This window comes from Callorhinus ursinus, unplaced genomic scaffold (genome assembly GCF_003265705.2).
Source record: "Callorhinus ursinus isolate GAN/ISIS: 27379988/994484 unplaced genomic scaffold, GSC_fseal_2.0 scaffold77, whole genome shotgun sequence".
NCBI classification, from domain to species: Eukaryota; Metazoa; Chordata; class Mammalia; order Carnivora; family Otariidae; genus Callorhinus; species Callorhinus ursinus.
The window spans coordinates 3,643,568-3,767,853 of NW_027397139.1; the positions used below are offsets into that span (position 1 = coordinate 3,643,568).

At 56.8% G+C, this 124,286-nt stretch overlaps 4 protein-coding genes and 1 pseudogene across 14 annotated transcripts; 3 read left to right on the forward strand and 2 right to left on the reverse strand.

Moving 5' to 3' along the window:
* Window positions 1-19,808: 19,808 nt before the first annotated feature.
* Window positions 19,809-59,144, forward strand: AP3D1 (adaptor related protein complex 3 subunit delta 1). Of its 2 annotated transcripts, XM_025861128.2 has the most exons (32): window positions 19,809-20,145; window positions 34,371-34,466; window positions 35,112-35,192; window positions 36,246-36,326; window positions 38,662-38,769; window positions 40,547-40,676; window positions 41,518-41,657; window positions 41,804-41,877; window positions 43,018-43,067; window positions 44,165-44,214; window positions 44,646-44,694; window positions 45,239-45,384; window positions 45,464-45,612; window positions 45,691-45,921; window positions 46,353-46,584; window positions 47,559-47,704; window positions 47,930-48,071; window positions 48,767-48,838; window positions 49,502-49,577; window positions 49,995-50,188; window positions 50,455-50,528; window positions 50,619-50,790; window positions 51,112-51,171; window positions 51,643-51,753; window positions 52,606-52,749; window positions 53,140-53,187; window positions 53,603-53,792; window positions 54,071-54,159; window positions 54,240-54,325; window positions 54,740-54,861; window positions 54,954-55,033; window positions 58,096-59,144. In XM_025861128.2, exons 1-32 carry the CDS (start codon window positions 20,050-20,052, stop codon window positions 58,189-58,191), a joined length of 3,615 nt encoding a protein of 1,204 aa, XP_025716913.1. In that variant the 5' UTR covers window positions 19,809-20,049; the 3' UTR covers window positions 58,192-59,144. The 2 variants fall into 2 exon arrangements, with proteins under 2 accessions (XP_025716913.1, XP_073743414.1); XM_073887313.1 differs by lacking the exon at window positions 51,643-51,753.
* A 1,194-nt stretch (window positions 59,145-60,338) lies between these two features.
* On the reverse strand, window positions 60,339-62,905 carry IZUMO4 (IZUMO family member 4). Of its 7 annotated transcripts, none has more exons than XM_025861255.2 (10): window positions 62,606-62,905; window positions 62,421-62,501; window positions 62,251-62,322; window positions 61,938-61,964; window positions 61,767-61,842; window positions 61,554-61,601; window positions 61,407-61,469; window positions 61,189-61,206; window positions 60,963-61,050; window positions 60,339-60,643 (listed from the first exon to the last, which is right to left on the reverse strand). In XM_025861255.2, exons 1-9 carry the CDS (start codon window positions 62,817-62,819, stop codon window positions 61,008-61,010), a joined length of 642 nt encoding a protein of 213 aa, XP_025717040.1. In that variant the 5' UTR covers window positions 62,820-62,905; the 3' UTR covers window positions 60,339-60,643; window positions 60,963-61,007. The 7 variants fall into 7 exon arrangements, with proteins under 7 accessions (XP_025717040.1, XP_025717041.1, XP_025717038.1 ...); XM_025861256.2 differs by having other exon boundaries at window positions 61,455-61,469; window positions 62,606-62,904; XM_025861253.2 differs by having other exon boundaries at window positions 60,963-60,977; window positions 62,606-62,904.
* Window positions 62,906-63,248: 343 nt separating this feature from the next.
* Window positions 63,249-79,540, forward strand: MOB3A (MOB kinase activator 3A). Its single transcript, XM_025861265.2, has 4 exons — window positions 63,249-63,374; window positions 71,718-72,264; window positions 75,544-75,746; window positions 78,396-79,540. Exons 2-4 carry the CDS (start codon window positions 71,844-71,846, stop codon window positions 78,423-78,425), a joined length of 654 nt encoding a protein of 217 aa, XP_025717050.1. The 5' UTR covers window positions 63,249-63,374; window positions 71,718-71,843; the 3' UTR covers window positions 78,426-79,540.
* Window positions 79,541-96,882: 17,342 nt separating this feature from the next.
* MKNK2 (MAPK interacting serine/threonine kinase 2) lies at window positions 96,883-109,041 on the forward strand. Of its 4 annotated transcripts, none has more exons than XM_025861207.2 (14): window positions 96,884-97,034; window positions 97,171-97,306; window positions 100,628-100,715; window positions 100,836-100,937; window positions 101,027-101,124; window positions 102,957-103,036; window positions 103,357-103,430; window positions 103,711-103,815; window positions 103,942-103,997; window positions 104,085-104,180; window positions 104,559-104,753; window positions 105,505-105,669; window positions 106,436-106,479; window positions 108,717-109,041. In XM_025861207.2, exons 2-14 carry the CDS (start codon window positions 97,256-97,258, stop codon window positions 109,012-109,014), a joined length of 1,452 nt encoding a protein of 483 aa, XP_025716992.1. In that variant the 5' UTR covers window positions 96,884-97,034; window positions 97,171-97,255; the 3' UTR covers window positions 109,015-109,041. The 4 variants fall into 4 exon arrangements, with proteins under 4 accessions (XP_073743454.1, XP_025716992.1, XP_025716993.1 ...); XM_025861208.2 differs by lacking the exon at window positions 108,717-109,041 and adding an exon at window positions 106,840-108,709; XM_073887353.1 differs by lacking the exons at window positions 106,436-106,479; window positions 108,717-109,041 and adding an exon at window positions 106,840-107,026 and having other exon boundaries at window positions 96,883-97,034.
* A 10,651-nt stretch (window positions 109,042-119,692) lies between these two features.
* On the reverse strand, window positions 119,693-120,718 carry LOC112815245 (tetraspanin-13 pseudogene; annotated as a pseudogene).
* Between the last annotated feature and the right edge of the window lie 3,568 nt (window positions 120,719-124,286).

The following is a 124,286-nucleotide window of genomic DNA, read 5'->3' on the forward strand; positions in this document are numbered from 1 at the left end:
CCCCCTGAGCCACCCAGGCGTCCCTGAATATAGGACTTAGAAAAGCAGGAACCCAGTCTCTCACTAAGTAAAGTAGGTAGATCTATTGGAGGGCACTCCACACCCCCCCCACCACAATAAAGTCCCTGGGGTCTGAGATTACATCTCTCTCATCCCCTTGGTCCAGGCTGCTGCATCCTCGCCGACCCACCCTCCCCACACACACACTTTGGCAGGATCTGGACATTTAGCTTTTTCTGGGCAGCTCAGAGCTCTCCGTGGTACTGAAACACATCCCCCCCATACCCACCCCCACTCCCCACCACTGCTTGCCTTTCATGGCCAGGGGCTTGGGTCTCTGGTGTTCTAACTTCAGCTTTGTTTTGGTAACTACACCCCAGAACTCCTTTTTCCCCCCAGGTCCTTACTGGGCCTCCAGTTGGTGGGGAGTTCTAGGGCAGCCCAAGAGCTTAGAGCTTTCCTGGAATCTCTAAATATTTTCACATTTGGAGAGTCCCAGAGGGTGCGCAGTAAGCAGATCTTTGATTGAAGAAAGTTCTCCCTTTACTGACATATCTCTTAGGAATTATGAAAAGTCACTCCTGGACAACCTCAAGTGTCCAAGTTTTGGCTTCAAATTATACCAGTTGTTTTGAGCATGGGGATTAAAAACAAACGACAAACAAAAAAGAAATGCTCTTCTGTTGTTTTTTTTTTTTTTTTAACCACATGGCAGCCTCCAGAAGCCATCTGGTCAAGCACACAGGGCTCTTGGAGTCATGTTTTGTTGTTGTTTTTAATTGTGGCAAAACACACATAACAAAATTTACCATTTTTAAGTGTACACTTTGGGGGCATTAAGTACATTCACCATGTTGTGTAACCATCACCATCATCTATCTCCAAAACTTTTCATCTTCCCAAGTAGAAATTCTGTCCCCATTAAACACTTAACTGCCCTTCTACTCCCCCTCACCCACCCCTGGCTCCCACCATCTACTTCCTGTCTCCAGGACTTTCCCAATTCTATGCCATTTTTATGTTCTAGTATCCCATCCAGGGGACTGCATGATATTTAGTGGTCATTTCTTGACCTCTTCTTGGCTGAGACAGTTGCTCAGATTTTCTCATTCTTTATGACCTTGACAGTTTTGAGGAGTGGTGATCAGGCATTTTATAGAATGTTTCTCAACTGGTGCTTGTCTGGTGTTCTTCTTATGATTAAACTGGAGTTATGGGTTTTAGGGAAGAAGATCACAGAGGTGAAGGGTCATCCCATATCAAGGGTCCATGCTCTCAATATGACATCACTGTTGATCTTCATCACCTGGTTGAGGTATGTATGTCAGGTGTTTCTGCTATAAGTTACTTTTCCCTCCCCCTTTTCCTTCCTATTTCCATCCAGGAAGCTGTTATGTATAGTTCACATTTATATGTTGGAAGTTAGGCTCCCTCTCCTTCAGGGTTGAGTGTTTATGGGATTGGTTTTGAATTTTTCTGCCTGGGAGGTCTATCTATTTCCCCACTTACTTCTTTAATCACTTATTTACATCCATGTGGAGTCATAGATATCTGTGTTATATTTGGGGTTTAATCCAATATTGCTTTATTTCACTGCAAAAATTGTTTCAGCTTTGGGCACTGGGAGCTCTTTCAGCTGGTTCCTGTGTCCTGTTGACATAACCCCATCTTTGTGGTGGATTTTTTTTTAAACACTTACTTCCTGGTACCACAAGATGCTCCAGGCTCATCTTGTATATTTCCTCAGTCTAGAATCAGCCATCTCTCTACGGACCCTGGTTTCTTTTGTCGGAGAATGGTATTAGAAATCAAGGTCTGGGTGCTGGGTGTTATGGACTTTTAAGTGTTCCACGTGTTGGGACAGAGATACATGATGTGAGTCTGTGCAAATGGCTTCTGTTAATCACATTAAAGATATAGTGCCGGGGCGGGGGCGGGGGGGCGCCTGGGTGGCTCAATCAGTTAAGCGTCTGCCTTTGGCTCGAGTCTTGATCCCAAGGTCCTGGGATTGAGCTCCATGCTATCAGTCAGGCTCCCTGCTCAGCGGGGAGACTGCTTCTCCCTCTCCCTCTGCCTGCCACTCCCCCTGTTTGTGCTCTTTCTCTGTGTGTGTATGTGTGTGTCAAATAAATAAAATCTTTTTAAAAAAAAAAGATATAGTGCAGGACAACGTTGTTCTCTAAAATCATAGTCAGAATCTTTGCTATTTCCAATATTTTTGGTGGGAATGCAACATCTTGCTCTTGTCTGGAGGGTCTGAACCCTCTAGGGCACTTTGACCCAGAGAAGTAATCTGGATTTCTAATCCAGGTGCGGAACTTCTAGGCTGTCTAGACACATTTCACATGACAGTTTCCAAGGAAACAAGACCCTATATCCACATCTTAGCCAGCTTAACACCAACCTCTTCACTCATAGGTCGGCTTTGAGCCCATCAAACTCCACTTCACGTAAATATTACCTAAACTCTACTTTTCCTGAAATCCTATCATCTGTTTCCTTTTTTGGTGAGACACTCCATACAACCTCTATTATGTGGTCTCATGGTGCGGCAAGTTAATAAACCTAACTTTCTGGGACCACAGTTGTGTCCCTGGAGGTCTTTATCAGAAGGGCTTTAAGCAGTGAAGGGGATGGTGGTGGGGAAAGGGTTATTTCTGAAACACAGAGAAAGAAGCTGGGATTAGTTGTTGCTAATGTCGGATGAGCCATTTAGTAGCTCTGAGCCACACAGTTCTAGCATGAGCATAATGAGGTCAGGAAGTCTGTTCATTGTTCAAACTTCCAGTGGATGTTGTGATAATCAAAGAGAAGAGAGATGTGAGACATATTTCAACTGTCCTCTTCGTGGGAGGAAAGAAGGGAAGGATCTTGAGGGGGAATGGGGCTGCAATATGATTGGGAGCAGGTAGGGCCAGGGCCGACAGCCCAGAGATTCAGCCCCCATGCGGGGAAAAAAGTCCTCATGAACTTCTCCCTTCTGTCATTTCCCCCTCTCCTCCCTGTGAACTATCAGCGGTAGAGAGTCTCTGGAATTAGGTTTGCCAGATCTAGCAATTAAATATACAGGATTCCAAGTTAGACTTGAATTTCAGATAAACAGCGAATAATTTCTGTAATGTAAGTATACCCCAAATATTTAATGGGACATGCTTATAACTAAACAAAATTCACTGTTCACCCTAAATTCAAATTTAATTTTTTTAAAGATTTTATTTATTTATTTGAGAGAGAGAAAGTGAGAGAGAGAGAGCACATGAGAGGTGGGAGGGTCAGAGGGAGAAGCAGACTCCCTGCCGAGCAGGGAGCCCGATGCGGGACTCGATCCGGGAACTCCAGGATCATGACCTGAGCCGAAGGCAGTGGCTTAACCAACTGAGCCACCCAGGCGCCCCCCTAAATTCAAATTTAATGGTCAGTCCTGTATCTTAAGCGGGATTCCTCCCCAGAAACCCAAACACCTGCCCAACGTACAGCAGCCTTTTGGGGAAATGGCCCCAGTTACTTCCTGGAGTCTAAGTAGCCCTATTTATCGTCATGTGATTAGCCAATAGAGGCTTTGGACGGTGACTTAATGGCCCAATCGGAGCCTCTCTCTGTGGGATTATTGAAGGTGGGACACCTAGGTTGAAATGTGAGTTCAAATCCTGCCTCTGCCCCTTAGCAGTTGTTTGTGTTTTAGAGGAGGGTCATCAGCCTCTGATGTTTTTTTTAAAGATTTTATTCATTTATTTGAGAGAGAGAGGGAGAGAGCACAAACAGGGGGAGAGGCAGAGGGAGGGGGTGAAGCAGGCTCCCCACTGAGTAGGGAGGTCGATTTGGGGCTCGATTCCAGGACCCTGAGATTATGACCTGAGCCGAGCAGATGTTTAACTGAGTGAGCCACCCAGGCGCCCAGCCTCTGATTTTTATATGAACCATGTATGGGCATTAGGTGAGACACCTCTGACAAAGCTTAGAGTAAATGCTCAATAATTATGTGCATTATCATGATTACTGATGTCAATATAATTAACATCTTTGCCCTGCCTCCTTCCCATGAGATTAGGCCAATGGGGAGTATCATAGCCCCACTTTACAGCTGAGGAAACCAAGGACTGGAATCAAGCTGTCGGGCTGAGCTCCTGGTGGAGCGTTGGCTAGGACCAGGCCCCCCCAGGGTCCCTAGGCACCTCCCTGGAAGACTGACTCATACTCTTCTCTTGCCTGCTCACCTCTGCATCCTCCCAGCAAACCTGGTGCCTTTGGTTACCAGGACCACAAGTGATGCAATATGATGGCCTCATTGCTGGGACCTCCTCCCCAGCTACCAGGGGACTGGAATAGCCTAATTGGTGTCTCTGGCGGGGGGAGTGGAGGTACCAAATTGTTCACCCTGGAACCAGGCCTAGCCCTAGGGACTCCACCCCCCACAGGCAGAAAGGAAAGGTGTCTTCTCACTCCGAACCAGAGGACTCATGCTCTGCCACCTCCCTCTGTAGTATCCAGGTTCCTGGTCTGCCAGACGGGCACTGTAACATCACATATGTGTTCAGTGAACAAACACTGTTGACAAAACCAAGTGTTGGCAGGAATAGATAGCACTGGAAATCTCAGCTACTGCTTCAGGGATTGTAAATTCATACGATCCTTTGGAAAACTCTTTGGCATCATCTGCTCCAACTAAACATACACTTAATCCATGTCCCAGAAGTTCCACTCCTGGATGTGTGGCCAGGAGAAATGAGAGCACATATCCACTAAAAAATGTGCACAAGCATGTACATAACTTAGATAAATTACACATCATCAGGATGAAAACCTTTTGTGCTTAGTAGAATACCATCAAGAAACTGAAAAGACAACTCACAGAATGGGAAAAAATAGTATCTACATATCAGGTATCCAAGAAGGGACTTGTATCTAGTATATATAAAGAACTCTTATAACTCAACAACTTAAAAATAATCCAGTTGAAAAACAGGCAAAGGATCTGATAGCCATTTCTCCAAAGAAGAAACACAAATGGTCAATGAGCTCATGAGAAGATGCTCAATGTCATTAGCCTTCAGGGGAATGCAAATCCAAACCACAATAAGCTATTGCTTCATACCTACTAGGATGCCTAGAATAAAAAAGACAGATAATATCAAGTGTTGGAGAGGATGTGCAGAAACTGGGACACTTATACACTGCAGGTGGGACATAAAACAGAGCAGCTGCTTTTTGAAACAATCTGGCAGTTCCTCAAAGATTAAGCATAAAGTTATCATATGACCCAGTAGTTTCTCTCCTATGCATATGCCTAAGAGAAATTAAAATATGTCCACACAAAAACTTGTACGTGGATGTTCACAGCAGCATTTTTCATAAGTGCCCCAAAATGGAAACAATCGGAATATCCATGAGCAGATGAGGAGGTATTCACACACAGGAATGTCACTCGGCCGAGAACAGGAGTGAGGTGCCCACATGCGCTGCTCCGGGACGGACCCCAGGCCCACGATGCTCAGGGAGGGAACCAGACACAGAAGGCCACACGGGGTGTGGGTCCACATGTGTGACTTGTCCAGAACAGGCTCATCCATGGACAGGAAGTGGGCTCGTAGGGGCTGGGGGCTGGGCAGGGGGTGGGGAGTGACTGCTGATGGGGACAGGGGTGTTCCGTTTTTGTTTGTTTTGTGCTGAAACCGTCCTAAAATTAGAGTAGCGATGTTTTGCATAACTTTGGGAATATACTAAAAGCCACTGAGCTGTACATTTAAAGGGGTGCCTTTTATGGTATGTAAATCATGTCTTGTGAAATAATAACAAATACATATATAGGTCTCTGTCCCCCAGTTCCTGTCTAGAGCTCCTAAAACTCTTGAATTTCCTAAGTGATGAGAGCACTAGGAATATCTTTTGTTCTACCATTGGGTCTCTGTCCCCAGTTCCTGACCCTGAGCTCCTAGATCCCTTGACATTTCCTGGGTGATAGAAGTATCTTTTGTTCTAATGAGATGAACTGGTGGGCTCCTGGATGGGAGCGGGTCAGCAGAGAGACCATGATTAGAAGCTTGGAACTTTCAGGGGCCCCTGGCTGTCTCAGTCGGTGGAGCATGTGACTCTTGATCTTGGGATTGTAAGTGTAAGCCTCGCATTGGGTGTGGAGATTGCTTTAAAAATAAAACCTTAGGGCGCCTGGGTGGCTCAGTCGTTAAGCGTCTGCCTTCGGCTCAGGTCATGATCTCAGGGTCCTGGGATCGAGTCCCACATCGGGCTCCTTGCTCCGCGGGAAGCCTGCTTCTCCCTCTCCCACTCCCCCTGCTTGTGTTCCTGCTCTCGCTGTCTCTCTCTCTCTCTCTCTGTCAAATAAATAAATAAAATCTTTAAAAAAAAATAAAAATAAAAATAAAACCTTAAAACAACAACAACAACAACAAAAAAACCCCAGAAGCTTGGAACTCTCAGCCCGCCTCTCATCCTCCCTGGAGGATGGAGAAGGGCTGGACATTGAGTTAATGATCAATCATGGCTACATGACGAAACCTCCATAAAACCCCAAAGTTACCAGGTTTGGGAAACTTCCAGGTCGATGAGCATGTGGAGGTGCTGGGAGGGTGGCGTGCCCAGGGAGGACACAAAGCTCTGTGCCTCTCCCACCTGCCTTGCCCTATGCATCTCTTCCATCTGGATGTTTGTCTGTATCCTTTATCATATCCTTTTATAATAAGCCAATAAACAGCAAGTCAAACTGAGTTCCTGAGTTCTATGAGCTGCTCCAACAAATTAATTGTACCCAAGAAGGGGGTTTTGAGAACCTCTGATTTATAGCCAGTCGATGAGCAGCACAGCTGCCAGCCTGGACTGGGGATTGGTGTCTGAAGTGAGGGGCAGCCATGTGGGAGAGAGCCCTAAACTTGCAGGGCTCGATGTGTCTCCGGGAAGATAATGTCAGAATTGAGTTAGACTGTAGGGTTCCCAGCTGATGTCACATCTGGTGTCAGAGTGTTGTCAACGTGATGGTGTGAGAGCAAAGGAGACACCCACAGGAGGAGGGTGAGCTTTCCTAGGCACATCTCCGTAACTGCTATTATTTTAATAGGTGGGGAGGGAGACACAATGGCAGATGTCGTTCCTTGTTTTATTCTTCCATATTCTTAACCCCTCCCTGTGTCAACACAGTCAGGTGAGGCTGAAAGCTTTCTCACTGTAGGAAGTATGTCCCTGCCCCATGGGGTGAGATGCCCCTGACTTGCTCTGGCCAATAGGATGAGAGCAGGTGCTCACCAGTGGCCCGGGGTGAAACACGACCCCTGGGTGTAGCCTGGCCCCAGGAGGGTTTGAACAATCACACATGGAGCCAGCAGTGTGCTCAAGTCAGCTCGCACTGACTCATAAGGACCAATTGTTAAACATTTAGGTATTTGGTGACCTGGGTTTTAGACACAGCCAGTGTTAGAAGTTAAACTATATGAATGTACACTTAAATAAGTTATATTTAAAACAAAGGTGATCAATACTCAAAACTTTCTATTCCCATTTGTTTTACCATTCTGTTGGTGTTACTGATCACATTTTGCACATGCCTCAGATTATATAGATATAAATAGGTTATATTTTCAGGCTATTTATGTGAATTGCATCAGTACTGTCCTCTACAGATTTGTATCTTGAAACCTAACCCCCAGTGTGTTGAAATTTGGAGGTGGGGCCTCGGGGGGTGATTAGGTGATAAAGGTGGAGTCCTCGTGAGCGGGATCGGTGTGCTTATAAAAAATGACCCCAGAGAGCTCTCTCATCCCTTCTACCACATGTGAATCAAGAAGCAGGTCCTCACCAGACACCAAATCACCAAATCTGCCAGCAACTTGAACTTGGACTTCCCATCCTCCAAAACTGTGAGAAATAAATGTCTCTTGTCTATAGGTTAGTGCCCCCATCTACGGTATTTTTGTTATAGCAGCCCAAATGGACTAAGTGTATAATGGTCCACCACTGCACACCTCTTTCCAACTCTGCACTCAGTGATGTCATAATGGTCAACTGAGACCAGCCCCAGTGGGAGTATTTACACCACAGAAATTGGCAGAGGTGACAAACAGCTCCACCCCCACCCCCAAAAGGCTATTAAACATTTACCAGGACACCCTGCGAGGAAGACATGTAGGGCAGCATGAAGCTTGGAACCAAGACCAGCTAAGATAAGGTTAGTTCTACAGATGCCCAACGAACCTAAAGATGAGAATAGGTGATTATTGTCAAAGCTGCTGAGTTTTGGTGTAGTTTGTTACACAGTGCTATCACAACACTTGCTGACTGATACAGGTGTCCACATTATTGGACCGAAAGAGCTTCAAAAGCAGTGAAACCAAGTGCAGAAGAAAGAGTCTGTTAATGGTGACACAGTTACAAAAGATTCCAAAGGTAGCTGGGAGCAGGAGACAAATACGACACCTGGGTCCAAATCTGGCAACTTAGTAGCTGTGGGGTTTTGATTAACTGACCTCACTTCTCTAAGCCTCTGCTATCAAGAGCAAATTGAGATAAGCCTCACCCATTGTCTTGAGGATCAAAATAGAAGAACACGTGTGGGGTATAGCACAGGCACTCTGTGAACGCTCCTATAAGGAGATGCCTAGTGACCTTCCCAGCTCACCTTCTACTCTCCTCCTCACTTACCCTCCAATCATGCCAGCATTCTCTCTGTTCTTCCACCAGGCTAAGCTTGTTCTAAGCATTCACTCTGTTCTGACATCTGTCTGGTCATTTTCCCAAAACTTCCCTTGGTTATGACTTTGTCCTTCATCTCTTTTCATGACCAAAGTCAGTACACAGTAGACACTCGGTATGTTGTTGTTGAATGAATGGATGAGTAGACAGAAGGATGGACAGATGGGAGGATGGATAGATGGATGGATGGATGGATGGATGGATAATGGATGGGGGATGGGTGATGGATGCATGGATGATTGATGGATGGATGATGCATGGATGGATGGGTCATTTATAGAGAGAACTGATTTAGGGCTGGAGCTGGAATTGATCACAGATGCCCCAAACCTCTGGCCAGGATGCCATGCTCAGGGCCCCAAGACAAGAACATTTCAGAGAAGAGCGGCGCCTTCTCCGAGCCTGGTTAGTGCTGCTCTCTGCTGTCTGTCTCTGATATTGCAGGCAGCCCACCATAACCCTTGCCAAAATTGGCCCTTGTCAGAACCATTCTTCACTTCTGCACCGCAAAGGAAGCAGTCAACAAAGAGGCAACCCAAGAATGGGAGAAGATGTTTGCAAAAGACACTACAGATAAAGGGCTGGTATCCAAGATCTATAAAGAACTTCTCAAACTCAACACCCAAAAAACAAATAAGTCAAAAAATGGGCAGAAGATATGAAAAGACACTTCTCTGAAGAAGACATACCAACGGCTAACAGACACATGAAAAAATGTTCATCATCATTAGCCATCAGGGAAATTCAAATCAAAACCACATTGAAATACCACCTTACACCAGTTAAAATGGTAAAACTGGACAGGGAAAGAAACAACAAATGTTGGAGAGGTTGCGGAGAAAGGGGAACCCTCTTACACTGTTAGTGGGAATGCAAGTTGGTACAGCCACTTTGGAAAACGGTGTGGAGGTGCCTCAAAAAATTAAAAACAGAGCTACCCTATGACCCAGCAATTGCACTCCTGGGTATTTACCCCAAAGACACAGAGGTAGTGAAAAGGGTCACATGCACCCAATGTTCAGAGCAGCCATGTCCGCAATAGCCCAACTGTGGAAAGAGCCGAGATGCCCTTCAACAGGCGAATGGATAAAGAAGATGTGGTCCATATCTACAATGGAACATTACTCAGCCATCAGAAAGGACGAATACCCCACTTTTACATCCACATGGATGGGACTGGAGGAGATGATGCTAAGTGAAATAAGTCAAGCAGAGAAAGTCAATTATCATGTAGTTTCACTTATTTGTGGAACATCAGGAATAGCTTGGAGGACACTAGGTGAAGGAAGGGAGAAATGAAGGGGGGCAATCAGAGGGGGAGATGAACCACGAGAGACGATGGACTCTGAGAAACAAACAGGGTTTTGGAGGGGAGGGGGTGGGGGATGGGTGAGCCCGGGGATGGGTACTAAGGAGGGCACGTACTGCAGGGAGCACCGGGTGTTATGCGAAAACACTGGATCGTGGATCAGCACATCAAAACTAATGATGTATTGTATGGTGACTAACATAACATAATAAAATTTTTTTTAAAAAGTTGAGGAGACTGAAAAAAAATTCTTCACTACACTCTGGGGGTCACAAGTCCGACTAGGGGTTCACTTGACTCTACCCAGGCATCGGCAGGGTTGGTTTTCTTCTGGGGGCCCCAGGGAGACCCATCTCCTGCCTTTTTCAGCTTCCAGAGATGCCACATCCTTGGCCCACAGCCCCTCCTCCATCCTCACCGCCAGCAGCGCAGGGTCTTCCCCTCTCTTGGACTCCGACCCCCTGCCTCCCTCTTGTGTGGTCCTTGTAAGGACGCTGCCCTCCCTCCCCACTGGTAGTCCAGGATCATCCCCATCTCAGAGTCCTTATTGATAAAATCCCTTTAGCCATGTGAGGTGACATATCCACGGGTCCCAGAGATCAGGACGTGGACATCTTTGTGGGCCATTTTTCTGCTAACAGTATCCAAGACATATTGGTAAGTGAAGGCAAGCAACAGATCAGCATGCTCTCTTTGTATGAAAGTGCATTCACTCCCAGATGGAACAGGTAGAGACCAACGTGCATACATGTAGAGAGAAGGGTCTGGAAGGAGGGAGAGGCTATTGGGGCATGAGGAGGAGGGCTTTTGAGATAGAAAAGCCAAAAGGTATGCAGTGTGTCCCAGCAAATCTGAAATCAATAGATGCAATAAATACTAAAATACCAGAGGAAAAATAGAATGAGAAGCAAGATATTACATAGTCTCAAAATATCTTCCCTAAGATATTTATTGATTTTAGAGGGATATTTTGGGGTTTTCCAGGTGTCTATTATTGATTTCCAATTCAGTTACATTGTAGTCATGAAATATTTTGTACATATTGAGACATATATCATGACCCAGCTCATTATCCAATCATCTTGATGAATAGTCCATGTGCTTTTGAAGAGAACGTATAATGTATATACTCCTCTTATTGGTTGATAGTGGTGTTCGAGTCTTCTATATCTTAACCACTCTACTGATGACTGAGAGAGGGATATTGAAATCTCTTGCCATGATTGTGAATTTGACTACTTTTTCTTTTCATTCTAGTCAAGTTTTGCCTCGTGTGTTTTGAACATAGTTATTAGGGGAATACATGTGTAGGATTGTTATGTCCTCTATTTATTTGACAGAGAGAGACCCAGCGAGAGAGGGAACACAAGCAGGGGGAGGGGGAGAGGGAGAAGCAGGCTTCCCGCCGAGCAGGGAGCCCGATGCGGGGCTCGATCCCAGGACCCTGGGACCATGACCTGAGCCGAAGGCAGACGCTTAACGACTGAGCCACCCAGGCGCCCCTGGGATTGTTATGTCTTCTTGATGAATTCACCCCTACAACATTTTGTAATGTCCTTCTTTATCCCTGGTAATATTCTTTGTTTTGAATTCTTTTTTTTCTGATAAAAATATAGCTACTCCAGATTTCTTATGATTAGTGTTGAGATGATGTATCTTTTTCCATCTTTTACATTTCTTTCCTGACGATGTAAAGTTTTTCCCCCCACTTGTAGCATTTCCCCCTCAGCTTTATTGAAGCATACTTTACATACAATTAAATTCACTTACTGTTATACTACAGTTTGATAAGTTTTGACGGGTTTTTTTAAAGATTTTATTTATTTATTACAGAGGGAGAGAGAGAGAATGAGAATCCCAAGTAGACTTGTGCTGAGTGCAGAGCCTGATGCAGGACTCGATCTCACTAGGATCATGACCTAAGCTCTAATCGAGTCAAATGCTTAATTGACTGAACCACGCAGGCAACCCTAGTTTTGTCAGTTGTTTATGGTTGTATAACTATATCACAATCATAATATAGCACATTTCCATCACCCCAAAGTTCTTTCTCCTTTACAGTGAACCCTCCTCCCCTGCCCTCAGGCCTTCACTGATATGTTTTCTGTCAATATTGTTTTCCAGTGTTTTTTGAATTCCATAGAATGGAAGCATACAGTATGTAGTGTTTTGAGTCTGGCTTCTCTAATGTGGTATAATGTTTTTGAAATTCATCCAAGTTGTTGTGTACATCAATAGTTCATCTCATTGTTGAGAAGTATTCCATTGGATGGACATACCACCCTGTTTTTTTTTTTTAAAGATTTTATTTATTTATTTATTTGAGAGAGAGAATGAGAGAGAGAGAGAGAGAGCATGAGAGGGGGGAGGGTCAGAGGGAGAAGCAGACTCCCCGCTGAGCAGGGAGCCCGATGCGGGACTCGATCCCGGGACTCCAGGATCATGACCTGAGCCGAAGACAGTCGCTTAACCAACTGAGCCACCCACGCCCTGTTTTGTTTTTTTTTTTTAAGTCCATCCATCTCTTGATGGATATTTACATTGTTTCCACTTTGCATACAAGTCAGTGTTTGCAAATATGTTTTAATTTCTCTTGGGTAAATACCAAGAGTGGGATTGCTGGCACACATGGCAAATGTACCTTTAACTTTGTAACAAACTGCTAAACCATTTTCCAAAGTGGTTGTGCCATTTTGTGTTTACTCCAGTCATGCATATAAGTTCAAATTGCTGTGCATCTTTGCCAATACTTGGTGTTAACAGACCCTTAAATTTAATCTTTCTAATAGATATATTGTGATATCCCATTGGGGAGCATTTCCTTAATGACTAATTATGGCAACTATCTTTTCATGTGCTTATTGGATATCCATAATCTTCTTTGGCAAAGTATCTGCTGTTCAAATCTACTTACCTATTTAAGAAATTGGTTGGCTTATTTTCCTATTGTTTCTTAGTATTTTCTTTTTATTTGTCACATATATGTATTGTGAGTACTTTCTCCAGTTGGTGCTTGCCTTACCATTTTTTAAACATTTTCTTGAGGAGCAATTTTTTTTTTTAAATTTTGGTAAAGTCTATCTTATTGCTTTCAAAAAAATGGTTCATGGTTTTTGTATCCTATCAAAAAAGAAAAATCTGTTCCTAACAAAAGTCATAAAAACTTTCTCCTATGTTTTCCTCCAGAAGTTTTAAACTTTTAGCCTTTATATTTAGGTCTGTGATCTATTCTGAATTATATTTGTGTATGTATATTAAGAGTAAGGACAGGGTGGCTGGCTGCCTTAGTCAGTAGAGCATGCAACTCTTAATCTCAGGGTCATGAGTTCAAGCCCTATGCTGGGTGTAGAAACTACTTTAAAAAAAAAGAATGGGCGCCTGGGTGGCTCAGTTCGTTGAGCGACTGCCTTCGGCTCAGGTCATGATCCTGGAGTCCCGGGATCGAGTCCCACATCGGGCTCCTTGGTAGGCGGGGAGTCTGCTTCTCCCTCTGACCCTCCCCCCTCTCATGTGCTCTCTCTCATTCTCTCTCTCTCTCAAATAAATAAATAAAATCTTTAAAAAAAATAAATGGGTGTTTCCTTTGACCCAGTAATTCCCCTTTAAAATAAATAAATAAATAAAAATAAAAATAAAAGTCTTAAAAAAAAAAAGTAAGGACAACTTTGTTTCTATTTTGATATTCCGGTGTTCCAGCACCATTTGCTGAAAAGGCTATTCTCTCCCCATTGAGTTATTTGGCAGTTTTGTTGTAAATCAGTTGACAATATAAGCATGAATCTACTCTTTGGACTCTCTTTTCTCTTCTTATTGTTTCAATTACTATAAGTTTATAATAAATCTTTTTAAAAATATTTTATTCATTTATTTGTCAGAGAGAGAGAGAGAGAGAGTGTACAGACGGGGGAGCAGCAGAGGCAGCGGGAGAAGCAGGCTCTCCGCTGAGCAGGGACCCCGACGCAGGACTGGATCCCAGGACCCTGAGATCATGACATAAGCCGAAGGCAGACGCTTTAACTAACTGAGCCACCCAGGCGGCCCAGTTTAGAATAAACCTTAAAGGCAGGTAGCCCTTCAGGGGCACCTGGCTGCCTCAGTTGGTAGAGGATGCGACTTGGGGTCGTGAGTTTGAGCCCCACATTGGGTGGAGAGATTACTAAAACAAAAAACAAAAACAAAAACAACTTTAAAAAACCTCCAGGTAGGGGCGCCTGGGTGGCTCAGTTGGTTAAGCGACTGCCTTCGGCTCAGGTCATGATCCTGGAGTCCTGGGATCGAGTCCCGCATCGGGCTCCCTGCTCAGCAGGGAGTCTGCTTCTCCCTCTGACCCTCTTCCCTCTCGTGCTCTCTATCTCTCATTCTCTCTCTCTCAAATGAATAAATAAAATCTTTAAAAACAAAAACAAAAACAAAAACAAAAAACAAAAATTCTAATTTAAAAAAAAAAAACAAAAAAAACCCTCCAGGTAGTCCTTCAATCTTGTTCTTTTAAAAACTGTTTTTTTTTTTTTAAAGATTTTTTTTAATTTATTTATTCATGAGAGACAGAGGAGAAGAGAGAGAGAGAGAAGCAGAGGGAGAAGCAGGCTCCCCGCCAAGCAGGGAGCCCGATGCGGGACTCGATCCCAGGACCCTGGGATCGTGACCTGAGCCGAAGGCAGACGCTTAACCATCTGAGCCACCCAGGCGCCCCTTAAAAACTGTTTTGATTACATCTTTTTACTTTTATACAATCTATGCCTTTATATTTAAAGGACAGCCTAGAGTTGGGGCCGTGCTAACAGCTTCTGCCTCTTGACCAGCGTTTAGACATTTACACTTAGTAGAAGGAGGGTTATAGCTAGGTTTAAATCTACCACCCTGCTATTTGCTATTTGTCTCTCTCGTTCTTTGTAATCCTTCTCCTCTTCATCGCCTTATTTTGGATTGACTCTTTTAAAGATTGTTCCATGTTTACCTATAATTGTTTTATTACATTTATGATTCCTCTTTATTTTAAGTGATTTTTCTAGGGTTGCAGCCTACTGCTTCACACTTTATATAAGCCCCTCACCACAATACATTGATATTTCTGCTTCCCATTATATGCTATTATATTACTTTAAATACATCTCACAACACATTGTTATAATTTTTTTATTTAAAGACTCAATTATTGGGGCGCCTGGGTGGCTCAGTCATTGGGCATCTGCCTTCGGCTCGGGTCATGATCTCAGGGTCCTGGGATCGAGTATCGCATCGGGCTCCCTGCTCGGCGGGAAGCCTGCTTCTCCCTCTGCTGCTCCCCCTGCTTGTGCTCTCTTACTCTCAAATAAATAAATAAAATACTTTTTAAAGAGAGTTAAGTATCGGGGCACCTGGGTGGTGCAGTAGGTTGGGCGTCTGATTTTTGGTTTTGGCTCAGGTCGTGATCTCAGGGTGGTAAGACTGAGCCCACACTGGGCTCTGTGCTCAGCGTGGAGTCCGCTTCAGACTCTGTCTCCCTCTCCCTCTGCCCCTCCTACTCATGAGCATTCTCTCTCTCACTCTTTCTAAAATAAATAAATGAATCTTTTAAAAAGTTTTTAAAAAGAGTCAATTATCATTTAAAGAAATCAAGAAAAAATTCTATTTACCACATTTTAACATTTCTTGTGCTCTCGGTGTCCTCAGGACTTGGAGGCTGCCATCAACTACCAACCTGGAGCTCTCCACCGCCTATGTCTACCTTTACATGACTTACTACTTTGACCGTGGTGACGTGGCTTTGAAGAACTTTGCCAAATATTTTCCTCATCAATCTCATGAGGAGAGGGAACATACTGAGAAACTGACGAAGCTGCAGAACCAACGAGGTGGCTGGATCTTCCTTCAGGATATCAACAAACCAGGCTGAAGAGTGGGAGAATGGGCTGAATGCAAGGGAGTGTGTGTTACACTTGGAAAGGAGCATGAATTAGTCACTACTGGAACTGCACACACTGGTCACTGATAAAAAACAATCCCATTTGCAGGACTTCATTGAGACTCATTACCTGAGTGAGCAGGTGAAATCCATCAAAGAATTGGGTGACCACGTAACCAACACACACAAGATGGGGGCTCCCGAATCTGGCATGGTAGAGTATCTCTTGGATGAGCACACCTTGGGAAGCAGTGATGGTGAGAGCTAAGCCATAGGCTGTCTTCCCGTAGCCTCCAGGGTGACTGCCCTGGTCACCGAGGCAGTGCACGCATGTTGGGGTTACCTTCATCTTTTCTATAAGTTGTACCAAAACATCGACTTAACTTCTTTCATTTGTACCATTCCTTCAAAATAATTTGGTACTTCTTTGGAAAAAAAAAAGGGGGGGGGATGCCTGGGTGGCTCAGTCGTTAAGCGTCTGCCTTCTGTTCAGGTCATGATCCCAGGGTCCTGGGATGGAGCCCCGCATCGGGCTCCCTGCTCAGTGGGAAGCCTGCTTCTCCCTCTCCCACTGCCCCTGCTTGTGTTCCCTCTCTCGCTGTGTCTCTCTCTGTCAAAAAACAAATAAAATCTTTTAAAAAACAGTAACAACAAAAACCAAAATAATTTGGTACCCCCCCAATAAAACAACAATAACAAAAAAAAAAAACATTTCGTGTGCTCTTCATTTCTTTCTATAAATCCCCATTTCTGTTCAGTGTCATTTTCCTTCTAGAAGTCCAAAGAACGTCCTTTGACTTTTCTTTCAATGTAAATCTATTGGTCACAAATGACCTCGGCTGTTATTTGTCTGAAAATATGTGTTGTCTTTGCTTTGCAAGATATTGCTGCTGGGTAAAGAATTTTAGGGTTTTGTTTTGGTCATTTTGTTTCTTCGGGTACATGAAAGATATTAGTCCATTGTCCTCTGGGGTGAATTGTGTTTTGTTAAAAATTTCAGTCATTCTTATTTTTGTTTGCATGTATATAATGTGTCTTTTTTCTCTGGTGTTTAAAAATGTTTTTTTTCTTTATCTCTAGTTTCTAATACTTTGTTGTATTTTTATTTTTTTAAGGTTATCTCCATGCCCCACATGGGGCTCAAACTCATGACCCTGAGATCAAGAGTCGCTCACTCCCCTGCCTAAGCCAGCCGGGCACTCCTCTGATACTTTAATTATAATGTGCCTAGGTGTGCTTTTTTTCCTTCTTTTCTAGGACTCCAATTATATGTATGTTAGATTACCTGATATTATTCTGCAGGTCACTGAGGTTCTGTTCATCTTGAAAGCATTTTTGTCCTCTGTGTGTTTCATTTTAGACATTTTTTTTTTAGATTTTATTTATTTATTTGTCAAAGAGAGACACAGCAAGAGAGGAAACACAAGCAGGGGGAGTGGGAGATGGGGAAGCAGGCTTCCCGCTGAGCAGGGAGCCGGAGGTGGGGCTGGATGACCTGAGTAGAAGGCAGACGCTTAACGACTGAGCCACCCAGGCGCCCCTCGTTTTAGATAGCTTTTATTTTAAAATCTTTAATTTCACTAATCATTTCTTCCCCACTGTCTACTCTATTGCTAATTACAGGCAGTAAGCATTTTCCACACTGTACTTTTTTGGACTAGAAGTTTATTTTTATTCCCCCTGTTTCTCAGCCATTGTTTTTTGCCTGGCCTGGTGAAGCTGCACCGTGTGCACATGCAGTGATAGTCCGCCAAAGACTCGTGCGGGCCTCTGTGAAAATTCATGAGCTTTTTCTCAAGACAGTTCCCTGCTGTCTGGTACATTGCCCTGAGAATTCTAGCCACCTTGACCTCACTCATCTCCCACCTTTGTCCCCTCGCTTTGTGAAACCATTGTGTTGAGTTTGGGGTCCCCCCCCGCCACCCCGACCCGACCACAGCCAGGATCTCACCCACCGGCAGAGTCCAGGAGCAACGGTAGGGCTCCTCTTGTTTTTTTTTCCCTTCTCTCAGGAGTCATAGTCCTGCACTGCTTATCATAAGCTGTCTACAGCCCATCGTTTCATACGTTTTGTCCAGTTCTCCAGCTGTTTAGGGGGGGAGGACAATTCCCATAGCAGTTACCCACTACAGTCTTTTTATCAGCTGGTCAGGGATCTATTGCATGGATACGCCAGACCTTACCCATCCAGTCTCCAGCTCTCCTCCGTAAGGTTGTGTAACCTATAATGAGTCACTTCATCCTTTTTTTAAAAAGATTTTTTTTAGGGGCACCTGCTCCTGCTCCGCGGGAAGCCTGCTTCTCCCTCTCCCACTCCCCCTGCTGTGTTCCCTCTCTCGCTGTGTCTCTCTGTTTTATTTATTTATTTGTCAGAGAGAGAAAGAAAGAATGCAGCCAGGAGTGTCTGACTGGCTCAGTCGGTTGAGCATGCGATTTTTTTTTTTTTAAGATTTTTAAAATTTATTTGACAGCCACCAAGGCGCCCCTGAACATGCGAATTTTGACCTTGGGCTCAAGAGTTCGTGTCCCACCTTGGGGGTAGAGTTTACGTTAAAAAACAAAGTAACAGGGGCGCCTGGATGGCTCAGTCGTTAAGCATCTGCCTTCGGCTCAGGTCGTGATCCCAGGGTCCTGGGATCGAGCCCCGCATCGGGCTCCCCGCTCAGCGGGAAGCCTGCTTCTCCCTCTCCCTGTGTTCCCTCTCTCCCTGTGTTCCCTCTCTCGCTGTGTTCCCTCTCTCCCTGTGTTCCCTCTCTCGCTGTGTCTCTCTCTGACAAATAAATAAATAAATAAAATCTTTAAAAAAAAATAAAAAACAAAAAACAAAGAAACAAACCGCCCCACAGCATACAGCCAGACAGACTTCCAGCGCAGCCGTGTAGTTGTATATTCCTACCTGGAGAGTAAAAGGAGAATTCTAATTGCTCCACATCATTCCGACACTTGGTATCGTCATACTTTCTAATTTTAGCCAACCTCATAGAGGCAGAGAGGCATCTCATTGTCGTTTACATTGGCATCTCCCTGCTAACCAGTGACCTTTCCCTTTATATCTTTTGGCCACGGGGGTGTTTTCTTTTGTGAAGTGCATGTTCGCCTTTTGCCGGATTTGAAGTGGGTTGTTTTTCTCTCCATGATTTGCTGGAATTTCTGTTTTGTTCTGCTTTTTTTCTGCTAACTACATCGTGGATGGCAGTCCTTGCTCAGATATACATACCGCCGCTAGCTTATCCCCGTTCGCGGCTTGCTTCTTCGCTCTCGCGGCAGTGCCTGCCGAGGGCGCCACGTGTCCCCTTCACTGCCTGCAGCCCGCGCCCCCGACGTGCCTGGCGCCCAGCAGGCCCCCACAAATGTCTGCTGAATGAAGACCCCGTTGCAGTTCCAGCTCCGGGCCTCCGTTTCTCCCTGTGGGCATGCTAATTCCCGTCCTGCCCATATCACAGGGTTTTGTTGTGTGAGACACGCAGGAGACCCAGCACCCGCTCAGCGCAGCGCCGGCTCTGGAAATTCTCAAGCCGAGTCAGCTTTGCGATTCAGAAAAGGCGGAGCGGGATTCCCTCCCAGGAACTTGCCTGAGAAGCTCCACGTGGGAGCCCCGCCCACAGCAGACCCCACCCACAGCTGTCACTTCGTCGAGGGGCGGGGCAGGGAAGGCGCAAATGGGGGTGTGGTTAGAACCCGAAATGAGGAAGCGGGTGGAGTTACGGAGGTCCTGACCAATGAGAGGGAAGGGCCCTGAGCCGGAGGGGGCGCGGCTGAGCCGACGGCGAGGGCGTTGTCCGCGTTTCCATTGGGCGGCCGGCGTCGCCGGGGAAACGTGGTGGCCCGGAGGTGGCGGGGCGGGGCTTTCTTGGGAGGCGGGGCTTCCGGGGGCGGACCGCCGAGCCGGAGCGCCCGTCGTCAGCTGACCCGCCGCCATCTTGTCCGCCATTTGCAAGCGGCGCGGCGCGGAGCCGGAGGGGAGCGGGAGTGCGAGCGCGGCCTGCGGAGCAGGTCGTAGCCGCCGCCGCCCCGCGCACAGCCGCCGACCTGGCCCGGGAGTACGCCCCGCCGCGGCAGCCGGCAGCGCAGCGCTCCGCGGGCGGCAAGCGCGGCCCCCGGGACCCCGCACGGCGCCCCGCCGCGGGCCTCCCGCGGCTCGAGCCCGGCGGCGTCCGTCGCGATGGCCCTCAAGATGGTCAAGGGCAGCATCGACCGCATGTTCGACAAGAACCTGCAGGACCTGGTGCGCGGCATCCGCAACCACAAAGAGGACGAGGTGAGCCCGCGCGGCGCGCGGGGCCGGCCCGGCTCTGCCCGACCTCGGCCCCAGTAGCGACCTGGACCCGGCCTCCGGCCCCGGCCTCCAGCGCGTCCCCGAAGCCCCGCTCCCGCCTCGAGCCCTGTCTGCTTGCGACCCGGGCCGCCCCATGCCTCCTCTCGCCCCGAGCCTCAGTTTACCCCCGAGGGCCGAGGACGGCCCCTGGCGGGACCCGAGCCGCAGCTCTCAGGACCTTCCGCCCCTCCCGTGTGTGTCGGATCACCTGGGGGGCTCTGCCGCGGGGTGGCCCCCGCGCCTTCAGGTTACCCGCCGGGTGTGGGACGCCCGCCTTCCTCCTTCCCGCGGGTGTTCGCGGAGGAGACTTGGAAGGGCCCTAGCTCCTGTCCAGGGCTCTGGACCCCTGTGTGGGGACTTTCCGTGCGCCGCCCCCGTTAGTGCGCGTCCGGGTCGCGCTCTGGGGCCCTGTCCGGAATCGGGCCTTGCCTCCTGGGCCCGTGTCCCCGGGAAGGTGGGGCCGCCCCTCCTCGGGAGGGGGGGAGACAGCGGGAGCCCTGATTCAGAAGACGGAAGCCGCCGAGGGATCCTGGGCTGGGGAAGCCGCAGTCAACTGGAAACCCCAAAGGCAGGGCGAGGGGAAGGTTTTCCAGAAGTAAAACCGTAACCGTGGGCACCATTTCCTTCCCTCCGCCCCTCCCCCCAACCTGTGACCTAGATTTGAGAGGAATGGGGACAGTTAGTGGCCTTCAGGCCGCTGGCTTCCTGGAGCCCACACTCGCACGAGGGGTCGCGAGCGAGCGCCGCGCTTTCCTAGGGGGAGGGAGCGGCTGCCCTCAGGAGCCGGTCCCACCCCCAGGCTCTCCCGCCCTGCTCGCGATGGCGCCGGGAAGACCCGGCAGTATGGGCTGGGAGGTGCAGAGAAGTCAGGGAATTTGTGGGGAGGCCCTCTCAGCCCCGGTCCGTCTGCCGGGCCTGAGTTCCTGCCGCGCTGTTGCACGTTTTCAGAATGGGCGTGACCTCCCCCAAAAGTAATGGGGTTATTTTAGGTCATTTCCATCCTCCTTTCCTTCCCCAGCTGCTCCTGGGTTTTGCCTGGAGTTAGAAGCTCTGGCCAGCAGCGTTGGTTACATTGTGTATCTCAGTCCTGGACCTCAGTGTCTTTGACTCGGAGAAGTAGCCGGTTGGGCTGGATTTTACTTACCCAGAGTGGCCAGGCGAACGTGGAACAGGTTCACACCCTCAGGTTTCTTGTGTGCCCTGGCCGACCTCCTGATTGTTCTCTGTTAGTGGCTGTTAGTGAGCAGCCTGTTGTGGGATTCCCGGGAGGGACCACGGTCCTTACTGCTTTCCAGGTAGGGCAGCTCGCGTTTAGGGGGATGCCCACTGTCCCTGGGCCGTTCCCCAGGCCGTACTTGATTCATTGAGAATCACTGGCACCATCTCCACCCTTGGGGCCCTTTTAACGGGGGTGTTGGTGGTGGAAGAGGCTGCTGTCGGAAGTCATCAAAGCCAGGGTTCTGTGTGGGTCCTGCCCTCGACCTGTGGGCGATTCTCAGAGGACGCGATGTCTTGGGGCCATGGTCTCCTCACCAGAAGATCGTGGTGATCCGGAGGCTGGTTCCTGAGGCCCCCTTTCTGACTGCAGATGTTCTCTACGCCCCTACACACGCAGCAGAGATGACTTGCTACTCGTCTGGTTCCCCACTCTGTGCCTCCAGTAGGCCCTTCCCTTCTACCCACTGCACCCCAGCAAGGACGTGTGTTTTCTGCAGCGCTCTAGTTCCCTCAAGGTGTACTGCTCATAATAGATTTTAGCTTAAAACTTGTGTGTGGCATCCTACAAATGAGGCTCAACTGGGCCTTGAAGGCCACGTGGAAATGCAGCGTGATTCACAGTAACTTACTCCTGTTGTGTGATGTTGGGAGACGTGCATCCAGGCTCTTGGGCCTATTTGGGTGAGATGAGGAGAGCCTCCCCTATACAGTGGGGTGACAGCCACCTCCCCACCTCACTGTGCGCTTCTGAGGATACAGTGGTGCTCAGATGTGGGCTTCTGTGAGCACCAGACCACCCCACGAAGCTGTCTGCTTGGCTATTCCAAATCTCAGCCTGCAACCCCTTAGTGGGTTGTGAATCCAATTTAATGGGTTATGCTAAAAAAGAAACTAGAAAATCCCAGTCCCTCACGCGCACAGAGTAACTGCTGGTTATTGAAACTTACTTTAGCTGTGTGCATGCGTGTGGATTGGGTTACTGTGGAAACATATTAAAATGAGTCCAAAAAGTTTGAAAAACTGGTCTAATTCATACGTTTCTAGGGTGCTTGAGTTTATTTTTAATCCTTAAGGTATCCTTAAGATAGAGCACAAACAGTGTTGGCAGATAGGGGGAAATCCACTTACGAATATCCTTGCTTCTAAACTTTGGATATGATCGGGGGAAAGACCCAAATGACTTCTAAATTTATTCTTCTGGGTACTCTTCATATTTGGGAGAAAGCTGTTTTTTCAGTCTTTTTAAGCTGTAGAGTCATACCCATAGTTTTAAAAATATGCTCGGTGGTTTGTTTTTTAAGAGATTCCTTTTTTTTTTTTTTTTTTTAAGATTTTATTTGACACAGAAAGAGTATAAGCAGGGGGAGCAGCAGGGAGAGGGAGAAGCAGGCTCCCTCCAAGCAGAGAGCCCCACGTGGGGCTTGATCCTAGGACACTGGGATCATGACCGGAGCTGAAGGCAGATGCCCAACCGACTGAGCCACCCAGGCATTCCCCCCACCTTTTTTTTTTTTAAGATTTTAATTATTTATTTTAGAGTGAGAGAGAGCGAGCATGAGTGGAGTGAAGGGAGAGGGAGGAGTAGACTCCCCGCTCAGTGGGGAGCCTGATGCTGGATTCCATCCCAGCACTCTGGGATCATGACCTGAGTGAAAAGCCCCTGCTCGGTGTTTATTAAAGAAGAAGGGAAAAGCTCCCTCCCTGTAACTCAGTTTGGAGTATATGCTTTGAGGTTTTTTTCTGTGCTTAGAAATCGTGGGCAATTCTGAGTGTCTGTTACGATTCTGTTCTGCATCCTCGGGTTCCCAGCCGGCTCAGTACGTGGAGCCTGCGACTCTTTATCTCGGGGTTATGAGTTCAGGCCTCATGTTAGGCATCATAGAGTTTACTTAGAAGAGATTCTGTGTGCACCTGGCCGGTCAGTGTAGTGGTCCTTACTGCTTTCCAGGGTACAGCATAAGAAGACCTCCCACGGATCTTTAACATGTCCCACTCCCTGGTCTGGACGTGCCCTAGTTTATTTCCCAGCATTTAAGTGGCTTCGCTTCCTTAGGCACGGGCCCTGAGTGGATCTACTAGTATCTGAATAATGTCCACTTGGATTTGCTTGGGTATAAACACTTCCAACCCGTTTAACTGGTGTTTCAGAACTTCATTCAGTTTGCGTAGAGTAGTATTTTGAAATGACATGTAGTCTGGGATTAAGATTGAACTGTATGGAATTGCTGATACTCTGTTGTTTCTGATCTCAGAAATTGCAGTTTCCTGAGGCTCAACCCAGGAGATTGGTGGTGGGGCCCGTCAGGCCATGGAGGCGCATGCAAGACCGGAGTCCGCTCCAGGGACAGTTACTGAAGCACAGGTCGTGTCTGGCCTGGGTCAGGCACTCAGGGCTTTGTGGCTGTTTGTGAGAGGTTCCTTTTATTTAACAACTTCTGAGGAGAATCAGATACTGAGTTTGAACTGAGTTATTTCTTTTTCTTTAATGACATTGGTCATTACCCTAAATCAGGGTCTCCCCCCTCGGCATTGCTGACATTCAGGACTGGATCATTTTGGGGGTGGGGTCTGTCCTGGGCACTGTGGGAGCTGAGCAGCATCCGGCCCCACCCACTCGCTGCCAGGAGCATCTCATCGTGATAACCACAGACATCCCCAGACATTGCCCAGGGGAACCGCTGACCCACATTGATAAGAAAAATCTCCCTAAATTCCCTAATGCTCTTCCCTTCATCCGTGCACCCTATGTCTCCTATATTGTCACCATGTTGTTGGTCCCTGTGATATTGTGAGGTAAGAAATATATATTTTGGTCTTTGTCCCTCGCTGTAGGCACAGAGCTCCTAAAGTCTTTGTCATTTTCTAAACAATAAAGGTATTAGGAACATTCTTGTTTACGTATTTGGTCTCTGCCCCCAGTTCCTGACCCTGAGCTCCTAGATCTGTTGGCATTTTCTGGGTGACAGAAGTGTGTTTCGTTCTAATGAGATGACCTGGTGGGCTCCTGGATGGGAGCGAGTCACCAGAGAGACCATGATTAGAAGCTTGGAACTTTCAGCCCCACCCCTATCTTTGGGGGAGGGGAGAGGGCTAGGGAGGGAATTAATGATCTGTCAGGCATATCCCTAACCTGTGGGGTTGGGGGAGAGTCTTGGTTGGCGAAAGGATCGTGTGTTGGGAGGATGGCAGGGTGCAAAGCAACTCCACAAGGACAGGAGCCCCTACAGTTGGGACTGTTCTGGACACCTCCCTGTGTACTTCTTCATCTGGCTATTGATCATATTGTCTGCCATGTCCTTTATTCTGTACTCAACTGCTAAAGGCAAACAGGTGCTCTCCTGAGATCTCTGAGCTGCTTTGGCACATTAATCGAACCTGAGAGGAGGGGGTCATGTGAACTCCAGTTCATAGCTGGTCGGTCAGAGCACAGGTGACAGCCATCCTGGGCTGGGGGCCAGGGTCAGAGGTGGGGGGCAGTCTCGAAAGACTGAGTGCTGAGCCGCCGGCATCCCTCCCAGGCATGGGAGCCGAGGAAAAGCGGTCCCAGACAGACATGCAGTGTTTTCTAGATTTGCTTCTTTCCTAATCCTTATTCATTGTGAAGTTGTGGTGCATAAGATGTTATGTAGTTTATTTTATTTTATTTTATTTTATTTTTTGAAGTTTTTAATTATCTGCCAGAGAGAGAGAGCGCACACGCACACAAGCAGGGGGAGTGGCAGGCAGAGGGAGAAGCAGACTCCCTGCTGGGCGAGGAGCCCGAGATGCTGGACTGGATCCCCAGACCTGAGCCGAAGGCAGAGCCTTAACCCATTGAGCCACCCAGGTGTCCCTGTGATATGTAGTTTAATTAATATAATTAGCTTAAGTTCTCTGAGTATAATTTCCTTGCGTTGCTTACAACTTTTATCACTGAAATTTGTGTCTCTACACGGTCTCGCGGACTGTTGCCTAAAACATAATTCTCTGGGTCTGGCTCCTTCCTGACGCTTGCCCCTGTAGGGTTAGGGTAACCTGGTGCTCTGTCTGCAGCACTTTATTTACCTGTTTGGCTGTTCTGGACATCTGGGTGGTTTCCAGTCTGGGGCCTTTTATGAACGACTCTCTGGGGTGGGATTGCTGTCCAGCTGCTGGGGGGCGCTGCCCACCTACCGGAGCGCTTTTCCCGGCGCAGGTCCCAGCAGCAGGCGGTGGGAGTGCTCCGGAGTGCATCTGGAATGGACAGGACAGATGGCAGTTCTCACTTCCCCGGCTGAGAACACAGCTAGGTGTGCTTTCCTCAGTGTGTGGCTGTTTGCATTCCTTGTGGCATTGTCTCTTAGGGGCATTCATCGCTTTTCCTGTTTGTGTGGCTGCCCATTTGTAGGGGCTTTTTAAAGGGCCCACTCTAGGCGTGGTGTGTAGCCAGGCCGTGGGTGGGGCGGCTGGGAGGACCAAGGCTGGCATTGGGGTTATGTCTGCATTTGAACCAGCCTCCACGTGGTTCTCGTGTGCACTACAGTTTGGAGCACCCGGTAGCGGTGGTAGAAGGAGGGCAGGGTGACCTAGGTATGCTGGAAGCCAGCTCTTACCTCAGTACTATGGGGGCCACCCTGGGTACTCGATGCCAGGAGCACCCCTGGGGGGCACAGTCACCCCCCCCACACACACACCCCTCTGCTCTAGGAGATCTGCTGGTTAGGGAGTGGGGGCGGGAGGTTGAAGGTTAGGAGGTCTGAGGCTTGCATATGGGCTTCCTCCCCCACCCCCAAGCCATGGACCCCTCCCCTGCTTTGCCCAGGGCCTATGGGACGGAGATGGCAGGCGCTCCCCACCTCACCATCCCTCCCTAGTCTTGGCTCGCCCAGTGCTGCTTGCGTGGGCCACAAATTGGGCCACATGTTGTGATCCTATCCTTGTTAGGCAGGCAGCACCCAGGCTCACAGGTGGGTGCTGGCACCACTGTCCCCACGGGGGGACCCTGGTATGTAGGGTCACGTCCTGCCTCTGCTTGGAGTCTACAGGACAGATGTTCTTTCAGCAGAAGGACTTGGACCTTTGACCTGACTTGGCAGCTCCATCAGTCCGGCTGGGTCTGGGGGGGGGGTGGCACCTGCTGCAGGGAAGAGGGGCTGCTGCTGTAGGACACAGAGGAGCGGGCACAGCAGAAGCCCTGTGAGCATCTGCAAAACCGGAAGCAGGCCCATCCAGGTCCTGTGTGGACTAACACGTGGGGGTTCTGGATGATCCATGGTGATTTTTCCTCTACACAGTCTTACTGAGGTATGATTTACATACCATAGCATTCACCTGCTTTAGCTTGAGGTTCAGCGAAAGTTTTTAAACATTTCATTTATGGGGCGCCTGGGTGGCTCAGTGGGTTAAGCATCCAACTCTTGATTCGGCTCAGGTCGTCATTTCAGGGTCGGTTGTGAGATGGAGCCCTACGTGGGGTTCCTCACTTGGCATGGAGTCTGCTGGAGATTCTCTCTCTCCCCCTGCCTTGCCCCCTGCTCATGCGCGCAAGCACTCTCTCTCTCAAGATAAAATCTTTTAAAAAAATAAAAATAAAAATGTCATTTATTTAAAGTTATCTTTATACCCAATGTGGAGCTTGAACTCCTGACGCTGAGATCAAGGGTCACATGCTCTTGCGACTGAGCCAGCCGGGCGCCCCCAGATTCAGTGAATTTTAGTGTTTGCAGAAGTGGACAGCCGTCAGCACAGTGTCACGTTAGAACATTTCCATCACCCCCGAGAGAAACCCACGCCCATTACAGATGCTCCACCTCCCCTAGTCCCCAACTCCCTTAGTCTGTTTCTGTTTTTTGGTTTTTGTTTTGTTTTAAGATTTTAATTATCCACTTGAGAGAGAGAGCAAGCACCAGCAGGGGGAGCCACAGAGGGAGAGGGGGAGGGAGGAGCAGGGAGCCCGATGCGGGGCGCGATCCCAGGACCCTGGGATCATGACCTGAGCCAAAGGCAGACGCCCAACGACTGAGCCACCCAGGCGCCCCTCTACTTCTGTTTTTATGTATTTGCAGCAAAGGCTTTTGTTTATTATTTTTAAAAAGATTTTATTTATGTATTTTGGGGGGCGGCGCCCAAGCACGGGAAGGAGCAGAGGGAGAGAGAGAATCTCAAGCAGACTCCCCACTGAGCACAGAGCCTAGCTCAGGGCGCCATCCCGTGACCCTGAGGTCACGACCTGAGTGGAAACCATGATTCAACACTTAATGGACTAAGCCCCCCAGGCGCCCCTGCACCAGAGGCTTTTGAATGGTGTTCCCGCCCCTTAGGTGGGCCTTGCCACCCCTTGGGCCGAGGGTGACGTGGGCCAGGAGGGTGATGGGAAAGTCATGATTGACTGTGCACAGGGCCTGGGGGCTGAGTTGGGGGGCGGGGCAGGGCAGGGGCGGGGCTCTCCGGCTTCTGTCCGGCTTCAGCCTCACTTTGGCGGCCGCTGGAACTGTAGCGGGTGTGGGCGTCGGCGTAGGGCCTTTGGGCTTGTGCTTCTCCGGGCCGGTGGTGGCCCGTCTCGGTTGTCGAGGTGGTGGGGTGCAGCCGGGGCCGAGTGAGAACGAGGACGGCAGCCTCCGCCGCTGCTCGCGCCGCGTAGGGTCAGGAGGGCGTCTTCATTTCCTCGCCGACATTCCTGCATTTTTGGGTTATAATGTATTGAAGTGATGGTGACACCAGACCGCAACCAGGTTCTTGTCCGAAGGTGGGTAAAATTGTCCCCACCATGTCCCAGTCGTGATGACTTGAAATTTTTCTGATCTGAGAAATTTGAAAGGCTTGGGACACTGATTTAATTAGATTTCTCACTGGGCCATTCCGTGCACGCTAGGCTCTGGTGGTCCCTACCGCTAGGGGCCCAGAGGTCACAGGACCGCTGGGGCATATGCTCATGAAGTGGGGGGTGTGGGCTCCAAGTCCCTGAGCTGGGGAGCCGGTGGGGCCCACAGCCAACTGCGGGCAGTGACAGAACTGGCCCGTTTGGGACAGTCCAGAGAACCTCTCAAAAACGTCAAGGGATGAAGCAAGTGAGCTGCCCTTCAGCAGGTGAGCAGGTAGGTGGGCTGGTCCATCCGTCCCTGCACATGAGCCATCGAGCCAGGCAGAGACACGGAGGCACCTCAGCGGCACATCCCTGGGTGAGAGCAGCCGGGCTGAGAAGGCCGCACACCGTGTGGTTCCGGGTCTAGGACGTTCTGGAAACGGCAGAACCGCGGAGGGGGAACGAGGATCAGCCATGGCCGGGGTGGGGGAGGGTGACGGGTGGAGCACGGAGCGTCGGCAGGGCCAGGAACTGCTCTTTGCCACGCTGTGATGGTGGACCGCTGTCCGTGACACTCGTCCAAACCCACAGCGTGTGCGGCACCGACAGTGAGCCCTGGCGTCACCTGCGGCCTGTCGTTCACAATGTCCCAGTGTGGGTCCGTCAGCTGTCACAAACATCGGGCTCTGGCGGGGAGGCTGGTCATGGGGGAGGCTGTGCATTTACAGGGAGAGGGGGTCTGGGGGAACTCCACCTTCCACTCTGTTCTGCTCTGAACGTAAAATTGCTCTTAAAACAAGTCCGGGGTCCAGCCTTGGATGGAGCTGCACTCCTCAGAACCAACTGCAGGGCTTTGTGAAACCCACTCTGGGCCTCACCCTGGAGATCCTGACACCACTAGTCCAGGGAGGGCCTAGGAATCTATTGTGGGTTTTTGTTTGACTTTTGATTATTAGATTTAAATAAAGTTCTTCAGAGAACTCTGCAAAGTGGCCAAGGTCGAAATGGTTATTTGGTATTAGACCTGAGGAGTTCCTGTGTAATGGAAGTTTGTGTCCTTTGTTTAAGTTAAGTTCTCTAATAAAGAAGACGATATGGAAAGGGCATGCATTTCAGTCCTTGGTTTGCTCTGTGCTGAAGTGTGAATTTGCACCGAACAGGCTGAGGTATTTGAGAAACTAAGTCATGCTTGTACCTCTCACTTTCTTTTCTTTCTTTCCTTTTTTTTTTTTTAAGATTTTATTTATCAGAGAGCAAGAAAGAACATGGGGGTAGGGGGCAGAGGGAGAAGCAGGCTCCCTGCTGAGTAAGGAGCCCACTATGGGGCTCCAACCCAGGACCCTGGGATTATGACCTGAGCCGAAGGCAGACACCCAAAGACTGGTGGCTCAATCTGTTAAACATCCACCTCTTGATCTCTGCCCAGGTCTTGATCTTATCAGGGTTGTGGGTTCAAGCCTCACATTGGGCTCCACACTGGGCCGGAGTTTAAAACAAACAGACAAACAAACAAATAAACGTCAATGCAGGGCGCCTGGGTGGCTCAGTCATTGGGCGTCTGCCTTCGGCTCAGGTCATGATCCCAGGGTCCTGGGTTGGAGCCCCACATCGGGCTCCCTGCTCAGCGGGAAGCCTGCTTCTCCCTCTGCCGCTCCCCCTGCTTGTGTTCCCTCTCTCGCTGTGTCTCTCTCTGTCAAATAAATAAATAAAATTAAAAAAATAAATCTCAATGCCGTGTAGTCACTTGTATCTTAGACATTAAAATCTTTCTAATTTACATTTTTATTATAATTTTCTGGATTTAGATCATGTCCACATGCCCTGACCAATTTTGTTTTCTTGTTGTAAAAGGGGAGTAGATACTCTGCTTTTTTGTTAGCAGTGTTGTATGTGGATGAGAGATGAGCGTCCTGTGTTCCACTTTCCTTCCTTTACCTTCCCGTGACTCCATGTAAGGTAATATTTAAGTCCTCCTGAGTGAGCAGGAGACAGATTCTTCTCTGTACTTATGACTCCCCTTTTCCTGTCTGTAGGAGCCATGAGCCGTGTGCCTCTTTTCCACCTAAAAATTAATGTTCAGGCAGGGCCTTCCTGAAAGTCAGCCCTGCTTCTGTGAGGCTCATCTGTCCTCCCCGGTGAGTGCTCTGAGGTGCAGGGATGGATGTCACCGGGCTTCATGTGTCCACCTCTACCCCCTGGGGGATGTTGTCTTTGGTAGGGAATGCAGGTCAGCATTTTCCCTGCTGTCACGTGGCCTCCATGGTTTCTGACGACAGCGTGGATCCTTTCTCCCCTGTATGGAGCACGGCGTTTTCCTCTGGCTGCTTTCAGGATTTTCTCCCAGGGCACCTGGCTGGCTCCGTCAGAAGAGCATGTGACTCTTGCTCTCGGGGCCATGAGTTCGAGCCCCGCACTGGGTATAGAGATTATGTAAATAAATTTTAACTTAAAAAAATTTTTTTTCTCCTAATTTTCAATTTTTGGCAGTTTGACTTTGACTTGTCTGGGTGTGGTTTTCTTTTCGTTTTCTGTTCTGGGTGCTGAGCTTCTTGAACCTGTAAATTTATGTCTTTCACCGAATTTGGGGATGTTGTAGCCATTTGTTTTTCAAATATAGTCTCTGTCCCGCCCTTACCTTTCTGGGACACCAGTTACACCTGTTACACCTTGTGGTGGTGGTCCGCAGACCCTGAGGCTCAGCTCATCTTTTCTCAAACTTTTCTGTCCTGGCTGGATGGTTTCTATTGTTCCACCTTCAAATTTGCTGACTCTCTCTCATCTCCAGTTTGCTCTTCAGCCCATTCAGTGACTCTTATTTCAGAAATTGTTTTTCAATTCTAGGCTTTCCATTTGCTTATTTTATATCACTTGAGTTTCTCTGCTGAGATTTCTCCTCTTTTTATTCTTTGTGGGCATATTTTTTTTCTGGTCCATGAGATCATGGTTAGAGTTGTGAAGTTGAAATCTTTGGGTGTTAATTCCATCATTGGGCCCAGCTCAGGGCCAGTGCACCGTGATTGTCTTTTTTTCTTGAGTCTAGGTAGTGTTTTCCTGTTTCTTATTTTGAAGAACTTCGGATCATATCCTGAATGTTGTGACTGGTCTGTTGTAGAGGCTCTAGATTCTGTTCTGTTCTGTGAGAAGTATTGTTTGGGGGCAGTTAGCTTGTCTGGGCTGGAACTCCAGCTCTGCCTCTCTTGTTGTGGGCAGGAGGCAGGTGAAATGTGCTCACTTCTAGCTTTATCCGGCTGTGTGGAGTGAGCCGGGCATGGCTGGCTCCGGGTCAGCTGGGCTTTGGGCTGAGTTTGTGTGCGGAGTGTGGGCACCCCCCACCCTCCTCTGTCTGGGATTTCCTTCCTCACTTGGCAGCCGCTGTGTTAGCTCTAGTCTCTGCTTTCTGGTTCTTGAAGCCAGGAGACCAAAGCCGCAGCGACATGGTGCTGGAGATAAAAGCCAGGATCAGCGTGACGCCCAGTGCCTTTGTGCTTGTTCTCCAGTGCCTCCCACCGTTTTCAAACTGTCTTTGTGGGAGGCTTGGTCTGATGGGAGCCCCTTGGACACCAGCAGCCGTGGACTGTGTGCTCTCCTGAAAGCTGGGCGGGGAAGCCCCTAGACTGTCTGGAAGATGGTTGTGTGCCGGTAGACCGCATTGTATTGATCCAGCAGCAGCAGAACATTCAAGTTTTTTCTCTGGGGCTGTCGCAAGCCATGCTGCTCTGTACGTTCAGGGGGTAGTTTTGTTTGAATCCCTGTTTTTGGTGTTCTTGGGTGTACACCCAGGAGCAGGACTCTGTTTGCCCTTTTAGGAGCTGCCAGGCTGTCTCTCAGCCCCGTCCTCTGTGTGTGAGGGCCGGTTTCTCCAACGCCTGTGACCGCCTTTTTGTTCTCTGCCTTTTGTTCACAGTCGTGATCCGGGACGCAAGAGGAGTCGTCTGTGCGCCGGGCGGGACTACACCTCCCCAAGTGGGATTCAGTAGTTCGAAGCCTATTGGAAGGCTATAGTGACGCTTGTTCCATGGCTCCGACTCATCAAATATTCATAAAACATCTGTGGCGGAGAGACGGCTCGAGTAGCTCCTTTCCCCTTGAGCCTGCGTTTCAGGCCAGAACGGGCTGTGGTCTAGGGGGACGTGACTGGAGGGTGTGAGGTCAGGGTACAGGGCACTCGGAGCAGGAGTCTGCTGTCTGTGCCTGCCATCCGGGTCTCTTGGGAAACGGTCACTCCTGGGATGGCACCGCAGGGGCCAACCATTGAATCTTGCCACCTGGTGGATGCCTGGGGATGTTCTAGTGGTTGTTGGTATTGGTCAGATGACAGACAGGAGGCTCCTTATGCTTTGTGAAGTGCTGGGCATGTGTGGGGCTGGGGCGTTGGCTGGACAAACTCATTGTGAGCCCTGCAGTGGCCACTCACCTCATGGGTTCTCTTTGGGGCTGTGTGTCTCCAGGGCAGGGGTGATGCGAGGTTGTGCCCTGCTGCTCCCAGAAGGCACATCAGTGGCTCTGGTCCTCGTGTGTCAGAACTGCTTCAGGTCAAACCTGTCTGAGTGGTAGACATGCTGAATTCGAGAGGAAACCCAAGGGAATCCTAATACATATGTTCCCACAAACACTGCAGCTCAACTCACAAGGGTGGAGAAGTGGGAAAGATACAGGAGTCCGTCCTCCAGCAGCTAGATAAACACCAGGTGGTCTGTATGCATGTGGTGGGGTTGGGACCCCTTTCTTTTTTTTTTTTTAAAGATTTTATTTATTGGGGCGCCTGGGTGGCTCAGTCGTTAAGCATCTGCCTTCGGCTCAGGTCATGATCCCAAGGTCCTGGGATCGAGCCCCGTGTCAGGTTTCCTGCTCGGCGGGAAGCCTGCTTCTCCCTCTCCCACTCCCCCTGCTTGTGTTCCCTCTCTCGCTGTGTCTCTCTCTGTCAAATAAATAAATAAAATCTTTAAAAAAAAAAAGATTTTTTTTATTTATTTGAGAGACAGAGAATGAGAGAGAGCACATGAGATGGGGGAGGGTCAGAGGACGAAGCCGACTCCCTGCCAAGTAGGGAGTCGGGACCCCTTTCTGCAGCGTGCGTGAGCCCTGACACGCTGCTCCTTGAGAGAAGCCCACAGGAGCCACAGAGACACCCAGACCGGCTTCCAGACCGGCTTCCAGGAGCGGCTGGGGATGGGGAGGGCTCGGTGTTGAGCACCCAGCTGGGCGTCAGCCTCAGAGGGGCCCGTGAGGTGGACAGTGGGCAGGGACACCAGGTGGTGGGACCTGGGGGTTGTTTCCCAGCTTTGTGCAAGTCTCAGGAGCAAATCATTAAAAGGCTACACTAGAGAATCAGGAAGATTTCCACGTCTTAACTTTTTGTGTTGAAATTCTTTCAAGTTTTAGAACTTTTCCATGTAGAAAACATGAGCTAGGGGTACCTGGCTGGCTGAGAGGGGCATGCAACTCTTGATCTTGGGGACCCTGATCTCGGTCATGTTGGGTGTAGAGATTGCTTAAAAATAGAATCTTTAAAAAAAAAGAAAGAAACATTAGCTATGCACACAAGTTGGGAAAATTGAATAAATAGACATTGAGGCACCTGCTCCCCTCACCCTCCTTTTTTCTCCAGGAGAACTGTGAGGGAATCCTGGGCATCTTACCACACTGAAATGGCTTTTTTATAAACATTTATTTTAGAAAAAAAGTGTGAGGGAGAACATATATGTAAGCCAGGGACGGGGGAGTGGGGGAGAGGGAGAATCGAGAATCTCAAGCAGACTCCCCGCTGAGCGCAGAGCCCAGCATGGGGCTCAATCTCATGACCTGAGCCGAAATCAAGAATCAGACTATCAACCGACTGTGCCACCCAGGCGCCTCTGAAATCACCTTTTTAAATAACAGCTTTATTAGATACTCACATACCGTACAACTCACCTATTTAAAGAGTACCGTTCGGTGGTTTTTAGTACATTCACAGAGTTGTGCAGCCAGCACCATGGTCCATTTTAAAACATTCTGTCAGCCCAGGAAGAAACCCCAGCCCCTGACACCCACAGACCCACCTCCTGTGTCTGTGGATGGGCCTGCTCTGGATGTTTCACATGAACAGAATCACACTGTGGCCTTTGGTGTTTGGCTTCTTTCTGCAGTAATTATTCTTAACTGTTTTAGTCAGGCACTTGTAATTTTTCATTTTCTTTTTTCCTTTCAGGCAAAATATATCTCTCAGTGCATTGATGAAATCAAGCAAGAGCTGAAGCAGGACAACATTGCAGTAAAAGCAAATGCAGTCTGCAAGCTGACCTACGTAAGTACCAAGGACTGTTTGCCCAGGCCACAGCACTTCACAGGGCCGCCCCCTCCCACACCCTGCTGCGGTCAGGCTGCTTAGCCATCCCTCCATCCCTCCTTCTGTCCACTCATCGCCCATTTCTACCCACCTGCCAAACAGGGATCAACCACATTAGCTCCAGGTGCTGGCCTTGGCACACCGAACTAATTTCTCAGAGTTGAGGGAGGGCGTGTCGTGATGACCCTGTGGCCCAGGGCACGGCAGATCCCACCTGGCCTGGGACAGGCTCCCCTCACCTGGCCTCATCTCTGGTCAGAAAGGAGGGGGAAGGCTTGCCGGGGGCATCCCGTCACCTTGGAGCTTTTATGAGAAGCCGGTTCACTCTCACTGGCGAGGAGTCTGCACCAGCGCTCGTGGACACTGGCATTTCAGCTGCAGATGCTTACCCTCCGCCTTTGTGATGAGCCCGTCCCTGGGGTTCTAAACGCGAGGACTAGCGTCAGAAGAAACAGAATCCTCCAGGGTGTGTGTTCGGCGAGGCCCACCCTCTGGGTGTGTGCACAGAGGGTGGTTTGCTCCCTCACCAGCTCAGACAGTGCTGAATTTGGGGTTCAAGCCTTGGCATGTGAGTGGAAATCACTGGGCCTGTCTTTCCAACAGTTACAGATGTTGGGCTATGACATCAGCTGGGCTGCCTTCAACATCATAGAAGTGATGAGCGCCTCCAAGTTCACGTTCAAGGTGAGGTGGATGAGCTTGCCGTGGGACCCGAACCTCGTGCTCACAGGCGGAGGGCATGCCCTGGCGGGAGGCCACACTCTACAGAAACAGAGTGTGGGACATGAGCCTCAGCCCCTCAGATGCCGCTTCGGCGTTCGTCATCTTTATTAACAGTAACCTGCATGGTGTTTGTCTTTCAACTTTAAGGGATGTCCGTGAAATGGGTTCGTAGGGTTGGTTGTACATTTTTGTAATACTCGTTAAAACAAACTTGTAATTTCCCCCAAAACAAGCAAGCACTGACCGTCTTACTTGGAGGCCCCCATGTGCCCCCAGCCCCAGGGCCTCGTAGTGTTTCTGAGCATTTCCCTGCACCTCACGGAGGCCCTGCCTGAGAGTGGTCTGGGGCCTACCTCCTCACTTGGTATTGTAACGTGAGCGTGGCTCCCACTTTAGTAAACACTCTGCAGAGTGATTGTCAACACCCACGACCCGCTGGAGGGCCTTGCGTAGCTCTCAGGTTGGGGTTGGGGCTGGGGCTGGGGCAGGTTCCGACAGGAATGCGTGCCAGCAGGGTGGCGAGACCATCTCCAGGTCGCGGGGCCCCAGCACCCACCTGTGGGTCACTGGCTGGGTCAGTCTTGGGCTCCTCTCTGACGGACACCGTCGTCCTGCCCGCGGGCCCCTCTCGTTGAAGCAGCACACAGGAGGTGCTCTGCCTGGGCATTAAAGCATCACGTGTAAGAGTGATGGAGGCGTCTGCGTCAGCCTGGCAGGGAGATCTGAGAGCTAAGGAAAGCTAGTGCGTAGGCTGGCTTCCATGCCCCATCACAAAGGCAGTTCTGGGCTGCCAAGGAGGTGGTCAGGACACGTGCTCACAGAGGACCGGGTGGTGTGGCTGACCTTACGAGAACTTTGTGTTTCAAAGCCTGCAACCTCGGAGCTCTGCGGCCGGTTCCTCTTCCTCCTCCTCAAATGACTTCCTGGAGGCCCCGAGGCTGGCCTCAGGCTGTTGCTCCCTGGCCCCGGGGGCTCCCTTGTCTTGTGTCTGATGCCCTCCTGTCTGACTCACAGCGGATCGGCTACCTTGCTGCTTCCCAGTGCTTTCACGAGGGGACCGACGTCATCATGCTGACAACGAACCAGATCCGCAAGGTAGGCAGCCCTCCTGCACCCGTGGCTGTCGTGAGCCCTCACTGGGCGCTCCTGTCCCCCGTCCTCACCATGGTCTCCATGCCAGCCTCTTTGGTGCTCCGAGTGAGTGACGACTAGAAGGCGCTGAGGTGGCAAGCTCTCACTGGTGTGACCCTGTCGTAAGCCCATGGCTTCCAGCACGGCCGCGCTATTGTCCGAAGACACCCAGAGGTGGTGTAGTGGGTCTGTCAGTCTGCTCGCAGGCGGCGGGTGAGGCCGGAGTGCTGCCAGCCTTCCGTCCTCCCTCACTGGTGCTTCTGGGTGTTAGAAGGCTGGCTCCTGGCCGCTGTCCTCTCATGCCCTTCTCCCTCGGGTGGGAGTGCCCGCTGAGGTGCACACCCTTCCCCATGGGGGCCTTTCCGCCCACGGGGTCAGAGGGGGAGGGACAAGCAGACTCCGTGCTGAGCGCAGAGCCCGACTAGGGGCTCAATCTCATGACCCTGAGATCATGACCTGAGCCAAAACAAAGAGTTGGATGCTTAACCGACGGTGCCCCCCAGGCGCCCCTTGCCCATTGGGTCTTCTGAGTCACACTGCACGCATGTCTTAGTCATGTATAATTTTTGTGTTTGGAGATGGTCTTGAAGATCCGTGAGTAATAAATTTCTTCTTTGGTCCTAGAGCTTTGAGCTGCTTTTGTGGAGTAATAAGAGGGGGTGTCAGGGAGAATCAGAGGCTCGGTGACGGTTGGATGTACAGGCCAGACCCTGTGAGGTGTGCTTGTCCCCGTAAGGGGGCCTGGGAACCTGAGCTGGGCTCCTGGGCAGACCCTGCAGCACACCAGCAGCATAGCACTGGCCAGGGTACATGTTGGCACAGGACGGGCTGCTGGGCCGAGCACTGAGCCTGTGGTTCTGAGGCAGCCAGCCGTGGGTCAGGTTGTGTGGCAGCACTGGGCGTCTTGGGTGCCCTGTGGCTGTGAGGGGCAAGCTCAGCTGGGAGCAGCGCATGGGGGTGTCACGGGGGGCAGCCGAAGGAGGAGGGTGGAGGGGCTCTGGCCCAGCTTGGGTTTTCCTGCCGGCCATCTGGGCACAGGCACGCTCCCTACCCATCCTTTTGTAGCAACCTCTGTTTAGACCTAGATGGTCACCGCTTTGCACAGAGATGTGCCAGAGGCAGGTCACCTAGATCTACTCTGCTGGGGAGACCGCCCGAGCATGAGCTGTCCCTGTAATGGAGCAGAGGATATACCTGCTCTGTTAGAAAACATTTTCCTCCGTTCCCGTCCCCAATGTTTGTAGTCTCTGTGTGTGTCATTTTAAATAAACCCGCGACTTCTGGAATAACTTCTGCACACCATCCCTGTTCCCCACTCCCCATGCCCTTCGAGTGGGGCTCTCCCTATTTAACAGTGACCCGTGTTCCCTCCACAAGCCTCCATTTCTGAAAAACCCTGTGGTGGCTCTTCACTGGCCCTTTGTAAATCATGCTGAATTAGGAGTGGTCATCTAGGGCCCGAGTTCTGTGCCATGGGTCCAGTGCAGTTTTACCGTGTCAGCTCAGGCTGGAATGGATTTTAGGAGTGTTTTCGGGTTCTTATCGCCGTCCAGAAGGTGACCTCTTAAAATGCGTCTTGGTATGTTTTTACCATGCTGTGTGGAGTTTGGGGAGTTCCTTAGGAAAGTCTCCCCAGGGCGCCTGGGTGGCTCAGTCAGTTAAGCGTCTGCCTTTGGCTCGGGTCATGATCCCAAGGTCCTGGGATTGAGCCCTGCATCGGGCTCCCTGCTCAGCGGGAAGCCTGCTTCTCCCTCCCCCGCTCCCCCTGCTTGTGTTCCCTCTCTCGCTGTGTCTCTCTCTGTCAAATAAATAAATAAACTCTTAAAAAAAAAAAGAGAGAAGTCTCCCCAGAGCAAATGTGGGATACAAATGTTTTGCTGGTGTCGAGGTGAGGCCATCGTGCGCTCATGCCATGGGAGCTGTACTGAGTGACCAGGGGTCTGGGCTGGGCATGTGCCGCTCTCATGGCCGGTTTTCCTGCTCACCTGAGAGAGGAAAGTCAGGCCAGAGGTGGCCTGCCTTCGGGAGGGGCCCAGAGGAGATGTCCTGGCTGTCGTGGAGGAGAAACCCTAGGAGTGGCAGAGGTTCCTGGCTCCCGCACTGGCCCCTCAGCCCCAGGGTTCTCAAGCATGCGGCCCCCTCAAGTGCCGGCCACTGGGCTGGGCCTGGACTGAGGGCCGTGCTCCCTGGAACTGGCGGGTGCTTGGTGCCCCTCATGCAGGCCCAGGCCCAGACCCCCAGCCAGGAGCTGGTGTTGCCCGTCGGCACCTGCCTGCTGACTCTTCTCCCTCCTTTGCAGGACCTGAGCAGCCCCAGCCAGTACGACACTGGCGTTGCGCTGACTGGCCTGTCCTGTTTTGTTACCCCAGATCTTGCCAGAGACTTGGCCAATGACATCATGACACTGGTGAGTTTGTGAGTGTGCCCAAGCCTCTTGGCCTTTGTTCTGTGACGTGACTTGGTCTGCCAAGGGGCCTGGAAAACCACGGTTAAACGTCACATCAAAAACCCTCGGGTATGGGCGCCTGGGTGGCTCAGTCGTTGAGCGTCTGCCTTCGGCTCGGGTCATGATCCCAGGGTCCTGGGATCGAGCCCCGTGTCGGGCTCTCTGCTCGGCGGGAAGCCTGCTTCTCCCTCTCCCACTCCCCCTGCTTGTGTTCCCTCTCTCGCTGTCTCTCTCTCTGTCAAATAAATAAATAAAATCTTAAAAAAAAAAAAAAAACCCTCGGATGTGCAGAAACGGTCCGGGTTCCCCCAGATGAGATGGGAAACTGAGTTGCTGTGTGTCCCCCCCATGCCAGTGTGGGACCCGGCCTCGGGCCATTGTCACCCTCACGTTCTTTCTCCATCTCCTTTCCAGTAGCCCTGCTTGGGGCCAGGGGTGGGTGGCGCCTGGGCGAGCGCCCATGCCATCCAGCGCACGCCCCACCAGCTCCCACCTCACTGCTTCCCAGCAGGCAGTGCGCTCAGTTAGCCACCTCCTTCCTGCCCCATCCCTAACGCCCTGTGTCTTTCTCTGGCCATGGAGTGACTTCTTGTGCTTCAATCCATTTGAAGGGCAAAAATCCCAGCTGCTGCTTACCTGCAAGGTGTCCAGAGCATTTTTCTAAAAGGGGGACGTTCTCTTAGAAGTCCTGGTTCTCAGGGGCATCAGTCGTTCACCCAAATCTCCAACTGATTGGGAGGCCATTCCCCATTGGTTTTATCTGGGCAGAGCAAAAGGGTGGCTGCTTTCCTCTCTGGAGAGTTCTTTCCATATATAGGTCAGCCTGTTTGTCGTGTGGATGGATAGGTCCGGGCTTGTGGTTTCAGACCGTATGTGCTAGCAGCTTCTAGATGGGGGGCCCGCACACCACAGCCCTGCCTCCTGCAGCCGGCCCCCCACTGTAAGTCGCTTTGCCCACACGTGGCCCCGCTCTTTCGCTCATGTGGTCTCCCTGGTGGCTTTTGAGCCACCACCGCAGGACCCCAGATACTGCCCTTCTGGCCCCATGTGTTGCCGATGTGCTGGTGACGGCAGCTGCAAGTGTGGGAGTACATTAGTGAGTCGTGGGGGCTGGGAGCTTTCCTGCGGTGTGGCTCCCCGGGGCCCGGGCAGGTGGTAAGTGTGCCCACTTGAGGGCCAGCGGCCTTCCTGGCCAGAGCAGAGTTCCAGAAGGACAAGAGCTCCGGGATGGTCCAGTGTGGAGGGGAGCCCCGGACACCCCTTGGCACCCTGCTCTGGGGACAGGCCTTGGACGCCAGAGGAGTCGGAGGCCAGCGTTGACTGGTGAAGGCTCTTTTTCCAGTTCAAGTCCTCTCCCTCTCTCTGTCCTTCACTGGGTTCCAGTGAGTCTGAGAAGGGTCTCGGCCTCGGGAGGGCAGGTCTAGCTAGGGTCATGGACACGGGGAAGCTGGTTTCAGTTCCACACAAGACCCTGTTGTGTGGTCCCTGTGCTCGGGGCTGTGGCACAGGCCCGGCTCGAAGGCCAGAAACCAGATGGGCTGGAGAGAGGGTTGCCCTCCTGGTGACTGAGGGGAGACATGGGTAGGTGTAGGAAGGTGAGCAGGGCGGGTGCAGGGAGGTGAGGCGTGGCCAGTGGAGATGGGGAAACCTGGGTCGTGGCGGGGGTGGGGGGGGCAGGGCAAGTGCGGAGAACAGTAGCAGTGTGGAGGAGAGGCTGACCGGCCCTCTACTCCTGCAGATGTCGCACACCAAGCCATATATCCGGAAGAAGGCTGTACTGATCATGTACAAGGTGTTCCTGAAGTACCCCGAGTCTCTGCGCCCCGCCTTCCCCCGCCTGAAAGAGAAACTGGAGGACCCTGACCCTGGTTTGTTGATTTACGATGGGACGGTGTGGGGGTGCAGGGCTCTGCCAGCATCTGTGAGGACCTGATAGAGGGTGTTGCAAGGGAAGAGTAGGGGTGCTAGGTCCTGGGGTTTCCATCCTGGTGTCCCACCACAGACAGCTTCTCCTTACTTCTTGGCACCATGAGACACCAGGTTTGCCTTCTGCTTTCCCTGCTCTGGCCCTGGCATCTGCCACGTCTCCGGGGAGCTGGTCCCATTTGTTGGTGTGGGATGTAGACCCCAAGCTCTGGGCGCTGGGCGTCCCCTCTTCCAGGCGCTTACTCAGCAGACACCCACCATCCATGCACGGGGGTGTGCCTGGCTGTGTGGCCGTCTGTCTGCACGTTAGCATTCACGAGTATTCTGATGCCTTGACTCTGGTCCCACACCGCAGGGCTCATGCCAGCCCTCCTCCTGTTCTCGGTCAGTCCTTCCCTCATCGAGGACTCTCTGGGCTGAGCTCACGTCACACAGCTTCTCTAAACATGAGGCAAGGTTCAGCTTGTCTCGGAACCTGCCTTATATCAGGGAGAATGGCAAGGTGTGGAAAGTTCTGGTAGGGGAAGTAGGAGCCAAGGTGGCAGGTGTGGTGGATGTCCTGCACCGGAGTTACTTTGATCCTTCAAGGGACCAGCCCCACAAACTCAGGTGATGCCTGGCTCTAAGAAGTTTGAACCATGTCCCCCAGGTGATGAGCACAGTGCCAGGCACAAAGCAGGGGTGACCAGCCTACTGAGGAGGACAGTCCTCCTGGATAAGGGTGCAACCTCCATTTTGATGATACTCTTACTGATGAGGAGGTCCCCCTGCTTTACTTCAAAGGGGTGCAGTCAGCAGCAGTCAACGTCATCTGTGAGCTGGCCAGGCGCAACCCCAAAAACTACCTTTCCCTCGCCCCACTGTTCTTCAAGCTGATGACCTCCTCAACCAACAATTGGGTCCTCATTAAAATTATCAAATTGGCAAGTATCCCTCCCGAACTTCCCTTTTCTTACCGAGTGAAAAGGCCCCGGCGTGTCCTGGAAGCGCCCTGGGCGTGTGGGTGGGGGTTGGAGTTGGTGCCGTCTGTTCCTGCCCCGAGTGACCCACCGGTCTCTCTCATACCTAGTTTGGTGCTCTGACCCCCTTGGAGCCAAGGTTGGGCAAGAAGCTGATTGAGCCTCTCACCAACCTGATCCACAGGTGAGCCCTTGAGCCCTTGGCCCTTGCGTGACCCCTGCCATCTGGCACGTGCAGGCCTGCACTCCCTTGGCACAGGGACCCTGGGGAGAGTCTTGTGGTGGAGAAGCAAACACACGCCATGTGCTTTTGCTCCCGAGAGTGAGCTGTGTTGCTAGGGCACCCACTGGCCCTCCTGGGACCCTGGGGGCCAGTGCGTCCTTTCCCTGTGAAGCAGTTTTTGAAACAGAACAGTAACAGCAAAGGAAGGGGGAGCCTGCGGTTATCCTCTAGCTCACGAGGAGACCTCGGCTGTCTGCGGGAAGAGCTGTAGACAGCTGTGTCCCTGGCCGGTTCTGGAATGTCGCAGAAGCTCCCACACCACCTGGGGGCCTGTGCTTGAGTTGTGGGGGCTAAGTGGCAGGTGGCACAGGAGGAGCTGGGGCCTCGAGGCCACATCGGACCTGGGTGTGCTTGAGCCTCCGTCCCCGGGCTCTCCAGCAGATCAGACGGTGAAAGATAATTGGGTGGAACAGGTGCTCTTGGGCGGGGGATGTCTTCGGTTTGAAACACCCACCATCGCTGAGTGTGTGGTGCAGTGCTGTGGTTCCCAGAGGGGATCATAGGAGGCCGTCAGTGTGGTGACCACAGACACGGGCGGGCTGATGGCCCCTGCTCCCTGGGACACGTGGCAGCCACACTCTCAGCCGTCACCTGTGAGAAGGTACGAGTGGAGTAGACGCATCCGCGCCCACCCATGGTGGTCACCCTGGGCCGTGCCCCCCACGTCCCCTAGACATCCCTGGTGGTAGCACCGTGGCCATGGCCTTCTGTGCTCTGCTTGCCTGTGTGCGGCCACGCCTCGCTGCCCCCTGCGTCGCCCCAGGTGGAGCCGGGTGGTGAGGTCCTGGGTTGGGAGACGTTGATGGGGGAGTTAGCTTTCCTTCACAGGCATCACAGAATGGAAAGGTTCTGGGAATGGGTTCAGTGGGTGGTAGTGTGAGAGGCCCCCGTTGGCAGTTAGAAAGGGAGGCTCGTGTGTCCCTTGGGGGATGCCACCGACCCGGGTGACAGCTGTGTGCGTGGGGGGCCAGCAGACGTGCGCTTCCCCTGCATTTCTCAGGCGTCCTGGTCCTCACACCTCTGGTCTTCTTCCTCCTCCAGCACGTCTGCCATGTCCCTTCTCTACGAGTGCGTGAACACAGTCATCGCAGGTGAGGGGCCAGCCACCGGGTCTAGGGCAGTCGGCTGTGGCACGTGGAAAGCCCTCCCCGCTCCCACCCTGGACACCGAGGTGGGGCCCCACGGTGCAGGGAAGACCCCAAGATCCTTCGCCCCATGTCCTTGCCACCTCCCTCTGGATCCCCTTGGGAGGCAGGGATAGCTTGTGGCACACCTGTCAGCAAGACCTTTTTCCCTAAGGATTTTAGAGCAAGTGTCAGGCAGCATGCCATCCCCTGTGGATTCTAAGCATAGGAACCTGTTACAAAAAGGTTTCGTGAGATGGGACCAGAAGGCACTTCTCAAAGTCTGCTTGGAGTCCCGCCTGTTTCAGTCAGTCTCCAGCCAAGGCCCACACAGAGCACTGGCTGATGTGTTTCTGCACGCTTGACAAGTTGAGCCTCTCTACCCACATTATTTGTTGGAGCCAGAGTCGTGACCCACGGGGTTCACCTCCTCACTGCTTGCCTGTCTGCCCAAAGCTGTTGGGAAGCCAGCTTTATGGTCCCTCCTCAAGGCCCTTTGGGCAGCCTGAAATTCAGCAGTTTGCAGGAAGCTGGCCCAGGGTCCACACTCCATGATTAGAGCCATGTGGTCCCTGAGGCTCAGTGACACTGGCAGAGAGGAAGGGTGGGCCTTTGGGGCCAGCTAATGCCCAGAGGCAGCAAATGCAGGACCTGGAGAGCAAGTCTCTGTGTCTGGAGTGGTCGGTGGGGGAAACCAGGATATAGTAGGGTCAGAGCTGCCCACGGTGATGGGCAGGGGGCTTGGGGGCATAGGGCGAGGCAGCAGGCCTGGTACATGGCAGGGTTGGTGGGTCTCAAGTGGTTCTGAGAGCCAGCAGGTGGGGTTGGCCCAGGCTCTGCGGACCTGTCCTGGATGGGGGTGCCTGCTGTGGGGTTGTGGTCTGTGCTTCCGGCCATAGAGCGCCAGCAACCAGATGCCATCTCGCGAGCCAGCCTCCCCGGGAGAGCGGTTGGGCTAACAGTGCCTGGTGTGGTGTCCCAGTGCCCAGGGTGGACGTGGGTGAGTGGGCCTCTGCACGTGGGTGAGGCTTGGCGAGTTCCTGAGGCGAGGTTTTCTGTTTCAGTTCTCATCTCTCTGTCCTCTGGCATGCCTAACCACAGCGCCAGCATCCAGGTACGTCCCTGGGTGCAGACTGTGCCGTGAGCTGCAGTCGGGAGCAGCCTGGGGAAGGGGCGGCGGGCAGGGAATATGCCGCCCGCCCCACATCTGCAGTCGTCACTCACATACGGTGCCCTGCACTGGACCCTGGCCAGCCTTTGTCTGTGCAGTTGACAATGAGGGGGGGTGGACACAAATTTTAGCGCCCCTGGAAGCTGCCAGGTGTCAGTGGGTGCATCGGCAGGCATTCCCCAAACGTGTGTCCGTGTGAGTGCTTGCAGGCAACTGTCCTGCTTGCGTGATGGGTGCTGCACCGAGTGGGGCCCGGGGTCCTCCACCCTCCCTGGTCCCTGGGCCTCCGGGCTGGATCCAGGGTATGAGGTGGGCCTGTGGTCACTGCGCTCTTGCCTCAGGAGGCATGACTACTGTCACCTTCCCCTTTGCAGCTTTGCGTTCAGAAATTGAGGATATTGATAGAAGACTCCGATCAGAACTGTGAGTTTCTCCTCTCCCTGCACACCCCATAGGTCCTGCGCCCGAAGCCTTTGCGGCGCCGGGGCTGTCGGCCTCGTAGGAAACCAGACGCTCGCACTCCTCTGCTGTGCGGCCCGCACGCACTTGACGCCGGGTCTTTCTGTTTGGGGCAGGGAAGGGCTCCCGGACCTGGCCTGTGCAGGGCTGGACAGTGACTTTTCCCAGCTCTACGGGCCCGGCAACGTCTGCCGCTGTGGCGGTGGGAGGCCCGGCCCATGCCTGTGCCGGGGGCGTTCACAGAACCAGGCTTCGTGTCGGACGTGGCCCGTGGTCTGCAGTTCACCACCCTGGCTTTAGAGGCTTGTGTGTTTGGGTCGGTCAGGGGCAGACTGTGGCACCCGGCCCCCGGTGTGCCGCTTAGGACCCCTGGGGGCCTGCATGCGGCCGATTCTGATCGCGTCTAGGTGGTCGGGCTCGGGCTGCAGACCCGGCCTCGCTCTTTCTGTGCAGGCCCCGAAGCCCGTGAGGGCGTGTCCAGGTTAACTGCATCTCGCCATCTCTGCAGTGAAGTACCTGGGCCTGCTGGCCATGTCCAAGATCCTGAGAACACACCCCAAGTCGGTGCAGGCCCACAAGGACCTGGTGCTGCAGTGTCTGGACGACAAGGATGAGTCCATCCGCCTGCGGGCCCTCGACCTCCTGTACGGAATGGTGTGTGCCTCGCCCCGGGCCTGCTCGCCCCGCCCCCTCCGGCCCCACCCCACCCTCACCAGCTCCTCCCCGCTCCCAGGTGTCCAAGAAGAACCTGGTGGAGATTGTCAAGAAGCTGATGAGCCACGTGGACAAGGCCGAGGGCACGACTTACCGCGATGAGCTGCTGACGAAGATCATCGACATCTGCAGCCAGTGCAACTACCAGCACATCACGAACTTCCAGTGGTCCGTGCCCCCACTGCCCAGGGGGGTGGAAGGGGGGTGCTGGCGCCAGGGGCACGCCTCAAGGGCTCCCTCCTGCAGGTACATCAGTGTCCTGGTGGAGCTGACCCGGCTGGAGGGCACCCGCCACGGCCACCTCATCGCTGCACAGATGCTGGACGTGGCCATCCGCGTGAAGGCCATCCGCAAGTTCGCTGTGTCGCAGATGTCTGCGCTGCTCGACAGCGCGCACCTGGTGGCCAGCAGCACCCAGCGCAACGGCATCTGTGAGGTGCTCTACGCGGCCGCCTGGATCTGTGGCGAGTTCTCCGAGTGAGTGGCTCCCCGGAGGGAGAGCTGTGCTGGCAGACCTGTGTCCCCGGGCCCCTGGTGGCTGCCCTGGTCTCTCCTTCCTGGGCTTTCTCTCTGCCGAAAGCGTTTCCCAGCCCGAGAACAAGTGAGAAGCCGGTCCCAGCGTGGCCCAGGACGGCTGCGTCTGTCCCCAGCTTTTCTCTTTTCCTTGCCCGTTGCAGCTGCGGACTCTCCGTCACCCACGTGGTGCTGTTGGTTCGCTTTTGTTTGCTCTTCTCGATGTTTTTGCCTGCAGCTACTGTGTAATTATCTCTTGGTCACTGTGCTTTCTTCCTTAGAGTTCTCTCTCTCCCCCGGATAGGGGAGTATGCCAATGTGACCCCTGTAGCAGAGCGGTCCTGGGGCTGGGAGCCACAGGGGTGGCGTGCTCATCAGGCCTTCCCTGTCCTCAGGCACCTGCAGGAGCCCCACCAGACCCTCGAGGCCATGCTGCGGCCCAAGGTCACTACCCTGCCTGGCCACATCCAGGCCGTGTACGTGCAGAACGTGGTCAAGCTGTACGCATCCATCCTGCAACAGAAGGAGCAGGCTGCAGAGCCAGAGGCGGCCCAGGACGTTACCCAGCTCATGGTGGACCGGCTGCCACAGTTCGTGCAAAGCGCGGACCTGGAGGTCCAGGAGCGGGTCAGTGTTTCTCGGGGCTCCCGCCTCTGGAAGAGCCCATATCTCATGCTTGTGTTTTCCCAATAGCATCCAGCTTTGCCTTTCCCCAAGGGCAACTTGGAGAAATCCGTTTTCCAGGGCTCTGCCCCAGCCGGGGATGTGGGCAGATCTGGGCCCACCCGTGGTGGGGCAGGCAGGGGGTGCTGGCCCACAGGTGGGGCCTGGGGAGGAGGAGGAGACACGAGACAGCAAACAAGTGGGAGCTGCTGTAAGGCTGTGTCGTTGGCCTTTGAGGGAAGCATCCTGTTGGCAGCGGGGTTCTCAGTGGGTGAGGACTGGGGTTCCTGCCCTGGGGAGAGCTGGTTTGGCACGTCCTGTGCGACAGCAGCTGGCTGGGAGTTTGGGGTGGCAGTGTGGGCATCAGAGGCCGGGCCGCTTCTGGTGCCCTGTGAGCGACACAGGGCCCTCAGGTATCCAAACTGCACACGAGCATTGAATGTCACTCGCTGGGCCCTGGTCCTCCACGGTTGAGAGCATCTGCACGACATTAGTGCAGCTGGTGGCTATGGTCCCCTAGCTGTGAGTCACTTTGGGAGCCACGCTCGGGCAGAGTCCTAAGTCGGAGCCCGCAGATGACAGCAGCACAGAGGTGCCTATGTGTCTCCTGGAAGCAGGAACTGCAGGCCACTGGGGCCGCCCAGGCCTGTCCAAGCGATTCTCTTGGACAACAGTGCTCCCTCTGCTCATGACCCCCACGTCTTATTTGTGGGCTGGTTTCTTCCTCGCTGGATGCTTCTTCCACAGAGCCCATGGCTTCTGGGAGCTTTCGGATGTTCTCAGTAGGGTTCAGGCCAGTAGGGTTCAGGCAAGGGGCTTCCATGCTCGCCTTCCTTGGGCTGGGCATCCACGTGGTCCGAGCAATGAGCTGCGTGGCCTAGTGGCCTTCAGGGCTAGTCCTCTGTGACGCCCTTGTGACGCTCCTGTGGTCCCCTCAGGCGTCCTGCATCTTGCAGCTGGTCAAGCACATCCAGAAGCTTCAGGCCAAGGATGTGCCAGTGGCAGAAGAAGTCAGCGCCCTCTTTGCTGGGGAGCTGAATCCAGTGGCCCCCAAGGCACAGAAGAAAGTTCCGGTTCCCGAAGGGTGAGCTGCACAGCCAGTCAGACGACATGGGTCGGGATGGGAGGCAGTGCAGCGGGACGTTGACTGATGTCTCTGTCCTGGGTAGCTGTGATCGCACGTGGCGGCTTAGCCTTCATGTCCTTGTCTCCAAGAGGACAGGGGTGTTCCTGCTTCGTGTGCTGCCATGAGCGTCCAGGGCTAGGCACTCAGGCTGGAGCTGCCCTGTGACCTCACTGTGTCTTGTAGCCTGGACCTGGATGCTTGGATCAATGAGCCGCCCTCAGACAGCGAGTCTGAGGACGAGAAGCCCAAGGGCATCTTCCATGAGGAGGAGCAGCGCCATGCCAAGCAGCGGCTGCCGGAGGCAGATGAGGAGGAGCTAGCCCGGGTGAGCACCGGCTGTGTGGAGGCAGGGTTCCTGCCCACCGCGGCCTCCGGGGCAGATGGCCTCGCTCGAGCACGCTGAACCCTGTGAGCCCACGTGTGCTGTGCGTGGTCCTAGCAGATTTGGGCTCGGCGCTGTGGTCCTCCAGGGAGCAAGCACTCAGCTGCCCTTTGAAGTCTGGGTTGGGTTTCGTTGAAACGAGAAGTGGCTTCTCTGGAGCCCAGAGCTCCTCAGAAAGAGCCAAGGGGGCCTGACCTGGTGTCTGGGGGCTTCTGCTCCATGCCTCCTGGGTGCAGGATTACAACGTGCAACATTCAGAAAGCCTGGAAAAGAACAGAGATACTGTGTTACCCCAGCTCCCCTTCCCACTATGTGTGGTTCCTTTGTTTCTGAAATAAGAGCTGCCCCCCAGGAGTCCTTCCTCCCACCCCTATGCAGGCTGAATATTCAGGCAATGGGAGCTGACTCCCAGCTCAGCTCTTTGGAGCTGAAAGGCCCCAGACAGCTCATCCAACCTATCTGAGCTCCCGTCCTTGAAACAGAGATGGTCATCCTCACCTCTTCGGGTCGTTCTTGACCCCATTCCTGCTCCTGCTGTGCTCTTCCTTTTGGCTGAGGGCTGACAGTAAAGTTCTGTGGCCTAGCAGGGTGGGTGTGTGACCCACGTGCGTTCATGGACTTGAATCCTGTCCCTGCAGCGTCGAGAAGCCCGGAAGCAGGAACAGGCCAACAACCCGTTCTACATCAAAAGTTCCCCGTCCCCCCAGAAGGTAAGGCTGGGTCCAGGTCAGCCTCGACAGACACCCTCCCCCCCCACAACCCCCTAGGGGTCCCATTTGCGGGACGGCACTTCGTTGTCACAGTAGGTCCATGTGGCCCAGCTGCCAGGTGGGTTCCACCCACAACACCGAGTACAGGCAGCTTCACGTTCCAGCTCTTGATCCAGGTGCTGCCCGCTGCCCTCATTCATGTTCTCCACCCGCAAGGCTCCCCCAGACGGACACCGCTGCGCATGGGTGCTCTCTTGGGTCCCTTCTCTTGGGATTGCCAGGTCACCTTGTGACTCTGCTCAGCCCTCTCAGGGCCCGCAGACGGCCCCTGCCTGCCGCACGCACCCTCACCAGCTCCTGTAACGTCTGGCTTTCTGACTTCAGCCGTCCTGGTGGGCGCCTAGTGCTCATTAGGTTCCGGCCTGCACTGCTTTTCTAAACTAAGTAGGTGATCGAGACAGAGAAAGTGGGCGGAAGCTTTCTGACTTGTTCACACTGACAGACCAGTTCCCCAGTCTGTAGGGAGCCACGCCCCCACCCCCCCAGCGGGATCCCACACACCCCAGGCCATCTGCATGTTTCATGCTGGGCCGCAGCCCCTCCTCAGGCATCCCCATCTGTCGTGTGTTCTGCCCAGTAACGCCTTGATTCTTGCTTCTCCAGCGGTACCAGGACATGCCAGGTGTGGAGCACATACCCGTGGTGCAGATAGACCTCTCGGTGCCCCTGAAGGTGCCAGGCAAGTATTTGCACGGGCAGTGTGAGCAAGGTGGGTGGGGGCCGGTTCTAGCTCCTGGCGTTGAAAGCCTCCAGCCTGCCATGCACGCTCTCTGCCGCACCCCTGCTGCCTCCTTGGCTGTGGTGGGTCCCAACTTGGAGGGTGAATGGGGGGCACAGGCCAAGGGCCCACGCGTCTTAATGCTGGTGCCACGTCGTTCCTTCCCCTAGCCCCAGCCCCTCACCTACCCTAGCTGCTCTGGGCCTGCCTGTCGGCATTCAGAAAGCCTCTGCTCACCTCCCTCTGGCACAGAGCACGGTGGGCTCTCCGTGCTGAGCCCCTGGGGGGCCCCCCACCCACACATGGCTCTCAGGGCTGGGGCTGGTCTGGGCGATGGCAGGGCAGTGGCTGAGCACCGGGTCATGCGCGCACCCCCAGGGATGCCCATGTCGGACCAGTACGTGAAGCTGGAGGAGGAGCGCAGACACCGGCAGAGGCTGGAGAAGGGCAGGAAGAAGAAGAAGACGAAGGAGAAGGGCAAGCCCCGGCGCCACGGCTCCCTGCACACAGAGAGTGACGAGGACATCACCCCGGCGCAGCAGGTGGACATTGTCACCGAGGAGATGCCCGAGGTCAGCCCCCCGGGGCGCCCCCACTCTCACGCCCCGGGGCACAGGGAGGCTTGGAGCCCGCACGCACTGTGCCCCAGGCCCCGGAGAGGGGTCTAGAGCTGTGAGCGGGAGAGCCTGGCACATCCCGACCTCGCTTCCTGCCCCAGATGAGGGCCCCTCTAGAGCGTGGGCCTGGTTGTCCTTTTCTGAGAAGCGGGGCAGGGGCTCCACAGACGCGTTGGGCTTGGGGCCGGGTGGACTGGACACAGAGCTCCTCTCTCCCTCAGAATGCTCTCCCTAGCGACGAGGATGACAAAGACCCCAACGACCCCTACAGGGCCCTGGATATCGACCTGGACAGGTAGGCCTGGGGGCGGGGCCGGGCCTGCCCCGGGCTCTGTGTCCTCCGGGACCCTGTCCCCACTCTCGTGACCCGCCTGCCCGCCCCCAGGCCCCTGGCCGACAGCGAGAAGCTGCCTGTCCAGAAACACAGAAACGTGGACGCCTCCAAGTGTGCTGACAAAGAGGACGTCCCCGTCGTGGAAAAGAAGGCCAAGAAGCCCAAGAAAAAGGAGAAGAAGCACAGAGAGAAGGAACGAGAGAAGACGGGGAAGGAGAAGGAGGTACGGGGGCCCCGCAGACACCCCCACGCTGAGCCTCACGGCACTCTGTGTCCACCGTGTGGTCACCCCGGGGGAAGAGCTGGGGCTTTTAAAGAAGTGTGGACCACGGGTCGTGCTGCTGTCTCGCGGGCTGGCGCTCACGGACGTCTGAGGCTGCTTGTTCTGACGAGCAGAGAGCTGGAAGCACCGCCCCGGGCCCCAGCCCTGACGTTGTGGTCAGTTCCCTGCGCGCTTGGGTCCTGCAGAGCTGAAGCCGCCTGTCTGGTTGTCTGGAGCCTGTCTTGCTACTTAAGCCAAAGGCCTATCTTTCTGTGGTTTCAGGGCGAGGACTTAGACTTCTGGCTGTCCACCACGCCGCTGCCTGCTGCAGCCCCAGCCCTGGTAAGAGCCTGGGGGGCGGCCTGTGCCGGCCCTGCACGGTCCTCCATGGGCCCTTGATCGATCTGCCTGTCCGAGGCGTCTGGGGACACCACCTCTGGGCTCTGCCCACCCCAGGGGTGTGTGGATGTTGGGGCGCCCTTGCACAGACCAGCCAGATGTGGGCCAGCCCGGTCCCCTGCCTACGGTCTGGCCCAGTTGGTGGCTCTGAGAACAGCCCTGAGCACAAACGGCCCTGTGGCTCCTGAGCTGGGCGCAGCCTTGAGCCGTTGCTTCCTGTTAAGGATGGGGCCTGGGGGCCTGGGCAGTGACCGCACTCAGGGCCCCCAGACTGCCCCTGGGCCAGCCGCTTACGCCGTGTGGTGGCCACGCGCCTTGGTGCTGACCAGAGAGGCCGGGCCAGGATGGGGGGGGGGCGTGGAGGACACAGAGACCTCGCCGCCCCCTTGAGCCTCACCACCCGGCCTCCTGCAGGAAGAGCCGGAAGTGAATGCCATCATCGCTGCCCCTAAGGAAGAGGGTGAGGGACCCCGGAGAGGGGAGCAGGGCGACGAGGGGGCGGACGGCACGCAGGACCACGAGAAGGTGAGGGCACCCGCCCTGTGGCTGGCGGGGGGCTGGTTGCCTGCGGCCCGAATCCTGTGGGGGGCGTCTGGTCAGTGTGCCTCTGGGCTCCTGGTTTTCACAACAGCTTTGCTGTCGCCCGCCTGCTGTAAAGGTCATCTCTGCAGGGAGCGTGGCCCAGTGCTATTGACTACGTCCACAGGGCTGTGCAGCCCTTCTGTCTGCTTACTCCCATCTCCCCAAAAGCAACCCCACCCCCGTCAGCCGTTATTCCCCATCCCTCCCCAGCCCCCGCCCCCATGAGCTCCTTTCCCGTCCGCGGATGAGCCTGTTCCGGACGTGTCACCCACGTGGACGCACACCCCGTGTGGCCTTCTGTGTCTGGCTCCCTCCCTGAGCGTCGTGGGCTCGGGGTCCGTCCCTGGGGCCACACGTGTGGGCGCCTCGCTCCTGTTCAAGGCTGTGGGATGTGCCCGTGCGTGGGGGACACGCTGTGTGTATCCACTCGCCTGCTGAAGTTTCTGCCTTTCGGTTGTCATGACTTGTGCTCCCGTGAACAGGGGTGGGCAGGTTTCTTCGTGGATGTGTGTTCTCATCTGTCTTGGGTACGGCGAGGAGCTGGTGTCTGGGTTCTTGCTGCTCTCCCCATGGGTTTTACCTGTGGGCAGCGACTTTCCACTGAGCAGTGGGCTTCCAGGTGCTCGTCTCTTCCCCATGGGCCTGGGGCTTGCTGCTCCGTCCGCTCTGCCACGCAGGAGAGTGTTGCTGACGTGTGTCCACGGCCTCCTGAGTCACCACGGCCTGTGCCTTCCTTGCTGGGCACCGCCGGCCGGAGAAGTGAGGGTTAACCCTGATCTGCCCTTTGGGTTCCAGAAATCTTCTAAGCATAAAAAGAAGAAGCACAAGAAGGAAAAGGAGGAGAAATCTAAAGACAAGAAAAAATCCAAGAAGAAGCCTCCCAGCGACGAGGCGGCAGAGCCTGTCGAGAACGGCGCACTTGATGAGGAGCCTCTCCCGGTGAGGGGTACTTCACTCACCTCCCGCGGGCCCGGGGCGCCTCCACAGCCCGCCAAGGCCTCGGCGCAGGGAGAGAGCCCAGCCGAGTCTAGGAGCTGCGTCCGCGGGCCGGCGGGCAGTGGGGCCTCGGCGCGGGTGGGTGAGCCCCGGGGGCTCTGGGCATCAGGGAGGCGGTGCTGTCACATGACAGGAGTCCCTAAGGTGCAGGCTCATGTTGTCCGGGGCCCAGGGAGGCTCCTTGGGCCCCCCCCCCCCCGCCCGCCCCCGGTTCTTCGGTTCCAGTGGTTTCCGCCTGGAGTGCTTGGCAGGTCGTGACAGGCCCTGTTGTGTCGGGAGCCGTCACCTTCGGGTTCTCCCTGGCGCAAGCTGAGTGTTCTCCTCTGTTTCCAGCCCATGTCCAGCTACTGCCTCCTGGCCGAAAATTCCTACATCAGAATGGTGAGTGGTGTGGGCGTTTTAGAGCACCAGGGGCTGGGGTAGGTGGAGTCCTTCCTCTGGGTGTGTGGGGGGAGGCGGTGGGGTCTTGGCGACAGCGTAGGTTACGAGTGCGTCCGAGGGCTCCTGCGCCTGGAGCCTCCCCCACTGGAGCCTTTCTGGGGGGCGAGGGGCGAGGGAGTACTTTCTGGTGGGTGGGGCAAAGGGCCGGCGGGACGGCCGTCAGAGACAGGGCCGGAGTTGCTGGAACCACAGGCAGCGTGCAATTCTGTTCCTTGTGTAGGGATTTGGGTACTTTTCCTTCTCAGAGATGATCTGCATTTGTATAGCAAGTGGTGCTGGCATTCCCCAGGCCCCTTGTGCAGGCCCGGAAGGGGGCTCCGGGGGGCACTGGCTGACCCTGACCTTGCCCCGCCAGACGTACGACATCCAGGGCAGCCTGCAGAAGGACAGCCAGGTCACTGTGTCTGTTGTCCTGGAGAATCAGAGCCGCAGCTTCCTCAAGAACATGGAGCTCAACGTGCTGGATTCGCTCAACACCAAGCTGGCCCGGCCGGAGGGCTCGTCCGTCCACGACGGCGTCCCCGTGCCTTTCCAGTTGCCCCCAGGTGTGTGGGCCGCCAGCAGGATGCCCGGGGCTGGGGGGAGGCCAGAGGCTCCTGCTGTTGCCGCCCCTCCATCCGGTCCCTGGACCCCATTCCCGTCCCGTCACCTGGCATCCCTCAGGGGCTGAGCCTGGTTTTCTGACCAAGGTGGACAGCACTGAGGACAGGCCCTGTGTGGGCTTGTACCCCTGCCACCCGCCAGGGTGTGGGATGGCAGTTGGACACTGCCCCACGCTGCTCTCGGGCCCCGCTCCTTCTCCCCTCCCCCTCCCCCTCCCCAGGCATCTCCAACGAGGCCCAGTTTGTGTTCACCATCCAGAGCATCGTCATGGCCCAGAAGCTCAAGGGGACCCTGTCCTTCATTGCCAAGGTAGCAGGGCTCGAGGCGGTGTCGGGAGCCCGTGGGACAGTGCCCTGCTCCCCACTCATTCTGTGCACCTGCTCCCACAGAACGACGAGGGCTCGACCCATGAGAAGCTGGACTTCAAGCTGCACTTCAGCTGCACCTCGTACTTGGTCACGACGCCCTGCTACAGGTGTGCGGCACACCCCCCCCCACCCAAGCCCCGTTCTGCCCGCTGTGCAGCGAGCACGCAGGCAGTGCAGGTGCACAAGGCCGCTCGGGCCGGACGCTGGTTCTCTCCCAGCGCCAGAGGCCGGCGTGGACCCCGCCTTATCCCACGGTCCCTCCGTGTGTGTCTGTGTCCTGGTCTGCTCTTTTTAGGACACTGGTCATACTGGATTAGGGTCCTGTTTCCAAAAACAGTCACATTCTGAGGTCTGGGGGTCAGGATTCAACATGGGAATTTGGGGGAGGTACGGGTTAGCCCATGACCTCTCCTAGGACCCTCAGAGACCTGGAGCTGCAGACACCCAAAGGAAGGTAGCACCCGGAGGGGGCTGGGGAGCCTGTGTGTCCTCAGCGTCCCTGTGCTGTGTCCTTCCCGCAGTGACGCCTTCGCCAAGTTGTTGGAGTCTGGGGACCTGAGCATGAGCTCGATCAAAGTCGATGGCATTAGTATGTCCTTCCAGAACCTTCTGGCGAAGATCTGTTTTCACCACCATTTTTCTGGTAAGAGATGGGATGTGGCTTTTAGCGCCTGTGTGGTGGTCCCTCTGCTCCCTGCCAGCCAGCTCCGGCCTCACGCGCCCCGTCCGTTGCAGTGGTGGAGAGAGTCGACTCCTGCGCCTCCATGTACAGCCGCTCCATCCAGGGCCACCACGTCTGCCTCCTGATGAAGAAGGTGAGCCTGGGGGCCGCGTGCGCCTGCGCCTCCGCTGCTGGGTCCACGTGGGAATAGTCTTTGCTGCTTCTCTCCTTTCGTGTCCAAGGGTCCGTGGCCTTCCCTCGTTCCCGACATGGGCAGTGTGTGTGTTTTCTCCTTTTTCTTGGTCATCCTGGCCAAAGGTTTATCAATTCCCTCAATTTTTTTTTTAATGACTTTTTTAGGGGCACCTGGGGGGCTTAGCCGCTTGAGTGTCTGACTCTTGATCTCGGCTCAGTCTCGATCTCGGGGTCTTGAGTTCAAGCCCCACGCTGGGCTCCGCGCTGGGTGTGGAACCTGCTTCAAAATAAAACTACCCTTTTAGAAACTTCGCTGTTTTTATAAGCAACAAGTAAATTTTGTGGAGTTCTGTTCTTTTTCTCCTTTCTGCCCACTTTGTGTTTATTTTGCTCTCTTGTATGTTGGTTTAGGTGGGAGCTGAGACTTTCCTTCTCTCATGTAGTATTCAATCCTATACATTTCCCTCGAAGCAGCCCGTTTGCTGATCCCCACAAATTTCCATACATTCCGTTTTCATATTTCTGTAGAGTTCACAGCATATCCCGATGTCTGTCCCCAGTTCTGTGAGCCACAGGTTACTCAGAAGTGTGGCGTGTTTGGATGGTTTTCTACTCCCGATTTCTAGTTTGATGCCACTCTGGTTGGAGGACGCGCTGCTTCTGTTTTCAGGTTTTTGAAAGCGTTGAGGTTTGTGTTCTGGCCGCAGACATGGTCAGTTGTGGCGGGTGGCGTTCCATGGGTACGTGGAAACGGTTGAGTGCTCTGCCTGTAGAGCGGACCGCCCCGTGGCAGTCACCAGGCTCTGCTGGCGGTGGTCCCAACTCCTCTGGGCCCCTGCAGACAGGATCGCCAGCGACACAGACACCCGAGTGAGCAGCACACAGGTTGCCCATTCCCTGTGCCGTGGGGCTCCGTCCGTGTCTGCTAGAGGGTGTCGACGGACGTCTTGACCCTCAAAGGTCCCTCTTTCTTCATCTCACGGGGTTTACTCTGCCATCCAGTCCTTTCATGTCAGACAAAAAGCCCCTCTTGCTGTCTTGCGATCGGTGTTGACATGGTGTGTCTGTCTCTTGCTGGCGGGAGTGCTCGCACACGCTGTCCACGGGAGCCACATGTTCTTGGGGCTTCCTCCTGCTGCCTTTCCTGTCTCTGCCTTCCAGTTCTGCGCTGGCCTCTCTGTCCTGCGTCTTGGGCTCAGCGTTTGCCACCCGCTGGCCCCTCGGCCCCGTGGTCACCCTCCACACACTGGCCGTCCGTGGGCCGCGGGGTCCTTCCCTGGACTAGTTTTCCTGGACCTTCTTTCGGTGCTTTCAAATCCTGCCCCTTCCAGGGCGCCCGGCTGGCTCCGTTGGAGCATCTGACGCTTGATCTCGGGGTCATGAGTTCAAGCCCCCTTTCGAGCCGCACGTTAGGGGTAGAGATGGCTTAAAAATCTTTCCAAAAACAAATTTAAAGTCGTGCCCCTTCCTTTTGCAGCTGAGTATTCTTGCTGAGAGCCCCGGCCCTCGACCCTTCCTGGTGGGAGGGCGCGGTTTGCCGCCCTGAGGTTTCTCTGTGCCGGCAGCTGCGGCATCCGGGCGAGACTGCTCTGGGGCTGTCTAGCCATTGGGAGTCTGCTCACTTCTTGAATGTTTGCATTTTCACGTTTTGCACAATTTTGGATGTTTTTAGCTATTATTTAAATCCGTTCTCAGGGGGGTTCAGTCAGTTGAGTGTCCAACTCTTGGTTTTGGCCCAGGTCACGATCTCAGGATTGTGAGAGCAAGCCCTGCTTGGGGCTCCACACTCAACAGGGAGTGTGCTTGAAGATTCTCGCACTCATGCACGCTCTCCCTCCCTCCCTCCCGCTCTCAGATCAGTCAGTCATTTTTTTAAAAACCCTTTTTCGGCACTGGCTTCTTTCTGCTGTCCCTGTGGCATCCCAACAGCAGGCACCTGGAGCGGTGTGTTCCCATCCCCGCCCCCACCTTCCGTCTGTCCCGCGGGGCTGTTGGAGCCACCGTGACACCTACCCAGTGCGCGTTTCATGTTGAGGGTTGTGTGTTTGGATCTAGAATTTCCCTGGGGGGGTGGGGCGCCTGGTGGCTCAGTCGTTAAGTGTCTGCCTTCGGCTCAGGTCATGGTCCCAGGGTCCTGGGATCGAGCCCCGCATCGGGCTCCCTGCTCCGCAGGAGGCCTGCTTCTCCCTCTCCCGCTCCCCCTGCTTGTGTTCCCTCTCTCGCTGGGTCTGTCAATTAAAAAAAAAAAAAAAAAAATCTTAGCATTTCCTTGGGGGCAGATCTTGCATTTTTTTGCTGAGATGTTCCGTTTTCCTGTTTGTTTCAACAATGTTTGGGACTGCTCACTGGGGATCCCCCTGGTAGGTGCTTGCAGACCTGTGTCAGACGGTGCCCGGCTACCTCGGCCTGGCCTGGCCTCTGCGGTCTTTTCTGCTGAGCTGAGCTGGCGTTTCCCGGGTCTTTGGATGCGGAGTTAACTGGGGCCGTGTTAATGGCTGTGCAGGTGTGAGCACAGGCCGCAGGTGCTGGACCTCTGGTCCCAGCGCACATCTGTCTTGTCAGGGTGGCCCGGCCGCAGTCCCCCGGGGCATGCACGTGTGAGGGGGACGTTCATGCGTCCTTCGTGCCAGGGAACCACCCCAGCGGTTCTTGGATAACTTCACAGGTTGCTTTCCCCACTGGCCTCTCCGGGATCTTCGTGGCTCTGGATGCTCCCCCCGAGGTCCCCAGTGAGGATGCAGGGGTTTGGCTGATTACCCCGCTCTGCCCAGCCCTCACACGGCACGGGATAAGGGTTCGCCAGTTCTGGTCTCCGTCCTCGGTCTGCCCTGGGCCGCCCTGCGCCTCGGCCGGTCTCCTCACTCGTGCCAGGCAGACGCTCCATCCGACCCGGGGCCCCTCCCTCATTTTGGGTCTCAGAACACTAAGGAGGGCACTGTGAAAACTTAAAGGATGAACGTACCATCACGAGGCAGTGTTTTCATGTATCTTAAAATTCTGGGGTGGTTTTCTCTTTTTCAGGGGGAGAAGTCCGTATCCGTCGATGGGAAATGCAGTGACTCGACGCTGCTGAGCAACTTGCTGGAGGAGCTGAAAGCCACGCTGGCCAAGTGCTGAGCCTGGCCTGTGGCCTCGCCGACACACGGCGCCCACTGCTGACGTGGCGAGGTGACGCGTTGCGTTGATGTATCCTGTCGCTGTTTTTACTTTGACTCTTTGCCACTCTGTCTGGCGAAAAGCCCTGATGCCGTCCCCACCGGCAGGGCCCCCGCTAGCGAGGCCGGCCACCTGAGGAGCAGGCGTCCCCGCTCTCCGGGCTGTGGGCGCTCCGTGGACGGCGCAGAGTGGCGTGTCCTTCCGTGAGGCCGTCTTGAGTCCCACGAGTCCCCCAGATGCCCTGCCCGCGGGCACGAGCTCACTGCAGAGATGTTCCCCTTCCCCCTCCCAGCCGTGGGTCAGGACGTCTGGTGGCCAGAGGGTCGTGCAGGCCGCTGTCTGTCGTGTTCTCTGCGTCCTACCTGCGTGTTCAGGTGTCGGACAGGGGGCTGCCACCCGCCCTGGGGGTCCAGTCAGGATCCCTGATGGAGCAGGACCTGGACCCTGTTGGTTTACGGTTTTTTTTCCCGTTCAGTGAGATGTGTGTCCGTCGGCATCGTTTGGTGGGTGGTGGGACTGTTTGGGATTCCAGGTCCTTCCTGTCGCTGGATGCTCCACAGGGTCTGTCCCATGTTATGCCTGCAGCTGCTGGGAAGGCGTACTCCTGGGGTGGCACCGTCCCCTGGAGTGTACCCCACGGGGTGGGGCACAGGGAGCCCGGACCACGCCCCGTGAGATGAGCTGTCTCAGAGGTGATGGTCCTCAATGACGTAACTTCCTTCTGACGAACACTGTCACTTTAGCATGTAGAGTAACCTATTACAGAATCCTGTGCGGTGATTCTAGAACCTCAGAATTGTATGATGTGTTATATAAGAATTGATTTGCTATCGACATTCCCAGATAAAGGAGAGACATATCACACTGCTGTAATGATTTTGTGTCAAGATGATCCAATAAACTTGTAAAACAGACACTTAACCTGTTGGGTGTGCTGCCGGTGCCAGCGCGCGCCCGGCAGTATAAAGGGGTCTCGCAGCCGGGGACTCTGGACGGTCCTCGAACTGCCAGGGGGCTGGCTGGAGTCTGGGGCTCCCTGTCCCCTCCTGCCCATGTGCCCTTCCCCACATGATGGAGGTGATGTCACCCCCATACACCGTCCGGGCGCCTGAGCTTGGGCGGTGTGGCAAGGAGCTGCCTGACCCACGGGCTCCGGGGGTCCACCAGTGATGCACAGTGGACATGCCCTCCCTTCCTTTCCCAGGGCACCCCACTAGTGAGGGGCATGTGGGTGAGCGGCAGGAACAGGTGCTGCGAGGCAGGCCCTGCTCATGTTGGTCTAATTTGCCACGTTTCCACTGGCTTTACTGACACCACGTGGACAAGGGACAATTCGAGATGAGTTAGGCTGGGTCAGCAGACAGAAAGCCAGATCAAGTCTAGCTGGAATCGCAGGCGGGAGAGTGTGGAGCCCAAGCACAGACGAGGCCCCGGGAGAGCCGGGCCTTGGGCAGACCCACCTGCCACCAGCGTCCCTGCTTGACAGTCATCCGTCCGGAAGCACCAGCCACAAGGCGCTCTGAGTCTTCTCAGTGGAAAGAGCAGCGTGTCCCCTACCACGTCAGACCCGATGCTGATGCGGCGAGGGCGGCACTGGCCTGGCCACCAGCCTGTGCCCCCAACACCCATCCCCTTGGAGGGGCGCTCGGCCCATGAGACTGCTGTCCACAGCCCGCCAGCGTGTCGCTCCCCACGCGCCCCGTGGACTTCTCCTGACCTGGACGGACCGCTGCCAGCACTTCCTAGCATGAGGCCACCTCCCAGCAGGACTCTGGTCCCCGAGTCCCCTGCTTGTCTGCCGCGCAGATCAAGCACTTGGAGCCTCTCATAAGTCATGTGGAGGCTTTGCAGAAGGAAACAACGCCAGGGGACACTTCCCGTGCTCCTGTGGCTCAGGTTTAGTCCAGCGTGGTATGAACCCCAAGAGATACCTAAACGCCCTGGTTTTCACGTTGAGTCCTCAGGAGCACCCATCCACCCACAAACTTGTTTCCATCGAAGTCCGCCTGGCTGTGTTTAGATGGATTGCACTGAAATGGGCGTGGACATCCCTGGGCCCTCAGTCCCGCCCCCCCCCCCCCGTTGCCCTGAGAAGGACCGCTCTGTGATGAGAAATGTCAGGGACATTTAATCATTGCATCTAATAGCTCTGTGACCCTGCCCGACAGAGCCGCATAGCCCTCCCGGGGGCCCCCAGGCTCTGATGGGAGTGGAGGGACTCAAGGCAGCAGCAGGCCTGCTCCGTGGGGTCAGGCTGGGACAGTCCCGCTGAGTCCTGGCTCCACCTCAAGGCAAGGGCCGGTCTGGCAAACCCGGTGGTTGTCAGTGCTGTGTCAGACACTCGGAAGCATTTTCTAGAGTCAGGTTGGCCAGGTGTGGGGGCTCGAGACACGTGAAGCTTGGTGATATCAGACTGTTGGGGAGACATGGGTGCCCTCAGCCCTCCTGTTCCTGCTCCACCTCACAGGCCCCCCCCCCCCGAGTCTTTGCTGGGGCCCTGGGGCCTGTGACAGGGCTGCAGACAAGACCATCAAAGCTCAGCTTGGAGGCCCTGGCTTGTTCGAATCCTCTAGACAGCACTGGGGTCACACCTAACACTCCCACAACAGGCTGCAAAAACTGGGTGGGGGGCTTGGGCAAATTGGCCACTGGGCTCTGATCTCTGGCTTAGGCTCAACCCCTCTGTGCGGAGCCCACCGGGGCTCCCAGCCTCCCTCCTCTGGGCCACTCACAAGGCTGGAGTGGTTCTGTGCGCCCAGGGGAGGAGGAGCTGATGTTTATTCATGAAGTGATGACTTGGTTGTGGTTGTGAGGTGACATCTGGCTTGTCCCGGGTGCAGAGATCCCTGCCGGCTGTGTCTGCCCTCTCCAGCCCCTCCCAGTTCATCCCCACCTCCCTTCCAGAAAGCCTGGCCAGGGCTTTGGACAGGACAGGCCGGGGGTGAGGGGGTGGCTTACCTTGTGTTCGTGTCCTGTCTGAAAGACACGACAGGGTCCCGCTTGGCCCTCGGGTCCCTCCACTGGGGCAAATCCATCACGGGGGCCCTCCCCAGCGCTGACCACTGTCCTGCCCCCCGTGTGCCCGCTTAGCCCAGAGGCGCGCGCGGAAGGAACGGCTGCGGGCACGGGCACGCGAGCCAGGTGCCGCTCCTGTGCCTGCGCCGGCGCACACTCACCCACGAGGGCTACAAGCACACTCACTGCCTTGGATAAAACTCACGTACTTGTGCCACTTATTTCTACAACGACAGCAGCGTTGGACTCAGGGGCTGGCAGGGCTGGAGGTCGGGGTGCCCTCCCGGAGCCCAGCTGCCCCAACTCACATGTACCGGAGGAGGCCCTGTACGGCTGTCTCCCACTGTGCCGAAGACCTGCGGGCGCGCGGGCGTGGAGACTGGAGATGGGGCGGCCCCGGGCCCAGAGCCCTGCCCTCCCCGGGTGCTGGAAGGCCAGGGAGGGGCGGAGGAGGGTCCCAGGCTAGCCCCAGACCTCGGGCTTGGGGCCCCCGCCCCTCCTCACCCCAGCCTGAGCCCTACTCGCAGTTGTAGCCAAAGCAGACGACGTGCGAGTCGGTGCAGTTGGTGCAGGAGATGGTCTCGTACCGGAAGATGCCTGCATCACAGGAGAGACCGCGCAAGCTCCCCCGCCGCGGCCTCCAGGGCGGCCGCCGCCGCTGGACCCCACGGGCTGCACGGCGGCTCACTCACCACAGTGACGCTGACAGTCGATGCGGCCTGTGGGGGGTCAAGGGGACCAACCTGTCTGTCCCCGGCTCCAGCCCACCCTTCCTGCCCTGCAAGACCCCCCAGGTGGTGCTCTCAGCCTGGGATGGAGCAAACCACTGTGGGAGGGCAGCAGCAGTATTCACCCATGCCTCCAGGGGCCGGCAGGGCCAGGGGGCAGGGAGGGGTGGGGTTTATCCACGAGGCCTTGCCGCTGCCCGCGGGGCGGAGGGGCGCTGCCTCGGGGAGCTGCCTTTCTGCCCTCCTCCCCCCACCCCCGGGCCCTTCATTCGCTCACTTTCGATGATGGCATTCTGGATGAGGTGCACCTGCTCCCGAAAGATGGCTCGCAGCTCATTGGGGAAATACCCTGCCGCGGGTGGGCAGGAGGGAGGTCAGGCTCGGGCGGTGGGAGGAGGGGGGCAGTCTCCGTTTCCCCGCGCGCGGCTGTGGCTGCCGCCCGCTTACCGGGGAAATACATCTTGCCCTGGTACAGCTGATCCATTTTCTGGTACACGGCATTCGCCACTTGGTCCAGCTTCTCCTGGGCTGGGGGCGGGCGGAGGCAGGTGAGCGCCTGGGGCGGGGGCGGGGGGCGGTCCGGCGGGGCCGACAAGCGCCCGGGCGGGCCCCCCTCCTCTCCCCGCGCTTACTGATCTCCGCGGGGATGGCCAGGTGCAGCTCCTTCATCGTGTCCTGGCTCCAGTCGGTGAGCAGCGAGCCCGACACGGGGATGTCGCCCACCCACCAGGACTTGAGGTTCACGTGATGGCGGTAAAAGGAGAACTTCTCCGAGAAGTTGCTGTGGCAGTGCAGGCAGCCGCGGGCCAGCGCCGCCGTGAGGCCCAAGCACAGTAGCAGCGCCATGGCCCGCCCGCCGCCCGTCGCCCACCACCGGCCGCCCGCCGCCCGCCGCCCGCCAACCAACGGCGCCTCCCGTGCCACGCCCTCGGCGCAGGCCCCGCCCCCGGCCCCGCAACGGACAGCTGCTGGCCCCGCCCACGAGCCGCCCCGCCCAGGGGAGGCTTCGGCCCCGCCCTCAGGCCGCGCCCCACGCATGCGCCCACGGCACGCGCTAGCTCCTCCTTCCGGGCTGGCCCAGGCGGGAGGACCGGCTCCGCGTTGCCGGCACTGCGCAAGCTCCGCCCCCGGCCTGGAGCCGCTGGCACCAGCCAATGGTGTCCCGGCCCGTTTCCGGTTGCCAGGCAACGGAGAGCGCGGCTGCGGGGGGCGCCCCCCTCGTTCTAGACCTCGCCCCACCCCGGCTCGGCTTCCGGGGAGGCCCGGGCCGGCAGCGGAAGTACCTCTGTCGGGGCGGGCGGCGCCCTCTGTTGCTCCACGGCTGCGGAGGGGACCGGGCGGCGGACGCTGGACGCCGGACAGCCGCGAGCGCCGCCCGGCCGGTTGGGCGTGAGACCGCAGGTGGGTGCTCTGGGGGGCGGACGCGGGCGCCGGCGAGGCCGGATCTCTCCCAAGCGGCAGATGCGCCTTCTGCTTTTGGACTTGGTCCTGCGGCGCACGGCCCCACGCAGCCGCGTCCTTCCTCCCGCCCCCACCACTCGTGGGGTTCGGGGCTCGTAGCGCACTCCACAGGCTCAGCCCGGAGGGACAGCGACGGTCGCCGCCCCGGCCGACAGCGGGGCAGCGCCCCGCAGCCTCCCCGGAAGTCCCCGTGGACCTGCTGAGGACTGGCTGCGGCCGCGCGTGTTCGTGGCCGCCTGTCGGGGTCCGTTCTCAGAACGCACTGAGTCAGTCTGCTGGTTACGGGTGAGAGCAGAGCAAGCGGGCGCCCGGCCTGCGCCTCCGCTCCCGCTGCAGGCACCACGCCCCGCAGCACCCTCTTCGCGCCATGCCCCCCACGCGGCGCGTCCCCTCTCGCTCACCCCAGCGGAGCTGAGTTGGCGGGTGCCCCAGCCGAAGGCCCCGTGTGGCGAGAGCCCTTTGAAACGGGCCTTGTCCCAATCGGGATGTGCTGCAGGCACCACATGCGCACCAAGTCCCAGACACAGAGGGCGCCTCGTTTTTCCAAAAAAAAAAAAAAAAAGGCAAAACGTCCGTAACGTCTGTATCCGCTAGGTGTTGAAATGATGTTTTGGTGTTCCTGGGTAAAATGTGATATACAGTATTAATAGTAACCTCACCTGTTTCTTTGCACTTCCTCGCTTTTTGGCAAAGTTACTGGAAAATCTGAAATCTTGCCCATGGCGCATGTTATAGTCCTAGTGTTTTCTGTGACGTTCTTTCCGCAAATGTCAGTCCAGCTCCTGATTTCACAGGATTCGTTGTTTTCTGTGGCTTTAGTTAGTTCTTAAACGGGGTAAGCTCCTCAGGGATTTAACCAAATGCTTGGTGTATTGTCATTGAATTAGTGTTGCTTATCATTTTGTTTAAGTCGAGGTTCAGAGCAGAACAGAGTGGAAGGTGGAGTTCCCCCAGACCCCCTCTCCCTGTAAATGCACAGCCCCCCCCATGACCGGCCTCCCCGCCAGAGCCCGATGTTTGTGACAGCTGACGGACCCACACTGGGACATTGTGAACGACAGGCCGCAGGTGACGCCAGGGCTCACTGTCGGTGCCGCACACGCTGTGGGTTTGGACGAGTGTCACGGACAGCGGTCCACCATCACAGCGCGGCACAGAGCAGTTCCTGGCCCTGCCGACGCTCCGTGCTCCGCCCGTCACCCTCCCCCACCCCGGCCACGGCTGATCCTCGTTCCCCCTCCGCGGTTCTGCCGTTTCCAGAACGTCCTAGACCCGGAACCACACGGTGTGCGGCCTTCTCAGCCCGGCTGCTCTCACCCAGGGACGTGCCGCTGAGGTGCCTCCGTGTCTCTGCCTGGCTCGATGGCTTTTATTTGAACCTCTCTGCAGGGGGAGCGTGTCCTTCCCGTCTTTACATCTCTCAGAACGCTGATGAGCACAGTGTTTGTGTACCAGGCGCCCCGAGTAACCTGGCGAGTTGAATCCTATGACACCGCCCTTCTCTCTCTCTCTCTCTCTTTCAGCAGAAGCAAAAGTGGTTATTTTACTTCCTCAGGGAGTTCTCAGAAATGCTAGTCCAGTTCCTGAGCTTTTTTTCTAAACACTTTTAGTCCGTTTGTTTCGTATGTACAGACACACCAAAGCCAAGGCAACTCAGTGGAGTCAGCTATTAATCACGTTTCCGGGAGCTGTTCTCCCTTCTCCAGAGCTTCGTAAAATGGAGCTTTAACAGAAATTCCCCAAGCAGCTGGCTCAGAGCTTGGGCTTTTACTCAGGGAAGTTTTAGACGTGCCCCAGCTGGAGAGCCCTGTTCCTGATTTCCTAGAATTTCGAGGTTCAGATTGCTTAAGCAGAAAAGGCAAATCCAATTTCAGAAACCAGATTCTGGAAAGGAGACAGGCGCTTCTGCGTCTCCTGAGTCCAAAATAAGACATCTGTGACGGGGTCACTCTGTTCAGGGCCGTCCCGGGCACTGTGGGGGATGAGCAGCATCCCCGGCCCCGTGCGCTCGGTGTCAGGAGCACCCCAGGGGTCCCCAGGCGTGGCCCAGCATCTCTGGGGGCAGAGTGGCCCCAGGGAGACCCCCAGCGGAGCTGGGCGCCGGGCACGGCACCCTGGAGAGAGTGCAGTCCGTGAGTGGACGGGCCTGGCCTGCTGCGGACACGCGGTGTCCCCTTCAGACCAGGGTCTTCGCAGAGTCCAGGGCACGTCCTGAGCATCCTGATGCTAAAAGGAAGCTTGGACAGCCAGTGGGGGAGTCCGTGTTTGGACAGCAGTGAGGGGGCTCTGCTTCTCATGCCCTGCCCTTCCTGACATGCGGGCCTCTGCTCGGTGAAACAGGCGGGGGGCCTCGCGAAGAGGCGCAGCTCCCAAACCGACACCAGCATCCCTGCCGGCTCGCTGGCTGTCCCCCAGGTGACGTGGTTTTGTCAAACAGTATTTCAGTACTTGTCCCCATGGTGGAGGGGGCGTAGAGTCTGTGCGGGCCCGTGTGCAGCCAGCACTCCCTCCGCCCTGGTGCAGCACAGGTGGGAGGCACAGGACACCTGGGCCCACATCCAGGCCCCCCTGCTGTTTGCTGTACGCTCTGACACTGACGTCCTTCCTGCCTCTCCCGGCTTCTGGGAGTCCCAGGTAATCCTAGGCACCCCTCAGCTCGTAGACCTGTCACCCCCTCTCTGCCACTGTGGTCGCATGGCCCACTTCTCCGAGTGTCTGCGTCCAGATTTCCCTGTTCTTATAGAGATGCTTGTCATTGGGCTGGGGCCACCCTATCCAGTGTGACCTCATCTTTATTTCTGCAAAGACCCTATTTCCAAAGAGGGTCCCATTCACAGGTGCCAGTGGTATGTTTTGGGGGACACGATTCAACCCATAACAGACGGATGGGGAGTGACTGCTGATGGGCACAGGGTGTTTTTTGAGGTGATGAGAATGTTCTAGAATTGTGGTGATGTTTGCCCTACTCTGATTTTATTAAACGCCATTGAATTGTATACCTTAAAATTGTATACTATTTACAGTACGTGAATTATATCACAGTTGTTTATAAAAGGGTTGTCAGGAGGGCTGAAGTATGCAGAGCCCCTTGAGAGCGCCTGGCCTGGTGTGGTCTCAGCAAACCACTTCCTGCCTTCCTACAAAACAAATTGGGGAACTTCACCCCAGAAGCAAAGACATGAGGGCCAAATGCCAACAGGACGCCGTACCCCGTGGTGGGGGGCGGGGGCTGGAGCCACCTTCCTGTGAGTCCTGCAGGACGGCAGGTGGCTTCCCACCCAGGGAGCAGTGCTGATATTTAAAAATCAACGTTTCGGTGGTGGAAGACAGCTCTGGGGTGCGGCCTTCTTGGGCAGGACTGATCCTTGGGCTTCGAGCATCTTCGAGCCAAACACTCTGCTGCCCGGCCGGGAGCCAGGGTCTGCCTGCTGGTCTGGAACACATGGGGCCGACCTCTGCGGTTGGGGCCTGTCTGTCTAGACACCCCCCCCCCCCCGGCTCCAGCGCAGTGTCCCCGGAGCAGGGGCGCGGCCGCGGCTGAGGCAGGATGTGGAGGCACCGGAAGGAAGTGGCAGGGGCCGCGCTGCACCTCCCCAGGAGGGTCATGCAAGGCAGCTGCTTGGAGGAACTGTGTTTTGTTTGGTTTTCAGAAAAAGAGAGGGGGAGGAGGCCGTGTGTTGGGGCTGGGGAGTTTTGTCACCTCACCTTCATCAGTCTAGAAGTTTCTAAGTACCGCCCACATTCGTCTGAGGGGAGAGCCTGGGCCACCCCCAGAAGCCTGTCCCACCCCTGCGCCATCCTCGGACGTGTCTGGGAAGAGCCGGGAACCAGGGCTGGGGGTGGTGATGGGGGTCGCCTCCTGCGGCGCTTCTCAAGGCAAAGGCACTCTGAGGTGGCCGGCCACCCCTCGGCCATGGGGCACGTGTGTCCCCATAGAAAGCCCTTTGCATGTGAGGGGAATTCTCTCCATCAGGGGAGTTTTGCAGGAAATCCTCGCACATTCTGCGAGGAGACAGAGAGCGAGCAGGAGGCCTGTCAGCCCTCCCCCCATCTTCCAGAACTGGCCTGGTGTGCGTCTGGTCCCTGGCGTGGAGGCACGCGGACCCTGTCATGCCCCTGAGGCCCCCTCCCATCCCACAGGGCCCGCTTCTGTCTGTGCGGGTTGCGGGTCCCCAGGTGACGTGGTGGCAGGCCAAGCTCCCAGGGCCACCCCGAGAGGCCCCAACAGCAGGGCAGTGGCGGGTGCCTTTCCCCTGTCCTGGGATTGCTGCCTGGGTGCAGCTCAGCTGCGGGGTACATGAGGAGCCCAGAGATCAGGCGGCGCACGGCAGGAGCCGCAGTGACCCCAGCCCGGGCGGACGAAGGACGCAACCCCCACCTCGTCTTCTCAAGCAGAAGGGTGTTTGCAGGTTGAAATGAGACCGTCAGTGCAGAAGTACGCGAGCCCTGCTGTCAGGCGGCAAGGGCAGAGGTGACTTGCTCTTCCCATCGGTCCGCAGGGGATTGCTGCCCCTTGACCTGCACCCATGGTGACCTGAGAGTGGCCAAGTTCGCAGATTAACCACCGGGCATGCTTGGGCGTGATCGGTCACAGGTGGTGGGCCCGGGGGTCCCCACCGGCCTGTCCAGCGCACCCGGCCATGGTGCGGAGGGGCCCTGGGCTGCAGGTGGGGTGAGTGTGGCTGCACCTTGTGCTCTGAGGTGCCACCTTCCCACCATCCAGGCCCTGAGTGCCTGGGCCTGTGCCCAGGCCTGGGACCTGGAAAGCACCCCAACCTGTGTGTGCAGGGGTGCAGTAGGGGAGCAGCCCCGACCCGGGGGGTAGCTGGCCCTGCTTTGGGGTGAGCCCGATGGACGCCTGACTCATGGACAGCCACTTTGCCATGGAGGCGTGTGTCCTGGCAGAAAAGGTGGTGGCTTCACCCACGCAGCCCAGGGTTCAAGCTCAAGGTCCTCCCTGCCCGGTGATGGAGCTAATCCTTAACTGGGTAGCGCCGAGTCACTGTCTTTAATGCAGGGTCTTTGACTCTGCCCCCCGGGGGACACTGGGCAGTGTCCTCACGACTGGGGGTGCTGCTCAGCCCCCCACAGCACCTGGGACAGCCTGATGTTAGCAGGGCCCAGGGTGCAGACCCGGTCCGGGCCCGTGTTCCCTTCTGCTCGGTGCGGCTGCCGCATCCTTGGAGGGTGTCCAGGAAGTGCCTGGCCGGGAGCCGGCACGGCAGGAAGTGACGGGAGCAGCCGTGGGGAAGCAGGTGAAAGCACCTGTGTTCACGGCCACGCGTCCCTCTTGCTTCAGAGCGGGCCTTGTCTGGAGTCGCCCACGTGGACTCACACCCCGTGTGGCCTTCCGTGTCTGGCTCCCTTCCTGAGCGTTGTGGGCTCGGGGTCCGGCCCAGGGCAGCGCGTGTGGGCGCCGACGCTCCCCTGTGTGGGGGACACAGCTTATTCACGCATCACCTGCTGTGGACGTTTGGATTGTTTCCACCCTGGGGTGATGATCATGAATCGTGCTGCTGCGAAGTGTGTAAGTGTCTGTGTGGATTTTGTTGTCACTTGTCTTGGGGGTGGACCCAGGAGACCGCCCTCTCTAACTGCTGGGCTGTTTCCCCAGCGGCTGCCCTGTCTTAGGCTCCGCCCAGCCATGCACAAGGGGTCTGATTTCTGCGTGTCATCATGGGCCCTGGTGATTGTCCTTCGTGGTGACAGCCGTTCTCGTGGAGAGTGGTGGTTCCCTCCCCTTCTCGGTGGGGTCTCTCCCGTCCCTCTGGCTCCATTGTCTTTGGCCAGCTTTTCCATCCCTGACGCTCACTTCCGGTGTTCTGCGTGGTTTATGCTGCCTTGAGCAGACCTTCCAGCACCCATGCTGCACAGCTGGGCCCAGAAGGTGGTCGGGCTTCGCCGGTCAGCGCAGAGAAGGGGAGGCCTCGGGCCCACGTGTACCCAGGGCCTGGATGTCATTCACAGCTACTCTAACCAGTGCTCGTTAGGATACCGTGTGTAGCCTGGGACTGTTGGCTCCTCAGGGTTTCCTGGGGCTGCTCTAACAAGTGACCACAAATTTCATGGCCTAAAGCAACACGGATCTGTCATCTCACGGTTCTGGAGGTCACACTCAAAATGGCACAGGCAGGGCTGGTCCCCCCGGGAGACCCGGCTCCGGCCTTTCCCTGGCCCGCGGCCCCCCCTCCATCCTCACCGCCAGCAGCGCGGGGTCTGCCCATCTCTGGGACTCCCACCCTCTGCCTCCCTCTTGTGAGGGCCTCGTGAGGACGCCGGGAACCCAGGGTCACTCCCACCTCGGGGCCATGACAAGGTCGCCTCTGCCACGTGAGGGGACACATCCCAGGTCCCGGGACCATGATGGGGAGGTCTCTGGGGCCTTTATTCTTCCTACCACGTCCTCTCCCCTGACCAGGGCACATCGGGTGCGTCTGAGCCCTGTGAGCAGGGGTCCCGGGGACACACCGAGGGCGAGGCCGATGCTGGCCAGGTCGGGCAGCCGTGGTGGGGGGGGTCGCTCCATATCTGCTGCCGCCTCCCATCTGGCCCCACACCCCTCGGTGACCCCAGGAGGACCAGCTCTCGAGGCCCTGCACGAGTGTTGCGGTCCCTAAGCCCCAAGCGCCCCGCGGGTCTGCACAGCCACTCCACAGCCGCAGGGGCACAGTTGTCCGGCCCCAGCACCGGGTTAAGCCGTTGGCACATTTCGCGTGGCGTCTGGAACGCCATTGCTGGCATGGGGGGGCCAGCCTGGCCTTTGGCCGCAGGGTCTCGGCTGAAGGTGAAGGAGCATGGGCACACTGCCGCTGCTTCCCGTGTGGCCCCCACGGGAGGGGCACCGGCTCTCGGGGGCCATGCCTGCTGCAGTCGGGACAAAGCTCTTACCGCACGCTTGCTGGCAGCCGGGGCACCCCTGTTGTCAGCCCAACAGCTTCGTCCCGGGGACCCTGCATACGCTCGCTTGGCTCCGCCGTTGGCGGAGGTGCTGACATCGAGTTGGGCACTCTCTGTGGAGGCCGCCCTCGGCCAGGGGGAGGGGGTGAGGGGTGTGCCCATAGAAGCAGGTGTGATGAGGGAAGCAGAGGTCAGAGGGGGCGGGGGGGCCTCCAGAAGCTGGGAGAGGCAGGAGCCCCCAGGAGTCCCGTTCCAGATGTGGAACCTGCAGAACTTTTGCAGTCGGGCTCCTAGGAGCCCTGGGTCTGGTAGGTTGCTGCAGCAGTGTGCTGGGGCGGGAGGGGCGGGCCGCCTGGCAACCAGCCGGTCCCGAATCAGAGGAATGACCTCCACAGTTTAAGCAGAGAGAAACCGGGCGGGCGTTTGCTGTGCCGTAGCTGGTGATTGGGCGCAGGGCGTGCGATGGGGGTGGGGCCACCGGCGGGTCCTTCCACTTCCCTGTTGTCTGCAGACTTCCCCTTCTGTGCCTTAGGCCTGGTCAACTGCCAAGACCCCCACCCCGCCGGTCCCTCCGCGCCCGGCCTCCCCCGTCCCAGCCCGGCCCACGCTCCCAGGAGCCATGGTCCCGTGTTGGACGGGCCGGACCCGGACAGGCTCGTCCAGGCTTCTGAGACAGGCACTGTGGTGGAGGGCGTCCCCCCAGAACTCAGGTCGGCCCGTTGGGAATGGGGTCTTTGCACACGTCCTCGGGCTAGGTTAGGGGGGGCCCCGGTGCGACGAGGAGGTTTGGGTGCAAGTGTGGGAACACAGGAATTATCCTTTCCCGTCTCTGGAGGCCAGTGCCCCAGCCAGGGTGCGGGCAGGGCTGGCTCCCTCAGGGGCCGTGGGGACGGCGCTCCCGCCTCCGGCCTCTTGCAGTGTCTGTCTGCTCTTATCAGGACAGATGTCATCACACTAGGGGCACCTGGATGATCCAGAAGGAGCCGAGCCCCAGGTCCTTAATCACGCCTGCAAAGAACCTTCCTCCAAGTGAGGTTCCGTTTGTAGGTCCCAGGGATGTGGGCCTCTCTTCACGGAGGCCACCACAGACCCGCTGCAGGCCGCCTTAGCTTCTGTGCAGATTTCCACACTCCGTCCCGCGGTGCAAGAAAGCCTCCGGGCATGGGGGAGATGCCTCCAGCTCTGGCTTGTCGGGGGCTGTCTCTGCGTCTTCTGCTCTGAGGCAGTTGGGACCTGCCATGGACCATTTTGTCCGCGGAGGAACTGGTGCCGTCTTGGTGAAACTGAAAACCACGAGTCCTGGGAGCCTCCCGGTCCGGCCCCCTGGTGCTTCCAGAGCGGGGTCTCCAGAAACAGCTGACAGGTCCTCCCCTTTCTGTGTTGCAGGTCTTAGCGAAGGCCTGGGGCCCAGCGAATCTCCGTCGCCTGGGCTGCCACCTGACGCGAACATCCTGCCCGGGCCCCGCTGCAGAGGCGTCGCCAGGGAGCGTGCTGACCGGGCAGGGGGCCGAGATGTCCAACCCCTTCCTGAAGCAAGTTTTCAACAAGGACAAGACCTTCCGCCCCAAGCGCAAGTTCGAGCCGGGCACCCAGCGGTTCGAGCTGCACAAGAAGGCCCAGGCGTCGCTGAACGCGGGGCTGGACCTGAAGCTGGCCGTGCAGCTGCCCCCTGGCGAGGAGCTCAGTGACTGGGTGGCCGTGCACGTGGTGGACTTCTTCAACCGCGTCAACCTCATCTACGGCACCATTGGCGATGGCTGCACGGAGCAGTCCTGCCCGGTCATGTCGGGTGGCCCCAAGTATGAGTATCGCTGGCAGGACGAGCACCAGTTCCGCAAGCCCACGGCGCTGTCGGCCCCCCGCTACATGGACCTGCTCATGGACTGGATCGAGGTGCAGATCAACAACGAGGAGCTCTTCCCCACCCACGTCGGTGAGTCAGGGGGCCGGGCGGGGCCGTGGGGGGCGCCAGGCCATTTAAAGTGTATGGTTTAGTGGCATTTAGGAATACGTTTGCAGAGTTTCCGAACATTCCACCCGAAGCAACCTGGTCCCCGTCAGCCGTCATCCCCACCCCCTGCCCCAGCCCCGGCTCCCACCCTCTCCTCTCTGTCTGTGTGGACGGGACTCCTCTGGGGACCTCCTGGGAGTGGGGTCCTCCTGCAGGATGTGTCCTTCTGGGTCTGGCTCCTCTCACTGAGCCCGGTGTCCTCGGGATCTGTCCACTCTGGTTGTTAGTACATTCACTGAGTTGTGCAACCATCACTACTGTCTAATTCCAGAACATTCCATCACCTGCAGGGAATCCCTTTCCCCAGTAGCCCCTCCCCATCCCCCCCCGGCCCCCGGCCCCCGCGAGCCCCCTTCCTGTCCACGGATGAGCCCGTTCTGGACGTGTCACCCACGTGGACTCACACCCCGTGTGGCCTTCCGTGTCTGGTTCCCTCCCTGAGCGTCGTGGGCTCGGGGTCCGTCCCCGGGGCCACGCGTGTGGGCGCCTTGCTCCTGTCCGCGGCTGAGGGATGTGCCTGCATGTGGGGGACACATTCTGCTTTAAGTTAAGGACCCTGAGATGGGAGATACCCCTGGATCATCCTGCTGAGCCCTGAATGTCATCACAAGGTCCTCGTAAGAGGGAGGCAGAGGGAGATTGGACACGCGAGGGGAGAACGTGTTATGACAGCAGGGAAAGGAGGGAGGGGCCGTGAGCTTAGGAATGCTGGCAGCTTCCAGAGGAAGCAAGGAGACCGATTCTCCCCGGAGCCTCCAGAGGAACAGTCCTGCCGGGACCGCGACCCCGGCCCGGTGACACGGACTCAGAACTGTGAGAGATGCATGAGTTGTTTAAGCCGCTGAGCCGGTGATGGTCTGTGACGGTGGCACTGGGAGACTCCCCGCAGACGTGGCTTTCACGTCACTATCGGCGTTGACGTGGTCCCGGAACACCAGTCAGGCAAACAGATCTCCGGCCCAGCTCTGCACCCGCTCCAGCTTCTCCCCTGGGACCCCCCTCGCCGCCTGCACCAGGAAAGGGCTGACACTGGCAGAGGGCTTTCAGGGACCATCTGGGGAGAAGCCACCCCAGACTTGTCCTTTCCCAAACTCGGGATTCCCAGTGGTCCCTCCATCAGGTCGCCGGGTTTACCAAACTGGTTGCTGGTGAGAGGCAGAGAAAAGGAATTGGGCAGGTGCCACACGGCCGCCCAGCGGGACTCTGAGGCCAGGCCGCCGTTCTTCGGGCTCAGCACCCCTGGCCTCTCCTCCGTGCTCACATCGGGGGGCCTGCCTGGCCTGGGTGGTACCTGCCAGCCCTGTTTCGGGACCCCAGCTAGGTGGCCAGAACGACGTGCTTCCCACAGGCGGCTGTGTTTCTCTGCTTTCTGTCTGTGGTGCTTCTGAGAATCGTGGCTGGGCACGCCTCAGGGTCAGATGTGTGGCTTGGCCGAGGGGACGGGTCACGTTACATGCCGGCCCCTGTGTTGGTTCTGCTCACCCCTGTACACCCACTTAGGCCTCAAGCCACCGGCCTGTGCTCTCAACGTTAGACCCGCGGCAGGCCCACCTCTTCTCATGGGGACCAGATGGTAAATCTCTCCAGCGTCACAGGCCAGTCTGTGTCTTGACCACTCGGATCTGCACCGTAGGCCAAAAGACCCCAGAAGCAATTTGTAAACAAACGGGTGGCTCTGTGCCCCCATTAAACTTCATTTATAAAAGCACGGGGTGGGCCAGGCACGCCCTGTGTATCATTGCAAGCCCGTGCAGTGGCCGTTTCTGAGCCCGTCCCAGCCGGGCTCCCCCTTCACCCAGGCTTGCCCTTGGTGGCTGCCCGGCCGGGAGAGGGACACAGAAGGGGCAGGGTCAGCGTCGGACCCAGGCCCCGTGTAGGCTCAGAGCTGACCAAGGTGTTCCATCCCGCCTTCCTCTGCTTGCCGTGGGCTTGATCCTCTTTCTGAGCTTATACCCTTTTATCCACCAGTCGAGGACCCAAGTGCATAGGGATTCCCACCTCCTCAAGGGGACCTCCTACCACGTGGCCTTCAGGGGTCTGCAAGGACAGTAGCTGCTCCTCAGGTACCCACAAACATGGGTTTGTAGATGACCTTTGGGGTTCATCTCTGCAGAGTCAAGTGACAGGGAAAACTCAGAGGTCTCAGTGATGCTGAACAAACCTTCCATGGTATTAGCAGCCCAGGAACTGGGCCCTGGTCACCATTCACAGATGCTTAGCACCGACTGAGTACAAGTGCCACTGTTCTGGGCCGAGAGGCCACCTGGACCCAGACACCAAGGAGGGGGCAGGGTGCACCCGGGAAGGCACGGGGTCAGGCTGGACCTGTCCCGCACAGCTCACGGAGAGCCTTTTCTTTCCCGCTTGCCCTCGGCTCCACACCCGGCAGGCCTGCCCCGGTTGGAGAGCAGCCGCGTGGGCTCCGTCGTGTCAGGGGCTGGCCCGTCTTCGGCAGCGTTACCTGTCCCATGCACCCCGATGCTCACTGCCGTCCAGGTGCTGCGAGTGAGCGCCTGGTGCACCGCAGCCGCCCCGCGGCATCTCCGTGTGCACCCCCTGGGCTGTTAGCCCGCGGGCCCCTCGCGCGTTCTTTCCAGGCCTGGGCAGCCACCTGCTGGTGCTGGCTGCACCCGGCTGTGCTGTGGGACAGACACGTGCTTGGGTGGGGGTGCCTCACAGACTGCGCCGGTGGAGGGGGTGCTGGCATGGGAACCCCCCCCATAGGGGCATTTCACCACAGTCAAGAAAAATGAAGCATTAAACCCCACAGTAGGAGTTACAACGTGTGCACGTTCGCGATTAAGTTATGTCGTTGCTCGGATGTAGGTGACATTATAAAGACGCACTCGAGGTGGGGAGAAATACACCAAGTGAAAGATGGCAGACGTCAAAAAACACATTTTTATGGGTTGCCCCATTTTATTAGGAGAAATAAGCCTAACCAGAAATACACGCCCAGGGCCCAGAACCTGCTGTGGGGCTCACAGATCCCTGGCCCGCGGATGCGGAGGGAAGGGGAGGGAGGGAGCGCTCCCCGTTCTGACGTGGGCCCCGGGTCCAAGGGGGGGGCATGTGGCCAGCGCGTCCCCTGTGGTCCTGGCTCCACGGCGGGAGGGTGTCCCTGGTCCGTGAGGGCTGCGGGCCAGGGCCCCGGGGGGGGGGTGTTTGCCAACCTGTCTGAGCCCCTCGCCCTGTGTGCAGGCACACCGTTCCCCAAGAACTTCCTGCAGGTGGTGAAGAAGATCCTGTCACGGCTGTTCCGCGTGTTCGTGCATGTCTACATCCACCACTTCGACCGCATTGCGCAGATGGGCTCCGAGGCACACGTCAACACCTGCTACAAGCACTTCTACTACTTCGTCAAGGAGTTCGGCCTCATCGACACCAAGGAGCTGGAGCCGCTGGTGAGCAGGGCGGCTGGGGGGTGGGGGGCATTGGGTCCCCGGCTCAGGTCCCCCCAAGCCCGCACGTCCCACTTGCGGGGCAGCCCAGAGCAGACAGAGTGAGCTGAGGTAGGTTCCTCGGATTTCAGCCCAAATTTGTGACGTGGCAACACTGGGCGTGGCGGCAGATGGAGGGGCCCCCGCTTGGATTCCCGGCACGTGGGACCCACCCGCTGGGGTGGTTTTGGGTTCTTTTTGCTCCCTGCCCCTGCTGGCGGGCCTGGTGGGGATGTGGCTGCCCACGTGAACACCCCGGCCCCCGCGAGAGGCGGAGGCCCTGAATCCTGGGGGCCTCCCCGGGGAGGTCACCCCTGTCACACAGCCCAGAGCCATCCCAGGAGGGGCCTGGAGACGTCCGTCCTTCCTGCGGCTGTCCCCCTTGCCCTGTGGGAGACACTGGCGGGGGGGGTCTCCAGTGCCGTAAACAGCAGCGGCCTGGGGGGCTGGCCCGTGGCATCCCCGTCTCCCCTGCCTGGCCGGAGAACAAGCAGTGATTTATTTCTAATTGAGGTAAACTTCACATAAGTTAAAATCATCCGTTGTGAACTGAATGATTCAGTGGCATTTAATACATTCACAAGGTGCTACAACCATCACCATGCCTTCTAGTTCCAGAACATTCCATCACCCCAGAAGAAGCCCCATCCCCATTGGCAGGCACTCCCCAGCCCCCATCCCAGCCAACGGCACCCTCAAGCCCACCCTCCGGCTGTGGATTTGCCAGCTGGAGCCGTGCCAACCCCAGCCCAGAGATGGGACGATTCAGGTAGCAAGAGTGGCTCACTGGGGCCCCTCCCCCCCCGCTCTCCCAAACTGCTGTGGGCTTTTAGCGGGACCTGTGAGGTCAGGGCGGCAGGTGGCTGCTCTCCAAGTACCCACCAGCTGCCACCACCACTGGTCACAAGGGTGGAGAACACCCCCCCCAGGAGGTCCAGGTGAGGCCAGTGCTCAGAGCCCCCCAGGGCCATTCCAGGGGGTGGGGCATCTCCCCAAGCGTGGAAATGCTAGAATGTTCCAGGGCCAGTGGGCCCTGGGCTTGCGGGTTGGCTGCTAGGGGACTGAGATCATCACTCTGGGGGTCCCCACGGCTTCCTTTGCGCAACCCCAGGACTCCCATGTGGGCTTTTTTTCTTCTTCTTCTTGTTTTTCGGTGGATTTCTCCATTGATTCAGGTCTTTGAACTCTATTCTTGCCCAGTTTTCAACAATTACTGAATTATTCTTCACACAAACTTTCCCAGTGTCTTTGGGTCCTTGCAGGCTCTGCCTGTCAGTGGACTTTTCCAGAGTTGAAGTTACTGCAGGCATGCCTAATGGGGAGGAGGTTACTCCGAGCCGGTGGAATGTTCTGGAACTGGATAGACAAAGGGTACATGCCATTGTGGCTGTGAATGCTGATGAATTGTTCGCCTTACGAAGGGTACTCTTATGTGACGGTCACCTCCACCCATGTATTACTTACAAAATACTGCAAATTGGAACCTGCAGTTTTATGATCTGCTTGCTTTTCTTTTTTTTTTTAACTTAGTGCCTTGATTCCCTTGTCATTTCTTCCACATCAATGCTTAGAGTTTTTCTTGTTTTTTTTTAAGATTTTTATTTATTTGAGGGGCGCCTGGGTGGCTCAGTTGTTAAGCGTCTGCCTTTGGTTCAGGTCATGATCCCAGGGTCCTGGGATCCAGCCCCGCATCGGGCTCCCTGCTCCGCAGGAAGCCTGCTTCTCCCTCTCCCGCTCCCCCTGCTTGTGTTCCCTCTCTCGCTGTGTCTCTCTCTGTCAAATAAATAAATAAAATCTTAAAAAAAAAAAAGGATTTTATTTATTTGAGAGAGAGAGCTCACGTGCGCACCAGAGTGGGGGAGGGCCAGAGGGAGAAGCAGACTCCCCGTGGAGCTGGGAACCCAGTGCGGGACTCGATCCCAGGACTCTGGGATCATGACCTGAGCCAAAGGCAGACGCTTAACTGACGGAGCCCCCCAGACGCCCAATGCTTTGAGTTCTTTCTGGCGCCAGGCAGAGGATAAAGCGCTTAAGCTCGTGACTTCCCGAGGCCGTGTGTAGATGAAGTGGGTGCTGATCTGCCCGGCTGCCCTGTGCACCAAGGCTTCCGGGCTCTGTCTTGGAGAACGTGGCGGGGTGCCTTCATGCCTAGCTTTTTTGCATTTGTCGTTCATCTGTTGGGACAGACTCTTGAGGCTGCCATCACCGGGTCTAAAGGCTGTATCGTAGTATTCCTCTTTATTTCCAGGCTGCTTTCCAGAAGTTTCCTTGCAGTGTCCAGTCGACTGTAGAAGGCACGAATCAGTACACTGTGGCCCCGGGCTGACCGCCTGGTTTTGTGAATAAAGTTCTATTGGCATGCAGGCAGTTAGTTGTTTCTGCGTTGCTGGGGCCACGCTCCCTCAACAGGCCGGGACACTGCCTCTCTGGCCCTTCCCAGAAATAGCGTGCCACCCCGGGCCCACAGCGCACTGTTACCTGTCACATTGTTTGTAAGGTTTGGCGTTAAATGAGGCCCGCGGGCCCCTGGAGACTGGATCCCCTGCTTTTCCATTTGTGTGTGGTTTCCACCCCTTTTGTGTCGATACCTGACATCCTGCTTGTTCTTAACAGAAAGAAATGACCGCACGGATGTGCCACTGAAAGCCCCTCAGGCCCGCAGTCACTGAGGCTGTGCCCCGGGGACACCCGCACTCGAGGGCCACGGCTCCAGAACACGGACCCGTGCTTTATAGAAAGCCCAGCCAGTGAGCGAGCTCGGTGCCGTGGAGGCTGCACTGAATGCAGGGGTGGAGTCCTCCCCGATCCCGGTGGGCAGCCGCCGTGGGTCTGCACGCGGCCATCCTGAGCCCGGCTCCTTGACAGGCGGCGAACTTGAACTCCGTGGTTCTGCGTGTTGAGCACCCGGGCAAATCCACTTTGTGAACCACTAGCATTTGCCCTGTGGTTTGGCCCAGACCAGCCGCCGCGTGCCGCCAGCGCCCAGGGGCCCCGTGTCCGCTTCGCGACTCGCACGACGGGGACCCCACACCTGCTCCCCAGCTTTCCCGGGCCCCTTCACGGATCGTGAGAGATTGGAGTATTCTCCGTGTGAGTCCTCGTCGCCTTTAGAAAACTGTCTCCTCTCCCTCATGAATAACGCAGGATGAATCTCCCGTGGAACCCCCCTCCCGGGCTGGAACCTTTCAAATTTTGCCAAATGTTTAGCTGGAGTTAGCCTTTCTGCAGATGCCTGCCAACTTTATGTGGAAGCCCTGTGTTTGCGTGGCCTTGCGTGGCTACGGGACCCAAATCTCAGCACTGTCTCCCATGGACCTTGGGAGGGTGGCCAGGGCCCCGTCTGGGCCACGCTGAAGTGACCACAGGAGCCCCATTCTGCCTGTGCCTGCATCCCGCCCGCGTGCAGCGTCCTCAGTGGCCTTTTCCGTGGTACCCTTCCAGTCTGGACCGCACCGACTCTTGAGTGCCTCTGGGTGTCTGGGATGCTCGCAGGAGCGAGGAGCACCATCACCCAACGCCAACAAGTGCAATTAACATGACCTTGGCCTCGGTCCTTCTGGAAACCCCCGGGGTCCAGCTCGAGGAGGCCCCTTCTGATCGAATGTAGCTCCCTTTAAGTGCAAAACTTTGGCCAAGCACCATGACCACTGTGTCCCACGGCGCAGCCAGGTCGGGGAAGGTGGCAGGGACTTCTCTCCACCCTCCCTGCCCACGGCTCTTCCCGCACGAGCATCAGAATACACTGGGCCATCTGTGTACCCGCGTCTGCTGCTTGTCATTTCCACTTCCCTGGCCTCAGGGCCTGGTGTTGGGCCATGTCCCTACCCTTGTCCCCACCGGCTGTGGGCTCGTGGCTCGCCAGAGTGCCCCCAAATGGCTAAACAGATACACAGAACCGGTGGGGTGCAGGCTGGTGGGGAGGTCAGGGCTGAGAAACTGAGGCAGGCGCAGGCGCCCTCTCCCATTTCTGTTCTGTCAGCGTTTTTCCGGCCCTTGAACAAACTCGATTTTAACTCTTGCCTTCCTGCTGTGAGAGGGAGCCAGAAAACAACCGTTGTGCGGAGCAGGAGAGCGAAACCAGAGAGGGGCTTCCTGCCAGCTAGCTCTGGCCGGGGGCACCTGGTTTGTGAACCCCGAGAGCCCTTTCTTCTCTGTGGGAAGTGGGACCGGATTGCGTCCTCTCAGGGGTCCGGGCTGGGGTCTTTGGCAAAATGGGAGCAGGTGGGGCTGGAGCCTGGGGCCGGGGCTGGCTGCTCGCCCCTAGAGGGCGCACCGTCTCCACGCGAGGGGAGCTGCCTCTCTGGCAATTACGGTATTTGGAAAGACCTCAAGGAGCCATTGTTTCCTTACCCACTGATTTTGCAAACGCACCACAACAGTTTCCAGAACCCGCTAAGAATTTGGGAGCTGTTGTTATTTGTAATGTCCCCCAGGGATGTCCCCATCCTGGCCCCCGCCCCGGGACCTGGGACGGGTCCCCTCACGCGGCAGAGGGGACCTTGTCAGGGCCCCCGAGGTGGGGGTGACCCTGGGTTCCCAGGGGCCCGGTGTCCTCACAAGACCCTCATGAGGGGGAGGCAGAGGGTGGGAGTCCCAGAGATGGGCAGACCCCACGCTGCTGGCGGCGAGGATGGAGGGGGGCCGCGGACCAGGAAAAGGCCGGAGCCGGGTCTCCTGGGGACCCCGGGGGGACCAGCCCTGCCCACGCTGGGGTTTTGGGACTTCTGAGCCCAGAACTGAGAATCAGTCCATGTGGTTTTAAGCCCTAAGTTGGCCGTGACCTGTCGCAGCGGCCGTGGGAGGCTCAGACCCCTGTTAGAAGGAAACGTTTTGCCCACAGAAGGCCTGGCACCCCTTGCCCTGGGCTACTGGGAATGCCAGAGTCGGAGGCCGGCTCCCAAGGGACTCCTCCCTCCACACCCAGAGTCACTCATCCTCCCAGGGCAGGTCACCCCTGAACTTGTCCAGCCGGGAGAGGTGATGGGGGACAGGCGCCGGACTGGGAGGGGGTGGGTTAGGGCGGCAGCCGTGTTGCTGGGACCCGGCCAGCACACGAGGGACTGTCCTTCCAGTGGACATGACACAGCAGGCAGCCTCTGTGTCCGGGAAAGCGCTCCTCTGCAACTCGGCAGCTGCTTGCTGAGCCCTCTGAGATCAGGAGCCCCCGCTACTGGAAATCTCCCCCCGGGGGCGGCATTATCCCTAGACCCACGCTGGCGAGCGTGGCAGCCACGAGCCCCCGAGGACAGTGAGAACCGCTCAGCTTCTCAGTCACACGAGCCCTGCTCAGCCGCATCCCCAGACGCTCCTGGTCGGAAGCAAAGTCAAGGCGGGGACGGTTCGAATCCTCCCCAGTTCATAACAACCGACGGCTAAGCCTGGGAACATGGTGCTGGTTCCCGTCTTGACCACAGAAGGGAGAGGCGGCGTGGGGCCGCACGTGGGGGCGGGCTGGGCTGATGCAGGGCAGGGCCCTGCGGGAGGCCGGGCCCAGCATGGGACACATCGCTCCTGGCTGTGGGCAGCACTTACTGGTGACAATCTCCTCAATGTCAAATCTTTACAAATACCACTGATGATGGATGTAGGTAGAATGCCAGGGTTGGTGCCCATGTCAGAGGGCATCATGTGGTGGGACATTTCGAGGTGCTGAGGCGTACCCTGCAGAAAGGGGGCACCAATTTACGCTTCCAGCAACACATTTCATGGATCCCATGCCCTTACATCCCCCTCCCAACGCTGGATGGTAGGCCATGTGTCATTTACCAATTTGATAGGAAAACATCCTCCATGCACTTGACCATTTATATTGTCACTTTATAGCCTTCGTCCATTTTTCCATTGGGAAGAGGTCTTTTCTTACTGGTTTATAAAAACTCTTTACATATTGGACTTACAGACCTTTGAATATACTTGTTTATTAAAGCTCTTCTATATATAATTTGTCATATGTTACACAAATTTCTCCTGGTTTCTTGTTTATCTTTAACATTATGATCATTTCAACATTTTTTTTCTTTTTTTTGGAGCTTTCACATTTTTGGTCATTCTTTTCCTTGATGTTTTCTACCCTTGGTGACAAGCTTACAAACTTGGGCTGGGGAAACCTTTATGCAAATATTCACCACTGTTTTCTTCCGCTTCTTACATAGTTTTCTTCTTTTTTTTTTAATACTTTTTAAAAAGATTTTACCCATTTCTTTGACAGAGAGAGAGGGGGGGGAACACAAGCAGGGGGAGCAGCGGAGGGAAAGAGAGAATCTCAAGCAGACTCCCTGCCGAGCACAAAGCCCAATGTGGGGCTTGATCCATGACCCTGACATCATGACCTGAGACCATGCTGAGTCAGACGCTCAACCGACTGTGCCCCCCAGGTGCCCCAGAAATGTTTATTTTTTTAATAACTGGGAACCCCCTAATCCAGCACAGTGTGATCCTTCCACACAGAGCAGAAATGCTACTTAACTTCCACAGTGCTCCGTTTCTGGGGATCCTAGCAGTTTGCTCTGCTCCCTCCGGTTTTAATGCACCTTGTAAACTAGAGTAATTACAATATCTGGCATCATCAATTCCTCACTATTATTGTTTTTTAATATCTTCTGGACTATTCTAAGTACATAGTCCAAATGAACTTTAGAATTCTTTTAAGTTCCCAAAACATTGCTTCTGTGACTTTGGTGAAAATCGTCCATTTCCAAAACAGTGTGTGTGGGCCCGGGTTCATTCTGGAAGGTAGTTTGGTCCCTGTGGCCTCGCACAGCTTTCCATTTACCCCAGCCACACACGTCCCTCTGTCATTTCCAGCACGTGGCAGCTCTGTGCTTCATTTCCCTTTCTTTTTCCTTCATATGATTTTTTAAATGGTATATGTGACATGCTGTAAAAACCGCCATTTTAGGGGTGCCTGGGTGGCTCATTCGTTGGGCGTCTGCCTTCGGCTTGGGTCATGGTCCCAGGGTCCTGGGATTGAGCCCCGCATCGGGCTCCCTGCTCCGTGGGAGGTCTGCTTCTCCCTCTCCCGCTCCCCCTGCTTGTGTTCCCTCTCTCGCTGTCTCTGTCAAATAAATTTAAAAAATCTTTAAAAAAAATTTTTTTTAAGATTTATTTTTAAGTAATTTCCATACTCAGCATGGAACTTGAACTTACAACCCCAGGATCAAGAGTCACATGCTCCACCAACTGAACCAGTCAGGCACCCCTGAATATATTTTTCCTTTTTTTAAAATTTTATTTACTTATTTGAGAGAGCTCACAAGCAGGGGGATGGGTCAGAGGGAAAGGGAGAAGCAGAGTCCCTACTGAGCCCGATGCGGGGCTCGATCCCAGGACCCTGAGATCATGACCTGAGCCGAAGGCAGACTCAACCCACTGAGCCACCCAGGAGCCCCCCATATTCATTTTTTAAGGGCAGAATATATAGATACCATTTCACAGATGATCATACTGGCAAAATTAAGTTCAAGGTGCTTATATATATGCACATACGTTTATATATATATATATATATATATATACACACACACAGTCACTCATAAAATGTAAAACAATATATATCCTTTTAGATTAACTAGAGAGACAAAGACAGGAAAAACAGCATCTACAAAAGATCGAAAATTCAGAAAACAGCAAGGATGAATATTTTATTTTTTAAAGGATTTATTTAGAGAGAGAGAGATGGCTTGTGCAAGCAGGGGTAGGGGCAGGAGAGGGAGAATCCCAAGCAGACTCCCCACTGAACACGGATCCCACACCCCCGAGATCACGACCTGAGCTGAAATCCAGAGTCGGATGCTCAACTGACTGAGCCACCCAGGTGCCCCAAGAATGAATATTTTAAAGCATAACACAAGATTAGGAAATTAAAAACACATAAGTCATAGGGGCGCCTGGGTGGCTCAGTTGGTTAAGCGGCTGCCTTCGGCTCAGGTCATGATCCTGGAGTCCCGGGATCGAGTCCCACATCGGGCTCCCTGCTCGGCGGGGAACCTGCTTCTCCCTCGGACCCTCCCCCCTCTCATGCCCTCTCTCTCTATCTCATTCTCTCTCAAATAAATAAATAAAATCTTAAAAAAAAACACACACATCAGTCATGGATCAGGGGCTAAATGGAGCCCACCACCTGTTTTTGCAAATAAAGCTTTATCAGCACACAGCTCTGCTCATTCATTTGCCTGCGATCTAGGGCACTCTTGCACTGCAATGAGAGATGGGCAGCTACAAAAGAGACCCCAAGCCGCACGGAGCTGAAAATAGCCACTCCAGGCTTTTGCAGAAAAAGTTGGCCGCTGCCTGATGTAGAGACACAGGCTGATTCTCCTGTTAAATAAAATACAAGAACCTCACAGAGGAGTCAACCCGAAACCTTCACACTTTCTTTTCAAACAAACACAGTGGCGGTGCTTGCACAACTCTGAATGCCCGTCCGAGCTGTGCACTTTCAATCGGAGAGTCTTAACGGTATGTGATTTCTATCCACATAAAGTTGTGATTAAAAAAAAAAAGAAGAAGACACAGAACAGTTCAGAGCAGGTCAGGCAAAGTTTTGTCAAAGCAAAGCAAACCATGAGAAAGCAGGAATTGCAGTATTAATATATAAAAGACACAGTACAGTTGACCCTTGAACAACAGTGGGTGATTTGGGGCCGCGAACCCCCACACAGCTGAATATTCCACATATAACTTTTGACTTCCCCCCAGACCTAGCCACTGACAGCCCACTGTTGACCAGCTGCCTCAGCGATCACTTTAACAGTGGATTAACACATACTGTGTGTGTTCTAGGTTTTCTATCCCGTGTTTTCACAACAAGCTGGGGAAAGAAAGCGTTATTAAGAAAATCACAAGGTGGGGCGCCTGGGTGGCTCAGTCGTTAAGCGTCTGCCTTCGGCTCAGGTCATGATCCCAGGGTCCTGGGATCGAGTCCCACATTGGGCTCCCTGCTTGGCGGGAAGCCTGCTTCTCCCTCTCCCTCTGCTTGTGTTCCCTTTGCCGCTGTGTCTCTAAAAAAAAAAAAAAATTTAAAAAAAAAAAAAGAAAATCACAAGGAAGAGAAAATACATTAATATTGCTGTATCGTAAAAAATCTGCTTATAAATGGACCCACGCAATTTGTGCGTGTGTCGTTCAAAGGTCAACGGTATACTTCTTTTGATGAAGTTTTCTGATTAGAATAGCTATAGGGAAAATATATTAGGAAACTTTATGTAGTGAAATACAGTAAATAAAATAGAAAGTTAAGGAAAACGTGATAAAATGATTTGAAAAGCATTTAAAGTTAATTTTCTTGCAGGCAAAAAAAGTATTAATATATTGATATATTAATATAAAGATAAACTATAAAAGCACAATTAATTTCTTAACTTATACCATGTAATTCCTTTATAAATCAACATACCAATTTAATATAACTAAAATAATATTTTACATAGGTGTAATTTACTTAAGTTTATTATACTGGCTGGTTTTTCAACTTCTTACCTGACAACGAAGAGCCTCCTTTTTTTTGCCAGACTACCATAAAAGCATTTGTGAACATTGATTTCCTTTTTTAACTGATTATATATTCAACTATATGAAAAATAACAAATTCCAAAAAAAGCCATAAGACAATACCAAAAATTGTACATGCTCTTGCCTCTAATCAGAATGCTTTGTGACGTGCTGGTCTCAGCCCATCCATAACTGCGTCGTGGCTGGTCCGGTCCTTACAGTTCTTATAATGATTACAAGACACCCTTCAGCAGTAACCATCAGGAAACTCTGCAAAACAAGTATAATCCTCGCACGACCTGGAAATTTCACGGCACACCTGGGGCCACACACTGAGGTCACACACCGATGTCACACACGGAGGGTAGAGAGGGAGCATGGACCTGAGGTTCTGCTTTTAATGGGGTTGAGGGCGGGGGCCTTGGGTTTCCCAGGCTCACTCCTTGTTGGTGAATTTAAAACATAAGAGCAGGGATGACTGGTGGCTCAGTCGGTTAAGCGTCTGCCTTCGGCTCAGGTCATGGTCCCAGGGTCCTGGGATCGAGCCTCACATCGGGCTCCCTGCTCAGCGGGGAGCCTGCTTCTCCCTCTCCCTCTGCCTGCCGCTCCCCCTGCTTGTGCCCTCTCTCTCTCTGTCAAATAAATAAATAAAATCTTTTAAAAAATAAATAAGAACCAAAAAAACCCTGTCAGGGCTACACTATAGCAGTAAAACCAGAAATTAATAGCCAGGCGTTAAACAAGTCTCAGCCACTGGAACATACAGCACCTTCTCCTGAATGCCTCTGGAGCCGGGGAACAGCCTCAATCTTAAGGGACAAGCCCTTAAGTAGAGGAGGGTCAAAGTCTGTGAACATCAGCTGCACTGTGTAAGCTGGAGCTTGCACACACGTCTTCAAGAGCTGCTACATTAGCTGTTTATTGTAACGAGTCAGCTGTATCAGTCAGCTACTGCTGTGTAACAAATCGCCAAAGCAAAGCCACTTGAGACAACACGCGGTTGCTCTCTCACGGTTTCCACGGGCCGGAGTCCCCCGGACTGCTGGCAAGGTGTCTGCAGGGGTTGGGGTCCCACCTGGAGGCTCCACCAGGGATGGATATGCTTCCAAGCTTCCATGGTTGGTGGCAGAATTCGACTTCCTGCAGTTGCAGGACTGAGGGCTTCAGTGTCTTGCTGGCTGTCCAGCAGAGGCCCCCTCAGCTCCTTGCCCCACGGGCCACCCCAGCGTAGCCACGTGCTTCACCAGAGCCCGAGGGGGCCAGACGAGCCCTCCCACCTAATGTGACCGTCACCCCCACTCACTGGTCAGAAGCAAGACCTGGGTCCCACCCACACTGAGGGAAGGGGACCGAACAAGGCCACGGCCACCAGGAGGTGGTCACTCACTGAGCGGAAGTGATGGTCCTTGAATCCCGCGGTGTGACTGCTGGGTCATACTCCAATCACGTGACAGGAACACAGAGCAGGTGGCTTTGAGGACATGAAGGTGGTTGGAGCTGTTTGTCCCTAGAGACAGTACTGCTCCTGGAACATTCCAGATGTTTCCGCCTGCACCCACCTGGGGAGAGTCTCTATAGACCAGGGTCTGTCCCCCCAGCACTGCTAACATTCAGGGCTGGATCATTCTCTTGAGGGCGTCCCAGACACTGTGGGGGCTGAGCAGCCCCTCTGGCCCCGGCCACTGGATACCAGGAGCACCCCATCCGGACGACCACAGACGTCCCCAGACGTGGCCCCTGGGGCAGAACCAGGGCCAGCTGCAAAGGCTGTAGGGGAAGTTCCTGGGGACTTCACACCCGCCCAGCGCGGTGTCCCAGCATGTCTTGTAACATTTCTTGTGAGCGAGGTGTTCTCTCAAACGCCTTGTTTCCTGTTGCCAGTGTTCTTCAAAAGCACGGTTCCGGGCTCAGCTCTCGATGTGCAGTGTAGCCGACTCCCCCGGGCCCCCGCGGGCTTCCTGCTCTGTGTTCATGCAGAGATTCTTTCCGTCGCTGGCCTACCGTGGCCAGGAAACGTGCCAGGCCCTGGCTGGCGTCTGCATCCCGTCCAGGCTCACGGAACCGCGGGCTGCCCTTCATGTCCGCCCAGCACGGTCGTCCCCCCGTCCCTGGTCACCACGCTCTGTCACAAACGACCAAGGTGCTGGCTTCTGTTGTTGTTAAACATCATTAATAAGAGCGTTGGCGTGCTACCCAAGTCACCCATCTGAAGTGAACAGTGGCATTTGGCACGTTTGCAAAATTGTGCAATCATCACGGTTCCCGAACATTCTCACCACCCAGAAAGCAACCCCGTCCCCATCAGCCGTCACCCCCACCCCCAGCCCCCGCGAGCCCCCTTCCCGTCCACGGATGAGCCTGTTCCGGACGTGTCACCCATGTGGACGCACACCCCGTGTGGCCTTCTGTGTCTGGTTCCCTCCCTGAGCGTCGTGGGCTCGGGGTCCGTCCCCGGGGCAGTGTGTGTGGGCGCCTCGCTCCCGCTGGTGGCCGAGGGACGCTCCCGTGGCGGGGGGGGATGCGTTGTGTGCAATTGTCAGAGTTTCGGGAGCCACAGGCAGAGTTTTGTGCAGGTCTGCTGTTCTGAAGCCACTGTTGACACTACAGTCTTCTGACCTCTGGTGCCACTGCTGGTCACCACCCGGGGAGGGGGGTGCGTTCCTGGATATTTCTGGAGCCATCTGCCCTTCTTTCCAAACCAAAGACAGCGGATGAAAAACAAAACCAGCTGCTCCGCTTTGCCCTCCCTGCTGTGGGCCTCGCGTCCCTGGATGAGAAATCTGCTCCCAGGAAGGCCCCCCGGGGGCAACAGCTCTGTCTGTCCTGAGCAGACCGGGGGGAGGCTGGCCCCCCCCAATTCTGAGGTCCAGCCCCAGGTCTGTCCGACCTCCCAGGAGACGCTGGGTTGACCTGAATCTCACACTGGTGACACTTGGCATGTTCCAGCACTTTGCAGGGACATGGAGACGGAGTCAGGTGGTCACCCTGCCGCCCCCCCACGTGGACCCCAGCACTGACTTACTCCAGTGCTGGTTTTCCCTCTCGCCAGGCCCTGGGCCCTACTCCTGGCCTCCAGGAGGGAGGCACAAGGGATGGCTGGGGGCCCCCAGCAAGTCCCTGGTGTCGTGGCACAGGAGGCGGCCCCGAGCCCAGGGTCCCTGTACCCGCCCCGCATCTGTTGGCCCTTTTCCCCACCACCCCACCCCTCTTCCTCACCTCGTGGGATCAGATCTTCCCACCTGTTCTCCGGCTCCGCTCTGGGATCAGCCACGAGTTCCAGCAGCAGCCAGGCCAGGGCAAGAATGGGCATTGGGGTGGGAGTCCTGGAGGAAAGGCCCAGAGCAGGCAGACTCCACCCCACGCTCTGTCTGTCTGACCGTCCACTCCCCACAGGCCGCCAGGGAGTCATGCTGGGGTGTCTGAGCAGCCGCAGAAGGCCGGGGCAGCTCATCCCTCAGGGTCGGCCTGGCTCAGGGCATCGTGGTTGGCCGGGTCTGCTATAATAAACCACCCAAATTCCGTGGCTGAGAACCACACACATCCTGGGCTTAGAAGTCCCCCTCAGGTCTCCAGGTGTGGGCAGGGCCACTTCCTTCCAGACGCTCCAGGGAAGAATCGTTTCTGGGCTTTTCCAGCTTCCGGAGGCGCCTGGCCCCTGCCTCCACTGTCACCACCATTATACTGCAGGCTGGCCCCAGGGGGCAGAGCCCACCCTAGCGGGACCTCTGCCAACCCTGGAGAGTCGGAGCACGTGGGCGAGCTTCCCGCTGGCTGGGGACCCTTGGGGAGTGTGGAGATCATGCACAGCGGACGGGGAGGGCCTCGATGGGCCAGGTGCCCCACTCCCCCCTCCCCGGCCACAGCCAGCCCAGAAGCAGGGAAGGCTTCTCGAACAGGTAGAGGCACCTCAGGTACGCATCCAGCTGCATGCCTTGGAGGGCCACGCCGCCCCTGCGGGTCATCTTTTGTGGGTCAGCAAGGGGGGCGGACAGCAATGTTTAGAAATTCTTAACAATTGGGGTGCCTGGGTGGCACAGTTGGATGGGCAGCTGACTCTTGGTTTTGGCTCAGGTTGTGATCTCGGAGTCGTGAATCAAGCCCCACATTGGGCTCCCCGCTCAGTGTGGAGTGTGCTTGAGATTCTCTCTCTTCCTCTGCCATTGCCCCTCCCCCTGCACTCTCTCTCTCTGATAAATAGATCTTTAAGAAATACGTGTATATATCTATTTTTAAAAAGAAATTAATAGTGGTGGGCTTTACAAGATTTTATGTATTTATTTCACAGAGAGAGAGAGAGCACACTCGCAAGAGAACACAAGCAGGGAGAGCGGCAAAGGGAGAGGGAGAAGCAGACTCTGATCAGCAGGGAGCCCAATGCGGGCCTCGATCCCAGGACCCCAGGATCACAGCCTGAGCCGAAGGCAGACGCTCAACCAACTGAGCCACCCAGGTGCCCTCGTGTGCTTTTTTTTTTTTTCATTTTACTTCATTTTGAACTAGTTGTGGACTAGAGAAAAGTTGCAGAACTGGAACTGAGAGTTTCCAGATGTCCCCACCCGGTTTCCCCTAAAGCTAGCATCTTACAAGCCAGGGAACAAGGATCACAGCAGGACACCCCAGGGAGTGGTGTCCAAGGAGGCTGGGGAGGGACAGGAAGGCAGGCCACGGGGGGAAGCTGGGTCCACATCCCAAAGCCTGACCTGGTCCGGGGACCCTGCCCCGGTAATTGTCCCCCTCCTCCCCAAATCTCTGGGTCCTGCCACGCTTCCAGATGCCAGTTGTGTTCTTTGGGGGCAGCCTCGGCAGGGGTGCTGGCCTCAGATATCTCCAGTCCCTGCGGGCCACCTCAGGGGCACTCCAGGTTCGGAACACAGGAGGCAGTGAGTGGTCTGGGGCATCACGTCTGCTGCCGTCTGCACCCGGGGTCAGCCAATGTCACTCTTTGCCCCTAATTTGTGTTTCCGGACCCGTTGAGAGTCGAAAGGAGGGCCAGGCCAGGGAGGGACACTGTGGCCATGGCCACTGGCCCTCAGAGCCTACAGGGACCAGATCTTCACCACCAGCCCTCTGCTTTCGGCTGTCAGAGCGAGAGCCGGTGGGGAGACCGCCTGAGCATTGAGACCTGCGGCCCGGGGGACCGACCTCCCTGACCCTGCAGGTGGGGAAGGGAAGGGGTCCTGGGGAAGGCTGCCTCCTGACGCCGGGGTTAGAGGGCGCGGCGCAGGGGCCCAAGCCCGGGGCCACGCTCTGCCGCCACCTGCGGTGTGGCCTTCTGCGGGCGCGGCCTGACGTCTAGGTGCACACCGTGGCGCCGCATAAATGCAGGGGTCCCCTTCCGGGAAGCAGCAGGCTGTGGCTGCGCCACTCCCGTGCCCCTGATATGCGCACCTGAGGTAGCAGGCTCAGGAAAGACCCGGGGTCCCGGCCCGCGCACCCCCGACTTCCGGGCCGCGCCTGGGGTCCTGACTCGGGCGCGGGGAGATGTGCGCGGTCCGTTTAAAAGGGGCGCGGCCCTCCTGGCGTGGCCCTGAGGACAACAACCCCATTGGCTGGAATGTGGACCTCGGCCACGCCCCTCGCGCTCAGTCCCTGGAATCCTATTGGCCCAGCTCCAGGGCCTCATCTTCCACAACCTGGGAGCCTGGGTGTCGGCCAGGTTCGGTGACGCAAACGCGTTGCCCGGCAACCGCTCCCGCCTCGGGGCAGAGGGGCCCAGCAGAGTAGCCAGGGCGCAGGCGCGGCGGCCGCGGGTCCCCAGGGCGCGCGACCCCGACCCCGCAGTCCGCCCTGTCCCCCGCCGTGCGGACGAGGAGGAGGAGCCCCGGGGACGGCCTGCCCGGCGGGGGCCTCGGCGTGGGAACGGGCTGGGCGCCGCGGGCGTCCGGCTGCCGAGGGCGGGGAGGGTTCGGAGGCGCGGGGTCCCAGGCCCCGCAGCAGATCCGCTGGAGCTTTTAGCAGCATTAGCAAATCCAGCCCGGGGGGAGGGTATTCCTGGAGGCTGGAGCCGGGTCCCTACAGCCGCCGCTCCCGGCCTCCGTCCCAGCAGCCAGGTTTGCCTCCTCCGGGCCTGGCTGGACCTGCCTCACTTTGCTCATCTGCAAAATGGCAACTCGAGGCGTCAATGCCTGTGTGAGCCTCCAAGGCCGCTGTAAGAATTACCCGATTTAGGGCCTTAAAATGACAGAAATATATTCTATGACACTTATGGAGGTCGGGAGTCCCACACCAGACTCGCGGGCTAAACTCCGGCGTGGGCAGGGCTGGTCCCCCCCGGAGCCCCCAGGGAGACCCGGCTCCGGGTCTGCCCATCTCTGGGACTCCCACCCTCTGCCTCCCCCCGCCCCCCCGTGAGGACGTCCGGCCGAGGAATCCCCACCTCAGGGTCCTCAATCTCATTTGCAAAGTCCCTTCTGCCACTAGATTTCATAACCACAGGTTCCCAGCATGAGGACAGGATGTCTGCCTACCCCAGAGCCTGACTGAGCTTTCTGCAGCAGCCCCCTCTGGGCGAGGCCCTGGGCCGCAAGAGGGTTTGGGGCAGGTGACCTACGTGGTGTGACCTGGTGGGGCATGGGGTTTCCCCCCACATCTGCCTCCTTTTCCCTCCCTACCCCATCACCTGTCCTCTTTGGGCCCCTCTTTGTGCCCCTCTGCACACATGCCTGAAAGCCGCCACCCCTCCCCAAGACTGGGGGCTTGTGTACGTGATGCCCCAGGTTATTATTGTTGGACAGGTCAGCCAGGAGTGGGAGATCTGGCTTTCCCAAGAGCCACCTACATGTCCACCGCCCTGCACGACTGGGCAGAGAGGAGACAAGATGACAGGCCAAGGGCCCCATCCTCAGTCACTGGGGCAGAGTGGTGGCCCTTGGCCCTCTGCTGGGCCCACCCTGCCAGCCCCCAGCCCCGCCCCGCCCCCACCTTTGGGACTTCCAGTGACCGATCCCTGGGAGATAGGACATGCGCGGCGGGCCCCATGGCTGCTGAGGCACCCACAGCCAAGCAGGCGGGGCAGCCCAGAGCTCCTGGCCACACCCACCCCTGCTTTCTCTTCTCCCTGCCCTCCCCCCACCCCCACGGAGGACAGCGGCCCTGGCTCCAACCCCAGGACTGCTGAGCCACCGGAATGGAGCGGGCTGTGAGTCAGTCAGCAGGAAGGGACACTTACAGCCACTTGCATCAGATGTTCCTGCCATGTGGCCCCACAGCCAGAAGCCCCAGCTCGTGACCCTCACTTCTCTGGGGAGCTCCTGGGGCTTGAGGTTCCTGTCCATGGAGGGCCAGATGTGTGGGAACACGCGGGGAGAGTACAGGCCTGGTGGGGCGCCAGCCCGGGACTCCCAACCCCACTTGTGCTCTATACCCACAGCCACCCTTGCTCCAAATGCCAATCCTGATCCCAACAGCCTGATCCTGCTTAGAAGCTGCACTGGGACCCAGGTCCTCCCACACCAGCTCAGGGCTTTAAGGCAGCCCTGTGCCCCACTCTGAGTCAGGGGCCTGGCTCTGAGCAAAAGAGGGGGAGGCCCAGCCCTTTCCCCAAAGGCACTGGCTTGTGAGGATACTGCAGCCATCCCAGCACCACGCACGGGCCCCCACTGCTCTCTCTTATGTGTGCACACACCTCCACTCTGCTCCCACACGTTCACAGACACACGTGCACACCCAAATCTGCTCGTACTCGCACACACGCCAAACAGGTGCCTTGTGTTTTGTTAAGATTTTTTATTTATTTATCTGACAGACAGACACAGCGAGAGAGGGAACACAAGCAGGGGGAGTGGGAGAGGGAGAAGCAGGCCTCCCGCCGAGCAGGGAGCCCGATGCGGGGCTCGATCCCAGGACCTCAGGATCATGAGCTGAGCCGAACGCAGATGCTCAACGATTGAGCCACCCAGGCGCCCCTCGGTGCCTTGTTTTAAATGTTGGAGGAGAAAGGTCTTTACCATCACCCCCTGCTAAGGTTGTCGGGTAAAATATAGGACACCCAGTTACATTTGAATTTCAGATAAACAATGAATAACTGTTTGGGATATACTTATGCACTCACTGAAAAGTATTCCTTGTTTACCTGTAATTTCGTGTTCTGTATTTTACTGGCTAAATCTGGGAGTATCGTATCTGCTGGGTTGTGGAGGCAAACCCTGAGCTTCCTGGGTTCCCCCAAACACTGCCCAGGAGGTGAACGCTGCACACCCAAGCCCCCCAGATCCCAGGGCTCTGGCCACTTAGCCAGGCCAAGGAGGGGGTGGTCAGAGGGGGCACCACCCATGACAGCCAGCTTGCCTCCTGGCTCAAAGGAGGCAGGGGGAAGCAGGGGCCCTAAGGGGGAAGTCAGGACCTGCCTCGTTTGTCCTCTGGGGTTTTGGGGAGTCCTGAGCCCTACCTGTCCTGCCCACCAGCTCTCTCTGTCCTTAGCCTTGGCTGGAACTGCACATTCCGCGCCCCCCCCCCCGAGCCCCCCAGTGACGGTCACCAAGAGCTGGGCAGGCGTGAGGAGCAGGGGCTAGGACCTAGTCTTCCTGCCTCACTTGCCTGGCAGACTACCTTCCAACCCCCAGGGCAGGTGAGAGGCAGGTGAGACCCCTGGGGGTCCATGGAGAGGTGGGCAGGGTGGCTGGCAGATACCTCTCAGCCCCCTCTCCCTCCCTGGGGAGGGCACCCAGCACCTCTGGGAGCTTGGCCTATAAACAGGGCCTTCCTGGAGGAAGAAGCCTGGCTGTCTGGGTCTGCGGCTGGGGCTCAGGCCTGCGAGCCTTGCAGGCTGGGCACAGAAGTCCCTCCACTCGCCCATTCCCATTGGCAGCCCCCATCGCCCCCAGTGCAGGCGACACTGGGGTGGGCCTGGTTGCCTCTCCCTGGCCATCATAACTCAGGCACCCACAGGCACCTGTCCTGGGGTCATCCCCAGGGCTCAGACCTGGGGGCTCAGGCACCTCTGGGGGCATCTCTGACCTGACGTGCTCAGGGGATGTGTGTGGACGAAGTGAGCACCCCTCTACGTAGCCACGGACACACACACGTGCAAGTCCCTCGGGCTGTGCACAGAAGCCCGTCCCTGTGTGCACTCACACACGGCCCCCACCTGTGGGGAAGGACCCTGTGCGCGCCATGCCCCCCCAGCTCTCACAGAAGGGTGTGCTCCCCCGTGGTCCCCACCTTCTCACACACAGGGCAGGGGATTACAGGACTTTGCTCCCTGGTTGGGCAGAAGCAGTGGGTATCATCCAGGCGGGAGCCTGCCCTCCACCCAGGGAACACTGGGTGAGGTGTGGAGACATTTGTGGTTGTTATGACTGGGGGTGCTACTGCATCGAGTAGGTGGGGGCCCTGGATGCTGCTCAGTGCCCCGCGTTGCCCAGGGCGGTCCCCACAGAGAGTGACCTGCCCGTGTGTCACTAGTGCTGAGGGGGGGGCTGCTGGAAAGACCCCAGATGGGGGGCCGCCTCCCTGTTTTCCCACCTATGACACGGTGCCAAAGAGGAACAGCTGTTCCGGCTGTATGAGGGTGAGGCGGCTGTCTGACCTGTCACCAGACCTGGGAACAAATCTGTTCCCCTGCCCCCCACCCCCCACCGGCCGGGCTCCAGGATCAGCCCCCCGGACCTGAGCTTGGCTGCACTTGGGGAGATGGCCCCGGGGGTGGCCTTCATTCTGTTCCCTGAGGTCAGTGTGAATGTCAGCCCCCACAGGTCCACACACGAGAGTGAACACGGCTAAACACCCACCCTGGGGTGTAGACCTGCTTTGCTGCTGTGGGTTGAATTGCGTTCCCTTGGAACCCATGAATGTGGCATCTGGAAATAGGGCCTCGTTAGGTGGAATTCGTTAAGATGAGGTTGTACGGGACGGGTGATGCCAGAGATGCAGAGCAGACAGCCACCTGAAGGCGGGGGCAGGGGCCGGGGTGAGGCGGCTGCGGGCCTAGGGACTCCAGGACTGCCAGCCAGCTCCGGAAGCTGGGAGAAGCAGGAAGGATCCTCCGCGGGAGCCTTCAGAGAGGGTGTGGCCCTGCCTAGACCTTGATTTCAGGCTCCAGGTCTCCAGAACCTGAGAGCATAAATTTTTGTTGTTTGAAGCCTCCCAGTATGCGAGAAGCTAACACACTTACACAACCCCTGTACGCACACACACACCCTTGCACACACGCGTGCACGCACGCTCAAACACATCTATTCTTCTCAGCAGCATTCAGGGGGCACGTCCTGCGTGCCAGGCCCTGTGCTGGGTGGGCTCTGGGCGGGCAGCGGACAGATCTGTGCTGTCATGAAGCTGAGCTTCCGAGGAGGGGCAGTGACCCATCTGTACTCACCTGAGCCCGCCAGGTGACAGGGAGGGCCCTGGCCTGGAGGCTGAGGTGGGAGGGGCAGCCAGGAAAGGACGGAGGGAGGGCGAAGAGACTTCTCCTGGGCAGGCAGGTCTAACAGCCCCACCCCAGGCACCTGGAGCCAACGTGTACGTACACACACACACACACACACACACACACACACGCAGGGGATGGCAGAGGATGGGGGAAGTGCTTCCTGAAGGAAGTCAGGTGTGGCCTTGGCAGGCAGCACAGAGAGGCTGCCCCACTAGAAGGGGACAATTCAGCTTCAGGTCAGCGGGGCCTGGTTGGGGGACAACTAGATTTGGGTGGCAGGAAGTCTCTAGCAGGACAAGCTGAGGCCTGGAGGAGAGGGAGGTCGGTCCACCCCACAGACTTGTACTTCCATGTGCCCAGGGTACGAAGTCAGGACTCTGCACCACAGTGCTTTGGGGACAGGGAACTGGCCCAGCTCAGGAAGGGCCGATTCTACCCAAACCTGGGTCAGGGCGGGGGGGGGTTGGGCAACAAAAACAGAATGGTATTTTACCCCCTGTCCTGGCTGCTCCCACCCTTTGGACTCTTTCTTGGTCCCGGGTCCCTGCTCTCCCTGCAACATTCCTTTGCAGAACTGAGGGAAGGTCCTTCATAGATTTCAGTCCCCATCCCATACAGTGGTCCCCTTTCTCGGCCAACTACAGGGCAAACTCTTGGGGAGCTCCCTGGAGGAGGCAGCTGGGTCTCAAAGCCTGTTGGGGTGCATCAGCAGGACAGCCGGAGCCAGGATCAGGGAGGTGCACCAGGAAGCCTTGGCAGGTTGTAGGATCAATCAAGACAGAGCCACAGCAAGTTCTGGGATTGGGGAGCTGCCAAGAGGGAGCCATGTATGTTCTAGGGAAGGGAAGTCGCCCAAAGGAGTCAGTGTATTCGAGGCCCTGGCCGGGCATCCTGGGGGAACTGCCAGAGCGCAGGGCCCGGCTCCAGCTCGGTGCCAGGGACCCGCGGGTCTCCCAGGGCCTCAGGCAACCCCCCCCCCGCAACCGTCAGCAGCCCTCCCGGGTCTTTCTCCCGAAGCCCCGCGCACCTCACCGCGCAGGCGCGTGGACACCCCTCACGGCCCGAGTGCGCAGCCGCACTTGGCCCGGAGGGCCCTCCAGCCCAGCTCCCGCTGTGCGCGTGTGGGCGGGGCTGGCGGGGGCGGGGCATGCGTACGGGGCGGGGCGAAGCCTGGCCTATAAAGGCGGCGGCGGGGCGGCGCGCCCGGCTCCTCTCGGCGGCGGTGGCGGCGGCCCAGGCGGAGGAGTCCGCGGTGGTGGCGGCGGCGGCGGCGGCGGCGGCGGCGGCGGCGGCGGCGGCGCTGTTCCCCGCGCGGTCCGCGCAGCGGGGTCCGGGCTGCGTGTCTCGGGCGGTGGCGGCGGCGGCAGCACTGCGGCCCCGGCCTGAGCCCGACCCCGGTAAGTGCGGCCCGGCGACCCTGGCCCGGCCCCGACCCGGTCTCGGGAATCAGGCCCCGCGGAGCCTCGCCGGCCCGGGCTCCCGGCGCGCTGGCCGCAGCCACTCACGCTCTCCTTTGTCTGCTCCCGCCTGCAGGGTCCCTTCCCCGGCCGCCCCCCGCCCACGGGCCGTCCTCCCGGGCCCGCCGTCCCCTCCCCCGCTGGCGGGGCCCGGACAGAAGATGGTGCAGAAGAAAACAGCCGAACTTCAGGGCTTCCACCGTTCGTTTAAGGTGAGGGCCGGGTGGGTTTGGGGTCGCCTGGGGCTGGACCACTCGAGTGGCCGGTGGGGGGCGCGTAGCCCACCCCCAGGATCCCCCCCCCCCCGGGGCTCGTGCCTGCCCCCCCACCCAGGGTCTGGGGCTGCCCCAACCGGGTGTGCGCTGGCGGGGGGGGTGGGGGGGGTCAGTGGGCCACAGTCCAGGCCCCAGCGCCTTGGGGACTGTTGGGGTCTTTTCTCCAAGAAGCCCAAGTGGGGCCGGGGGCAGCCTGTGGGGGCAACTAGCAGTGAGTCCCCTGCAAACCCCAGCTGGATGTGCACTGCCAGGGAGCTCAGCAGGCCACAGTCCAGTCCTCAGCGCCCTGGGCCTGTGGGTCTGTGGGGTCTTTCCTCCAGGGATCCAAAGTAGGGCTGCAGGACCCCAAAGCTCTCCTACGTGGTCTAAGGAACGGGGGAGTGGATTGGATGCCCCCCAGCCCTGCACCTCCCAGACACTCCAGGCCCAAGTGCTACTTCCTGTGGGAGCGGGAAGTTTCTGCGGTGGCCCCACGGCTGCAGCCGAGTCCGGGTCTCAGATGAGCGCGTCTGGGGGGGGGGGGCGGCAGGCAGGTGCTGGGCTGGGGCCCCACAGGGCTGGCTCAGGGGACGCAGTGATGTCAACGGCCGCCCCACCCTGCCAGCCGCGTTATGTAATGGCTTCCCTGGGCCTCCTTGGGCAGGGACCTGTTGCCCTGTAAAGAAGGCAGGACCTGCGCGCGCGCGTGTGTGTGTGTGTGTGTGTGTGCAGGCGCGTGCATGGGCGCGCGCGCGTTTGCGTGTGTGCGTGCGTGTGTGTGTGTGTGTGTGTGTGTGTGTGTGTACACAGGCGCGCTGCGCACCGAGGTGGGAGGAGCAAGTGGAGACTGTTTGGGTTAGAATTCCCAGGCCTGTCCAGCCAGCATCTCGGGCCAGCGTGCCCCACCCCTGCCCACATGCCTGTCATCCGTGCTTCCCCCCCCTCCCAGGGCAGCGACACCCTTGGCTCATCCATGTGTCCAGGGCTGGGCTGAAGGGGGGGTGAACCTGAGACGTCACTGGCAGTGGTCTGTCCCCTCCTGGGGCTGGGCAGGAGCTGAGACAGGGTCAATGTGAGGGGCCAGCACGGCGGCCAAAGCAAACTCGCACTTTCTGGATGGTTCCAGCTGCCGCCTGCCAAGGCCTGCTGACTGGAGGCCTGAGGCCAGCCCCAGGCCCAGCCTGCCCACATTGCTTGGGACCAGAGGCTGCGCCCAGGTGGGACTCCGGGAGTGCTGAGCGGGTGGGAAGAACACTGGACAGGGAGCCTCGCCTCTGAGATGGCCCTTCGGGCCTCTCTAGGACTCTCCTCGCACCACACTGAGGTTGTTCCCTTGGGCTGGGGCCAGCTGCCTCCCCCCACCGTCCAGCAGCCGCACAGCGGGGACAGGCTCCTGCCAGGCATCTCCCAACACACTTTCCCCTTTGTAAGTGAGGAAATTGGAGGCACAGCCAGCACCGGGGTTTGCCCTATTCTCCCCTGCACGTGGTGCGAGGGCACGGGAGCTGGCTCTCCCCTGGGGGTGGCTTGGCCACCCTTTCTGCCTCCGAGTTGGAGGCCGGGACAGGCGTGTGGGGGTGGTGAGGGAACCCAGCAGGCTCCCTGGGGTCCTCGCGCCCTTCCTCCGGCCGACGAGCCGTGGGCAGCTTCCTCCCATGTCACCCACAGATGTCGGTCAGGCCTGGGGCTGAGGTCACCAGACCAAGGTGAGGTAGCTGGAACGTGACATCGCTGGCTGCTGACTGGGAGCCTCTTGTCTACCCTCCCTTGTCATCACCCCTTTATGTGGTTACCCTGGAGCCCCTCCTCCCAGGTGGAAGCAGTGACCTGGCGCCTCTGGAGGAGTCTTATCAGACGGCTGTGTGCCTGACTCCCCCAGGGGCCGGACCCCTCAGCAGGCAGGGCGAGGGGCTGGTGGGTGAGCCCTGAGTAGGCTGGCTGGAGTACTCCCTTCTCCCCGCTGCCCTGCCCGGCCTGGGCCTCCTAGCAACTATCTGCAGGGTGGGTAAGGAGGCAGGGAGGGCCTGTGCGTGTTTTCAGCCGCTCCCTCTGACCTCTGCCTGCCCCCCCCCTGTGCTGCCGGCCTGGCTTCCAGGCCCCGTCTGTAGGAATCTGGCCCAGCTCCTTCGGCAGCGGGCCCCTCAGGGTCTCTCTAGGGCTTTCCTGGACTTCCTTCTCTGGATGACCCTCCAGCCAGAGCCTGGCCCCGGTTGTCTTGAGGCCCAGAGAGGGGCAGTGACTGGGCCCGGGTCATCCAGCACCAACAGCACCACTGCGCACACAGGCCGGCCCACACCCACCCGAGGCCCTGGCCACCTAGTCTACTAGGGTTCGGGGAGCGAAATTAGAGCTAACTCCTGAGGGAACCTGGCTGGGCCCCAGCCTCAAAGGCCTCACACCTCCTGCTGGGGGCCATCAGGCCTCACCCTGGACCATCTGCTCTGCAGAAAGTTCTTCCAGCAATCCTGTGGGGCATACGAAACAGTTTCTCCAACCCCCAGCCGCCTTCCTTCCCTAGTCAGGGTCTGGCGCCCTTCCCCCAGTCGTAGGGGCTGGCGGGTTGCCTCCAGCGGGCCCCTCTCTCCCAGGGCTGCTTTTTTAGCTGGGCACGGGGGCCTGGAAGGGGCTGTGTCCTGCGGGTGAAACGGGACTGGGTAGGGCCAGGCAGAGGGCAGCCCGGTGTTTACGCTCTCCCGCCGGAGGCCTTGCAGGCCCATCTCATGAGCCTCCAGAGTCTGGGGGAGTGACACAGTCTGGTAACAGCGCGGCCACACAGGGAGCAGTCTATGGGCAGGAGGGCGGTGGCTCCCCATTTGACAGAGGGGAAACTGAGGCCAGAATGGCAAGGGCCTTTGCGCAGCAGGCCGTGGGAAAGCAGGCAGGGCCGCCCCTGCTGGGAATCCCGCCTGGAGGCCGGTGACTCATCCCCTCGCACTGACCACTGACCGCCCTGCTGCCTTTGATCCCAGGCAGCCCAGAGGGCCAGGTGGGCTATGGAGGTTGAACCCATTCTGCAGGGTGAGCAACCAAGGTGTGAGGCATGGCCTGGCACCCGGGTGACTCACGCAGGGCCCTCTGCCTCTGCTCATGGCCCCTCCCCGCACCGCATCCCCTTCCTGGACGCCCCAAGGGCCCTGGGCTGGTGGGGGGAGGGGGGAAGGTCCATTTCCTCACAGTCAGGCAAAGCCAGGCTTTGTTCCCCTTGACTTGTGGACACAGGGGGGGCTGGGTCACTCTCTGGGCGGGGCCTGAGAGCGCTCTCCTTTCCTTTCCCTACAGGGGCAGAATCCTTTCGAGCTGGCCTTCTCCTTAGATCAGACCCATCACGGGGAGACTGACTTCAGCCTGGAGTGCCCTGCCCGCCCTGGTGAGGGCCTGAGCGGGAGGGGTACTTCCCTGGCTGTGGGTGAGGGCCGTGGCCGGGGAGCCGCAGGGGCCGGCTGCCTGCTGGGCAGGGTCGGCCTCACCTCCGGGTCTCCCAGTACAGATATGCCCACGAGCCAGCCCATCGACATCCCGGACGCCAAGAAGAGAGGCAAGAAGAAGAAGCGGTGCCGGGCCACCGATAGCTTCTCGGGCAGGTTTGAGGGTGAGTGGGCACCAGCAGGGGCGGGGGAGGGAGGGAGAGGGGGGCTGGCCTGGGGCAGCTCTCAACCACCACCCCCCCCGGCTCCATAGACGTCTACCAGCTCCAGGAGGATGTGCTCGGGGAGGGTGCCCATGCCCGCGTGCAGACCTGTGTCAACCTCATCACTAACCAGGAGTACGCTGTCAAGGTGAGCGCCAGCGCCCAGACGGCCCTCCTCACCTCCCCGCAGCGCCTGGGATCCGGCACCAGCTGAGGGTGGCGGGAGGAGGGGAGCTGGCATCTGAGGCTCTGGACCAGCAGCTGGGGAAAACTAGTGTCTAAAAATGGCCCCAGGGCCAGTGACTCAGGCCACCCTTGGGAATCTAGGTCAGACTGGTCTGAGCCCCCGAGGCTGGGCAGGAAGTGACCACAAGGGGCAGCTCCCTACGCAGGTGGCTGAGAACCAGTGCGGCTGGGGGCTTCGGTCAGAGTTGGCTCTTGTCTGCTGGTTCACCTCGTGCCATTCCTCAGGGGTGGCAAGTGGTTCTCCATGTTGGTCACAAGGATGGAAAGGCCACACTTTACTTGGGGCCTGAGGAGGCTTGGCATTTGGGGCGACTAGGGCAGCCTCGGAAGAACCTCTTGAGTGTTCCCGTGTAGCCCCTGACCCACAGTATGGCCAAGTGGTCTGGAAAACCTGTTTCTTGGCCAGGCAGTGTGACCCTGTGTTCTGGGAAATCTTCCAGTCCTCCCTGGCGATGCTACATCTGGGTGGGATGGGGTCCCAGGAGGCTGGCGGCCCAGGAGCGAGGACCAGGTGCCCCCTGGTGAGCGGAGCGGGGCAATGGTGCGAGAGAATTGGATGCTTAGCCCCAGCACTTTCTGCACTGGGTGCTTTCCTCCTCAGGACCCTCCTGGGCAGCTGGCTTCCTCACACTGTTGTGTGACTGCCCGTAAAGCCATCCCTCTCCCGAGGGACCACATTTTTCTCCATGAAGTAGGGGTCCTAGCCAGGTTGCCAAGAGCTACTCCAGCAGAGTGTGGCTGCTGGCATTGTGTCAGGAGGCCCTGAAATCTGGTTGTCCTGTCTCTCTGTGGCACTGGTGTTTGTCACCAGACAGGTGGCACAGTGCATAGGCTGGGCCCCGGCAGCAAGTGGACGTCATGCCTGCCTGCTGCAGGAACTAGCTGGGGGAACACACTGCATCCCCCTCCAGGCCAGTGCACTGGACACGGAACCCCGAGCCAGGGGGTGACTAGCCTCCCTCACCGGCCCAGTGAGAGGGGGCCGAAGATCCAACCTGTCCAGAGAGAGCCAGCACGTACCTCTTGCCCCCACTTCTGGGAGCAAAGGTGGCTGGGGGACCCTCCGGTCCTCAGAGCTCCTGGGTGCCCAAGGGGATTGAAGGCAGAAGCTGGCTTTCTGGGGCTGAGTCCCAGGAGACTGTGCCTGCTGGTTGGCAGGAGGCCCATCTGGATGGGCTGCGTGAGCCCAGGCAGCTGCCCGGACGGTCATGAAACTGGAGAGGTAGCACTTGGCACTGAGGTAGGCCGGGGGCGGTGTGTCTGGCAGCCAGGCACCCCAAGGCCCCTCCAGTCCCCTGGGTGGTGTGGGAACCCGTGCAGTGGCCACCAGTCTCCTGGTCAGGGAGGAGAGGCTGCCCAGTCCCAGGGCCTCTGACACCCCTGAAGGGGCATTTTGTAGGAGTCCCAGCCCACAGACATGCCCCTGAGGACTGTGGGGTCGGGAATGGAGAAGGCCCAGCTCTCTTTCTGGCTTTCTGGTCCAGCCTGTCTCTCCCCTGGTGCCACTCTGGAAACATGTTGCACCTCCCCCCCCCAGGCTTGTGCTGATGCCATAGTTCTTGACTTCTGGCGAATTCTGGGCCCCAGGAGGAGAGCTCAGCTTCTTAGAACTTCAGATCTAAGCTCTAATGGGGTTTTAGGCATGGCACAGGGCAAATTTCTGGTAGGGGCCCCTTGGGCTTTGGAGGGTCTGGCCGACCCAGCTGCTCTGTCTCCTGCCCCACCCCCGTCTAGATCATCGAGAAGCAGCCGGGCCACATTCGGAGTCGGGTTTTCCGGGAGGTGGAGATGCTGTATCAGTGCCAGGGACACAGGTAATGTGACCCACCTCGCCACAGAACTGGGCCCTGAGCCACCTCTCTGTGGATGAATGGGCCTGAACAGCTCATCATCCCCAGCAAGCGTTCCGGGAGCACCCAGTGCGTATCTCTGTGCAGGGTCTTCTGCGGTACACCCAGTGTCACGCACGCAGTCCCCAGCAGGCAGGGTGGAGGCAGGCCCAGGGCCCCGGAGCTAGCCTTCCTGTGGGCAGGTGGGAGTGGAAAGGGTGGGCCCCAGCTGGGCTGGGCGGTGGGTGCACAGGGTCCTCAGAAGCTTCCCTCCTCTCCTGCCTCTCCAACCCCCCATGGCCCAGGAATGTTCTAGAGCTGATAGAGTTCTTTGAGGAGGAGGATCGCTTCTACCTGGTGTTTGAGAAGATGCGGGGCGGTACGTGGGGCCTGGGAGCCACCTCCAGCTGCATCTTAATGGTTAATGGGCTGTGGGCCCGGCCACCAGGAGGGACTTTTCAGAGCTGCCCCTCCTGTGCATCGGGGGGTGGGGGGTTGGGGGGTGGATTGTGGGGTCTGAACTTCCTGTCCAGGCTTTGAGCCCAAGGAGGCCAGAGTGGGCGTGTGCCTGCGGGGTGGAAGTGGGTACTACTGGGCGGTGGCCTGGAGACACACGGGTGACCTGTACACGTTCTCCATCCCCCACGGCCTGGCCCCAGGCTCCATCCTGAGCCACATCCACAAGCGGCGGCACTTTAACGAGCTGGAGGCCAGCGTGGTCGTGCAGGACGTGGCCAGTGCCCTGGACTTCCTGCACAACAAAGGTGGGTGGTGGGGCCCACGTGGCCCCCAGCGGTGTGCAGCCTTGCGCCCGCTCCACCTGCCCCAGACTCCCAGACAATGCCCCCACTCCCCCCAGTGACTCCTCTCCCCCCTGGTTCTCACCACAGGCATCGCCCACAGGGACCTAAAGCCAGAAAACATCCTCTGCGAGCACCCCAACCAGGTGAGGGCGCCCGGGAGCGGCCTTCCCAGCGGCCGGGGCGGGGTTGGCCTGGACCCCCGCCTCACCGCCTCTTCGCACCCCTCCCAGGTCTCCCCCGTCAAGATATGCGACTTTGACCTGGGCAGCGGCATCAAACTCAACGGGGACTGCTCCCCCATCTCCACTCCGGAGCTGCTCACCCCGGTGAGGCGCGCAGGCAGCGGGCACGCCCCGACCCGCTCCCGGGCTGCGGTTGCGTAACCTCGAGGTGCCGCCGGCCGAGCGCCGCCGAGCTGGGGCTTTTCGCTTAGCAACAGCCGCTGATTGGCCCCGCGGAGGGGGGCGGGGCCGGCTCCTGGCCGCTGATTGGGTGGCTAGGCGGGGTGGGCACCTGCCACCTGTTGATTGGGTGGAGGGGCGGGGCTGGGCCCCTGGCCCGCCTCTGATTGGCCTGGCGGGGCGCTGGGCGCAGAGGCCCGGGTGACCCTGCCTTCGGGCCCTCACGTGACGCCGGGAAGTCCCGGCCTGGCCGCGCTGCCCTTCCCCCTCGGCGGGTTCCTGACGCCCGGTCCCCGCCCGCAGTGCGGCTCGGCCGAGTACATGGCCCCCGAGGTGGTGGAGGCCTTCAGCGAGGAAGCCAGCATCTACGACAAGCGCTGCGACCTCTGGAGCCTGGGCGTCATTCTCTACATCCTGCTCAGTGGCTACCCGCCCTTCGTGGGCCACTGCGGCAGCGACTGCGGCTGGGACCGCGGCGAGGCCTGCCCGGCCTGCCAGGTGCGCGCCCCCTGCACCCCGCGGGACCCCCACGCGCCCCGTGTGCCCCCTGCACCCCGCGGGACCCCCACCCGCTGCCGTGTGCCGCCCTGTGCCCCGTGCACCCCGTGGGGACCCCCACCCACCCCCCGCACGCCATGGTTTCCCCCATCCCCTGCAGCCCGCCATACCCCCTGCACCCCATGGGGCCCTCCACCCCTGCATCCCACCCCTGCCTTGGTCACGGTCTCCAGCACCCCACACGTCCACAGGATAGTGCTGGCCTGCCCTCTTGGGGTTACACAGGCTTCTTGGTTCTGCAGCCTGAGAGAAGGCAGTTGGGAGGCAGGGAGCTGCCATGAGGAGAGACAGGGGTTCCAGCCTCGTGGCCTCTGCCTCACGGGAGCCTGGCTGCCCGTCAGACTGTCCCAGGCAGAGTTCACTGAGCCCACTTGGCTGAGGCCAGCTCTCCACTGCAGCCTGCATCATACCCAGGCATTTAGCCCTCCAGAGCGCCCCCGACCCCCGCCATCCTGCCAGCTAGATCTCAGGGGCCTCTGCAGCCCCCAGTCCAGCCTGTTGTCAGTGGGGGGGTGAGGGGGGTGGCAGTGTGTCCAGGTCATGGGTTAGGCCGCATGGTTGGGTCCTGGGCCCCTGGCAGGGCTCGTTACTAAGCTGGCGTTGCCCGATTCTAGTCCCAGCTGGCACGTGTCTGTGTGGGGCTCGGTCGCCTGCAGCGGACCTTTCACCCCTTTACTTGTCTGCCCCGCAGAACATGCTGTTCGAGAGCATCCAGGAGGGCAAGTACGAGTTTCCTGAGAAGGATTGGGCCCACATCTCCTTTGCTGCCAAAGACCTCATCTCAAAGCTCCTTGTCCGCGACGCCAAGCAGAGGCTGAGCGCCGCCCAAGTTCTGCAGCACCCTTGGGTGCAGGGGGTGAGTGTGAGCTCCGCTAGGGCCTCCTGCCTCCACACAGCCTCCAAGGGGCTGGGGGTGACTTGGAGCGGCCGTACGAGAGTCCTTGGGAAGGCCAGCAGCAGCTCCCCACCTGCCGCATGGGTCTGGGGCTCAGGCCATCTGGGGTGGGGGCACGGGCGTGGCGGGAAAGTCCACCCGCTGCTACCAGCTAGGGGTTGGGACTGCAGGCACTGCCGCTCAGTGAATTGCTTGGTTTTGTGCCCCAGAGGCACAGGGGCCTCTTCCTGTCTGGCACACCTGCACAGAGCAGCAGGCCGAGGTCGTCCAGGTGTTGGGCAGGTCACAGACCCCCGGCAGAGCCTGCCAACCCCAGCCCAGCTCTCTGTCCCCACCCATCTGGGAAGAGCCTGGCATTTCTCTGGCCAGCGGTCACCCGAGCCAGGCTGCCAGCCCAGGGCCGGGAGGCCACAAGGCCAAGGGTCTTAACGAAAAATAGAAGTTGGCACTGGGCCTCCCCAGGGAGCGAAGGCAGGCCCTGATCTCAGGGCAAGCTGGTGGAGGGGCACCTGTGTCCTTCTGGAACGTCAGGAGATCCATGAGTAGACAAGGGAGGGGGCAGGGAGCAGGTGTAATGGACCACTGCCAGGCTTCTGCCACATCCTGCTCCCCCTGGCCTGGCTCCGTTCTAGCAGGTATGCCCCTTGACCCCTGGTCACAGCCAGCTGGGCACTGGGAGGGCGACGGGGCTCTGTGCTTCAGCCCCGCCCCTCCTGTCGCTTTACAGTGTGCTCCAGAGAACACTCTACCCACACCCATGGTCCTGCAGAGGTGAGGCCCGCGCGGGGGCATGGGGCCCAGAACAGAGACCCTGAGGTGGGGGGGTGGTTAACCTTAGGTGTTTAAAAAAGACAAGAAACCTTACTTAAATCATTGGGTTGGGGAGCCACCTAAGTGCTTGGGTTTTCTTGGACCAGTGATGGTGATAGATTGGGCCCCCAGTTGGGGGGGGGTCCTGGGGCCTGCAGCCCCTCCCCCAGGGTACTGCACGCCTCGGGGGGGGGGGGCCCCGAGGGGATCGGGGCATGCAGCCCCTCCCCCAGGGTACTGCACGCCTCGGGGGGGTCCCGAGGGGATCGGGGCCTGCGTGCCGGCCCTCCTCCACCTTCTCCATGACTGCCCCCTCCCCAGGAGCAGCTGTGCCAAAGAGCTCACGTCGTTTGCGGCTGAGGCCATCGCCATGAACCGGCAGCTGGCTCAGCGAGAGGAGAACGCAGCCGAGGAGGCGGAGCAGGGCCCGCCCGTGGTCATCCGAGCTACCTCACGCTGCCTGCAGCTGTCCCCTCCCTCTCAGAGCCAGCTGGCCCAGAGGCGGCAGCGAGCCAGCCTGCCTGCGGCCCCCGTGGTCCTGGTGGGGGACCACGCGTGACCCCTCGCTCCCTCTGTACATAGGTCACTCCTTCCCCTCCCCCCGCCCCCCGGTCACATCTAAAGGTTTTCTTAAGCTGTTGCCAGCCGGTGACCGGCAGGCTGCCCTCCCCTGGCTGGACTCCGAGGCCCTAAGCTCAGTTGGGGGGGGCTCTTTTTATATGAGGTTTTTGCTGTTGGGTTTTTCCTCCTTTTTTCTGCCCTACCCCCATTTTTGTTCCCCTTTAAAGGTGTTAAAAGCAAAGCAGACGCCTGGGGAGGAGAGTGGAGGATGCGTGTCGCTGGGCTGGCCCGGTCCCTGCCTCCCCAGTCCCAGATGCTCACCTGTACTGTGAAGGTCCCCCGCCCGCCCGCCCCGCCCCGATGTGACTCAGGAGAGGAGGCGTTTGTCGTCTTCCAGAGCTGGGGGCACAGGGACGCGCCCCCTCCCCAGCCTCACAGTATTTCAGGGACGGGCCAACCCCACACCTCCCCTCAGTGACACAGCAGCTCCTGCATCCCTCACCCGGGAGACACCCTGGTGGCCGGGTGGGGTGGGGGCTTCTCAGGTCTCCCTCGTGGCAGGAGGGGTCCTGGGTGCAGGCAGCTGGACTCCCCCCTCTGACTGACAATCGGGGCTCTCTCAAACCTTGACCTTAAGCTGCAGCTGACCCGGGGTGGGGGGCTGCACCCACTGCCCCCTACCCTGCCCACCCAGGAGGGCGGTGCCAGAGGAAGTGGGAGGGGCTGGACAGGCGCCCGTCAGCCAACGTGGGGGTCCCAGAGACCCCCACCCCGGGCACCCGAGTGCCCCTTCTCAGGGCTCAGTCTGACCACGGCCACGTCCCGCCCCTTGTCACCCTTGGGGTCTGATGTGGAAGCTCTGTCAGCCCCCTTCCTCCTCAGAGCCAGGGCCCACCCAGGGGTCCTGCTGAAGCCCCCCACCCCCCAAGGGCAGCGTCTCGACTCTGCCCACCTTCAGGAAAATGGCCGCCGCTGCCACGGCCTCCTTCCGGGCACCCAGGACTCGCCATGCCCGCCTCTGCCCACCTCAGCGCTGGGGTCACACGTCGAGGGGCCTGCTAGGCTTGGGGAGACCAATGCCCCTCCTCGTCCTCGGGTGGGAAACACTATGCAATACAGGCCCCCCTTCTCCACGCACACGCGCTCCTGCCGCCCGGAGAGGGTCCCTGCGACCCCCGCCGAGGCAGCGTGGCCTGGGGTCTGGCCAGGTCTCCATGGCAGGCCAGGGCCTGGAAAGCCCTCTGGCTTCTAGTTGTTCGTCCTGTTTTGTTAATTTTTTAAAGACATCAGTTGACTTCCCTTCCCTGTTCTTGAATACTTGAATGTTGGGGGGCCTCGTGGGTGGGGGGGCCCAGATGCTGTTTCTGTGGCAGTCTCTGGTGGCTGGTGGGGACTGACACCCCCTCCGGTCCCCCTGCCCGCCTGGATCTGTGGACTGGCCTTTCCAAAGACCCCGGGGGGGGGTGGGGAGGCCGCCCCCACCCCCACTTCGTGCCCACCGGTGATCCTACGCGTTGCAACTGGGGATTCCGCCTTTTTGTAAAAAAGAAACAAACGGACCCCCCGCCCGCCACAGGCGCCTTGGCCGTTTTACTCTGGAACGCAGAGCTGTGAGGAGCTTTTTTTTTTTCCCAAAGGTGGGACAGCCACTTCCTCCACCCGCCACATGTCACGTGGGCCGTGGGAGCTGGAGAGACTGTCGGAACCGTTACTGTGAATGAGCGCCTGGCTCCCAGGCCACCTGGCCCTGCGGGAGGGGAACGGCCACGTCTCAATGTTAAGATGTGTAAAAAAAGACAAAAAAAAAAAAACTCAAGTTTTTTAAAAGTGGGGGGAAAACACCCAAGCACTTTAACTCCACCGCACCAGGTGAATCGATACAGCTCATTTTCCTTACACCAACTGTCAATGCCGGAATTTTGTATTGTTTTGTAAGGATTTAATAAAAGTCATAAAAACTTGTGTGCTCTCGTCCTGGTTTTGTGTGTGTGTTTTTTTTTTTTTTAAAGAAATCAGGTGTTTTATTTTGTTTGTAAAGATTTCATTTATTTGACAGAGAGAGACAGCGAGAGAGGAAACACAAGCAGGGGGAGTGGGAGAGGGAGAGGCAGGCTTCCCGCCGAGCGGGGAGCCCGATGCGGGGCCCGATCCCAGGACCCTGGGACCATGACCCGAGCCGAAGGCAGACGCCCAACGACCGAGCCACCCAGGCGCCCCCTGGTTTTGTGTTTTGTAACAAGTGGCCCCAAACCATTTCTCGTCCCCAGTGACACCGTGAGTCCGGAACGTGGACAGGCGCAGCGGGCTTGGCTTGCTGCCTGGGGGGCCCGGGCCCCTGGCCGGTGGGCTCGTCCTCGACGTCCTCACGACGTGCTGGGCGGCTCAGCAAATCTGTGGAACCGAAGAGGGAAGGGGGGGCAACAGGGCTGGCCTGACCTTGGACGCTGCGCCATCACCCCCCCACAGCCAACGCCAGGCTCCGGGCCGCCCCAGATCCAAGCTCAGGGAGGAGGAAGGGAGCAGCTGCTGCTGACTTTGAACACTGCAACCCAACAAGACCTAGTCATTCACACCTCCCTCGTGTGGCTGGCCCTCGGCCATCATTGAATCCTCACTCTGCAGGCTTCTGTGGCCTGATAGCCCAGAGCTGACTTCCCATCCTGGCGGGGAGGGAGCAGATCAGGGAGGGCTTCCTGGAGGCAGGAGCCAATGGGGTGGTGAAGTGGGGGGGGTTGAGGTGTCAGCCTGGCTGCTGTGTGCTTCAGCATCCTTATCGGACCAGCGGGGATCCGAGAGAGGCCAGGTGTGGGAGCAGGTGGCCGACCCACATTGGGCGCGGGCTTCCGGGGCGTCTGCGTGGGCTCAGGGTCTGTCCCTGGGGCAGAGCATCGTGGGCTCTGGGTCTGTCCCCCAGGCGCTGCGCCTCGCTCCTCCTGCTCACGGCCGAGGGACGCTCCCGTGCGTGGGGGACACGTGTGTATGTGTTGATTGTGTTAAGTGTTTATATGTGTTAAGTGTCCGCGAACACTTAGCTTGCTCCCCGTTTTTGGCCGTTGTGAGTTGTGCTGCCGCGAGCGCTGTTTCCGTTGTCCCTGCGTGGACGGACACCCACAGACAGGACAGGAACAGGGCACAGACCCGACTGGATGTCATTTCTGGGGGGACCATCTTGTCACCGTGTGGAGTGTGGACGCAGCCTAAAGGGCCTGGTGAGCTCTTGTCACTTTGCAGCCAGCCCGGTGAGGGGTGACAGGCCAGGGCAGGGCGGTGGCCAGGAGGCCAGAGAGAGGACCAACGGCTGGCTGTCAGTGGGTGACCCGGGAGCACCTGGAGTCAGCCTGGACGTGGGACTGGGAAGGGACGGGTGCTTTCTGGGCTGGTGACAGGCCTCCCTGGACAGGCATAGGCGCTAGGATGTCCTGCGGCAGCAGGGGCCCGCAGGCCACCCCCGTCCTCCCTGGGAGCGCCAGGCTCAGCCGTGAGCACACCCTCCCCCCACCTGGCACCCCAAAGGAAAACCTGAGCACCCTTGAACCTGGCTCCCACCCTGCATTTGTCCAGCCGCCCCCTAGAGCCCTCCTCAGAGACCCCACAGTTACCCTGCCCCCTCCAGGACCCCCCCCCAGCCGAGTCCCCCTCTGGGCCCCTCCCCTGTCCCTTGCCCAGCCTGGTGTGTGTGTGTGCGCGGAGGAGTGGGGGCCACACGCCAAGCTCCTGCCCTCCCAGGTGGCACCGAGCCCTGCCCTGGGCCCTGCCAGGCCTCGCCGCTGACCTCTCCCAGCCTCCTCCTGCCTGCCGGGGCCCAGCCCCGGGCACACCTTGTTCTTGGAGTTGCGGTTTCTTCTCGGCCCATCCTGCCACCTCCGCGTCCGTCTCCTCCAGGAGTGGCAAGAAAATCCCGGAGCGGGAGGAACTGGGAGCCTTTCCCAGGCTGGTGACGGGCTCCAGCTGGGTCAACGGAGAGGCTGGTTTGGGGCTCACCACCTGCCCTGCAGCCGCCTGGCCTTGCGCATCCTGGGACCAGACCGAGATGGGGGTGCGCTCCCCTTGACAGGCAGGGTCACAAGCTGATGTTCAGTGCTAATGATGGGGAAGTGGGCAGGCCTATGGGAATGGTATCATCTTCACAATTCTTTCTGTAAAGCTAAAACTTTAAAAAAATAAATTGTGTTTAAAAAATAATTAAAAGATAATAAAAGGAGGAATGCCTGGGTGGTGCTGTCGGTTGAGCATCTGACTCTTAACTTCGGCTCAGGTCATGGTCCCAGGGTCCTGGGATCGAGCCCCGCATCGGGCTCCCTGCTCCGCGGGAAGCCTGCTTCTCCCTCTCCCCCTCCCCCTGCTTGTGTTCCCTCTCTCGCTGGGTCTCTCTCTGTCCAGTAAATAAATAAAATCTTTAAAAAAAAAAAAAAAAGATGACCAGAGCGAGTCTGTGTAGGGTGTGCTCAGTGTTCAATAAACGCATCAAGGACTAATTTATCACCCAAGGGGTCGGCTGAGGCCGCACAGACGTCTCCCCCCGGAGCTGGGGTCTTCTGCAGGTTTTGCTCCTGTCTCGGTCACCCACCCCCTGTGGCAGGCTCTCCCATGGGCCACCCCAGCTCGACGCCCTCCTTAATCGTCCTGTCTCCAGAGGGAACCCTTGCCTGTCCCAGTGCCAGACTCCCCCACGAGGGAAGAGTGACAGAAGCAAGACAAACGTGAGGAAGAGCGGTGCCGTCGGCCTTGTCCGTTCCGGGCCAGGGGCTGCATTCATACCTCTGTCAATGGGCATTTCCCTCTTCCCCACACAGGGTTTGGGATTTGTGGCAACCTCGGCAAGATGCTTCAGGGTTTCTGTCCTGCCCATCGTTTCCCGCCTGGAGACTCAGTTTCCCCCATGTGGAATGTGGCAGGAAGCGCTCCAGCTGCCCCCGAACTCCGTTTCCCTTTTGTGACCCCCTGTGAGGCAGCAGCAGGCTGGGGCACCGAGGAGGGGGGACAGGGTGCTTGCCCAGCTCAGGTCGTGGAGTCCCACAGACACGGGAGGAGCTTGGCGCGGCCAGCATCGTATCAGCTCGGGCAAGGTGGCACCTGAAGATACCGGGGCCACATAAGCTTGTGACCCAAGGTCATTAGCTCAGTGACTCAGCCCTGCCCAGTCTCTGGTCCCACAACATTCCTTCACTGGAGCCTGGCGCCAGGCACGCAGCGGCGAGAGATGGGCTCGTGGCCGCTGCCAACGGGAGAGCCAGGGCCGAGGGTGGGGGAGCGCGGGCCTCTCCGGGGCACGGAATCCGGGGGGCTCCAAACAGTGGGTCCCTTGGACACTCCCTTGTGCTGGGAACCTTTGCAGGACAGTTGCAGATTCGCCCAGTCTCCCCAGGGGGTAACATTTTGCAAAACTGTTACAATGTCCCAACCAGGACACCGGCTTTGCTACAGTGCAGCCCCCCAGAGAGTGCGGTAGGGGTGTCAAAGGACCGGGAGAGGGGCCTCCCTGTCTTCCACAGCTTTTCCCTTCACTGGGGCAGTTCACACCCGTGACAGCCAGTGGGGGTGGGCTCCTGGGGGTCGTCGCCGGGACCCCACCCTGGAGTGAGGGGTGGAGGCAGGGGGCCCAGTGGGAAAGAAGAGCTCCTCGCCCTGCATTTGAGGCCAGAGTGGGGTACTGCAGGCACCGCAAGTGGGGAGGAGAAGGCGGTGTTCAGATGGGGAAACCGAGGCACGGAGCAGTCACGTCCCTGGCCCACGGACGGAGAAGCGGTGTACACGGCTGGAGCCGTGGCGCTCTGAAGAGCGCACGCCTCGGTCCCTTGCCTCTCAGAATGCTCGCCCTGCCTGCCTATCTCCGTCCGTCCTTCCCTCCTGACTCCTCGGTCCCTCCCTCTGCCTTTCTTTCTGGAATAAAAGCGGCACATACTTGCTAGATGTGCACCACTATTTCACTTCCCAGAAGGAAAACATATAAAGTACATTTGTGAAAAATCCACCAGCGAGTTAAAGGTTTCCATGCCCGGTGTCTGCGCTGGGCGGGGGTGGGGGGGGGCCCCGGGGGGGGGGGCCGGGCGGCTGGGGGGGGGGGGGGAGTGGGGGTTCTCCAGGCACAGCTCAGGGTCTCTGCCCACAGCGGCTTCTCCCACGCGCTGCTCGGGAGGCGAGTCCCGCTCCAACCTCTTGTCACCGGGAGGCTCGCCTCTTTGGCATCCAGCCCTCTGGGTTGGGGGACCCCAGCAGCCCGGGCCCTCCCTCCGTTAGCCCAGATGCACCCAACCAATCCTGCGAGGTTTCTCAGGAGAGCTGATGAGGGCTGGGCTTTGCAGCTGGGTTCTTGTCGGGGGTTCAAGACCAGACTGGGTCCGCCCGGAGGTGTGGCAAAGATGGGATGGCACCCACCCCATTCTGCTGTGGGGAGCCGTCGGACAAAACCAGGACAGGGGAAAGAGGGGCGAGGTCCACGTGTGGTTGCCTGACAAATAATCCCCAAACTCACCAGCTTAACACAACCATTTTATTTTGCTCATGATTCCGTGGACCAGGAATTTGGGAAGGGCTCTGCCGGACAGTGTGCCCTGGGGCCGGACCCCGAGCCCACGACGCTCAGGGAGGGAACCAGACACAGAAGGCCGCACGGGGTGTGAGTCCACGTGGGTGACACGTCCGGAACGGGCTCATCCGCGGACAGGAAGGGGGCTCGTGGGGGCCGGGGGCTGGGCTTGGGGGAGATGGGGAGTGATGGCTGATGGGGATGGGTTTGCTTTAGGGTGATGGAATGTTCTGGAATTGACTGTGGTGATGGGTATACATTATGTGAATACACTAAAAACATTGAATTGTACACTTAAAATGGGTGAATTGTGTATCAATAAAGCCATTGAGGGGGAGAAACATAGGCACAACAGCATGATTCACAGCACTGAGAAGGGTCCATTAGCAGATGAGGGGTACACACGGCGCGGTCCGCCCCCACGCGGGAACACGCTCCAGCCTCAGGAAGGAAGGGACCCCGACACCTGCCACGACTCGGAGGGACCCCCGAGGACCCCGGGCTCAGTGAGAGGAGCCAGACCCAGAAGGACACAACCCGCAGGAGGACCCCACTCCCAGGAGGTCCCCAGAGGAGTCCCGTCCACACAGACAGAGAGGAGACGGTGGGAGCCGGGGCTGGGGCAGGGGGTGGGGACAGAGTCTCCGTGTGGGGAGACGGAACGTTCTGGAGACGGAGGGTGGGGGTGGCTGCAGGGCCGTGTGAGTGGGCTTCGTGCCGCGGAGCTGTGCACTCAGAAATGGTCAAAGTGGTACATTTATGTTATGTGTATTTTATCATAATAATTTTTAAAAGTTAAAGCAAAAACCAAAGCGACAACAACAAAACACACATAGATTTATCTCCGGCCCCGTTCCTGGGTGGCAGGTCCTCTGCTCACTTCTCCGCACTCCCGGGCATGCAGCCACCAGTCCCAGCGGGACAGAAGGGACAAGGGACCTGGAGTGTGTCGCTCTGTCGAGTCTCGGCCCTGATATCCAGCGCTCCAGGCTGGCCCAGTCTAGGGCTGGGGGGTGACCCAGGCCTCGGCTGTATCCAGGCCTCTGCCACGATGGCCCTGCAGCAGGGGATGGTGGCCGGGGGCTGGGAGCTCTCCAGAGAAGGGGGCTCAGAGGACAAGCGAGCCCACCCTGCCACCTCCTTCATGCCACACGACCAGCGGAAGACAGAGCCAGAAGGTCTTCCCTGCGTCCAAGACGAGGCTGGCTTCCTGCTTGTCCCTGTAACACGAGTCCCACACTGGCCTCCTTGCAAATGCCGCCTTGCGAAAAGAGACATGACGACTCTCACAGCTCGGAGGATGCCGCCTCTACGACACGCGGGGGCAGGACACAAACCTCAACGCGAGGTCTCTGAAATAAAGAATCTCGTGATGCAGAGGACTTTGGATTTGCCAGGTCCTGGGAGAGATTAAATCTGAGGAGGGGTGGAGGGAGAGGGGTAGGATTTCCCAGTCCCTGTGGTTCCTGAGAGCGGCACAAAGTGCTTCCAGAAGAACATTCCAGAATATTCCCGCCTGTTCTAGACTCATCCCGGGTCAGCATTCCCGGAGTACAGTCGTCACCCTGTGAGCTCGTGAAGTGTTAAGCAGGCCAGTCTCTAGAAGAGTTTGATGTAGGAACAGAATTTGAGAGTCAAGGGGCGCCTGGGTGCCTCAGTCGTTGGGCGTCTGCCTTCGGCTCAGGTCGTGGTCCCAGGGTCCTGGGATCGAGCCCCGCGTCGGGCTCTCTGCTCGGCGGGAAGCCTGCTTCTCCCTCTCCCACTCCCCCTGCTTGTGTTCCCCCCTCTCTCGCTGTGTCTCTCTCTGTCAAATAAATAAATAAAATCTTAAAAAAAGAAAAAAAAGAATCTGAGAGTCGAAACAAATCAGTGCGTTAATCAGACCTGTCACACCGAATCTCAGAGGCCCTTCCCCTTCTTTGGGAAACTGGCCCCCGATGGAGTTTTTCCCCTTGCCGTCTCTCCTGGGCCAGGCTCCCAGAAGCACACAGTGAGGCAGGAACGCGTGGGAAGGCTTTGTTAGGGTTCCCTGGGAAAGTCCAGTAGGGCGATGCCTCTCCATAGGGGCAACTGCCCCCCTGGTGTGCGGGGCCACGTCTGGGGGTGTCTTGCTGTCACACTGGGGTGCCCCTGGCATGGTGCCCCTGTGCAGCCCCCCATGCCAGCAGCGTGGAGGGGCAGAAGCCCCGCGGTGGGGGGCGCAGAACCAAAGGGAAAGGCAGGGGAGCAACGGCAGCAGACATCAGACAAGGTCTGGACAGGGCAAGGGTCACACCTCAGTTGTCTCACCTGGGGCAACAGAGCCGGGGTAGTCGCACCCCACACCCGTGGGTCATCAGCTTAGGGCTGCTCCCATGGCGACGTTACTCCCAGGTTCTCCCGGCTCCCGCTGAGTCCAGCAAAGTGGGTACCAGCTGCCTGGGGGCCGCTCGGGGGGCGCAAAGCACAAGGTGCCGGCTTGGGGGGAGCATGAGGAAAGCACTGGGCGGCACCCCCTAAAAACAGACATCCAGGTAAAGGGCAGCGGACTGCGCAGGCGGCCCGAGGTCCAGGCCGCCCGCCGGCTTCAGGGCCCCGTCAGTCTGCTCCCTTGGCGCCACGTGGCCACCGCCCCCGGAATGGCCGCCCACCGCTGCCCCCGCGGGAGGAGGATGGGCCTGGGTCACCAGGACTCCTGGCTGGCGGGCGCTCAGACAGCACTGTACACACAGGCTTTCAGGAGCTGACCCCCTCCCCACCCGGCTTCTCGCGGAGACTAAGCACCTTGTCCTGCAAGACACCACCTCCTGGCAGGTCCCTGGCTTCTGAAGTTCCTTCAGCTTGTTTTCTGGCCCAAGGGATTTCTCATCAGTGGGAAGTCAGGCTCAAAGCCTTGATGGGAGTCCAGGTACCACTTTGGGCTCGAACTCTTCGGCGGTGGCTCCGGGCACTTCATGCTCCACCCCCCGGCGATATCTGGTGGTCCTGGGTTTGGAGGTGCTCTGACTCATCCCTGGACCAGGGCGCTGCAAGCCCCACGGGCGTGACGAGACTCCTGCGCCCCGTACCCCTCTTCCTACTCACCTAGTGATCTCAGCACCACTGACCGCCACGGCTGGGAGTGAGAATTTCATGAAGAATTTCCAGCAAACATGTCTCCTTCCTTCCCCCAAACCCGGTCACGTACTCAGTTCGTGACCTCAGGAGGCCATGTGAATAGTCCATTCTATGCCCAAGCAAATCCCGTGGTCTGACTGGGCATGAGACTAAATCCAGGCAGAGTCCGCCAGCACCTGAGTAAGCGGGGTCCTCACCTGTTCCAGGTCACTGACCCACTTGTGGGAGGGGCCTTCCTGGGCCAGGGTGTCAAGGAGAAGGCTGGGCTGGCTTGTTGGCGACGTTGCCACCTTCAGCCCAGGCTAATGTAAGCCAAGTGGAACCAGGAAGCACTGACCCACAGCTGATGTCACTGGCAAACTTCAGTTGTGTGGGGGAGGGAAACCATTTCCTCTACCCTCTTAGGTTCTATACTGGGGATCTGTCAATTAAACTGATGAAAGACATTTTAATAGGAGCCACACAACTTTATTTATTTTTAGTTTGATGTGCTCAGGCATCACAGAAAGAAGTGAAGGTGCAAAGGAACGGTCAGGTCTGAGAGCTCATATACCACCATAACAGGGAAAAGGGAGGGGAGAAACGCCACTTACGGGAGAGCAAATGAATTTTAGGAATGATAAATGGGCCCTCAGGAGAATAAGTGGGAGATATGATAGTTTGTGACAAAGTCTATCGGGGAACGGTGCCAGCTTCTCTTCTCCAAGAGGAGACGTTGATCCCCGGAAGGGATTTATGATGAGTGAGTTCTTTTGGGAGGCTCTGTTTTTATCTTATTTTTAAGATTATTTATTTATTTGACAGCGAGAGAGGGAACACAAGCAGGGGGAGCGGGAGAGGGAGAAGCAGGCTTCCCGCCGAGCAGGGAGCCCGATGCGGGGCTCGATCCCAGGACCCCGGGATCATGACCTGAGCCCAAGGCAGACGCTTAACGACTGAGCCACCCAGGCGCCCCATGGGAGGCTCTGTTTTTAGGCAGATAAGGGATTTCAGGAGCTCAGACGCTCTCAGCTCAAAGTAATACTTACACCAAAGTGGCATATTTTGGGGGTAGCATGTCTTGGTCCCCTTCAGTTGCTCCCCCCAAATTTTTTGCTAACCTTTCCTTTTTTTTTTTTTTCTTGTGTCAGGGATTTTTGGTGTGAATGATATATTTCTGTGTGACAGCCCCGGTGTCCTAGAGTCGGGGCGGTGGGATAAGGGAGATGACATCCCACCCTGCCCTCCACTGATGGGTTCATAAAAATCGTAGTCTCCGGAAATGAATCCGAATTCCTGGGCTGGGCTGTGTCGGCAGCGCCCTCTAGAGGCCACCACCAGCATAGACAGGCCCGGGAGCAGTTCAAAGACCCCTGGCTGTGAAATTCTAACACCTCAAAGACGCACTGCAAGAACACGCACAGGTGTTGGGTTGGCAAACAGCGCCAAGCGTCAGCTAGATGAGGCAAACGGCCTGTGGACCTTCCCTGGTCACCCCTGGGGCCGGAATGCCCTCAACTTTCAGCTCCCACCGCTCATCTCTGTCTTCCAAAGGACGCCAGAACACAGGTAAAAACATCACATTTCAAGGTCAGCTGAACTTAGCTGAGATGTAGCTGACTTACAGTGATGCCCACAGAGCCTAACTCAGAGCAGCTGGATGGTCCAGGCCAACGCAGGAAACTATGTCGCCCACATTCCCATCAAGATCTAGAGCATTCTGGCACCTGGGAAGCTCCCTCCACTCCCCAGACAACCATTTTCCTGATTTCTATCTCCATAGAAGTTACACCTGTTCTGGAACTTGATCTAGTTGGGGCCAAAACAGGACGTCCTCAGCATCTGGCTACAGAGTTGTGATTTTGCAATTGTGTATGGTGAGAGGTAAAAAAATTTGTTTTCAGATATATCAAGACCTTTTTTTTTTTTTTTTTAACTGGAAACATAAATACCTTCATTGATAGATGCATTGCTCTCTTCTCTGGCCAGGCATGGAAGTGTGAGATATTCAAGAAATAAATAAAGAGGGGCGCCTGGGTGGCTCAGTCCATTAGGCATCTGCCTTCAGCTGAAATCCTGAATCCTGAAATCTCAGGGTCCTGGGACTGAGTCCCAAATCGGACTCCCTGCTCAAAGGGGAACCTGCTTCTCCCTCTCCCTCAGCCCCTCCCTCCTGCTCATGCACTTTCTTTCTCTCACTCAAATAAATAAAATCTTTTTAAAAAATGACACATTAAAAGTGAACATTTCTTACATTTCAGAATATTTCCTTATGCATTGCTAAGAGAAATAGGTCTCAGAAATTTATATACTTATTTATATATACTGTATTTATATAATATGTATTTTTATATTTATAATTTATTTATATAACATATATGTTTTTAACTGCCATAGGGCAGTTACAACAAGGTACAACATTGTGGATCAAACATCACCTACTTTATCTTCTTATTTTTATTTTTTTAAAGATTTTATTCTTGGGGCGCCTGGGTGGCTCAGTCGTTAAGCGTCTGCCTTCGGCTCAGGTCATGGTCCCAGGGTCCTGGGATGGAGCCCCGCGTGGGGGGGGGGTCTCCTGCTCCGCGGGAAACCTGCTTCTCCCTCTCCCACTCCCCCTGCTTGTGTTCCCTCTCTCCCTGTCTCTCTCTGTCAAATATATAAATAAAATCTTTTTTAAAAAGAAAGAAAAATGCATGCAATGCAAATAGATAATTTAACAAGTTATCGTAAAGCCAACATATGCCCCCAGTCCAGACTGAGAAGCCCTCCCCCGCCCCCTGCAACCAACCATAAAACCCATCGGGACCCAGTCCTCCCTTCCCCCACCAGGGTCAGTAACTTGAAATTTATGAATATCACTTTCTCACCCTCTTTATAGTTTGACCACAGAAGTATGCTGCCTAAATAAATGTAGTCTTGCCTCTTTTAAAAGTTTACATAAGTGGATGATACTGCACATATTCTTTTTTTCTTAAGATTTTATTTATTTATTTGAGAGAGAGAGAGAGAGAGAGAGAGAGAGAGAGAGAGCATGAGCAGGGGGAGGGGCAGAGGGAGAAGGAGAAGCCGATTCCCCACTGAGCAGGGAGCCTGGGGCTGGATCCCAGGACCCTGAGATCATGACCTGAGCCACCCAGGAGCCCCGGGAGCTGTATATTTAGATTCACAGTATGAGCAACACAATAGGGCCATACAAAGCTTTTCTGCAGTGGGCCATGCCAGACGCGGTACATACAGTAGAAACGGACAGGTACCACTGAGACTCAGCGGAGACCACAAGTTTTGATTTTTTCTTTTTCAGCAATGGGAAAAAGAAAAACATTTAGAGAAACGAAAGCGGTACAAATACATAATTTCCCCGTCAATAATGTAACTTTTCAGCTTCCTTACCTGCTTCCTTACACGGGTTAGCTGAGCTTGGAGAAAGTGAACGAGACCAGAACATGAAAGATGTTCCTTGTTTTCTCATCAAAGGATTCCACTAGGATTAGCACGAGGATCTTTCTGGTGCCCGTGTCTGTAGGTCAGCCAAACACCCAGGATCTCTGTAAAGCTGAGGAAGAGGCCAGGGCCCCCGGCAAATCTCAGAACCTCTCTGGCCTCTGTTCCTATTATTGGAGCACACGTGACCTCGGGCAGCTGCTGGTGTGCTGGCCAGACAGGTGTCATTTGGGTTAAAACTTCAAAACCCCCTGCAGTGGAAATTTCTCGGGACGTCATTTTGAGCACTTGCTGTATTGTTCCAGCCCACTTCCGGAAGCTGACCCTGTTGTTCCTGGTTCAGGGCTAAGCAAGCACATACAGAAAACAGAACAATAAACACGAGTAAGAGAATAATCGCGTTAAAAAGAAAACAACGCAATGCACTGCAGCGACCCGGCCAAGCACCCAGAGGCCGGAAATCAGCCGGGAAACCAGTGCGCCAGCGGGGACTCCAGTCATCAACAGACTAAGCAACGTGTGGAGCCGGGGGAGCGCCCACCCGCAGTTCTTGGAACACGCGAGCCACCCCCCCACCCCCGCCCCGCAAACCATCTTGGGGCCTGTGATTCCCGCAGCAGCTGCAGGGAAACCTGACTCCAGGGAGCCTCGAGGACAGCCTCCTTGTCCTTGCTTTTGGGGTCTAGCCAAGGCCGGGGCGGGGAGCCCCAGAGCTGGAGCCCTCTGCGCCCCATGCGCCCCATGCGCCTCATGCGCTATGGCTACACTTGCGGTCTCTGCCGCAAGAGCGCGAGCCCCAGCCCCAAATGCTGGAAAACAATTTGACTTTTTTTCCCCACCAGCATTTGATTTTGAAAATTTCCAAACATACAGCCAAGTTTAAATAATTTTGCAGTGCACACCACCTACCCAAACATGAATTCTACCATTGCCCTTCTGCTATGCCTCCCACGTCTCCGGCTCAGCGTCCCTCCATGGCTCTGACTCGTGTTGGTCGCATTTCATGGTTGCAGACATCAGTCCGCTGCCCCCTGAATAATTTGGCGTGCATACCGTTAGCGTACGATTCACAAAAGAGTTCGTGAATTTTGTTTACATTTTTTCTTTTGAAGTAAAGTTCACAATGACTTTCATAAATCTTCGGTATACATTTGCTGAGCTTTAACGAATGAATGCACACATCAGTGCACCAGGAGCCTCTATGAAGATCGAGAGCATTCCATTCCCCCTGTGGGGGGCAGAATAACACCCCCCAAAGATGTTCATGTCCTAACCCCTAGAATCTGTTACCTCCCATGGCAAAAGGCACCTTGCAGATGGGATTAAGTTGAGGACCCTCAATGAGGGTGACCCTGTATTCCCCAGAGGGTCCAATGAGCTGACAGGGTCCTTATAAGAGTGGGCAGGGGGGTCAGGGTTGGAGGAGACAGGGCAATGGAAGCAACCACAGAAGCAGCTGGAGAAGGGCAGGAAATGGATTCTCCCAGGGAGCCTCCAGAAGGAGCCAGCCCTGTCCACCTGTTGGAGGGGGCGTTGAGAGGTTGTGGTGCTGGTCGACCTGTGAGCTGGCCCCGGGCACTTGGAGGCTCCATCCTCCTCCCTTGTGCTGGGAAGGTGTGGTCCCCTGGCCTTCCCTGCTTTAGAAGCTGCCCAAGGACACAGCCTTGAGACAGTGAGGCGGTGTTGAGACCGACCATCTGGATGGTACTCAGTTCAGGCCTTTATATGAGCTTTAAGATTCGGGCAGGCGGGTACAGTGCGCTAGAGAAGCCTTGGAAGGATGTTCCCTTGCTCATAAACCCATCTACCCATCTGGAATGGCCCATCCCTTCCTTCAGTTTCTCCTTGCCCAGCGTGTACAGGGGCCTGTTTGCAAACCAACACTGCACCTTGATTTTAGCCCCATGAGACCACATCAGCCTTCTGACCTCCAGAATTGTCAAGAGAGTAAATGTGCTGGTGATAGTTTGTTACAGCATCCTTGGGAATCCCATACACACTCATCGGCCAGGACTGGTCACATGCCCAGTCCCTTGAACCAAACAGCAGGCCAGTCATTCACACCCACCTCCGTAGCTCCTGTGATCTTAGATCTTAATCTCCAACCCACAGGGATTGTAGAGACTGTTGATATTACTCCTAGGGTCTGTCCTTGTATTTTATGCTGACAGATAAAATGAATATGAGATTACCCAAGTTATAATCAGGATCTTCAGAAACTTACATGGTTCACCAAATGATAAAAGAAAAAGGTAAAATTATATTTCGGGTGAGGGGCTAAAAATCTCGGTAGGTATCTATTTTTTTTTTAAAGATTTATTTATTATTTATTTTGAGAGAGTGAGAATGAGAGAGAGAGAGAGCGCATGAGAGGGGGGAGGGTCAGAGGGAGAAGCAGATTTCCTGCTGAGCAGGGAGCCCGATGCGGGACTCGACCCCGGGACTCCAGGATCATGACCTGAGCCGAAGGCAGTCGCTTAACCAACTGAGCCACCCAGGCGCCCGGTATCTATTTTTTTTTTAAGACTTTTTTTATTTATTTGACAAAGAGAGATACAGTGAGAGAGGGAACACAAGCAGGGGGAGTGGGAGAGGGAGAAGCAGGCTTCCCGTGGAGCAGGGAGCCCGATGTGGGGCTTGATCCCAGGACCCTGGGATCATGACCTGAGCCAAAGGCAGACACTTAACGACTGAGCCACCCAGGCGCCCCTAGGTAGGTATCTATTGAGGAGGGTCTGCAAATGTTTTTTTTTTAATAATTTTTATTTTAGCAGTTTCAGACTTTTTTTTTAATGTTTTCTTTATTTATTCATGAGAGTCAGAGAGAAAGAGAGAGAGAGAAAGGCAGAGGCAGAGGGAGAAGCAGGCTCCCCATGGAGCAGGGAGCCCGATGCGGGGCTCGATCCCAGGACTCTGGGATCATGACCTGAGCCGAAGGCAGACGCTTAACCATCTGAGCCACTCAGGCACCCCTGCAAATGTTTTCTGTAAAGGGATTTGCCTGCCCTTTGGGGCTCCATGGTAACTACTCAAATCTGTCCTGGAAACTGGGAAGCAGGCATAGACAACTTGCAAATGAATGGGCATGGCTGTGTGCCAATAAAACTTTATTTACAACAACAAGTCGTGGGCCAGGTCAAGCGCTCAGGCAGGCCATATTTGCTGAGGATACCTGTTATAGAGTATTGTTAGAGCTAAAGTGGAAATAACAATATGAACTCACACTCTTCAAAATCGATCATTTCTACCCGATCACTCAGGTAGCCATTAAACAGTTTTGCACCAAAAATTAGCATGCAGTAATGGAAGAGGTGTCTCCGATACTAAAAATGCAGTCACGGATACTCTTCTCCACCCCTAGGGAATGAGGGTTTTCTGGAGAATAGCTGGTTTTGTGTTTCGGGGCCGGGAAGGTGCACTACGGGCCTGGACTATGTCATTGTGAGAAGGCCAGGGGTGCTTCTCCATGTTCTGGGGGTGCTGAAGGCACACAGGAGCCCACATAGAAGTAGCCTTCATCCATCATGATTACAATTAATTAAAACTAACTAGTCTGAATGCCATGAATCCATAATTATCTTCAAAAGGCAAGAACAAGGATTATAGTATATCCAGGCCTGATTTATTCAGATGAACCACTTCTCAGCGTCCCCACATAAAAAGTCTGGTATCCTCTTACCACATGAGTTAGATTCAGGGTCATCCCAGCTATATAAAAAGATGTAACTCAGGCGCCTGGGTGGCTCAGTTGGTTAAGCGACTGCCCTCGGCTCAGGTCATGATCCTGGAGTCCCGGGATCGAGTCCCGCATCGGGCTCCCTGCTCAGCAGGAAGCCTGCTTCTCCCTCTGACCCTCCCCCATCTCGTGCTCTCTCTCTCTCTCTCTCAAAAATAAATAAAAGCTTAAAAAAAAGAGACGCTACTCTTTGTAAAAAAACAAACAAGAAAAAAAAAGCCAACAAAAAATACACTAAAGTGTTAACACTAGTTACTTTGGGATAGTAAGATAGTAGGTGATAGTCATGTGCTTTTCCGTATTTTTCTGGCGTTTCCAAGACTCCCGCCTTTCTTTTTCTTTTTCTTTTTTTTTTAAAGATTTTATTTATTTATTTGACAGAGAGAGACACAGCGAGAGAGGGAACACAAGCAGGGGGAGTGGGAG

What these genes read in the sequence shown, in the direction of transcription:
- AP3D1 (XM_025861128.2), top strand. Translation starts at nt 20,050, where the DNA reads ATGGCCCTCAAGATGGTCAAGGGCAGCATCGACCGCATGTTCGACAAG. An exon ending in AAAGTTCCGGTTCCCGAAGG is followed by an intron (nt 47,705 to 47,929) that starts GTGAGCTGCACA and finishes TGTGTCTTGTAG; the next exon opens with CCTGGACCTGGATGCTTGGA. An exon ending in GTTCCCCGTCCCCCCAGAAG is followed by an intron (nt 48,839 to 49,501) that starts GTAAGGCTGGGT and finishes TTGCTTCTCCAG; the next exon opens with CGGTACCAGGACATGCCAGG.
- IZUMO4 (XM_073887361.1), bottom strand. Translation starts at nt 62,474, where the DNA reads ATGCCGTGTACCAGAAAATGGATCAGCTGTACCAGGGCAAGATGTATT. An exon ending in GGGCAAGATGTATTTCCCCG is followed by an intron (nt 62,323 to 62,420) that starts GTAAGCGGGCGG and finishes CACCCGCGGCAG; the next exon opens with GGTATTTCCCCAATGAGCTG. An exon ending in TGCTTTGGCTACAACTGCGA is followed by an intron (nt 61,602 to 61,766) that starts GTAGGGCTCAGG and finishes GCGCGCCCGCAG; the next exon opens with GTCTTCGGCACAGTGGGAGA.
- MOB3A (XM_025861265.2), top strand. Translation starts at nt 71,844, where the DNA reads ATGTCCAACCCCTTCCTGAAGCAAGTTTTCAACAAGGACAAGACCTTC. An exon ending in GCTCTTCCCCACCCACGTCG is followed by an intron (nt 72,265 to 75,543) that starts GTGAGTCAGGGG and finishes CCCTGTGTGCAG; the next exon opens with GCACACCGTTCCCCAAGAAC. An exon ending in CCAAGGAGCTGGAGCCGCTG is followed by an intron (nt 75,747 to 78,395) that starts GTGAGCAGGGCG and finishes TGTTCTTAACAG; the next exon opens with AAAGAAATGACCGCACGGAT.
- MKNK2 (XM_025861207.2), top strand. Translation starts at nt 97,256, where the DNA reads ATGGTGCAGAAGAAAACAGCCGAACTTCAGGGCTTCCACCGTTCGTTT. An exon ending in GGAGTGCCCTGCCCGCCCTG is followed by an intron (nt 100,716 to 100,835) that starts GTGAGGGCCTGA and finishes CTCCCAGTACAG; the next exon opens with ATATGCCCACGAGCCAGCCC. An exon ending in ACCAGGAGTACGCTGTCAAG is followed by an intron (nt 101,125 to 102,956) that starts GTGAGCGCCAGC and finishes ACCCCCGTCTAG; the next exon opens with ATCATCGAGAAGCAGCCGGG.